This window comes from Ictidomys tridecemlineatus, chromosome 3, assembly GCF_052094955.1.
Source record: "Ictidomys tridecemlineatus isolate mIctTri1 chromosome 3, mIctTri1.hap1, whole genome shotgun sequence".
NCBI classification, from domain to species: Eukaryota; Metazoa; Chordata; class Mammalia; order Rodentia; family Sciuridae; genus Ictidomys; species Ictidomys tridecemlineatus.
The window spans coordinates 69,626,500-69,770,139 of NC_135479.1; the positions used below are offsets into that span (position 1 = coordinate 69,626,500).

At 46.7% G+C, this 143,640-nt stretch overlaps 1 protein-coding gene and 3 pseudogenes across 4 annotated transcripts; 3 read left to right on the forward strand and 1 right to left on the reverse strand.

Moving 5' to 3' along the window:
- Positions 1-30,525: 30,525 nt before the first annotated feature.
- LOC144376222 (vacuolar protein sorting-associated protein 26C-like) lies at positions 30,526-49,361 on the reverse strand (annotated as a pseudogene). Its single transcript, XR_013436461.1, has 7 exons — positions 49,221-49,361; positions 47,884-48,033; positions 42,295-42,375; positions 39,925-39,999; positions 35,378-35,527; positions 34,683-34,835; positions 30,526-31,471 (listed from the first exon to the last, which is right to left on the reverse strand). The product of XR_013436461.1 is annotated as a vacuolar protein sorting-associated protein 26C-like (transcript).
- Positions 49,362-59,558: 10,197 nt separating this feature from the next.
- LOC144375667 (ribosome quality control complex subunit TCF25-like) lies at positions 59,559-62,182 on the forward strand. Its single transcript, XM_078041115.1, has 4 exons — positions 59,559-59,720; positions 60,167-60,266; positions 60,958-61,051; positions 62,086-62,182. Exons 1-4 carry the CDS (start codon positions 59,559-59,561, stop codon positions 62,180-62,182), a joined length of 453 nt encoding a protein of 150 aa, XP_077897241.1.
- A 1,667-nt stretch (positions 62,183-63,849) lies between these two features.
- LOC101974647 (mitochondrial inner membrane m-AAA protease component AFG3L1-like) lies at positions 63,850-97,017 on the forward strand (annotated as a pseudogene). The gene is made up of 16 exons (XR_013435641.1): positions 63,850-63,862; positions 65,218-65,305; positions 76,916-77,006; positions 77,658-77,737; positions 79,481-79,530; positions 80,646-80,740; positions 81,605-81,754; positions 83,064-83,132; positions 83,740-83,864; positions 85,598-85,868; positions 89,488-89,625; positions 89,822-89,975; positions 91,840-91,947; positions 92,598-92,723; positions 95,433-95,543; positions 96,646-97,017. The product of XR_013435641.1 is annotated as a mitochondrial inner membrane m-AAA protease component AFG3L1-like (transcript).
- Positions 97,018-113,255: 16,238 nt separating this feature from the next.
- On the forward strand, positions 113,256-128,533 carry LOC144376223 (dynein regulatory complex subunit 4-like; annotated as a pseudogene). The gene is made up of 10 exons (XR_013436462.1): positions 113,256-113,355; positions 116,986-117,183; positions 117,577-117,781; positions 119,972-120,026; positions 120,684-121,024; positions 121,600-121,803; positions 122,125-122,211; positions 124,930-125,139; positions 127,051-127,116; positions 128,263-128,533. The product of XR_013436462.1 is annotated as a dynein regulatory complex subunit 4-like (transcript).
- The last annotated feature ends 15,107 nt before the right edge of the window (positions 128,534-143,640 follow it).

A 143,640-nucleotide genomic window follows, 5' to 3' on the forward strand; every position in this document is an offset into this window, starting at 1 on the left:
AGCCTAGAGGAGGGGAGGGAGTGACAGAAGAGGGGTGCTGGGTGGGTAGTGGGGAGCAAATCCTGCTGGTACTGCAGGAACCACAACTCTTGAGTTGTGGATTGTGTACAGGTGGGGGGTTCCCAGAAGGTGGATAGGGGTACTTGGGGTGGGGACAGCAACTTAAGACAAGCAATGTGGACACAACTTGCTGGTCAGCCCTCTTTCAGCATTAGTTCTGCTTACAGCCTTAGACTCCAGGGACTTGGTCTGGGAGTCAGGCAAAGGGCATTTCTAATGCAGTATCATTGTGTTACAGCAGCTCCTAACTGGGTCACTGCTCCCACCTCTGTCTCCTCAGTGGCTAGTAATCCTGGGCCTGCACTTGGCCACCTGTCCAGGGCAGCAGCCCCCTCACTTCACATCCTCATACCTTGTCTTACCATAGCCCCAGAGAGTCCCCAGCTTGTAGCAGCCAACTCCCCTTCCTGTGCTACTGTAGACCAAGACACCTTGACTCTCCTTTCATCGTGCCACATCCCACTGTGTGGCCTTCAGAAGCTATTCAACATCTAATTTCCCCCTTTCACAATGGAGATTAAATGAATGCTCCTTGTTTGTAGTTGTTCAGTTAACATTTTCCAAAAAACCCAAATAAGAGCCACACACTACAAAACTGTGGTGGCCTCCAAATCTGGTCCCCCCCCATCCCCACCTGACCTTCCTCATACCCCCAGCCCAGACTCTACACCTGTCTCCCAACATGATTTTACTAACAGCCATTTCAGGCTCCTGCACTGTTTACAAACATCATGGCACTTTTTCCCCCCAAGTAGCCTATGAAATAGATATTGTTTTTACCCCCATTTAAGATGCAGAAATAAACCTAAATGCTACGTAAGTTTCCTTAGGTCATATAATTGGAAATGTCTGAGTCAGGATTTGCACCTACCATAAGTAAACTCCTTGCTCAAGATATTATCTGCAGGCTGCTGCTTCCCCTTTAGCCCAAATCTTGTCCTCCAAGGTACAGCTTGGGTTTTCCTGCTGCAACAAAACCTCAGCTCATGTAGGCAGCAGCAGCCTCAGAACCCAATTCACTGCTGATTGCACCCACACCACAGCTGCTGTGGATACCGCTCCTTCATGCTGCTTCCAGAGGCCACACTATGGTGGCTGATGGATGCTGAAAACAACACTTGCCCACCTGGTTCACTGCTGTCTATTCTAGTTAGGCCAGCTGTTTGCTGTTAGTTTTTCCTGAAGTTTTGGTTGCCTCTTTTTTCTGCCTTTGCTGTCTTTCTTTGCACCCCTTTTCTCCTAGAACTGCCTTTATTGCTATCCTGAACAGGACCAGATACTTCCTTAAACTCATGCTTTTCTCTCACTTGGGTTACAGCCCTGTATCACTGGAGTACATATTTCAGGGGCTCCAGGAAATACCAACCTTAAGACACAGTGATCAAAATAAGGAGCCCACTGAAATGTGTCAAGTCCCTCTACATCTTGGCTATTCTAGTGGTATATAATGATATGCAATTGGGGTTCTAGTTTGTGTTTAAGAACTGATGATATTGTGCATTTTTCTTGTGTTTATTTGCAATCCATATATCTTTGTGGAAAAGTGTTTAAATCTTTGACTCATCTTAAAAGTTGAGTTTCTTATAATTGAGTTGTAATAATACTTTGTTTTAGATACAAGTTATTTGTTGGATTATGTTTTGCAACTTTTCTTCAAGTCTGTGGCATAGCATAGGTTTTCATTTTATTAACAGTATTTTAATAGTCTTGAAGTGTTTATTTTATCTGATATGATTGTACATTTTTAATGGAGTACAGTATGATATTTTGATACATATATACATCATATAATGATCAAATCAGGGCAATTAGCATATATACTACCTTAAGCATTTAGGAACATTCAAAATCCAATCTTCTAGCTCTTATGAAACATATAATAAATTATTGTTTTTTAAACTATATTTTAGTTGTAGATAGACACAATACCTTTATTTAATTTCTTTATTTAATTTAATTTTTTAGTTGTAGTTGGACACTTTTATTTCACTTGTTTATTTTTTTAAGGGAGAGAGAGAGAGAGAGAAAGAATTTTAATATTTATTTTTTAGTTTTTGGCGGACACAACATTTTTGTTTGTATGTGGTGCTGAGGATCGAACCCGGGCAGCACACATGCCAGGCGAGCGCACTACCGCTTGAGCCATATTCCAGCCCCTCACTTGTTTATTTTTATGTGGTGCTGGGGATCCAACCCAAGGTCTCGCACATGTGAGGCAAGCGCTCTACCGCTGAGCCACAACCCCAGCCCTATTTTCTTTTTATTTATTTATTTAGGTTCAGGGGTTGAACCCAGGGGCACTCAACCACTGAGCCACATTCCCAGTCCCCTTTATTTTGGTTGTAGATGGACACAATGGCTTTATTTATTTATTTATTTTTATGTGGTGCTGAGGATTGAACCCAGTGCCTCACATGTGCAAGACAGGCACTTTACCATTTACCTGTAGTCCTAGCACTCCCAGCCTTTTTAATTTTTTTTTTAGACACAGGGTCTCACTAAGTGGCTTAGTGCTTCACTTTTGCTGAGGCTAGCTTTTAACTCTTGATCCTTCTGCCTCAGCCTCCTGAGTTGGGATTACAGGCATGTGCCACTGCACTGGCCTTTTCTGCCATATTTTTAATTAATCATATGTCTTTCTAATTCCATATTACCCATTTATTAGTTGTTTTTAAAAATTTTATAGTTCATTTAGGATTTATAATATTCACCATTAGCTATCTTCAAGTAATGTTGTAATAGCCTCCTTATAGCATAACAATCTTAGAACTATGTACTTCCATTTCCCATTTTCCATCTCCTGTTCTTTATGTTGCTGTCATCATATATTTTAATTCAGTAGATTTTATAAACCCTATAATACTTTGCAATTTTTTTATTTAAACAATTAACTTTTGTAACAACTTTATTGCAATATAACTTACATATTACATAATTCACTCATTTAAAGCATATAATTTAATGTTTTTTCACATGTTCACTGAGTTCTGCAGCAATCACAATTTTAGAATATTTTCATTACTTCAAAAAGAAACTTTTTGTCTTCTAACAGATACCCCACATCTTCTGCCTTCCTAGATGCTAGATCGCCACTAAGCTACTTGCTTTTGTGATTACCTGTTTTCCCATAGCATAATGCTTTCAGGGTTCATCCATGTTGTAGCATTACCAGTACTTCATTTCTTGTTATTACTGAATAATAAATCATTGTATGGACAGGCCACATTTTCCTTATCCATTCATAAGTTGGACATTTTGTCTGTTGCTATTTTTTATTTTCATGAATAATGCTGGGCTATTATATTTAAGTTTTGGGGTGAAGATAGGTTTTCATTTTTTTTGAGCACATAACTTGCAGTGGAATCACTGGATCATGTGTCAGTTCTGTTTTTAATTTTTTAGACTGTTTTCCAAAGTAGCTGCACCACTTTGCATTCCCACCAGGAATTCATAGATTTCCATCTTCTCTGTGTCCTCATTAACACTTGCCATTATCCACCTTTTAGCTTTTTTCCATCTTTACAGGTGTAAAGTGGTGTTTCATTGTGTTTTTGATTTGCATTTCTCTGATAGTTGATGATATCATAATAATCTCTTAAAGGTATTTTTAAAATAGGAAAAAAACCCTCATATATTTATCAATATATGTTGCATTTCCAGTATTCTTTTTTCTTTATATAGATGCTGATTTCCATCTGGTATTACTTTTGTTCTCTTTGAAGGACTTCTATTAACATTTTTATGACTCACATTTGCTCATAATGGATTCTTTCAGCTGTTGAATGTATTTCTGGTGAGTGTAAGGTCCAGATTGACAGCTTGTCACTTTCCATATTCTTAATGTATTTGCTCCGCTGTCTTTGGGACCATGTTATTTCCAGTGCAAGTCTCCAGCCATTCTTGTCTATCTTTGTCATGTGCTCTTTTGCTCTGACCACTTAAGATTTTTCTCCTTGCCAATGGTTTTGAGCAATTTGATTATGATGTGCATCAATGTAGTTTCTAGTGCTTAGTGTTCAATGGGTGTCTTGAATTTGTGGATTTGATTTTCATCAAATAAAATTCTCAGGCATGGTTTTTTTGTCCTTCCTTTCTTGTGGTGTCCAGTTACACAGGCACATAATGCTATTTGAGTCATCTTGCTGTTCAGTTATGATTTGTTCATATTTTTAGTTGTTTTTCTGTCTGTTTCATTTTGGACCATTTCCTTTGCTGTGTTTAGAATTCCCTCTTGCTAGACATGGTGGTGCTACTCAGGAGGCTGAGGTAAGAGGATTGCAAGTTTGAGGCCAGCTTCAGCAATTTAGACAATTAAAAAAGGGCTGGGGATGTAGCTCAGTGGTATAGCATTGCTGGGTTCAATCCCCACTTCCAGAAAAAAAGAGAAGAAACTTCAAAATTTTTCTTCCTATAATACTGATCTTCTTAGTCTCACTAAGGGCATTTTCATCTCAGACATTAATTTTTAACTCTAAAATTGGTCTTTCCAATATTCTATGTCGGTCCTTAATGTTCTTGACATTTCTTTACCTTCTTAAACATACAGAATATGGTTGTAATAACTTTTTTTTTTTTTTGGTCCCTGGGGATTTATTCCAGGTTGCTGTACCTCCTGAGTCCCTCAGATTACAGGCATGTGCTACAATACCTGGCAGGTTATAATAACTTTTAATGTCCTTTCTACTGAATCTATCATCTATATTCTTGTATGTTTCTATTGATCTTTTCATCATTAATTTCCCTGTTTTGAGTGTCTGGTAATTTTTTGTTGAATGCCAGATAATGTAACTTTGATAGTATATTTAGGGTAAATTATACTTTCACATGGCAGAGAAGGGATGGATTTAACTTAACCTTACCTGACACTCAGAGATCCAAGAAACCCTGCTGACACCTGGGTTGCATTCCATACAGCATGTAACATGCCTCCCACTTAGAAAATAAGATCTCACAAACAAACAGTGAGTAAATGAATGCAATATGTTTATGTTCTTACTTCAAAGACAAAGGAAAATACTTTTGTATTTTTTTTAGACAATTAAAAAAGGGCTGGGGATGTAGCTCAGTGGTATAGCATTGCTGAGTTCAATCCCCACTTCCAGGAAAAAAAAAAGAAACTAACTTCAAAATTTTTCTTTGAAAACTTTTGCTGTTTTTATCTTAAATGCTCAAAGGATTCTAGATTGTGTTTAAGTTCTGCTATCAAACTCTCTTGCTTCTAACACTTTCCCCCCAGGCCACACTTTTAAAAAGGTAGGCATTTTCTGACTGAGGAAGTTTGTGCTTGTCAGGTCAGCCTGACCGCCCAGATGCGGGTCATTAAGCAGTCTAGAGCTGCTGCCCCAGTATCTGAGCCTGCTCTGTCTTGACAGGGCTGCCAGTGTGAGCCTTCATTTATGGTAAAGGGCTTCAGGGGGTGGAGGAGAGGAAAATGATTGTACACAATGGAATCTGCAGCTGGTCTCCAAGTTTCTGCTGCCTTGAACCAAGCCTTTTAGTATCTGCCAGCCTGTGGACATGGAGCACAACAGGGGCCTTGCTTCACCTTTCCATCCTGAGGGAGCAGCCACAGACAGCTGGGAAAGGAGAGGAAGGGAAAGGCTGGGGGATCCAGCCGAGGGAGCCGGCCCTGGTCCTTACTTCTCACTTGACTTCCTCTTTGCCCCACCTTAGCTCTGTTACTCCCTAGGATGTCAGGAGGGAGCTGTGCTGTGGCTGGTGGTGGGACCCACAGAGCAGCCCCAAAGTTTGTTAACTTGAAGACACAGAGCCAGGTCCTCAGCCACATCCTGCCAGGACAATTCTGGCCTGGAGACAGAGAGGAAGAGCTTGCAAACCACTTCCCTACCTACCATATAAAGGGATGAAGTGAGACCAGAGCTCAGATAACATAGACAAAACTCTGGAAACTCTTGGGGTGCCTCTTGCCAGTGATCACCACACTGATCCTAAAAATAGCCTATTCCAAGGAAGTGAGTAGAGGAGAAAGGGACTGCAGTTGTTTTTCAAGTCTTCTGCACATACAAGACTAGCTGTGTGACACTCACAGTTCTTGCCATCAAGTCCTGAGATCCTGTGTGGTGAAGTAGAGGACGGTGGACAGACCATCGCTGAATGCCTCTGGGCTGATGGACCCCAGAATCTGACAGCATCCACACACAGGACCTTAAAATGAATAGAAACCATTGACATCTCAATACTGGGGTCCTAGCCAACTAATGCTAGACTTATTCACTCCACGTTTTTTACTGCTGCGTTTCCCCACAGCCTGAAATTCAGCATGGGTTGATGGGAAGACACTGAATACTGAAGGGAAGCCAACGTGAATCCAATATTTGGCTGATAGTTTCTATTTAATGAGTGCTAAGTTTGGATATGAGGAGTCTTGCAGAAGCTCACGTGAGACAATGGGAGGGAGTTTGGAGGAGAAATGATTGGCTCATAATTGCCTTAACCTCATCAGTGAATTAATTAATCCCCAATGGGATTAACTGAGTGGTAACTGGAGGCAGGTGAAGTATGGCTAGAGGAAGTTTATTGAGAGCGGGACCTTGGCTATATATTTTGTATCTGGAGAGTGGAGTCTCTCTGTTTTCTGATCATCATGTGAGCCACTTCCCTCTGCCACACCCTTCCACCATGATTTCCTGCCTCACCATGAGCTCTGAGGAATAGAGCCTGCTCTCTGGACTAAGACCTCTGAAACTGTGAGCCCTCAAAAAGCCTCTCCTCATCTAATGTTGTTCTGGTTGGGTCTTTTAGTCACAGTGGCCAAACAGCATCACTTTGGGCCCGACATTGGGCTGAGTGCAGTATGTGGGTAATTCCTGGATCACCTAAGTGTAGGGCAAGTGTCTGAAATGGCACTTTTTTCTCATCAGGCCCTTGAAGTGTTCAGATGATGTCGCCCAGCAGTCATAGTTTGCAGAGTCTCTGAGAGCTTGTGAGACTTCAGATCATCTGCGGATCTGAGTCCTTTGTCCTGGATCAGTGGTTTTTGACTGTGGCTACCCATGATAATCCCTGGGAGCATTTAAGTATCCTACAACCAGCTCACATTCCCAGATGGACTAGATCAGACTCTTTTCAGGATTAGATTCATGCTACCAAATGAATCATGGTCTCCCTCATTTGTAACCATATTTAGAGATTAGGTTGTTAATGAGGTAATTAAGTGTTATGATTTGGAGCTGGAATGTCCCTCAAAGGCTCTTGTGTGGAAGGCTTGGTTTCCAGTGCAGAAATGTTCAGAGGTGGGGTTTGGCGACATGAGTGGATGTTGAGGACTCTGACCCATCAATCCACATGCAGGTCTATAATTGGATGGATTATTGGGAGGTCATGGAGACTGCTGTAGGAGTAGGTCACTGGGGGTGTGCCCTGGAAGGGTACATTTTAACCCTGGCACCTTCCTCACTCTCTCTGCTTCCTGGCCACCCTGAGGTGAGCAGCTCTGCTCTGCCATGCGCCCCCACCAGCCTCACCATGGGCTGAAACACTGAGCCCATCATGAAATCTTTCTTCCTTTTAAGTTGTGTCAGCTGTTTTGTCACTGCAACAAAAAGCTAAGTAACGCATTAAGGTAAATGAGGACATAGCATGGGACCTAATCCCACAGGACTGGTTTCCCTCTGAGAAGAGGAAGAGATACTAGAAGCCACATAGATACACAACCAGAAAGTGGCCAAAAGAGGGTAGGAATCCACCTGCTGACCCTTGCCTCCAACTGCCAGCCTCCAGAACTATAAGGAATGAGTTCTGTTCTTTAAGCTGCCCAGTCTATGGTGGTCTTTATGGCAGCCCTGCCAAAGTAACACAATCTGCCATCAGGACCTTTCCTTTTTCCAAATAACTCTGGCTATTCTAGGTCTTTTACTTTTCCAAATACAAATTTAGAAGCAGGTTATCATTTTCTACATAAAGCTTACTTGAGGTTTTGGGATTGCATGGATCTATAGATCAACTTTGGAAAAACAGGCACCTTAACAATTTGGGTTATCCAGTTGATAAACACAATATTTAAATAATTTTAAATTTCTCTCATCAAAGTTGTAGTTTTCAAACTGGTCTTTTAAGTCTTTCATTAAATGTATTCCTAATTATTTTAAGTATTTATGTATTTTTTATTTTTTATTTTTTTTTAGTTTTAGACAGACACAATATCTTTATTTTATTTAATTTTATGTGGTACTGAGGATTGAACCCAGAGCCTCACAAGTGCTAGGTGAGTGCTCTACCACTGAACCACAACCCCAGCCCAGTATTTATATTTTGTTACAACTGGAAACACTGTTTTTACACTAGTATGCAGAAATATGATTTTTGTGACCTTGTATCTTTAATCTTGATAAATCCTGTTTATTTTTAGAATCTTCTATGTGGACAGTCATGTGAACAAAAAGAGAAACTTTTTCTATTTCCTTTCCAATCTTTGTGTCTTCTGTTCTATTGACTTAACTTATTGAATAGGATCTCCAATATAAAATGTTCTTGCCTGGTCCCCAGTTGTAGGGGAATACGTTTAGTCTTTCATTATTAAGTATGCTACCAGTAGGGCTGGGGCTGAGGTTCAATGGTAGATCACTCCTCTCCCATGTGTGAAGCCTTAGGTTCACCCCTCAGCACTATATAAATTAAGGCATTGTGTCCATCTACAACTAAAAAAATATTTTAAAAAATGTTAGCTGTAGGTAGATGCCTTTTTGCCCAACTAAGAGTTTCTATAATGTTTCTACTTTGTGGAGCTTTTAGTTAGTTTGTTCTGAGACAGAGTCTCACTGTGTTGAGCAGGCTGGTCTCAAACTTTGGGCTCAAGGGATCCTTCCACCTCAGCTTCTCAAGTGCTGGGATTACAGGTGCAAGCCACTGAGTTAAGCTGTAGAGGTTTTAAAAATCATTGGTGCTAAATTTTTTTCAGATTTTTAGTGATCAGCCAATTTTTATTTTGTTAATATGGTAAATCACATTGATTTTCTTGTTCTTTTTTCTTTTCCTTTGCTGTGCTGAGGATCAAAGAGCCTCTCAGAGGCTAAGAGCTCTACCACTGAGTATACTCTCGACCCTTTGAAGATTTTCTTTTTTTATTTTTTCTTTTCCCCTCACTATTGGGGTGCTATACCACTCAGCTATATCCCCAGCCCTTTTTATTTTGTATTTTCACATAAGGTCTCGCTAAATTACCCAAGCTGGCCTCAAACTTGTGATCCTCCTGCCTTAGCCCCTGCAGTAGCTGTGATTGCAAATGTTCCACCATGCCTGGGATTTTCCTTGTTAGAATGTCATCATCAGGATGCGGTGTCATGGATTTTGGGGCCTTATAAAGTTAGTTGCAGTGTTCCCTTCACCTCTGGTTTCTGAAATAATTTACATTACTTCATTAGATGTTTCATACTTTAGATTTTTTATGAGACAGTTTTTCAATGAATTTAATATATAGGATTATTTCATTTCTTTTTGAGTCAGTTATGACAATTTACCAGAGAATGTTTAGTTCATTTAAATTGTTGAATTTGTTGAAATCAGATGTTTGCTAATTATCCTTTTAGTATCTCTAGGTATTTAACCTCAGATGTTTCTCATTCTACTATTCATTATTTGTATTCAGTCTTTTTTCTTCCTACTATTGCCAATTTATTAATTTTACTAATCTTTTCAAGGAACAAAGTTGTAACTTTGTTAACTTTTTCTAATATTGTTTTTCTTTTTTTAGTTTCTTGGATCATTGATTTTTAAACTCATGTTTTTTACATTATATTCACATAAAATTACACATTTCCCTTTGAAGAATGCCTTAGCTTCAACTTACACATTTTTATATTTTGTGTTTTCCTTTTCATTCAGTTAAAAATATTTTCTGACTCAAAAAGAAATGAACAATTGAAATAATCCTATATAGTAAGTTAAAGGAGGCTCTCTATTCACAGGCTCCCCGGCACAGACCTCACAGAGGTTTCCAGAGGGAGGATCAAGTGGATAAGGGGTCTTGGGCATGTGCCTCAGGTCTGGCAGCATGGGCTTTGGGGCTGACTTCTGGGCAGGGATAAGCCACAGATGTCCCCTGCTTGTCTACACAGGAGAGGTAAGGGCTGCGTTTGTCTCCTATAGCAGCTGTAGCAGACCACCACACTTAGTGCCTTAAAATGGCAGGAATGTTCTTTCTTACAGTTCTGGAGACCTGAAGTCATTCATTGTCACCAGGTTGAAATTGAGGTGTCTGCATGGCCAGGATCCCTCAGGAAGTTCCCAGAGGGAGTCCATCTATGCTCACTTGTTACATTTTTTGGTGGTTGCTACCAATCCTTGATTGTATGCTGGCCGTCTTGCTCTGGTTTTCAAGGTGAGTCTGTCAAGTCTCTCTGCTCCACCTGCGCCTTTTCCCCTGGGTGTGCCGCTTCTCCCTCTGCCTCCATCTCAGGAGGTTATGTGTGATTGTGTCAGGGACTGCCCTGAATCCTCAGCTTATGGTCTGGAACTTCATCATAGCTGCAAAGACTCTTCTTTCAAATCGAGTACTATTCATAAGTTCCAGGGGTTAGCACCTGATGTCTTTGGGGTTGTTATTCAGCCTTCCTGCAGAGGTCAGTGAGATAAGGCCAAGGAGGAGGATGTTCAACAGGACATAATCCCAAGACCCATACCCTCAGGGGCCTGATGAGACTCACCTGGGGCAAGGAAGTCTAGGGGCCCTGCCAACTAGTAGAGGGTCCTAGGAAGGGGGGAGGATTTTTCTTAGGGGGCCTCATTCTTTGTGGTTTCACCAGTGGGATTCAAAACCTTGTCCAAGAGGGAAGCAACTTTGGAGCAAACTCAGAGTCCCCCAAGGAATTTGGGGCTGCAGAAGCACAGGTGTGAGGCAGGAGTTGTGAGAAAAGGCAGAGGAGGAAAAGGCAGCTCCAAGGTGTAACATTTCTCAGCATGGGTGGTGCCGCACCTCTGGCCCTGGGCTAGATGTTATGGAGCCATCCGAGGATGCTTTGGTTGAAGATGACCTGGGATCCAGAGTCCCACTAAGCTCAGCTAACATCAGTCCATCAATGTGAACTCATACATGATTTCAAGATTTTTCAAATAACTACTTAAGTAAAAATAGGTAAAACAAATTTTAACAATATATTTCATTTAACCTAGTATATCTAAAATATTTTCTGAACTTATATACTTGAACTTAAATCAATGTAAAAATCATTAATGAGGTAGACTGTACTCTCTTTTTTGTCCCAGGTCTAGACCAACCAGAGCAGCCAGCCACATTTCACATGCTCAATAGCCACAGGTGGCTAGTGACCCATGGCTGCCATATTGGGCAGTATAACTTGAGGCCCTCACTCCATTTTATGTACAAAACTGAGTATCTTAGGAGTTTTACTGTACTTGAAGGTACCAGGAATGCTGGTATCATACAAGTAGAGGCTTGAGACTTGATTGTATTTCTGATTTTTCTGAACTTTACCAAGATCTGTTCACTCTCCTGTTCAAGGTGTTTGAGTCCCCAACACACAACACCCATCTGAATAAACATTGTTGGTCACTATGCACATGATAAAATTCTGTCTGTGGACTCACACACTAAGTGCTTCACTATTGTGTTCTAGAAGCTTCTAGTGTACGTGCCTGCCAGAGAATCAACCTACTGAAGCACATGTTCCTTTATTTCTTCTTTATATCATAGTGTAGTATTATGTCGATTTCTAAAATTTATGTGCGAAGGTAGCTTATATTATGCATTAGCTTAATATTAGGTTATTATAGGAGGTAGTTAAATAAATGTTACTAAATTAATATCTGGCTATTGTTAACATGAAATGACAGTTATAAGTAAAAATATTAGAAACACTAGTTATAAAAATGCTGGGGGCAAGGGAAAGCTGTTGGAGGACATTTAGCAGAGGAAGGGATCTGGATTGAGGTTTTAAATTAAATCTCTTTATCTCTTTAAGAGACAACTGGTCTCTATTATAGGTATAGAGAAAAATAATTTGCTCTTTGATTACTTTTACATGTCAAAGCCACATCAAACATTCTTAAAGTGTGGAAAACCTGAGATGCCTTCAGATTATTTTATAAGGCCTAGTCCTCCCAGCAAAGATCTCCCACCATGTAGGATGACTTTTTAAATGCCATTTTTTTCTTAATAATCAAATATTTATTTTTAAATATCAGATCTTTACTCTTACCCATTTGCAGTTCAATTCCTGGTCTTAATCTAATTACATCTTCTGAGTTCCCTCTGTTGAAAATTTCCCTCTAAGTCCTTTAAATTATGGTGGAGCCATTAATGATTTACCTAAAGATTCAAAGAATATTATAGTGTTATAATGAAATGATTTCTAGTTATACAACAGTGTACTTCATAGGAAACTATATTCTATGCTGCTTTTAATCTTTCTTTCTTTTTTTTTTTGGTACTAGGAATTGAACCAGGGTGATTTGCCACTGAGCTTCATCCCCATCCCCCACTTTTTTTTTTTTTCTTGTGAGACAGCGTCTTGCTAAATTCCTGAGGCTGGTCTCAAACTTGTAATTTTCCTGCCTTGGTCTTTTGAGCTGGGGTTACATGAGTGCGCTGCTGAGCCTAGCACCTGCCTTCTTATCTTTCTCAATACCAGTAAAAATAAAGAGAACCCCTTAGCTGGAAATTCATCTCGGTGGTAAAGAACCTGCAGTGGTAAAGCATATGTGAGGCCCCAAGTTTAGTTGCCCTGCACTGCAAAACCAAACCAAACCCTCATTAGTTGGAATGTAATAACTAGTAGGACAAAATGAAATTTATTTTTAGGATATTACAAATATAAATTCAGAAGTTTGAAGGCCCTTTAGCTAAGTTTCTTTCTCCCCCCCACTTCCTGTAACTTTCTGTTTTGTTTACAGTTTTTCTCACCTTCAACTGAGAGGCCTGGGAATAGTAGCCCCCAGTCCTCAGCACAAGGCCTGCCCCATGGCAAATGACCAATAAATATTTGTTGATTCAATTGCTCTGTTTGTCCTCTTTCTCTCATGCTTTGAGGGAACTGTAATGTCCACTGTTTGCCCAGCACTTTTTATGGGCCACACCCTGTGCCAGGTGTTTGAATCCTTCCATCAACTATTCAAGGTGAGAGTTATCATCCACATTTTACAGATGAGATGATTTATCTTTCTGTTTTCCACAGAGGCAGCCCTGGTGACTTACATGCAATCACTAACTAAAAATGAGTTGAGCTAATTTAGGATTTAACCTCATCTGTTTTTGAAAACAATGGCCAATTCCACTGTGCTAACCACAGGTCGGTGACCTCAGTGGGTTCCTCCTGGCCCTGCTTCTCATTCTGACCCTGCAGCAAACATTTGTTGAGCACCTGTTCCATGAAAGGCCCAGAGCAAGGAAACACATGGAAGCCACCTGTGCCCTGCAACATGGAGTGGCCCAGGCTAGGATAACCTTGCTCCCCAGAGTCTGGCTCCTTGGCGGAGTGTGGTGTGACAGAGCTGCTCCAAGAGCATGGGCCTCCATGCCTGACCCCCAACACAGGGCTCCTCCAGCCCATTGCATATTGTAGTCTCCTGGGGAGCCTTGGGCTCTAGCCTCAGTGACTGCAATCCTTAGTCAGATTGCGTCCCCACACAGACCTTTAGAAATCCCATTTCCCCAGGTTCTTCCAACATGCAGCCAGGGTTGAGAACTAGGGTACCTCGGTTGGGTTACGAAGGGCAGATGTTTGCCACTTAGATATGTGAATGAAACACACAAACATCAGGTCTGAAAGGAGCGGCCCTAAGAAGTGCTCTGGTCACCTCCATGCTGCAGCTGTCCCTGCCGTTTCTAGATCTGTTTCTTTTGACTGCTTTTTCTCCTGCTTATGGGTCACATTCTCCTGCTTCTTGGACTGTCTAGTGACCTTGACTTGATGCTGGATATCATGCTGTTGAGCGTCTGCATTTGTGGATTCCTTTAAGAGTGTTGACTTCATTTTGGTTAACACTTAAATTGCTTGCAGATCAGCTTGATCCTTTCAAGAATTATTTTTAAGCTGTGTTGGGATGAGAAGAGCCTTTATTCTAGGGCTGCTTTAGCTGTACCACGTAGGTGTGACCCTTCTGGAATTTTTACTGATATCTCAGGTGGTCAGTGAAGTTGTTGCAATGCTTGGATGGAATTCATGTTTCTCCAGCACTGAGCCTGCTCTGGTGACTAGTCAGCTTACAGATTTGTGGTATACCTTCCCGGGTGAAGTTTCAGCCTACACACACAACACTAAGTTTTTAGCAATGGATTTCAGGGAACCCCTTTCAGATTTCTGGAGCTCTTTCTTGGTGTAGATTTCTCCTTTCCAATTTTCTGACTCCTCAACTCCAGCCATGTCACTCTAACCTAACTCTCTGGCTCCTCAACTCAGCAAACTGATGTGCTCCTCTTGCTTCCCCTCTGTGATCTGTGACAAGAACATGCATCCAGGCCAGCCTTCCAACCGCTGCCCTCATTTGGTTCCCTTTTCTCAAGGACCTCAGCCCTGTACTGCCTGTTTCTACATGGGTGGAAGTGGAAACTCCTAAGCACTATTTTAAATTTTGTATCTTTTTTTATTTTCTGTAATTGCAAACTCCATGGGGCTATAAATGTTAATTTGTAAACAAGATCTGTAAGCTGACTAGTCACCAGAGCTAGCACGGTGCTGGAGACACATGAATTCTATCCATCCTAGGTATGTTTAGGCTTTGAAAGTGTAGAAAACGTGCTTTATTTTATGATATGTCTAATACACTTTTGCAAAATGGAAATAATAAGTCATGGAAGCTGTCTCAAAAACTAGAAGCTTAATGGAGAACAAAGAAAGCAAGGGAAAAGATGTGATTTTATTAATAGCTTAGGTAAAATAGGCATACAATTCATGAATGAACCTGTATTACTTAAAAATTTAAAAAAATTCATCAAGCAATGCATTCAAACAAAGAGGTTGAAGAATAGGTTGCAGGTCTTGATGCAGTAGTGCAGGGTTATAATCTATGTTATCTCAGAAGCTGAGGCAGGATTGTAAGTTGGAGGCCAGCCTGGGCAACCTGGTACACCTGCCCCAAATTTCAAAAATAAAAATAAAAAGGGCTGTGGATGTAGCTCAGTAGTAGAGAACCCCTGGATTTAATTCCCAGTTCCATCTTTTTAAAACTATTTAATGTATACTTGGCGCTACCTCTTAATATTTCTTTAGTTTCAAAATATTAATGAAAATTCTGGTATATTTATTATTTCATATGAACTTCAGGTGTAAAGAACATTACATTAGGTTGTTGTACATAACAAAGATGTTAAAATTTTAAATTGGGTGCTGATATACTTACAGTTTGTTTATTTTTTTTTTAATTCTTTTTGTTGTAGATGGACACAATATCTTTAATTAATTTATTTATTTTTATATGGTGCTGAGGATCAAACTCAGTGCCCCACACATGCTAGGCAAATGCTCCACCACTGAGTTACAATCCCAGCCCTACTATTCAGTTTTATTATATATTTGTATCATGTATCTCATTTTAAAAGCAGTCCTAAGTAATATTTTATAATTTCTTCAAATAGGTCTTGAAAATGTCTTATTAACAAATCTTGAAATTATTGCTTGTATTTTGTAGTTTTATCTATTGTGAATGGAAATATTGGTGAAATTTATTTTTTAAGTGTTTACTTCTCTTTTTTGAAAGTTGTTCATTTTTATAGCCTTTTATAACCACTATTTTACTTAATTGCTCTTACAAATTTTTTATGCAGTTTTTTGGGGGGTTGACATTTTCATCAGATTATCTATTAATAATGATAATTAATGATAATTTAATTTAATTTTTTTTTGCATTTGTGCATCTGTATGTACTGGGGATAGAACCCAGGGCCTTACACATGCTAGGTAAGCATTCTCCCTACCACTGCCTACATCCCCAGACCTTATTTTTTTAGTTAGAGATAGGTTCTCACCAAATTGCTCCAGCTAGCTTGTAATTATAATTCTCCTGCATCAGTCTCCTGATTAGCTAGGATGACAGGCCTGGTATGAAGAAGAGAAACTCTCCCTGATTAGCCCATGTGAATAACAAAGTACCTTGAAAGGATGTGCTGAGACAGGAAGACAAAAGCTATGTGGAAACCAGAGACCTCTATTTTCTTTACCCACTTTCACATCCCCAGTATCTCATGGTATGCACATGGATCTACACCCCTCTTCCTAAGCATTAACCCATGAGAGGGTTCTGGACTAGCTTGATACTATTTCAAATGGAACTACCCTGTGCAACTTACTGCATTGCCTAAACTTCTTAAATTAAACTTCTTTAAATTTGGAAGGAAGATACCCATTTGCTCCCAGAATTAAAGAAATATCGAATATTTTATTATGCAGTATGATTTCCCATTAAGCTCTGTAAACTATCTTATTTTTTAAATTGTTTCTTCATTTAAAATTTTTAAAAATCAAGAATAGATGCCATGACATATTTGATTTTTTGAATATATGAATATAGATTTCCAAAAAGACATTTCCCCAAAGATGGTATATGAAGGGCTAAGTACATGAAGAGATAGTCAATATCATTAATCCTTAGGAAAATGCAAATCAAAACCCCAAGGAGACACCCCCCCTTCTCACCCACCAGGATGGCAACTATAATAAAAACAATAGACAATAGCAAGGGGTTACAAGATATGCATACACTTTATTTATATTTTTAAAATTTATTTATTCTAATTTGTTATCCATGGCAGCAGAAAGTATTTCAATTCATAGTACACATATAGAACACAATTTTTCATTTCTCTGGTTATACACAAAATAGAATCACACCATTCATGTCTTCATACATGTATGTAGTGAAATGATGTCCATCTCATCCCACCATCTTTTCTACCCCCATGCCCTCTCCCCTCCACTCCCTTCCCTTTGCCCTATCCAAAGTTCCTCCATTCCTCCAATGCTCTCCCCACCCCACCTCCATTAGGCATCAGCATCAGAGAAAACATTTGGCCTTTAGTGTTTAGGGATTGGCTTACTTCACTTAGCATGATATTCTCCTATTCCATCCATTTACCAGCAAATGCCATGATTTTATTCTCTTTAATACTGAGTACTATTCCATTGTGAATATATCCCACAGTTTCTTATCCATTCATCTATTGAAGAGTATCTAGCTATTGTGAATTGTGCTGCTGTAAACATTGATGTGTTTGTGTCTCTGCAGAATGTTGTTTTTGAGTCCTTTGGGTATAAACCGAGGAGTGGAATAGCTGGGTCAAATGGTGGTGCCATTCCAAGTTTTCCAAGAAATCTCCATACTGCTTTCCAGATTGGTTGCACTAATATGCAGTCCCAACAGCATGTATAAGTGTGCCTTTTCCCCCACATCCTTGTCAATACTTACTGCTGTTTGTATTCTTAATAGCTGCCATTCTGACTGGAGTGAGATGAAATCTTAGAGTAGTTTTGATTTGAATTTCTTTAATTGCTAGAGATGTTGAATATTTTTTCATATATTTGTTGATTGATTATATATCATCTTCTGAGAAGTGTCCAGTTCCTTAATCCATTTATTGATTGGGCTATTTGAATTTTTGGTGTTCTTTGAGTTATTTATATACTCTAAAGATTAGTGCTCCATCTGATGTGTGTGTGGTAAAAAATTTGCTCCCATTCTGTAGGCTGTCTTCATCTCTCTTATTCTTTTGCTGAGAGGAAGCTTTTCAGTTTGAATTCATCCCATTTATTGATTTTTTATTTTATTTCTTGCACTATAGGAGTCTTGTTAAGGAAGTCAGGGCCTAATCCAACATGATAAAGATTTGGGCCTACTTTTTCTTCTATTAGGCAAAGAGTCTCTGGTTTAATTCCTAGATCCTTTATCCACTTTGAGTTGAATTTGGTTAGTGGTGAGAAATAGAGGTTTAATTTCATTTTGCTGCATACAGATTTCCAGTTCTTCCAGCAACATTTGTTAAAGAGGCTATCTTTTCTCCAATAAGTTGTCTTGCAACGTTGTCTAGTATGAGATAACTGTATTCATGTGACTTTGTCTCTGTGTCCTCTATTCTGAACCATTGGTCTACAAGTCTATTTTGGTGCCAATAACATGCCATTTTTGTTACTGTTGCTCTGTAGTTTAGTTTAAGGTCTGGGATAGTGATGTCACCCTTTTCACTCTTCTTGCTAAGGATTGCTTTAGCTATTCTGGGTCTCTTATTTTTCCAGATGAATTTCATGACTGGTTTTTCTATTTCTATGAGGAATGTCACTGGGATTTTGATTGGAATTGCATTAAATCTGTACAGGGATTTTGGTAGAATGATAATTTTTTAAATTGTTTTAGTTGTTGATGAGCCTTTATTTTATTTATTTATTTATATGTGGTACTGAGAATCAAATCCAGTGCTTCACACATGTGAAGCAAGTGCTATATCACTGAGCCACAATTCAAGACCAGTGTGGTCATTTTGACAATATTAATTCTGCCTATCCAAGAACAAGGGAGATCTTTCTATCTTCTTTAACTTCTTTTAGCATTCTGTAGTTTTCATTGTAGAGGTCCTTCACCTCTTTTGTTAAGTTGATTCCCAAGTATTTAATTTTTTTTAAGGCTACTGTAAATAGGGTTGTTTTCCTAGTTTCTCTTTCAAAGGATCTGTCACTGATGTTCAGAAATGCCTTTGATTTATGGGTGTTGATTTTATATCCTGCCTCTTGGCTGAATTCATTTATTAGTTCTAGAAGTTTCCTGGTGGAATATTTTGGATCTCTAGGTGTAGAATCCTGTTGTTGACAGAGTGATAGTTTGAGTTCTTCTTTTCCTATCCATAAACTTTAATTTCTTCATCTGTCTAATTCTTCTGGCTAGAGTTTCAAGAACAATGTTAAATAGAAGTGGTGAAAGAGGGCATCCCTGTCTTGTTCCAGTTTTTGGAGGGAATGCTTTCAGTTTTTCTCCATTTAGAATGATGTTGGACTGGGGCTTAGCATAGATAGCTTTTACAATATTGAGACATTGTCCTATTTTCCCTAGTTTTTCTAGTGTTTTGAACATGAAGGGCACTGTATTTTGATGAATGCTTTTTCTGCATCTATTAAGATGATCATATGATTCTTATCTTTAAGTGTCTATTGAAGGCATTTGTTTATTTCTGTATATTGAACCAACCTTACATCTCTGGGATGTCCCCACTTGATCTTGTGCACTATCTTTTTGATATGTTTTTGTATTTGATTTGCCAGAATTTTATTGAGAATTTTTACATCTATGTTCATTGGAGATATTGGTCTGAAGTTTTCTTTCTTTGATGTGTCTTTGTCTGGTTTTGGAATCAGGGTGATATTGGCCTAGAGAATGAGTTTGGAAGTGTTCCCTCTTTTTCTATTTCGTGAGATAATCTGAGGAGTACTGGTATTAGTTCTTCTTTGAAGGTCTTATAGACTCAGCCGTGTATTCATCTGGTCCTGAGCTTTTCTTGGTTGGTAGACTTCTGATGGCATCTTCTATTTCATTGGTTGAAATTGATCTGTTTGCGATATCATCCTGATTAAGTTTGGGTAAATCATATGATTCTACATATATGATTGTTGATATCTTCGATATTTTCTATTTTATTGGAGTACAAATTTCCAAAATAATTTCTAAAATCTTCTGTATTTCTGTAGTGTTTGTCATGATATTTTCTTTTTTTCATCACAGATTTTAGTAATTTGAGTTTTCTCTCTCTTTCTCTTTGTTACCATGGCTAAGGGTTTACCAACTTAAAAACCAAGTTTTTAATTTGTCATTTTTTTCAATTGTTTTTGTTATTGTTTCAATTTCATTGATTTCAGCTCTGATTTCAATTATTTTCAGTCTTCTTCTGCTTTTGGTGTTGATTTGTTCTTCTTTTTTTAGGTCTTTGAGATGTAGTGTTAGGTCATTTATTTATTGACTTTTTGTTCTTTCAAGGAATGAACTCCATGCAATGAACTTTCCTCTTAGTACTGCCTTCATAGTGTCCCAGAGATTTCGATATGTTGTATCAGTGTTCTCATTTACCTCTAAGAATTTTTAAATCTCCTCTTTGATGTCTTTTCAACCAGTTGTTCATTCAATAGCTTATTAGTTTTCAGGTGTTGAAGTTATCTTCTATTTTTTATTTTATCATTGGATTTCTAATTTCATTCCTTTGTGATCTGATAGAATGCAGGGTAGTATCTCTGTTTTTTATTTGCTAAGAGTTTCTTTGTGATATAATATATGATCTATTTTAGAAAAGGATCCATGTGCTTCTGAGAAGAAACTGTATTCACTCATTGATGGATGTGTGTTAAGTCTAAGTTATCGATTGTATTTTTGAGTTCTGTACTTTCTTTGTTTAGCTTTTGTTTTAAAGATCTATCCAGTGTTGAAAGAAGTATATTAGAGTTATCCAGTATTATTGTGTTGTGGTCTACTTGACTATTAAACTTGAGGAGTTTGAATGTAGATGCTACTTTGTTTGGGATATATATATTTGTCCCAACCGGCAGGACACATCAACGTGGGCAGCGAACCTAGATGGGGAGGAATGAAGGGACAAGAGACACAAAAGGTGACAGCAAGACAGGAGTTCTGATCAAGCTGCAAACTTTAATTGTTCACACAGGGGTATTTATATGCTGGGGATGGGGAAGCTCTCTTATCAGCAGTTGATGGATGTCTTCACAAGGTGAGATAACGCAGGATGTCTCAGGGAGATAGATGGCTGCAGGATATCTCCCAGGCAAGATGTCTCCCAGGGGGCTGTTTCTTGTAACTGTCAGGCTATTCTTTGAAGGAGAACTCCCTTCTAGTCCCTGGCATATATTTATAATTATTATATCTTGTTGATGATGTATGGCTTCCTTAAGCAGTATGAAATGTCCTTCTATATCACTTTTGATTAAATTTGGCTTAAAGTCTGCTTTATTTGATATGAGGATGGAAACCCCTGCTTGTTTCTGCAGTCCATGTGAGTGGTATACTTTTCCCCAACCTTTTACCTTCAGGTCTGTGGGTGTCTTTTCCTATGAGATGACTCTCTTGAAGGCCACATATTGTTAGGTTGGTCTTTTTTTAATCCAATCTGCCAGTCTATGTCTTTTGATTGGTGAGTTTAAGCCATTAACATTCAGGGTTATTATTGAGATATGATTTGTATTCCTAGTAATTTTTGTTTATTTTTGGTACTTGATTTGGTTTATCCTTTGATTGGTTTTTCCTTTAGTGTAATACCTTCCTTTGCTGATTTTCTTTGTTTTTTATTTTCTTCTCATGGAATATTTTACTGAGGATATTATGTAGTACAAACTTAATTGTAAATTCTTTTAACTTTTGTTTATTTCTTCATCCAACCTAAAGCTTAATTTTGCGGGATATAAGATTCTTGGTTGGCATCCATTTTCTTTCAGAGCTTGGTATATGTTGTTCCAGGATGTTATGATTTTCATGGTCTGGGTTGAGAATCTGAAGAGATCCTAATTGTTCCCCACCCCCTGCCAAATATGTAATCTGATTCCTTTCTCTTGTGGCTTTTGAAATTCTCTCCTTGTTCTTTTGCTAGGCATTTTTATTATAATGTGCCTTGGTGTAGATCTGTTGTGATTTTTACACTTGGTGTCCTGTAAGCCTTTTATATTTGATTTTCCAATTCATCTTCATGTTTGGAAAATATTCTGATATTATTTTACTGGCTAGATTGTTCATTCCTTTGTTTGTAACTCTATGCCTTTCTCTATCCCAATAATTCTTAAATTTGGTCTTTTTTGTGTTATCCCCAAATTCTTGAATATTCTGCTCATGGTTTCTTATCATCTTCACTGTGTGGTCAACTTTATTTTCATGATTATATATTTTGTCTTCATTTTCTGAGATTCTGTCTTCCAAATGGTCCACTCTGTTGGTGATTGGTTTCTATTGAGGATTCTGTTTGGGATTTTTTTCAGAACCAGTATCTCCTTATTGAAGTAATCTTTTGCTTCCTGTATTTGCTTATCTAGCTCTACATGGAAATGATGTTTTGCTGCCTGTATTTGCTCTCTTATATCATCCTTTATTCATTCACAGAACGTTTTAATTCTCTACATCCTGAATTCCTCTTCTGTCATTTCTTCTGCTGTGCTGGCCATGGATTCTAATGATGTCATATTTGGTTTGTTTGGGGCCCATTCATCCCTTGTTTTTTCCATGTTGTTCATGTGTCTTCCCTTCTAGCACTGTAGATCCAAGGTATTACACTTTCTACCCTGTAGGCTTATAGTGTCCTTGCAGGGTTCTAAACCTCTCCTCTTTAAGGGGAAGATGAATAATAACAGATCCCAATACAAACAATATACAGCCTTAAACTAAATGGTTCCTCCCAAATCGTTTCTATTAAGATGTTTATGGTTTTGCCACAAGATACAGAAATGATGTGTTCAATATTATCTAGAACATAAACAGTAGGTTTGCAAAAGGGTCTACAGTTTCTGATGGTGGACAAAGAGAGAACTGGGGGTGGGGTGTAGGATGAGATGTTAAGTAAGTAGGAGGCGAGGATATAGAGTAATTAGATTTTAGGAAGTATGGAACAGGAATATAAAGAAGTTGGCTAGTAGCAGGAGAAAAGAGAGAAAGTGATTTGGGGGAGAAACGTAAGTGGGAAGATAATAGAGAGTACAAAAGACAAACAAACAAAAATTAAGAAACATTAAATATGTAAAAAATTGCATATAAAAGAATATACAACACCACTGTAATATTCTATTCAGACATCCCAGTCCTCAGTAGCCTATTTCATGAAAAGTACTTGGTTTCACAAATGGTGGGGGTGTGAGGATGGGAGAAAAGAGAGAAAAGAAAAAATTAAGAGGGGCTGGGGATGTGGCTCAAGTGGTAGCGCGCTCTCCTGGCATGCGTGTGGCCCAGGTTCGATCCTCAGCACCACATATAAACAATGATGTTGTGTCTGCGGAGAACTAACAAATAAATATTAAAAAAAAGAAAGAAAAAAGAAAGAAAAATCTTGAAGGAAGAAACAAGGATAGTTTTTGTTGGAGATCAGTATCTTTCCTACTTCTCTTCTCATCCAATAGGTGGGGTTGTCTGTCATTTGCTGGTATCTCTGCCCTCAGGATGGTGAAGGTTATTAGGGTGGGAGGGTTGGTCTTGGGGGCAGAGCTCATGGAGGTAAAGTATAGCACTTGCTGGTCCCCAATGGAAACCTCAACCCAAGCATCTCCTTTGGGCCCGTTCATGTGATGTAGTGCCTATTCTTATTTCCGCACATTGCCTGTAGACCTCACAATTCCTGGTCTCCAGTTGAATCTCTAAACTGTATCCCACTCACACCCTCCCTTTCTACCTCCCAATCAGGAACCTCTCTGGAGGTCTAGTGGGCTTCCCAATCAGGAACCTCTCTGGGGGCTGTGCATCTGTAGCCAAGAGCTGTTTTGATTGGGCAGTTCAGGGCCAGGCTTTTGAGCTACAGACCAGGGGGTTAGCCACAAGCACTGTGCCAGGTTAATGACTGCTGGGAAAAAAGAAAAGCTGGGGATTATAGGTACCTTGATATTGCTTCTAGGCCCCAGTCGGAGTCCCAGCCTGGGAGTTGACCCAACTAAAGTTGGTGACAAAGGGTGTCCCAAGATGGAGGCAGCTACTTTCAGAGATGGGGTGTCAGAGATGGGGTGTCAGGTTGGGTAAGGACGGGTAGTGGAGTTGGGTGGTGTATTCAGAGATGCAGATCTGCAGCGATAAGAGTTGTGGCTAGCGGCTGTTTCCAGACCCTGTCCTGGGTCCCCAGGTGCAGGCTACCACATGGAGGGAATGATGGCAGTGGTTACAGTGTCCCAAGATGGAGGCAACTGGGGGAACCCCGCATTGGTAGATGGGGATCCACAGGAAGTGGTGGCTGGTGGTCTTGCGTGAGGGAAACAGCTGGGAGGTCCTACTCATGGGCAGCGGCTGAGGGTCCTATGCTGATGCTGAGGCCTGGGGACCTGGGTGGGCGTGGTGGCCAGGATTCCTGCACAGGAGCAGCTGTCAGGGTTTCTCTAATAACTTGCCAAGAAATGGTATTCCCACTGCTTGAATCCCAGGTCACAGAGTGACACAGAATGCAGCCACCCTCTAGCCCGCCATCTTGGATCTCTTATAGGTACACTTAAAACAGGTGAATTATAACTCAATAAAGATGTTAACAAAAAACAAGGTGTTGGGTATGATGTCATATATGAATTCTCTTGTATGTGTTTGAAATTTGAAAATGGAAGTCAAAAGAATCTATACATCATGGACATCTAGACAAACATGTGCTTCTTTCCTTAACCCACTAGTGTGCCAACCTTTTCTTAGTAGATTTCCTTTAGCAATGAATGGTCCTTCATACCTGAAATGACCCTCCCTATTGGGTCAGGATGTCTTGTTCTTTTTAATACATTGGAAAGCCCACTTGAGAGTATTCATTTAGAAATTTTTAACAGTTTTATACTTTATTCAACTCTCAGCAATTAGTTGTCATCCACAGTGATTGTAGGTTTCTGAATGTGGTAACGGGGACAGGGTTACCAAAGCACAGAGCCTGTTTGGAGACTTTCCTCCTCGCACCTTTTCTGGGTAATCGCACAGGGACACGACGCGGGGCCTTCCTTATTCCTTTGGCCCAGGCGCTCTGTCGCGCCTGCAGTTGGCGCGCACCTCTGGAGACACCATTTCCTTCTTGGCAAATGTCCGGATCTTTCAGTGCGAGGAGCCGTTCTGGAAGCCCACTCCATGGGCGCGCTCCCGGCAGAACTGCTTTCTTCTCGCCACCCTTCTTGGCCCCAGTGGGAAAGGGAGGCGCGGAGGACTGTGGGAGGGGAAGCCGGTTCCAAGCCCAGCTTCCAGTCGCCGGAGGTGCGGCTGGGGAAGGGGAGCAGCTGGGGAAGGGGAGCGGCTCCCTCCTCCCGCAGGCAGGAGTCTGGCGGAGTGACGAGGGCGTGCAGTCCCTTTTGTGGCAGTGGCAGTCCTGTGGGTTTTGTTTTCCCTTCTTCTAAACCTTGATTTCGTAGCTGGTCACAAGACACATGGAAACACGGTGTTTTCCTGCTGCTGTGTGGCCAGGCCAGGCCAGTCATTGGTTGTAAGGTTCGGGCACAAGACAGGGCAGCTTCTGGAGGACAAGCAGCACATGGCCCTCTGGCCCTCCCACCACTCCCTTCCTCCTTCCTGATATGCTGCCTGGAGGTCAGATGTGCTGTCCTAAGCCATGGAGACAAGCCACACCATAGAAAAGGTGGCACAGTGAGCTGGAAGTCGCTGGGTCTCCAGGGACTGTAGAACCATCTGGTCCTGGCATCTATTTTTAGTGCAATTTCCTTGATAATTATTCAATTGATTCTATCAGCTGTCACTTTACTCACGTGTGTTACAGTTTAGATACGTAGAGTCCCCCCCGCCCAAAGTTCATGTGTAAGACAAGCAAGTTCAGAGGTGAGAGGATGGGATTTTGAGAACCTTAACCCCATCAGTGACTTGCCCCCCTGAGAGGCATTAACTGAGTGGTAACTGAAAGCAGGTGGGTGGCTGGAAGCAGTGGGTCAGGGGACATGCCTTTGGGTTGTCCTTGTAGAGTGGAGCTCTTTCCTCTGCCACACCCTTCTGTCCTGAGTGCCTCTGGCACAGGAGTCAGCCAACTGTGGACTGAGACTTCTGAAACCATGACCTGCCACATAAACTTTTCTTCCTCTAATTGTTCTTATCTGGTCTTTTGGGCACAGCAGAAAAAAGCTGACCAAAGCAGGTAGTCTATCTTTTCTAGAGTTACTATGCATCTTATTGAGGTTTATAAATTTATTAACAGAGAAGGCACATATTATAAAATAATTTTAAAATCAAACTTCTGTTGTTCCTAGTATTAGATATTTTTTTATCTCTTTGTTTTGTTCTATTTAAAGATCTGCCAATTGGAGGAGTCTTTTCAAAATACCAACTCATGGACTTACATATAAATTTTCAAGTGTTTTTGCCTATATATCTATTAATTCTTGCTTTTAATCATTATTACTTCCTTCTTTATTTTGTTCTTGTTTTTCTATTTAATTTGAATGTCTAACTCATTAGTTTTCATTTTCTCTGGTGCAATAAAAACATTCAAGGCTATGAATTTTCCTCTGATTTCACCACTGGCTATATTACAAAGCTTCTGCTATAAGTATACTCATTTTCATTAAATTTATCCTTTTTGAAAAATGTAATAAAATGTATGAGTAGTCATATTAAACTTGACTTTTCTTTTGGAAGAAATTTCTAATTTTATAATACTATAGTAGAGTATACAGCTTGGGCAATCCTATTAAAATTTTATTGAGATTTTGTCAAAAGAATATATAATTGATTTTTACAAGATTTCCACAAATTTAAAAATACATATTTGCTAAAAGAGATAAAGGAATATGGTGTGAAGATATATGCATAAACTTGTCTCTCTTCTATGTATGGATTTTGAATTTGGCTTTTGGATTTGGGTTAATACATATTGATGTTGAAAACTGTTTTAAAACAAAAATGACTATATTTTGGGTTTTTGCTTTTTTCTACCATCCTTCCACAGCTGTCTGAGAACATCCTTCTTTTGGTGTATTATGCACCAGTGTGTCTGGGTTGTTGGCCCAGTCTCTCCAGGTGACCCATCAGTGATTTCTCATTTTCAGAAAATGAGAAAAACTGGTCCTATTCCCTCAAGACCCAGCAGTTGTATCTAGTCTTCAAAGGTCTAGTCCTTGACCTAGATGAGAGGCAGTGACTCCTGAGAAAGGAAGTAACCACTTCCCATCTAATGGGGTCCTTGCTGAGCAAACCCTACCTCTAGTGATTTTTCCCTCTGGAGTTTTCTTCACTAGGCATCCCTGTGTTGAGCTTCAGCCTCAGCTGAATGTTTGTAAAGGGAACAAACAGGCACCAGCGTAGATCACAGGTGACCACGTATCAAGCAGATGCATCTTGCAGACAGGCACACATTGTGTCTTTGTACTTTTCTAAGTACTTATAATCTCTGCAGTATGGTTTTTACATGAAGCAGGGTTTCAGAGGGACTCCCTGGGTTTAAGTATGCAAAACCCACCAAGTCAGAATGAGGGCATTCCCACTTGACCACAGACATTCACAGAAAAGTATAACAGTTCATCAGAGATCCTTGCCAAGTTTCAATTTCTGTTTGCCTTTTCCCTCTTTTCTCAAAAGGATGATACACTCCAATAACCTGCATTTTGGGTGAGTGTAATAATCAGCTTTGCTTCTATAAATTAGGTGCTCTTATGTTTCTTAGTGAAAGTCATATTCTCCAAACATCCTAGCTGGTCCCATAGTCTCAAATATAAATAGCTTTTCAGAGTGGACAAGATACCGACCCAGGAGACCTACTCTCACCTCCATCTCTTAGACCCACGTGCAGGATTTCCCGCAACCACAGTGGTTATTTTGACAGGCCCAGGACCATAGAACACATGTATTCAAAAGTCCTTACCTTCACAGAGTGTTTTCCCTGGTAAATATTTTGCTTTGTACTTTTTTCATCTTTACTCTTATTCAGAGTCCAGAAATAAGTGAGTTTGGATAAATACCATGAAAATAGGCTTATTTGCATATAATTCTACTCTTGCCTTTTTGAAAATCAGCTGGAAACTACGCAGTGTCCTCAACAGTAGTGGTGCCCATCCAGGAACGAGGCCACACCAGTGCTATAGCAAGGGTACTACAGTTCTCTCCCACTGGCCATGAAGTCAGGCTGGTTTGGGGAAAATAGCGGCCAGAAATCAACTGAGCCATGTGGCTCAGGCACTTCCTCGCTTCTCCTTCACAGCTACAGAGTGGGAAAAACCAAGCCCTCTTAGGGGGCTGTGAGACTGAGAAACATTTCTGTGCTGATATTCTGCTCTGTGCCAAGGAGTCTGCACCAGAATGTGATTTAGCTTGGACTTTGTGGTCATTACTCACGCACCTCAGTCCTAACTGGCTTCAGCTGCAAATGACTTCATTTTTGTTTGATTCAGCTGATAAAATGGAGGCAATCAGAACCACAAGCAAGGGAATCAGCATCCCTGGCTCCTCTCACAGGTGTGGTGACACAGCTAGTAACTATCACATGTAGGGGCAAACACTCTGAAAGGCCCAGGAAAGCCCAAGCACAGGGTGGAGGGGAGGCGGGTGTCAGTGCAGAAGACATGTGTGGGCATGTGTGTGCACAGGCAGCTGGCAGAGTCACCTCCTCCTGGGCTACAAACCCCCTACCTGTAAAATGGGAGTGTCAACACTTCCCTCTTTGCAGGGCGTTGCCATAATTAAGATGGTAGACACACAGCGCCTGGGACAGGGTTGACCCAGAAGAACCAAGCCTCACTCGAGTGCTCCTCAGTTAGTCCCAGTTCCACAACTTGAAGCCACCAGTTGGGCTCCCTTGGAGCAGAGCAACACTGTCAGTCGCCCTGGGCAAGAGGCTTTGGCCTCATTGAGAGGGGCACTCCTGTAAGCTTAGGGGACATCGGGGACTGTCACTAGATGGCAGCACAACCCATGAGCACACACCCAGCAGTGCCAGCTGCAGCGCTCCAGAAACACAGGCTACAAGGGCAAATTAAGATTCGCATTACAATTTATTCTGGGTGATAGATTGGCAGTTCTTTGGGAAATCCATGACTGACTCTTTAACCACCTTAACAGTGAGCAGCAGTGACAAGAGCCAGTGCCTTCCAGCTGGCCACAATTCCACTGGGAAGGGCAGTGCCAGCGGGGCCAAGGCAGTCAAGGGCAACCTACTGCAGCCCAGGAATCACCCTCAGCAAGTGGGGTAATTCCTGCCTCTACTTATTAAAGGGCAATTCAGTCTAGGACAAGAGAATTCTGGTGGGGGCCAAAATGGACTGGAAGGTTCCATGGCCCCAGGGCTCCAGGATGGGTGAGTTCAGGACCCCTTTCGGATGGTGCCAGGCTTTGGCTTCCTTTCACTTTCTCTCCTGGGTGAGGCTCTGCCTTTGCTCTGAACTCAATGTGGCTGAGAATTGGCACCAGGCTCTGTGGAGTCATCTCAGAGCCGAACGAATGCCAAGATGTGTCCCTGCCTCCATGGGCGCTTCCAGGAGCGTGCTTTAGACTCACTGTCCAGTCTTCCCTTCATCTCCCCTCCTTTCCTCCTCCTGGGTTTAACTGAGGCTCTGACAACTCTGAGCCCTGAACAGAGGCACCCTAACTCCAGGGAGCAGCTGCTGCCCATGACAGCTGACACCTGTGCTGTTCTGCAAGCTCTGATGGAGACGTGAGGGCCAGAGTGTGGGGAACGGCAGCTGGCGTGCTCACTCGGCTGCCTGAATGGAACCCTCAAGGTAGCTGGGCGGCAGACAGGCGGGCAGCTCTTCAGGTGATGACTTTCCTTACAGCACTCATCATGATTGCCTCAGTTTACTGAAGAATTATACAGCAAAGTGCACCCCAAGCCTCTTCTTAAAATTGTCTTTTAGCTTTTTTATTAAAAATGATTTATTCCTTAGAAATATGGCAGAAAGTAAAGGCTCTTTATTTCCAGCTACTCAGTTTAAACGTATCATCAAGGACAGATAATCTTTAGCTCATGTGCATATAAAAGATTTACAGAGCAGAAATGTGTTCTTTGGATTTGCAGGAAAATGGATGGCACTAGAGCAGATTATGCTTAGTGAAGCTAGCCAATCCCTAAAAAACAAATACCAAATGTCTTCTTTGATATAATGAGAACAACTATGAACAGAGCAAGGAGGAAGAGCAGGAAGAAAAGATTAACATTAAACAGAGACATGAGATGGGAGGGAAAGGGAGAGAAAAGGGAAATTTCATGGAAATGAAGGGAGACCCTCTTTGCTATATAAAATTACATAAAAGAGGTTGTGAGGGGAATGGGAAAATAAACAAGGAGAGAAATGAATTACAGTAGATGGGGTAGAGAGAGAACATGTGAGGGAAGGGGATGGGGGATAGTAGGGGATAGGAAAGGTAGCAGATTACAACAATTACTAATAGGGCATTATGTAAAATTGTGGATGTGTAACCGACGTGATTCTGCAATCTGCATTTGGGGTAAAATTGGGAGTCATAACCCACTTCAATCTAATGTATGAAATATGATATGTCAAGAGCTTTGTAATGTTGTGAACAACCAATTAAAAAAAATCCAAAAGAAATGTGTTCTTTGGGAACCTACTTTCAGTAACTCAGCTAAATCCCACCAGTTTCACTGTAAAGTCCTAGGACAGGGCAGGGCCTCGGCCAGGCCAGGCTGCCATTCCTTCTATGCTGGACCTCACATCTCTATTGTAGCTGACGTAACAGAACTCAGGTGTTGGCTGTCGTGGGCAGGGCCTGGCTTTGCACCAAACACATAGGGGACAGTGTCAGTGCAGCACCTCCACGCCTTCAGGAGGGCCCACCAAGGAAGGCCCCAGTTGCACAGTGGCATGGCTTATTTCTGAGGTCTTGCTAATTGTGGGCCAACAAACAATGGCAGGGTTTGAAGGAAGAAATTTATTGCAACAGACTCGCCAAAAACAGTGAACCATAATTCAAGGCTGAGGCAAAAACTGGCTGCATGTCAAAACACTTGGCTGAAAGCACAGGGCCCTCGGGTGGGTTAGGGCAGGCCAAGTTCATCAGCTCAAGGGTGTCCTCCTGGCACTACCCCATGGTGGGGCCTCCACTGCCCTGGGCACGGTCTCTTGCCACTCAGAACCTGCCCTGTAACAAGAGCAGCTCACCTGCATTCGCCTCCCATAGCCTTGCATCTTGTTCCGTGAATGTGGCAGCAGGGGATTCGTGCCAGTCCTGGACCCCAGCCCCAACCAGCGCTACCAGGTCCTCCCAATCCTGAGAGTAAAAGTGATTTTCCCAGTTCCCTAAAGCTTTTGGAGTTTGTGGAGAAATGTTGCAAAGAACTACAGACTCAGGTGGGACATCCTCCTGGGAGGGGTCCACAAACTCATAAGCAACGAGCATGCTAGTGGCTGTTCTGGATGTCACCTGGCTGCTGACCCTTTACTGCCAGAAGCCCCTCGCTATGTCTGTCCACTAGTAAGTTAGGGGTTCTCTCTGTGCACGTGACCTCACCTTCCAGCAGACCCCAAACTGCAGGCACAGTGCTTTACTGAAACTGAAAGGAACAGGAACGGGAGTAGGGTGTTCTCCTGGAGCGCCTTCCATGAGGCAAGCCTGGGCATCCAGAGGGTCTGTGAACAGCCAGGGAGAAGGGGGGCACTCGAGGAGCCAGATTCGTTTCCAAGGCAGATCACAAGACACATGTGCTGCCAGCGTGGCTCTGGCCCTAGTCAGGGGAGGAGCTGGCCTACCACCTGGCCACCCCACCTTCCTGCCTCTGGCTACGTCCAGCAGAGTTTCAGGGGGAAGTTCTCTGTGATGAGGTGGTTGGCATGAAGCAGCACCACGATGTTCACCTCGAACTCTGTGGAGAGAAAGGAAGGGACTCGGCTCAGGAATAGAGCAATGCCAACCTCAGAGGTGCAGCTCCACAGAGGGGGCCCAGTGCCACCTGCATAGTCTCCCCTGCAGCGTCACCCTGCCTTCCAGCCACCCAGGCCCTTGGGGCGCACCTCTGCCTTGTCTGGGAATAGGGCTCCTGAGCTTCATCACCTCTCTGTCCTCCTGTTCCAAACAGAACACCCTCAAATTCTCTTGATTAACAGATACTGTTTTTGCTTTATTTTCACCTTTCCTGCAATTCTTAAGGGAATTATCAAACTCTGAGTTGCCTGCAGCTGGCTGGGTGCCCCTCCAGTCCCCAAGTGATAAGCTTCAGGAAGAATGACCGTTTGTTATTCCTCTGGACGTTGCTAAACTTGCCTGAAGTGCCTGTTTGAACACTTGGCCCTCACCTTTCAGCAAACAGGATTCTTTTTTCACCAGCTCTGTAGCTACTACAGACAAGCCTGACTGATCCCACAGAAGGGGTGCATGTGAGGCAGGTGCCTCCTGCAAAAAGGAGCCAGGTGCCTCCCCTGGTATCAAGAGCATGGGAGGAAAAGCTTTGTGTGGCAGAGAAGTGTGCTGGCCCACGGGGGTGCCCAGCACACACTGCAGAAGCTCGGCTCTGCCTTTGGGGTCTATGCCCCCGTGATGTGGCTGCCTTCTCCCCAAATCAGCCACAACAGCAGTCAAGCACGTGCTTCTTTCCTTCCTTTGATAACTGACACTATAAGAAATGGCCTCTTGGCTGTCTTCTGAGCCCTGCTCACCACAAATCCCTCCAACTCCCTTGTCTTGTTGTGGCCCCAGGAGGAAGGAGTGTGAGGCTGCACAGACTGGTGCCCAGCAGGCAGGGGGCCTGTGTTTGGGGCTGGCACTGGCTTTCACTTTTAGCTGAGAACACCTGGCAGAACAGCCGTTTCACCCAGGAGCTCCTGACGCTCTGAGTGCCATCCCCCTGCAGCTCCTGACACTCCAGCAGGCCTCCAGATCAGGCCTGACCCTCACATTTGCAGCCACTTGTCGTTGGCATGCAGAGGAGGACACGTGGAGATCCTGCCTTAATGCAGGACACAGTGCTCACACCTGACCTCCTACCTGGAGGCTCCTGGACATTTTCTGATCACTGATCCTCTCCCTGATTATTGGCCTGGCTTCCGGTGGCCATGCCTGCACAGTGTCCACACCTGCTTGGCAGGTGAATGAAGGCCAAGCAGTCCAGGGTCCCCGCTCCAAACTCTTCCCCACAGCCAACAGGAAGAGGACCTTGGGGCTTCTGTGAGGCCACAGCTCCTTAACCATTGGTTACAGGTCACTTCTTTTCTACAGAGACCCACACTAACCACCTGCTACTCATTTTTAAATTCTAAACCTGACTTGGCATCAGGCTGAGGACAAGAGAATCACTGATCTCCTGACCGGAGGACAGGCATTTTTAATATGTGTTGATTGACAGTTTCCTGGATTTGCTTCATCTGAAAATTCTAGTGAATCTAAAAAAAAAAAAAAAATTAGGCACTTAATATAAAGCATAGCAGAAAAAACAATTTTTGTATTTTTCTGCAGTTTATTTAGAAAAACCAAGCCAAGAATTCAACATTCAAGATCTTCTTCCTCAATTTAAATTTGAGGTATTCTGAAGTAGAAAACATTCTTTGGAATAACATGCACAGTGCCACAGAGTATAAAAGGAAAACCTGCCTGACACTGTCCTCCAGGAGGACACCAGGGGTCTGGGAGACAGAACACCTCTGAGTGTGAAAATGGGGCTGTGGGGGAGGGGCCGCCACCTGCACCTCCGGCTTGGGCACCTGTGGATGTTGTGCCACGGGCAGGGCCATCTAATCGACAACCATCACAAGTGTGCTTTCGTAGTCGGCCATAGGGCATTTGCTTGGGTCAAGTCTGACCTGCGCAAGTCCTTTCTCCAGACTCTGCTGCCCATGCGACCTGGGGACAGTAGACTGACCCTGTGTCCTGACCCTAACAGGCTCTCACTATAATGTGACATCTCACAGAAGGACCCAGAATTCTACAAGTACTTAACTGTGCTTCCACCTGTACTGGCCAGCCCTGCCCTAGGGCTCATGTCCAGAGCACATGCAAAGAAAATGCAAGTAGTGCCCAGTGACACTGTGGCAGGTGCCACCAACCTTCCCTCTGGTAATACAAGCTTGGTGAGGAAGCTACACAGACTTATGTTTTGAATTAAGTTATAATTTAAACTCACAGTATAATTTTTAAATTTCCTCATGGACTAATAATAATGCACAGTGACTCAGGGGGATGTGACATTAACACAAACATACTGGTCTTGGGGAAAAGTTCCCACTTCTCAATAGAGCAGAATAACAGCAGAAGCCATCACCAAAATCCCCTTGTCATATACATGTTTGTCAGCAAGCCTCAGGCAAGGCTAAGAAGTGTTCTGGGAAAGCCCAGGGAACTCTTACTGAGGTCTTTTCAACCATCTGCAAAGTTGTGCCAGGAAGTGCTGAAGTCACTCACAGACTCTCCTACGCTGTGTCTACCTCTTTAGAGTGGGTGACCTCCCAAATGAATCTTATCAGCATGACGATTCTTAACAGGAGGGACATGTCATTAAAATATCTAGTAGGACAGGCAGACACACCTATGGTCCCAGCAACTTGGGAGGCTAAAGCAGGAGAATCACTTGAACCCAAATTTCAAGGCCAGGCTGGGTAACATGGCAAGACTCTGTCTAAAAAAAAACAAAAAAAGGACCCTCAAAACCAAAAAACATTTGGTAAAAAGACTTAAACCCACTGAAATGTTCATGATATGTTAAAGGTAAAAAAAGCAGGACAGAACACTAGCTGGAACATGATTCGGATTGGTGGTCAAACATTCACCCACAGATTCAGGGAAAATGCCCAGGGGCCTCCTGATGACTGACATTCATCCCAGGAGCGTCACTGTTCCCACCTGGCCCTAGCAGAGGAACTGACCTTGACGTCCCTTCCACACTACTCCTTCTGCCTGCCTGTCCCTCACAGAGCTTAGAGTCACCTGCCCTAATCTGGAAAAACGTGGCTACCCATGCTATTCCCCAGGCTGGCACAGCAGTGAGGTTTGGCTGAGGGACAAGGCCTGAGTGTCTGAGCTGCACAACCTAAGTGGTCCACACCTTCCCAGAACCCATCCAGCGGGGCTGAGGGAGCGCTACTTGCCCACTTTGAAGTTGGTGGTCTCCAGTGTGGGGCAGGTGAAGAGCCTGGGGAAGACCATGTGTATAGGGACAGAGAGGCCCCTGCAGATGTCCCCATCGGCAATCTGAATGTTCTGGATCTCTGTGGCATCACGTGCATAGCCTTCTGCACACCCTGGGAACAGAGGAAACAGCAGATCACCAGTCCCTGTCAACACTGCCAACCTGCATCAACACACTGGCCCACTTCTCCAGTTTTGCAGAATCCTAGAGGTCCACCTTCCATATTTCACTTTCCTCAAACACACTACAATGGTTAGGTGAGCAACTTAATGTCCCAAATTAACAGATCAGTGGTATTTGGAGGTGGGGCCTTCAGGAGGTAGCTGTGCTGAGTGGGCTGTTGAAGGAATGGCTGTGTTATAGAAGTGAATTATCTTTGGTATACTTGGTCTTTCTCGCCATGGAATGCCCTCCTCCTTGACAGGATGTAGCAAAAAGGCCTTCAACAGATGTTGGCATCATGTACCAAGAACATGAACCAAATTAGCCTCTATTCCTTATAAACTGCGTGGTCTCAGGTATTTTGTTATAGCAACAGAGAACAAACTAAGACACATTTATGGCAAAAAGAGACTAGATCTTATTTTGCCTCCACCCACATCATCTCTAGAGCAGCAGGCAGAGGCTGGGTGGTTGCAACCAGCAGGGCCTTACCACAGGTCTCCACAGGACCAGCTGCAGCTCTAGGCTGCGGATGGCGGCGTCTGAGTGCTCAACTACCAGCTCTCCTGTCAGTGGCTGTGTGATAACACAGTTGGTTGAGTTGAGATGTCCTCTAATGAGGAATTTGGGGAGCAAAGCTCTCTAAAACAAACAAAAACAAATATATCAGGAGTATAAGGGAAAAGCCAAAATTACTAGATAGCTACTTTGGTATAAATCCTGAAAACAAAGCTGAGTTACTAGTACAGGGTGTACAGGGTCCTGTTTTAGGAAACGGGAAGACAGGAGCGATATAACCACATCACCCATCAGTCTGCGCATCAGGAGACGGGTTCATTCCACAGCAGCACGTGTGCACACGGCACCTGAGCACCTGATGGACTATACAGAAGGACCCGAGGGCTCCACCCAGGCTGGCCTCCACTCAGATCCAGAAGTCTCCTGTCTCAGCCATTAAGACATAAAAGGAAGTTGGCAAAGGGCATCCAGTCACCAAAAAAAAAAAAAGGGAAAGAATCAACTTTAAATTGTTCCCTATATGGCAAATTTCGAAAAGCTAAGACATTTATTGTATTTCAAGGGATTTGGTTTTTTTCACTGCAAATTATTTTGCAGTACTGAGGACTGAATTCAGGACTTTGTGCATATTAAGAAAGCTGTTGGGCTGGGGCTGGGGCTCAGCAGTAGAGCACCTGCCTCACATGTGTGAGACCCTAGTTTCGATCCTCAGCACCATATAAAAATAAACAAAATAAAGTTATTGTGCCCATGTATAACTAAAAAAATATTTAAAAAAAAGAAAGGTGTCCTCCTTAAGGCCAGACAAACACTTCGGCTCTTTTCTCTGTAAACAGAAAGCTGGCTGAGAGCGAGGGATGGTCACGAGGGATGGTCTTGTGGGAAACAGTCTAGAGAGTGAGACAGCTATTCCTGGCATCTGCACCTCTGCCATGTCCCAGTCACTGAGAGCATTTCAGAGTTTAGTACACCACTGTTCGGCAGAAATTCAACAAAGTCACAAATGTCATTTAAAATTACATGTGTAGCCAGGTGTGGTGGCATACTCCTACAATCCCAGTGCTCGGGAGGCTGAGGCAAGAAGTTTGTAAGTCGGAGGCCAGGCTGAGCAACCTTGTGAGACCCTGTCTCAAAATAAAATAAAAAATAGCTGGTGATGTAGCTCAGGCACACCCCTGGGTTCATTTCCCAGTACCAAAAAAACTTTTAAAAGTAAATAAATAAAATTACACTGTAATTTTATTTGTAACTATTTTATAATTAATTACAAATAAAATTTGTAATTAGCTACATTATGTTATTTAAATCTTTCTAGTAGCCACATTAAAAAAGCAAAAACAAAAGAAATTAACCAATATTTCCAAAATATTATCATTTCCACATTTAATCAATATAAAAATTTATCTATGATATTTTACATTCTCTTTTTCATACTGAGTCTTTAAAACTAGGCCAGTATTTTCAACTTCTGCTCATCTAAACTCAGACCAGCCATTTGAAGTGGCAATGGTCACAGGGGTGGGGGGCCACCAACTGACCAGCACTTATCTCAAACTGAAGAGCAGGGAGCTCTCTACCTGATGGTTCCCAAAGATACAGCCTCTAAAAATGTCTTGGTTGAAGACAGAGTTTTAAAAATAACTACACATAAAAAAGAAACATTTGTTTGGAAAAATAAAAAAGCGGTAACAGTTCACATTAAAATTCTTTAAAGGAACTGATGAAATAGGAAAAGCTTTCTATGTCCACCTCAAAACACTCTTTTCCATCCTCCCAGTGGTGACATTAGCATCTTCAAACAAAAATCAATTTGCACTATTTTCTGAGTCTGGTCTCCAGCCTTCCTGTAGTATCTGTGAGCCACCTTACCCTTCCAATAAATCCCTTTTCTACTTAAAAAACAGAAAACAAAACCCACCATGGTATTTTAAAAAATTCTTTTTGTAGTTGTAGATGGACAGAATGCCTTCATTTTGTTTGTTTATTTTTATGTGGTGCTAAGGATCTAACCAGGTGTCTCACGCATGCTTGGCCAGTGCTCTCCCACTGAGCTAAACCCCAGCACCCCACCATGGTATTTTATAAATAAGCAATTTTATTTTGATTTATGTTATTTTCTAACAACAAACATAAATACTTCTGTCATAATGAAAGACGTTTTTTTCATTTATAAATAAAAAGCAAAGAAACTTATACTAGTCAAGCTGTGAGGAACACCCCCTGGACTCCACCCAGTGAAGCATTTCTGTCAGATAAAAAGTGGATTATGGCGGTTGGGGTGCAGCTCACTGGGGAGGCTTGCCGAGCTGCAGTGAGGCCCCTAGGTCTGTCCCCAGCATCATGGAAAAACAAACACAAAAAGAACAAGTGATTGCCCAGGACACTGCAAGAGTGCAGGCACCACAGACCTCCAGTTGGCGGAGAGGGCAGCGTGCAAGAGTGCCCACCGGTTGCCTGTGATCACTGTGGGGGCCAAAGAGACATCTCAAGGTGACTCATCATAAGGTGGGGAAGCTGGGAAGAGTTGGGACTTCCTACTTACGAGACTCTGAGGGCAGATCGGGGTAGGACAGGGCAGTGTCCCAAGTCATTTAAGGCCACAGTGTAGGTCAGTGAGCCCAACACCCAGAGGACAGGCTGCCTGCACACACCTCCCTCTCCTCGTGTGACCCTCAGTGCAAACTCAGTGTGCACTTCTCCTGGGGAGCCTGATGCTCACTTGGGTGGGGGAAGAGTCTCCTTAACCAAGCCACTTACCAGGTCCTCACTTGTAAATTGGCAACCAAGAACCAATGAATTCCAGAGAATAAGAGCAAGAAAAAGAGAAATCTGCCCCCCACACAGAGGAGCCACGAGAGAGGGAGGCGCAGCATGAGCACTGAAGGGGCTTCCCAGGAGGACAGGGGCCTGGAGAGGGACCACGCTGCCGAGTTGGGGCACAGGAACCCGAATGGCCTCCTGAGCCACATGCTCCATTCTCTAAGGAGAAGGAGCCATGGAAAATGGCAGAGGAGTTGTGAACCTTCCAGAAGGTTCTGAAACCCATGACATACCACTTGCCTTATTTATATCTCCCCGGGTTTGAGGTCATCCCAAACTTTCCCTCAACCCAGTTCTAATCTGTATTTTCCAGTGAGTAAAATGAAGAACTAGTCAAGAAGAAAGTTCTGTCCAGAAGGAGCTGTAGGAATTCCCTACTTACTCAAGAAACAAATATCTTAAAAAAAAAGAAAAAAAAAACTGAAGAAAATTGACAGCAGCGGATGAGTGCTGGTCTGTGGGGAGCCTTCTCACACGTGATTGGGCAACTCCCGGTTTGGGTGTGAGGCGCTCTGGCTAAACTGTGTCGGAGCTTTCCCGACCCTCTCCTGGTGCGAGAGCCTGTCCGTGTGGGGGTGTGACTTGACCACTGACCCTGGGGCCAATCACTGACCCTGACCTTGGAGTGCTGCCCCCCTCAACCTTCACTGGATGGAATTTTCCCCTGAATTTCTTGTTCCCCAATAAAAGGCCACTCCCTGGCATGCTCTCTCTCTCTCTCCTGCTAGCCCTGAGTAATCCCTGCTGCCCTACCGGGCGGTTAGAGGTAGGAGTTCAGAGGGAGAGCCGTCTCAGACCTGGTCATAGAAAAAGGTAACTGAGTCTGTGTGTTTATTTCGATCTAACTAGCTAACTTTTATGCCAAGAATCTCTTAAATGAAACCAGTGTGCTGGTTGCATGGTGGAACTGGTCCATACAAGCTGAGGCAGATGGCCAAGAGCTGCTGTGAGTGCAACCCTGCAGGGCCGGCTGGGCTGCTGCTCTGACTTCTGTGTGCCCTGGGGTAAACGCCCTGGTGTGGGGAGACTGCTGGAATCTTTGAAAAGCACTTGCCTCCTATCCTCTGCCTGCCGGGAATGCTGCTGGGAGAAACTTCCAACTAAATATTAACAGAGGCTGACCAGAGGCCATGGGCAGGCAGACCTCAGCTGACCTGAGAAATGAAGGAGTAGGGGGTTGGGGGCCCGCGGTGCATCAAGACTGAGATGACTACCCATGGTCAAAAGCAAGCTGGGGGTGGGCTTGTGGCTCAGTGGTAGAGCACTCGGCTAGCACGTGTGAGGACCTGGGTTTGATCCTCAGCACCACATAAAAATAAATAAAATAAAGGTATTATATAAAGGTATTATATCCAACTAAAAAAAAAAAGCAAGCTGGGCACCACAGGCCCAGCTGCTCAGGGGACTGGGGCAGGAGGATCACTTGAGCTCAGAGGTTTGAGGCCAGCATGGGCAACACAGAGGACTCCATCTCAAAAAAACAAGCAAAACCACAAACAGACAAGGAACTTTTAAACCACATTCTTCTCCTAAGCTGAGTTCAACATAAGATCAAACTGAAAGTAACAACTAATTAGTGTTCAGAAACAATCAGGAATCCTCTCACCATGGCTCAGTTCCCAGCTAAAGAGCAGTTGGTCATGGGGTCTGGTCACTAGGAAAACCCATGGCATCTGAGTGGAATGAGAGGAACAAGTTACCTCTTTGACGTTCTGTAAAGTTTCTGGGGTAATGGTGAAGTCCACAGGGCTCGGAGTCAATGTCCCCTTCTAAGGCTGGAACGGGAGGTAGAACTGCAATCAGCGGCTGAGGGCCAGGGCTAAAGAGCTCTGCAGGCTCAAAGGTGTTGCCCTCTTTAAAGAACCAGAAGGGACTTGGTACTAAGGAAAAGATTTGGCTTCCAAACACAAACACAGCTCTGCAAAAAACACGGCTGTGCTCTTTGTCAAATTCCTCCGCCCTGCCCCGCGTGAGGACTCATCTTTTCATCTGTAATATGAGAAGGGTGTCAAAAATCTCCAAGGCATTTTATGGGTTCAGAATGTTAGAATTACATCTATAAAGCAAAGCAGTATTCTGGGAAGTATCATCTTAAACCCTTCTCTGAGAATGAGAGCTAACACTGGAGGGTCTACTGCGTGCTGAGTCTCATGAGGCTGTCCACTCCTCCCAGATGGTTACCATCATACATGGGAAAGTGAGGCTCGGAGGTTGGTGCCCTGCTGGCTGCCTGTAGAGCTGTGAGTGGTGGTGGAATGAGGCACTTGGGCCAGTGCTGTCAGCCTTGGAGCTACGCAGCCATTACCTGGAAGAATCAGACCTAAAAATGAACCGTGGATGCCACCCACATCAACTAACAGGGATTATCTCCACATTACATTCTCCAAGAATCCATCCACACAGCCACGCTGCAACCACGCTTGCCATGGGCTTCTACCAGGAGCCAGGATCCAAAAGGCCAGCAAGACCCAGGGAGTGGGCAGAGGAAGGGCAGGTCAGCAGGAGCCAGGCAGCAGGGTGGGGCCAGGCACTGAGCAAGGCCAAGGTCACTCACTCACCATGAGCTCATGACAATGAATATTCTTCTTGAATACACTCTTTAACTTAACAGATTCATGAGTATTCTTTAGTGAAAATACTCTTCTTTGCAGCATTTAAAGAAACATTGACCTTATAAACTGTAGGCCACAGTATGCTTTGGCCTTCTTCTGAAACCATTCACCCAAAAGACATGACACTTGAAGGCCACGTGGTGACAGACGGCCTGGAAGTACTCACTGCTGCCCAGCCAGAGCATGCCACCAAAAAGGGCTCAGTGGTCTCAGTCTGGGGACTGGGGGAGGCATAACCTGGGGGCTGGCCCTGGGCAAAGAGCCACTTGGACTCATTCTTCACAAAACTTGAGACTTTTTATCAAGGACATAGAAGACTCTTTTGGGGAGGGTAATCCACATAAAAATTTTGTCTTGCTTCAATTTTAAGACTGTTGATGGAAAAAAGAGAAATAGTCATCTAAACCAAGTAACTTCCAAAAAAAGGGGGAAATATTTTTAAAGTGTTTTATACAAATGTATACAACATAGTTTATCACTGAAAGAGACTCTTAACACTATGAGTATTAAAAAAATTAACAGGAAAGGGAAACTACAAAAGCTCTAAAAAAATGACAAAAAGAATGTAGATGAACAGAGGACATCTGTGATTTTGCCAATCTCACACACAGCAGATTTAGGTCTTGTGTTTTTATTTACTACTTTAAAAGATTCCATAGCTTGGTGCAGTGGCACATGCCTGTAATCCCAGTGGCTTGGGGGCCTGAGGCAGGAGGATCTTGATTTGAAAGCCAGCCTCAGCAAAAGCGAGGTGCTAATAAGCAACTCAGTGAGACCCTGTCTCTAAATAAAATACAAAAAATAGAGCTGGGGATGTGGCTCAGTGGTCGAGTGCCCCTGGATTCAATCCCTGGTACAGTCTCCCCCCCCCCAAAAAAAAAACCCAAACCACAGACATTTCATAATAGTGTAACAGAAATGCAAGCCCAAATTTTCTACAAAACCAAGCTGACTAGCCTGACACTCTATGGTGGCCTCATTGGTTAAGGTGTGCAGTGGGGACTGTGGAGTGTGTGCAGGCTTCTGCTCCACACCAAAGTAGTCCTGGGAGCTGCAGCCTGGGAAGATACGGCTCCTGAGCACTGTCCCGCCAGCCTCAGCCTGACCAGAGCTATGGAAAGGGCTTTCCAGCTTGAAACAAAATTCCAGAGGTCTGAGCAGGGCACAGACCAGGGAGGAAGGAGGCATGGCCACTTCTATATGAGACAGCACTAGCAAAGCCCGAGAGAGTGCAGAGTGAGCACAAGTCTATCACCACGTGTCACAGTGAGTATAGGCACTGATGGTCACTGCTGATTCTGCATGACCAAGGAAAAAAACAGCACTGTGAGGGTGAGGTGCTTATGCCTTGGGCCACCTCTGACCAGGCATCTCCTGTCTTCTGACACATCCATCAAAGACTAAGTAGCTAACTCATCGCTTGTGCACAGGGTGCAATCAGACCCGAGGAAAGCTTACAGCAGAGTGAACAATGAATTCACAGGTCTTTGTCAAGTCTTTGGCCAGCAGAGACCGCCTCATGTCACAGCAAAACGTGTACTAGTAGGAAAAATCAGAGAGAACAGAGTGTTAGTGGGCTTTGCGCTCTTCTTGGCATGATATTCAAGGGGTAAAGGAAGTAACATATTTTAGGGAAACTTTGTCCAATGAACCTGTTTCATAAAGTAATACACGTAACGGGGGAAGTTAATATTCAAATAAAGGCAAAAACAAAGAACAAGTAAAATCAGTTCAAGGTTATTCCTCAGCCTGTTCCCACAGTCGTTCTGAGGCTGGGCCCCTGGAAAGCACACATGGTCCTTCTTACCTACAACCTGGGCGAAGACCAGAGCAGGTGGACAGAAGAGCAATGGCAGAGGAGTGGAGCTGTCCCAGTGCAGCTGTCCACCATGCTGTGTGAGCCCCCAGATGCATAACAACTTCTCTGAGCTTCCACTCGCCCCTCCATAAAATGGGGGTATCAATACCCACCTGCAGTGAGCATCAACTAGCTCACACAGGGCAAGCACTGAGTGCCAGGCCCAGCACAAAGTGACATCTAGTAGAAAACACCAGAAACACCTGGAGCAGCACCCGGCACCTCCCAGCCCACAGCTCTTCCCTCACAGTGAAGAGTGTGTGAGGCACCAGAGCCAAGTTCACAGTTCACACCTGTCACACCCATAGAGGGCTTCTAGTTGATTAAAGAGAAGTAAAGGCAGAAGTAAAGATCCAGGACTTCAGGGATCCTAAAAATTAGCTCTTCACATCTTGATCTTAAGGAGGAATAAAGAAGAAGTATTTTTAACATTTTTATTTGAAACACTTCTACTCCATACAGAAGTAAAGGGAGGAGTTAGGGAAGCCCTATATATTCACAGGTCAGCTCACTCGTGGCCAGCTCAGGACCATCTGACTTCACCATGGCCAGCAGCAGATGGCTGCTGCTGGTGAGGGACAGAACTGTGGCAAAGGAATGTGGCCGCTGCACACCAGCTCTGAACCTGGCCGCTGGCTTCTCTTTTCTGAGCTGATTACTGCTGGCTACTTACTGCAAAAAGGGCTTGTCCTCCCCAGACAGAGTACACAACAGAGCTGGTCACTGAGCTTGAAGCCAGCTTTGGACTGAGACAGCAACCTCACGTCCCTGTCCATGAACCTACAGCAGCCTAGAAACAAAATTCCATGATATGATCACCTTCTTTTTGCTAGTCTTTAAAACAAAACCAGGGGGCTAGGGTGCAGCTCAGTGGTAGAGCTTGGGAAATATCCAAGTCTGTCCCCAACATACCCCCAAATCATATAACTTACGTTTAATAAAGCTAGCTGCTGCTTAATCATCCAGGAAAAATTTTAGAGTTATATCAAAAATAATTTTCATACCTAGGACTATATGCATAGTTGTGAATCTTGCATGAAATAAGTTCTTAAATATCTAACATACTATGGGAGATTAGAACATTTTTATAAAAATCATTCCTTATCTGCAATGATCATAATATATATGTATTCAAATATGTATATATTCTTTAACAAGATTTCAATATAATCTCCCAGCCAGACAAGTTTAATGAGGGCTGGTAGCATGTTCAGGTGTGAGTGTGTGTGAGAGCATGCCCAGAACAGGAAACTGTTCTACTGCCGAACATCCCACTCACTGTCAGGCACGAGCCACACTTAATTCTGGCTGGCCTGGACTCTGATTCTTTTCCTACTGCCAACTTCCCCTCCCTCCATTTCAGTCTTGGATTTGGGCTAGATGCCTTCCACTATCTCTCTACCTGGGGACAGAGTGAGCAGTAGGCCAAACCTCTTCGGAGACTACAGGAAGGATTTCTCCTCTGCTGAAACTGCTAGTCTAGTAGATTGCAAGCTGCAGCAACTATTGGCAGCCCACCTTGCCATGACAGGGCTAGAGCCTGCTTGAAGCCAAAGCTGACACAGCAGAAGACTGGCTAAGAAAGGGCTGGAGCCCTGGTTTCCAACCTGGACACACTGTTCCTTTGGAACTGCTGCTTCTACGATCCAATGTCTCTTTTGTGCCTAAGTTAATTTGAGTTGGATCTCTGTAACTTGTGAATGGAAGGGTGTGAATTACAAGCATCAACTTTGGCCGCTATTTAAGTGTGAAAGCATTAATTAGTAATTTAGGGCAGCTAGTGATCACTTGGAGAGGGGAGAAAGTAAAGAGGAAAATCAATGTTTGTTCTAGGAGAGGTGTCAAGTTCTTCTGCATGCCCTGTCCTGATGGGTCCTAACAATATTAATAAAAGAACTACAGGGTACATGTAGGGATAGTCATTAACTCATGTATCCATCACTCAGCAAACACTCACCGAGCACATTCTGTGCCAGGCCCAGTGCCCAACTCTTCATCATTCCCTCATTAATCCCATAGAAGCAAGATCAGGGAGGGCACTGGGGGGTCACAAAGGTGGGGTTTGAATTCACTCTCACCTACAGCCAAAGTCCACACTGAATCCTCCCACAACACCAAGGTGATCCCTCTCCTGGGAAGCCCAGACCTCATTTGACCAAGATCTTTCCCAGGTGCTAGCTCGTCCATGTGGTTATGAGCTACGGGAAGTCAGAGGGCTCCAGGACAAAAACCTCAACAACACATTGAAAGGAGGTGCAAGATTGTCTTCTCTGATTTTTGGTAAACAGGACACCAACAGCAATACAGAAAGATGCCGGTCAACAGTTTTAAAGTAGAGTCCCATAAAGGGTGTTTTTAATGTGAAAAAGGAGGGCTAGAATCTCTGTAAATTAACCCCGAATGTGCCACAGCAGCAGACTTGGCAGGGCTGGTACAGTCTGCGCTACAGTATACGATCTTGACAGTTTGTCCGTAAGAGGGGAATATACATAATAAAACTTAACTATGATTTAAATAATTTTAAAATAAAAAGGCATTTGCACAAAGTGCAACTGGAAAGACTCAAGGACTCTCACATGCAGTGCCTGAAAAAGGAGGGACACTTCAACGGAGCCAAACTGAAAGAGCAGGGCAAGCACTAGGCCACCCTGAGAGGCAGCACCAATGGCCAGAGCGCCCAGGGAGCTGGAGGTTTAATTTGGGCCGCATTCTAAACTCTTCATTGTCTAGTAATTTTTACATTATGTAACCGCAATGCAGTTCAAATTATAAATGAAAACTTTCTTTATGTCTGTATGAGAAAGGTGATATTAAGGCTTAACAATAAAACTTTTATCCAAGCAATGTGCCTAAGTCAATATTCAGAGTGAGCCCAGTGAGCAATGGGAAGGGGTGATGGCCTGTGGACCCCTATGCCAGGTTGGTCCTGTGGCCCCAGGAAGTCGCTGTCCTCTCTAGGTGGCACTTGCTCTACCACTAGACAAGAAGACTAGAGAAAAACTGTCAAGTCCTTAAATCAAAAGAATGGAATGGAACAAAGAGCCATGATCCTACCTTCTCTTCGGCAGATATGTTCAGAAGAACACCAAATGTGAATACAGAATGGGAATTAGATGACACTCGAGGATTTATGTTCATTTTGATAAGAATGAAAATGTTACCTATGATTTTGTAGGAGCTGGCCTATTTTTTCAGAGATAGACATTGAGGTATTTTGACATGAAGTGTGTCAAGAATCTTAACTTTGAAATGATTCAGAAAAAATAAACACATATGGAAAAAAATGAGAGCAGGGCTGGGTGCTGCTGAGTGGCAGAGCGCCTGCCTAGCACACAGGGCCCCAAGTTCTGCAGAATAGAAGATGGCCAAGTACCAGTAAATGCTGAGCACGATAGGGTAAGTGTGATAAGCTTAATAAATGCAAAGTTAAACTAAGAAGAAATCTCATCTTTAGAATTTGTGAGATATTTGGAGACTTACACAATTCCCAATTACAGCATTCTGAGGTTAATCCTCAAATGGTAAAATCTGAGGACCAAAATAAAAAGGTAGGTAGGGGCAATGATTTTTTTACTAGGGAATTTACCACCTGCTAACTCCCCTGCTGCATTTTTCTAAAATAATTTTTTAGTTGTCAATGGACCTTTACTTAACTAATTAATTTATTTATATGTGGTGCTGAGAATCAAACCCAGTGCCTGGCACATGCTAGGTGAGCGCTGTACCACTGAGCCCCAGCCCCAGCCCCAGCTCTCCCATGCTGCATTTTAAGCACCTTCTGGTTTATACATTCTGAGCAGGGACACAGCACATCTATTGTGTGTACACCTGTATGTCTTTCTTGGCAACCTTTGGAAAAGAGTGAGATTTCTGATTCAAGTTTAAACAAGTTAACTTTTTAATAAATAATGATAAAGGAGAGTATGACCAGTAAAAAGTATGACCAGTAAAAACCTGATCTCATTCCACTCAGTTTCTAATGGATATAACATAGCCTTAGAGCATTACATAAACACTGAGAGAACTACAAGCCAGTGAATAGTGACTCTGGATACAGAATAAAACAAGTTTTCAACATGAAACACTCGAGATATTTCCAGTCTCCTTACATTTTCACTCACTTTCTTTCATGGTGGAAATACTCCCAGCCTAGAAAGCTGTTTGGAGCTCAGGTCTGGGAACCAGCAGCTGGTATGTGCATGCACCCCAGCGGCTGTCTCTGAACTGGACCCATCACTGCTGCTACTCCTGAGGTCACCCCAAGCCTGTGGCTAGAGATGTATGTGCTGCCTGAAGCATGTGCACTAACCATAAAGAACCACAGACATGTTTTTCCTTCACAGCAAGATGGAGTCATTGTCCTGTATATGTTTCTTCTTGACAGACCTCAGGCAGCTCAGATACACATGCAGACCAACGATTGGTTACACCCTCCCAAGTGCTGGGAGGATTTCTGTTTTAAACTGGTATCTTTTAAGCAGGGCAGTGGTATCTACCAAGCCCAAATTATCAGCTAAACTTAAAAAATCAAACACATTCCTAACTTTCAACCCTTTTGTGCCTGGGCAAGGCTGCAGAGTTTTTTGACTTCCAGGGAGAGACTGCTGCAAGGCACAGAGTAAAGTCCCTTTCTTCCCACTGAAGAAGGAAAGGCTCTTCCTCTTGCCTGGAGTCACCACTAGTCCACTCTGGAGACAACAATAGAACTGTGAAAGCCACCCGTCACCAGCAGAGGTGGACAGAAGTCACAAACTCACTTCCCCTCATTGACAAGGTTTGCTCAATGAAGAACATGTGATTGTGCTAAAGAAGCAGCCTTGGGGATTAAACAGAGGGATGTTTATAAGAGTAAAATGGACAATTAATGCTGGTGCCAGAGAGAAGAGAGGGCATCTCCATCACCCAACAATAAAAGTGACAGAGATTGGTGCTGCCTCAAAAGAATGCTCAGGAAACAAAGGAATTTTAAGAAAGAAGTTATGGCTTGGTTCCTGTCAAAAATAATGGTCACACATGAAATGTAGTTAGCCAGGGGAAATGACAAATCAATTCAGAATATCCATGCAAGGACTCAGCAATAAGTCCAGTATGAAATTCTTGGATCCATTTGTCAACTTTCAGTATAAACGACCAAGCCGATTTTCAGCAGAAAAATTCTTAAATCAACTGCATGGGATTTGGGAACTCACCTGAATGTTGACAAACACACCATGGTAGGTCTCGTGCAGGACTATGTTACCCTTCATGTAGAGAGGAAATTCAAAAGGAATTTCTGTTTTGCCACTGGGAAACTTTCCTGGCTTCACCATTTCTATGGTGCTATTGATAATCTGGATTGGCTGCAAACAAAGTCAGATGTCCCCTCCAATCAGAGCCATCTGGTAATCATCTTAAAGATACAGCACCCTGAGCTCCTGGACACTGCTGGGTCTGGAGATGAACAAGGAGTCTGTTCTATTTTTTTTAAAGTCTCTTCCATGGATAATTTTTATTTAATAAAAATTTCAGTTTTATTACAACATCAGATGTTGAGGGGCTTGGCACACAACAGGAACTGAGCCCACATGTTCCCCTCTTCTGCCCAAATCTCTCATCAGCTGTCCTCACAATCGCTATGAGCAGGATGCAGAGGGGGCACAGCACAGTGAAGCTGCCTGGCCATGGGGCACATGTGACCCACGGCTCCTCCTCATCAGACTGTGTCCTCTTGGGTCACGCTGCCCTAGTCCCCGTGCCCCTCTGGCCTTTGGAGTCTGGCACTGAAGCTGGTGAGTGGAGCAGCCTCTTCCAGCCCTGTTGACCTGCACACAACTTCTCTCTAGCCTCCCAGAAGGAAGGCAGCGCTGATTTCAGGGACTCATTTCCTGTGCTTTGGTTTAGCAGTACCCTCAGAAAACTGAGGACTTAGGAAGGGAATCACTAAACAATAGTGACTTAAAAGAAGAGAACTGGTCAAAAAAATGGGAAATTCCTAAGTTGGACCCCCATGAAGCACCCCCTTCCATATTCACTCTTCTTCCTACGTTAGAGTTAATGTGGCCTTCAAGAAAGGGAAACTGTAAGTCTAGAAAACAAGTTCACATTCTGGAACACAAAACTCTTCCCTTCTCTTCCCTAAGTGAAAAGGAGAACCGCTACTTTCTCTGTCTGCCTCTAACTTGGATGTCAGACCTGACAGGAGCAACATGCACAGCTGGGAAGTCAGTTCTAAAGGAGGAAGGCAAGGGTGGCCATGGGCCACAGGCACCTTCTCAGAGGAGCTCCGATCTCTCTAATGGCTGAAGACAGTCCATGCATAGTTATCCTAACCCTATGTACGGAGTAAGGACAAATGCAAGCATACTTTGCATAAGGGGATAATTTTAGAAACAAAATATCTAAATGCTTTCATGCTTTTGGGTTGATTGGTAAGTATTTCAAGGGGGGTGACCACCCTCCCTTGCAAGTAACAACCAATGCACTAATAAAGGCAGAGGGCAAGTGAAACATACCATAAACTTTCGAAGCGCGAGTTAAGCATTCTTACCTTAATGGAATTGTAAAATGCTTCGAACACTCCCACACTTTTGGCACGGAGCTGGAGGTTCACGGTTCCTTCTATGGTCAAAGACACTCCCTGGTGGTGGACCGAATCCTTACTAGAGATGACCACTACTCCCGAGAGCATTTCCTGGGGACAAGAGGCAGCCTCCAATCATATCAGAGCATCTCACCTCAATTGTTGGCAAAAGGAAGTCATCTTAACAATCAAATCATTCAAAGATTGGGAAGATCATGGAGACATGTGGATTCCAGGATAGAGGGGGTCTGTCCCTTGGGAAGAAGGTGCTGAGGACAGCGACACAGCACAGCTGCACCCTAGTCCCATGGCTGCCTGCCAGGCTGAGCTGGCTGGGGCAGAGCCCACTGTGGCTGACTCCAGAGTGCAACCCACGCTGCTGCGACAAAAGCATCCACAGTGTCCCTTGCAAGGGACTTTGGAAAGCACAGTCCTCTCGGCCTCCCAGAATGACTATTTCTAAAGTGACCTTCAGAACACTTTGTGGCTGCCATCAGATGGCAGAAAGCAGATGACAAAAAAAGATGACCAAAAAAGAAAAAGAAAAGAGGTCCATTTAAAAAAGGTCCGCGCTGCAGGCGTCTGAACGTGCTCACCTTGCATTTCTCTAGACACCCCGCAAAGAATCTCTCCCCCAAGTACTTATGTTATGTGAACTTTTGAGAGCAGGGAATATTCTGTGTGCCTTAAATGTGTTTCATGTTTTGTTCTGTGTCCCACTACCCACCCCAAAGCCCTGAAGTCTAGTTAGATGCTGTCATTTCCATTTTAAGCCAAATTCAGGGAGAACTCATTTTGTTCCTAAATAACACAGAAACCTCATAAGCAGCAGATGAGAATTCCTCTGAAATAGCTTCTAAATTTAAGTAAAATTAATTCTATTAACTTTTTGTATAACTCAAAAAGAAATTTGAATTTTTATAAAAATTTAAATCCACTAGTACATTTTCCAATAACTTAACTGGTATGTCCCAATGATTATGAATGAATACAACACTAGCAGATAGATTTGTTCCCAGGTAGCACAACATTTTCAGTTATTCTCCTGGGAACATATCTCAGGTGGATTGCTGAGAGGATGATTATAACTGTGGCATCCACACAGCCACCCTGGCGTGTTCGAAGGACAAAGCACTGGAGCATGTTGGGAGCAAACAAGGTAAATATTTCATGATCTTGTCATTTTTTGAGTTAATTAAGAAATAATATAGTGGAGAAAATAAAAAAATATATTTGTTGATAGGCATTTTCACAATATACAGTTCTAGTGAGTCCATATCAACAAAAAAAAAAGAATATAGGATGAATCTAAGCGTAGCCCAAGGAGTTTAGAAGCAGAAGATGATTTGACAGAGTTAGGACCCCTATTTGTGAAAAAGGACAATTCTTGTTCTGGCAAAGGAGGGCAGGATGAACGTGGATGACTAAAATTAACAAAACCCCAAGACCTTACCAAGAACTTCCCCCTAACCTTTGTCTAGACTCAACAAGAAGAGAATAAGATATAAGGGTCGGTCGGGAAAGTACCAACACCTCACCCAATACAACAGGCAGGGCCTTCAGCTGGGGCCAGGACTCCAGGAGGGGGCACTCACAGACTTAAGGACACCAAGGAACCTGGAAATGAGAGACAGAAATCTCCACAGGTGCATGGCAGCTTGGGGGGAAGAGCCATGGCTTTTGACATGTAGCACATTGACACGTAGCACATTTCTGTCCTAAGAAAGGTGAGGCCATCAGAAGTCCTGTTGAGGAGGAAGGCAGGCCCCACACTGTGTGCTCTAGAAGACACTGAGGGGTGGCCCGAGCTCCAGACTGCACATCTCATCCCTATGCTGTTTGTCAAAGCAGGCACTGCCGACACCTGGCACCCGTCAGCATCAGGAAGAGACGGTCCTGTCCTCTGGGCCAAGATCACCACCCAGCCAATCCTCCAGCAGGGAAGCTCCATTCTCTGCCCCTTGCTAGGTGTGGGGCAAGGTTGTAGAGAAAGGTGTCTCTGAGTCCACCTTCTGCCAGAGACCAACAGTTCACCCTGGGCACAGAGCACAGCACACACCTGTCACCCCCCATCTCAGCATCACTGGCTGTCTGGCAGAAAACTGATACCAAGTTTGTCTAGAGGGTAGTGAAAGTGACTACATTTTCCAGTTTTGTCTTCTCTCCCTGGAAGAGGCCACTGCCAAACTGTAACGTTTTTTCCTTTTTGTTCTGTGGAATTAAATGTCAAAAACATACTGACATTCCAGGTCTGAAAACGAAGCATCAAGTCAGAATTCCTTGCTTGGCTTCCTGGAAACCATCCAAAAGAATAAGAAGCAACCACCAGCTCCATTGGGGCAGAGCTGGAGACAGTTCAACTCCACGAGACAGGTGGCAGGTCTGCTACAGGAGGTGAGAGGCAAGCGGGGCAGGAACTAGAAAAAGAAGCAAATCTGCTTCTGGAAGCAAGACACCCTTGGGCGCAGCTGAGCCGCACTCCAGGCTGTGTTCAGTGGGTGTGGAGCATGGTGACGCCTCTCCAGTTGGCCATCTTATGGGCTGAAGAAAGCCAGCCTCAGCCTGCTAGGTGCTCCCAGCCAGCCTGGCCAAGCAGTGAATTCACCTGGTACAAGAAGGAGACACTAAAAACAACCAGGGCTCGGGATGTAGCTCAGTGGGAGAGCACTTGCCTAGCATGAGCCAGGCCCTGGGTTCCATACCAGTCCCCCACACACACAAAAAAAAATCCAAACAAACAAACAAACAAAAAACCAGCACAGGTACACATGACATAGAATGGATTAAAAAAATAAAAGGGAGGAATGTGGGAGACAGGAGGAGGAGAGAAATTCAAGTGGCAGATGATGACTGCAGAAAAGACAGATCATGTCTCCTGGTACTTAAAAGAACTCTAAGGGACAACCCTCCCACTCCGGGTAAAAGCCAAAATCCACCTGAGGCCTGTCTGGCTGTCTCCTCACGTAGCCCTCTGAGATCCTCAGCTCCCCAATGGCCCTTTGCAGTGGCTTCAATCACATCTTCGTGCCCCACATGTGCTCCGCCTTCCACCTGGATGCTCTTCCTCAGACACCTACCTGGTGTACTACCTCATCCCCAAGTCACTGTCAAATGACAACATTTCAGAGAAGCCTGACTCCCTGCCCCCACTTAAAACTGCACCGTCCCTCGCTTCTCTCCTCCCCTAATGTTGCTCTTATCACCTTCTAAAATACTGCATAAGTACTTGTCCCTTGTCCCTGGGCATAAACCCCACCAGGGTAGAGTGATGGGCAACAGCAAGCACTCACTGAACATTTACCGAATAACAAAGGATCATTCACCAGAAAAAAAGAAAAAATTGTGAATGTGCACTTCACCGTGAATCTTTAATATGTAATGAAGCAGCTACTTCTATACAGGGGAACACAAACACAGAGCTAAGGGCTGGGGCTGGGGCTGGGGCTCAGTGGTGGAGTGATCACCTAGCACATGTGAGGCACTAGGTTTGATCCTCAGCATAAATAAACTTAAAAAAAAGAGCTAAGGGCTGAAATGTCAAGACCAAAAGAAGAGAGAAAAAATGTTTATTTATTTTTATTTTTTATTTTTAAAGCTCAGAAAAGTAATGGAAGGAAACAATAAAACCACCAAAGAAAAGGTGATGAAATTTTTGGCCTCAAAATAAATAGAGAAGAAATGTTTTAAAACTCCAAATAAATTAAATAAAATTTATGGAAGATTTAAAAAGAACCACAAAGATAATGACAAATAGGTTAGAAAAGACGAGAAATACCATATATATATATATATATATATATATATATATATATATATATATATAATCAAAGTCCTAACCAAAAACTGAGATAATGGAAAAGAACAAATATTTACTAAGATAAATTTAAAATATTGAAAGGGCAAATAAATTAGGAATTATCAATGAAAACATACTGTAGTAAAATTTTTATTTAAAAAAAGAAAGAATCTTTTATGAGTCAGGCAAAAAGATCAAGTTGTTTATAAGAGGGAAAAAATCCAAATTTCTCTATGGAAAAGTATAATAAAAAATGAAAGGTGACTCTATGACCAGTGTTATTCTGCAATCTGTACAATTAGAAAAATGAGAAATTATACCCCAATGATTCAAATGTTTGAATTGCCAAGATCATTGTAATGTCATGTGTAGCTAATTAAAATTAAATTAAATTAAAAAAATGAAGGGCTGGGGCTGGGGCTCAGCAGTAGTGCACTTGGTTAGCAAGTGTGAGGCACCAGGTTCGATCCTCAGTACCACATATAAATAAATAAACAAAGGTCTATCAACAACTTAAATTATATATATAAACTAAAGTGGAGAGCTGGGGTTGTGGCTCAGAGGTAAAGCGCTTGCGTAGCATGCATGAGGTGGCACTGGGCTCGATCCTCAGCTCCACATAAAGTAAAATAAAGACCTTGTGTCCACCTACAAGTAAAAAATAAATAAATAAATGAAAGTCGAGTACTAGAATGCTCAAGTGTGAGCTCAGAATTTTATATCTACCTAAATTATCATTCCAGTACAAAGGACACAGTTTTAAAAATGCAAACAAACAAAAACCAAAAAGTCTAATGAACCATACAAACCCCAAGCCCCAAGACTTATAAACATCCTTCTCCAGAAATTTACTGGATAGTGAAGTACAACTATGGAGAAATGACCGGAAAAACAATGTCAAATAACTAATTTGAGGATTAACTCCATTTAATTGTAAGAATAATTGTTCACAGTAGAGGATTAATATATAATGGCTGATACAAAAGATTTAAGATATAATAGAAAGTTTAAAGGGTGTCAATTAAGACAATTACAAAAGTCCATGACTATAAAATCATAAAAATAACATAAAGGAATTAAAATGGACTGTAGAGAGAAAGATTTTTAAAAACAAAAACCCAAATACCATTTCCACCAGGCTTGGTGGTGCACAGTAGAAACACAATCAGAGAACAAAGCATTAATGCTCAGAAAACAAAAGCCCCAGGAGATGCCAGGAGAAATGAAGTAGAGATGCTAGCAGAGGAAGATGTCAATTCATTCCTCTCAGATGAAAAACATGAAACAAGGAGCAGAGCCATAGAAGACCTCGATCCACATCGATAACGTCAAGTGATTGGCATACACAGAACTTCACACCCTGAAAAGGACAGCAAAATGTTCACTAATCTAATCAAGAAAATAAAAAAGAGAAAAGCAAACATAAATATCCAAAATAAGGGGGAAAAAAGGTAATCCCAGAGCTATGAAGGAGATCAAGTGATAAGAATATTCAACACTGTTCAATTGTGGATAAGCAAATTTAAAATGTTGATGAAGTAAATTATTTTTCAAGGAAAAGAACTCCAAAGAAAACATGAAATCTAAGCAAATCAATCACTGTTGAGAAAGATATTTATGAATAATTTCCTAAAAGCACCAGGCCCAAAGAGTTCTACAGATCATTCTGAATGTGTAAAGAAAACTCCATTCTATACCTGTATCAAAGAACATTTTTAAAAAATAAAATTTGTAACAATGATATCAGAGTAAGACACTATCTATATATAGAGAAAAATATACATATTACAGTATTCTGACTTATAAACACCAATGCAAAGTCTTAAGCATTAGTAAATACAATCCAATGGCAACTTTAAAGAATAGTTACGAAATCCATAACCAAGTGGGCTTACAGAGATCAATTTTGAGGGAAACTATTACTACAACTCACTATATTAATAGCTATCAAGAGAAAAATTATATAATCATCTCTATATATAAAAGACAACTGGTAAAATTTAGTTCCCATGACTGATAAAATGTGCAAAATAAGAAAAGAAAGTTTGAGGCTGGCCTCGGCAGCTTATTGAGACCACGATAGGGTGAATGACTTGAATACAGAGTTCACAGAAAAGGAAATGAAAATTGCTCTTAAACCTGTGAAAAAATGTTCAATCTCAACAAAAATATGAGAAACATTAATTAAAACAAAAATCAAAAAGTGTTATCACTCTGTGTTGAGGGTAGGGAGTAACAGGTATTCTCATATGTTGCTGAGGAGATCCTAAAATATTATAAGAACCACTTGGCAACACCAAAACCACTTTAAAAACACATTGGCCCAGAGATACACCTGCAGATGGGAAATGACTTATTCAATGCAATACTGTTTACAACAAAAAAGCTTATAAACAATTTAATTTCAACAAGAGGAAAATGGTTTTTCCTTTAATAAGGCGCTGAAGATCATTCACATAAGCACATGTCAGGCTAGTGTCCCTCCTTTTCATTCTTTTCAGAATTAATTTATTATTGCACATGAATCAATTTGTCTGGTTTAGACTCCCACTGCCCACAAGTGCCTCTTTTCTTTTTCTTTAGCTGCATACTGCACCATTTGGGAGAAAGGGGGAGACAAGGAACATTTGTACATATTTACTTGTACATGCATAAAACAACTTTAGAAGGGATTACAGAAATGGGCAGCTTTGCTTGTCAAGCAGGAGAGGACCCTGATGGGTGGGCTGGGAAGGAGGGAATGGCAGCTATCCAGAGATTCATGAATGCTGAGCCATGTGAACTGATGACCTGTTAGCACAATCAATCCATTTTTATATAAAATAAAACCCCAAGTGGGATGAATCTAAATAAACAAAGCTCTAAATCTCTCAGATTTTGATAACACAAAGGTACAGTGGTCTTTCCTCAGGAAAGGAACTGTAGATGGAATGCTAAATAGTCACATTGCTCTGATTACTTCTTATTTTTTAATATTTTTATATCTGTTATAAGTAGTTATACATGACAGCAGAATGTACTTCATAGTATACATATAGATTGAACAATTTTTCATATCTCTGGTTATACACTAAGTAGAGTTACACTATTTGTGTCTTCATACATGTACTTAAGGTAATGATGTCCATCTCATTCCACCATTTTTCCTACCCCCCCGCCCCCTCCCTTTCCTTCCCTCCCCTTTGTACTATCCAAAGTTCCTCCATTCCTCCCATGCCTCTGTTATAAATCAGCATCCACTTATCAGAGAGAACATTCAGCTTTTGTTTGAGATTGGCTTACTTCACTTAGCATGATATTCTCCTATTCCATCCATTAACCTGCAAATGCCATGATTTTATTCTCTTTTAATGCTGAGTAATATTTCATATATAAACCACAGTTTCTTTGTCCATTCATCTATTGAAGGGCATCTAGGTTGGTTCCACAACTTAGCTATGAACATTGATGTGGCTGCATCGTTGTAGTATGTTTTTTTAAAAAGTTGTAGATAGACACAATACTTTTATTTATTTATTTTTAATTTTTATGTGGTGCTGTGGATCAAACCCAGTGCCTCAGGCATGGTAGGCAAGTGCTCTACCACTCAGCCACAATCCCAGCCCTAGTATGCTGTTTTTAAGTCCTTTGGGTATAGACCAAGGAATGGGATAGCTGGGTCCAATGGTGGTTCTCTGATTACTTCTTATTTTGGACTTGGACATAATTGCAGAAGAAGCAAAAGCTTCCTACTTCAATGCCTCAGCCATTCTCTCTCCAGTCTCTTTCTTTCCTGCTGGTGCAAAGCAGGATGAGCCATGACAGCCACTGCTGTCCCTAGAGGCCTTTGCTCATCTAAACAGGTCCTTCCCTCCTGATGTTTCAGTTCTGTCCTCACAACCACCTGGTATTCTTAGACCAAATTTGGTCTAAAGATCTTGTACACGATGGTGAAAGCTCTCTTATCTACCAATGGGGAATCAAATGCATTAAATAGTTAACTAACGTGAAAACGAATCATAGGTAAGTTACTGAGCCAAGTGGGAAAACAGGAATTAGACAATTAATTGCTTATTGAAACACTCTACTCTTCCTTAATAGCACTCAGAGACTCATTTTGGTTGGAAAATGGAGATCAGAGATATTGAAGAGATTTCAATGTGTTAGGTATCCCATTTCCACTATTCTGTATAACAACTGTTTTCCATCTTGCTTGTAAAACAGAATAAACAATCACCAGATATTTCTTCACATTGTGAGTGATGGCCAATACTATGTGTATTGACTGAAATTCCAGAAAGGAGAGTTTTGTAGAGAATGTTCCATCTCTGAGCTATCATTAAAACTGAGATAATGCTACCCAGCACTCCCATCCATGGATTTTACCCAAGTGAAAAGAATGCTTATATTCACCCAAAAACCCCTGCACAAATGCTTCCAACAGCTTTATCCATAACCACCCCAACATCCTTATATGAGTGAATGGATGAACAACTGCAGTACATATACACTGGGTAGGCCACTTGGCAATGAAAGGTAAGAACTACTAATACGCACAACTTGGGGGAATCTCCATGCATTAAGCTACTGACAAAGCCAGATATGCAGCAAATAGTCATATTCATGCTATTTATTTGACACTCTGGAAGAGCCAAACTCTAAAACTGATGGGGTTGATAGTAGTGAGAGAGACTGACTGAAAAGGGCACTAGGGAATTCTGGGGTGATGGAACTGTTCCATGCCCTGAATAAGATGGTGGTTAGTATCAAAGAACTCAGCACTGAAAAGGGTTCTCTATTATATGCAATTATGCCTAAGTTAAAAAAAAAATAACCATGGAGGGGCCATGGCTGTGGCTCAGCAGTAGAGTGTTCACCTAGCACATGTGAGGCATTGGATTCGATCCTTAGCATCACATAAAAAATAAATGAATAAATAAAATAAAGGTATCATGTTCAACTACAATGAAAAAAATTCTTAAAAAATAACCATGGAGGTATCAAGCATAGAAGGAAATACAGTTATACTACTTTCTGGACATAGGGTCATTCTAAGTGACTAAGTAAAAAATCTATTTAAAAATATCACTATCAGTGGAACTGTAGCAAAATATCAAGCTATCAATTTACATGAGTTAGGCACACTGACTGCCCAGAAGATACAAGAAGTAATACAATCATTCATTCAGAAGCATTATGGCCTGCCCACCAGGAGGCAAGGACCTCAGGTGGCTTGCCATCTACATACCCTCTCTTCTAAGCACAGCATAGAATAAGCACTGGGGGAAAAACCCAGTAAAATGAGGTGGCAAAAAGCAAGGTTTTTTTCAGAGCAAGATCCCAAATTTCTAGTTCTGAACATAAGCAATATAAAGGTATTGTGTCCATCTACAACTAAAAATATTTTTAAAAATCAATAATGTATGATAGTTTTACGTTTAAAGAAAACAGCCATGCAGAAGGTGCAGGGTAGGAAGTGAATGCCCTCTCTGGGCATCGGCTGCACAGTGTAGAGAAGCATCCAGACAGCCCTCTGCAGGTTGATGGGGCACATACTGTAGAAGAGGTCATGGGTGTGTGGAGGATGGTAACCAAACACCTCACCTGCTGTGCCTGTGGGGTTGGGGATTCTAGAAGAATCCCCTTGGACTCCCAGTGAGGATTGCCTGGGAGTTCAGGACCTATGCTTGTAGGATCAACCCTGATGCCTCTCATGTATCTTCTGTTCCCACCAGGCCTCTTGCCCTTCTAGTAATGGAACCCGAACATGGTAGAGATAGGGGCTCATTGTCTCAATCTGCAGGACTTGGACCTTGGGCTGGGCTCTCAGGAGGGGAAGCCCATGAGAACCATTGGCCATTTAGCGATTGTCTTAGCAGACTGAGTTTTTCAGGTTAACCAGAGGAAATGGTCCCTCCACACAGTCACACAAAAGGAGCAGAACCGTATTTGGTAAGGGGTTACACGTGGCCAAGGCCTCTGGCCTGGCCCTGTGCCCACTGCAAGCCTCCTGCCCCAGCCCCTCACAGCCACCCTGGCTGCTGGTCCCAACCAGACGTGATCAGGCACCCAGATGGACCTCCATGCTCCCTCCCATCCCTGAGGTTTGTTGTCCTGGGCCACTTCGGCTCCATCCTTTCCCGGAGCTCATCTGAATTCTATAGAGAAGTGAGTCTTTGTGGAAAGCAGATGGAGGCCAGTCCCGGGACAGCCCAAGCAAGCAGTGGGAAGCAGGCCCAGGTGTTCTGAGAGAGTCCCTGGACGTCAGCCTCTGGCCCAGAGGCAGCCCAGCCCCAGGCCTGGGTGACCTGTGAGACCCCTCAGATCGAGTGGGTTGGTATCACAGAGTCCTTTCTGAGAACAGCACAAGGGAGACTATTGGGGCTACTGTGCTCTATAGAGGCGCCATGTCCTGGCCTCCAGCACACCCTCTCTGTGCACTCTCACCTGCCAGGTCTGTCTATGCGGCTGTTGGAATCGAAAAAAAGGCCTTTCCTTCTTTGCGTTTGAACACAAGGAGGAGTACCAGCATGAAGTGTGCCTTCCACCCCCTGTTCAGTGAGGAGTACCAGCAGGCACAGCACAAGTTCCTGGTGGCCGTGGAGTCCATGGAGCCAAACAACCTTGTAGTATGTGGGCCCCGCAGCTGCCAGTGGGTGGAGGGCGAGTGCCCAGGCAGCTGCTCCCTGGCAGTGGGGCCCCCGGAACCGAGGGGCACTGTGGAGACTTGGCACTCAGGTGCTCTCCTGCTGGGAGCTGCCTGTAGTGGCACTATGGTCCTTCCCAGGTGCTACCTCTGTCTTGGGCCTCACTGGGGAGGTAGGGGGAGCATGTAGATCCTGCCGGCCCCATGTCCCCCCACGTAGGGGAAGCGGGAACCTGCTTGCTTTCAGTCCTCTGTCCTGAGACCTGGGAGCCAATACAGCCCCACTGGGCAGGCAGTGTCCCCAGTTCCCACCTGGAGCCAGGTCCAGGCCTTGGCTGGGTAATAGCAGTGCACACCTGGAGTCCAAAGGGAATTTCGTCTGTCACCTGGTGATCATTTCTCCTGGTGTGCACAGGTCCTGGTGGACTGCAGGGGTGTCCTTTGGGTCCCTGCCTGTGACCTTCCTCCAGAGCTGCCCTTCTTTTCTGGTAGATTCTGCTCCAGACAAGCCCCTACCATGTGGACTCACTCCTGCAGCTCAGTGATGCCTGCCGCTTTCAAGAGGATCAGGAGATGGCACGAGACCTCATAGGTGAGACCCAGTAGGCAGTGCAGCCTGCCTGTTCTTGCCATTAGAGCAGATGCAGGTGGCAGGACGTTGTCACATAGCACTTTGTGGAAGGTGTGTCATGCCTGGTTTAGTGTGTCCTGGAACTGGGCAGCCATCACTGCAGTCCATTCCAGGAAAACAGCCTGCCATCTTCTATCTTCCCCCAGGCCCCAGAACCCCTGACTTCTGGTCAGACTCTCCATGGCCCTACCTGTGTGGGGAGCCATTCAGTGGAAGCACTGTGCGTGGTCTCTGCCCATGGTTGTGTGCCCCATGTGTGGTGTGACCCAGGTTTGCGTGTGCTCTTGGCTGGATAGTACTCCCCCTTTGGACAGACGTGGTTGGAGAATCCGTCATCAGTTGGTGGTTCTGGTTGCTCTTCCTTGTGTGCGCGCACGCTGCTGTGGATGTCTGGATCATGTTTGTATCACCTGGGGACTGGCCATGAACAGGACATGTGGCAGTTGCACCCCATGGTGTCGAGGGTGTTTCTCATTCAGGCTCACAAGTTCTGTGGCTGCAATTAATGCCGTGGCACCAGGGAAACCTAGGAAGTCCCATTGCAGGGTCCCAATTCTGTGACCCCTTCTTTCCAGTGCTTCGCTTGTTTGGGGTCTTGGGAGTTGCAGGCACCTACTGTGGCTGACTCCTGCCTCTGTGTAGCTGCCCACAGAGCGAGCGCCGTACAGCATGAAGTGTGCCTTCCACCCCCTGTTCAGTCTCACCAGTGGGACACACCGGCTGGACTACCGCAGACCCGAGAACAGGTGAGCTGCCTCTCCTGAGGGCAGCCCTCCCTGTGGGCCTGGGATACTTCTGCAGGTCTCACAGGCCTATGTCTTGATTCTTAAATCAGTGATGCTTAAGTCAGATTCAGCCTGACAGAGCAGACCTGAGTCTATGCTCTGCTTTATGACATTTCTGTTCTGACCACCTCTGGCTTCAGCCCCGAGGCAAGCCTGCATGACCGCAGAAGTCTCCCTGCTGTCCAGTGTGTATTCTTGCTGCTCTGGGTAGTGCTGCTTGGCTGTGGCATGGCCCCCACCTTATGGCCACCATGCCCTGTCTCAGTGCAGCAACTTGGCTGCACCGGGCACTTTGTCTAGACTTTCTTCACTGGTTTCTTTTTCTAGTAAACTCTCAGTTCTAAAAATAAGTCTACAGGATGACTAAAGTCACATAGCTTTATGTACCCAACAGTAGCGCCATTGAAATTTGAGGGTAAATTAAGATCATAATTATAACCATTTTTTAGCTCATTTCCCTTGAATAACAAGTAGCAAACCAAAAGCAAGATAATGATTTCAAAAAGTTTGGTTTTCAGGGAGCTGAGGCTGTAGCTCAGTGGCAGAGCTTTTGCCTAGCACATGAGAAGCACTGGTTTGATCTTCAGCAGCACCACATAAAAATAAATAAAATAAAAAATATTTTGTCCATCTACAACAACAACAAAATTTTTTTAAACCCTTTTTTAAAATATTTATTTTTTAGGTGTAGATGGACACAACACAGTGCCTTTTTTTTATGTGGTGCTGAGGATCGAACCCGGGTCCAGCCTGTGCTAGGCGAGCGCTCTACAGCTGAGCCACAATCCCAGCCCCAACAACAAAAAATTTTAAAAAACTTTCAGTACATTGGTGTGTGTTCAGCTCTTCAGGCACACACAAAGCTTCTCCCCAGACACAAAAGGCATTTGCAGACTCATATGATGACCTGGACACTGGCGTGGAGCCAGGTGGCCCTCAGAGGCTGCTCTGCTGTTTGCTGCCACTTGAACTCACATGGACCTTTTTGGATGTAGGAGCTTCTACCTGGCCCTCTACAAGCAGATGAGCTTCCTGGAGAAGCGTGGCTGCCCGTGCACCGTACTGGATTTCTGCAAGCTCATCCTGAGGTGAGTGTCCACCAGGGATCCATTCCTGCCAGTCCTCACGGCAGGGGCTTCTGGGCTGCAGAGACCCTGGGCCCTGACATTTTCCTTGCTCTCTTTGCTCTTCCCTCACTGTGCTGCCTGCGAAGCCTTGAGCCACACGAGGACCCACTGTGCATGTTGCTGCTTGTCGACCACCTGGCCTTGCGGGCCCGGAACTATGAGTACTTGATCCGCCTCTTCCAGGAGTGGGAGGTAGTTGTGCGCTTGCAGTGTGACTAGTAGCCATGGTGAGGCCATGAAGCAGAGCCAGGGTGGGTTCCAGGGACCTCCTGCCCTTTAGTCTCCCTCATCTCTGCTGCTGAGCAGAATCAGGTCTTCCCAGAGGGAAGCAGCCTTGCATGAGAACCCCAAGATGAGCACACAACTGCATCGAGTGTGCTTGTAGAGATGGTGCTTAGTAATGGACAGTCAGGCAGACCACAGAGCTGGGCATGCTAGGCACAGAAAGGGACAGCCACTCAGTGAGGGAGGTTGTGATGCAGGGCTGACAGGGACCCTAGGTCCTGAGTGTGGGGACGACAGTCTGGGTAGTCACGATTGGTTACATGTTCCAGGTCAGAGTCACACATAAATGCCACCTGCCATCTGGGGCCCCAGACCCAGGAGAGTGGGGTTTATCTTGGGCTCCACTGAGTGATAGAGAGCATGCACTACCTTGCTACAGGTGGGGTGTGCACACAAGTCGAAGCAGCAGTGTAGGTGTGTTGGGTCAGGCTCCACGTGTGAAGATCAGTCTCACCTCTCGCTTTAGTGTAGCCGCTGCAAACTGAGTGGGACAAACAGCTGAACAGAGCTTGTCCAGAGGGGCTCAGGCCTAGGAGGGGAGGAGGGGGAGGAGCCTGTACTTGTTCTACTTTCTGCTTGAACCTTTCACAGTACATATTTTTTGTGAATAAAGAAAAAAATTTTTCATAAAAAATAAGTAATGAAAAACAGGTAAATCATTTAAAATCACATAACTCTTTATACAGTTGGCCAAGAAGTCTCACTTCCAGGGATCTAGTTTACAGAGATTCCAGGAGCTCAGGAGAATGGCTATAAGAAACCCACGGAGTCCTCAGAACCAGCCATAGAGGAATGTTTGTGGTGGTTTATAAGATTACAGAACTCTGTGGAGACGAGCATTCCCTGTTAATGGAAAAGCATGGAGTAGATCATGTCTGTTACATCGCACACAGAGAAAGGCAGGGAAATGTTTGAAGAGGGTAGTGGCCCCTCTAGGTGGGGGCAGTCATAGCTTGGCTGCCTTCACTCTGGACCCTGCTGTGTGGGGAGAGGGAGTCGCTCCTGTCCCCCACAGTGCTGAGCCTGAGGGGCTCAACAGAGCTCTTTTCCCACTGACGTTGCCCTTCTGCACATTGAAGACCCCCAGGTGGAGCAAGTCCTCCATCCAGGTGTGGGGGTGGCCTGCTTTGTCAGCTCACTGTGGTGCACCTGGTCCTCACAGAGGGCAGGCCCCTCACCTGGCCTCTCGCTCCCTTGTAGGCTCATCGGAACCTGTTGCAGCTCCCAAATTTTGCCTTCTTGGTTCCATTGGCATACTTCCTGTTGAGTCAGCAGACAGACATCCCCCAGCATGAGCTCAGCTCTGCCAGAGAGAAGGCCTCCCTCTTTATTCAGCAGGCACTCACCATGTTCCCTGGAGGTAGGTACCACGCTGGCCTGTGCAGTGGTTCTTCCTGAGGGTGGAGACCTGGTCCCAGCCCTGCCTTGTGCTTAAAGAAAGATGTGTTCTCCAGCCAGCCTAAAAACTGCTGATGTTGCAGTTAGCTGATTATCCACCTCACCAGGCCAACTGTATGACAGCCAGGTGGGAGGGGGCCTTGGTTGAGGGACAAACTGTGTGTCCACTAACTTTGCTGTTAGTTACAGGGCAGGAGAGAGATACAGGGTATGCACATTGGTGTTTAGTGTTAGGGAGAGAAACAGCAGCAGAGGGTTGAGCGGGGCCTGGACCTGATCCAGAGGCAGTGTGTGTGGTACGGCCCTGCATTTCCAGGGTGCCCCCCCACACTAGGCCTCTATCTGCACCCAGGGCAGGCCCAGGGGGCTGCTGCCTACTCAGGCGGCGGGTGGTGAACCTTCTCCACAAGCACGCAGGAAGTGACCCTCTAGAGGAGGCTGTCCTTGCGCTTGAGGGTAGGAGTGTTTGTGACAGAGGTGTGCACACACTTGGTGACTGCCCCTCTGAGGGGAAGTCCCAGAGTCAGCACTGCTTTGTTGGCTCTGACGAAGCCATGGAGAGGCCCAGCACTGGGTGGACGCGAGCACAGGCAGACCCACCTGCAGTGTCCAGAACTCCCTGTCAGGAGCAGAGCCAGCTCACCAACTCAGGGCTCAGCCCATCATCCCAGCAGCCACCTCTGTCCCCCTCGGGTTCGATGCAACTGGGAGCCCTCGGTAGGCCAGCCAAGGTGGGGGACACAGGGCCACGGGGCCCACGTTGAATAACAGAGCTGCCATGGCTATCCCTCAGGAGAGACCCTACTGCGGCTTGTCCCTGGGAGGCAGTTGGTAGGCCGGCTTTCCCAGCAGCTGCCTCTGGCAGGGTCTCGGCATGTGGGCAGTGTAGGGAAGCCCTGCCTACTCAGCCGGAGAGTACTGCATGGGGACAGTACTAGAGCTGGAGAGGCCCTGGCCCAGGGGACTGGACACCCAGATTCCGTGACCATGTGTTGGCCACTGTCCTTACCCTGGGGCCCTGTGGGGTCACCTCCTCCAGGGCACTGGCCGACCCCACTCTCACCAGTCTGTCCTAGGGTCTGTTGCTCATGCTTGAAGGGTGATGGCAAGTCTCCCTGAGATGTGGAAGGGCACTTGGAGGACAAGGGTCTGCCTCCAGGGTGCAGAGGTACCTGCTCATCCTTTGTGGACCCCTATCCTCAGCTACTCCCCCTGCAGCAGCTCAGAACGCTGGTCAGACTCAAGGACCCCGTGGCCTTGCAGCCCCGGGTCCTTGTCCTGGCCACTGAGCACCTGAGCCTCTGCTTCTTCCTGCAGTCTTCATGCCCTTGCTCAAGTACTGCAGTGTGCGGCCTGATGCCACCGTCTCCAATTACAGCTTCTTTGGACCAGATGCTGAGATAAGGTAGAGCCTTGGTGCCCTGCTGGGATAACTCCTGGTGGGCATCCTCGTCGCCTCCTGGGGGCCCTCGCTTACCCTCAGGGCAGTGGAGGGGTTGCAGGTGCGCTCTGCACCGCAGGGTTAGGGTGTGTGTGTGGCTCTGTCTCCTGGAAACCTGCTTCAGGCTGGTGGCAATCTCAGAGACAGGAAACCCCTGGGGATGTTGGTTACTCTCCCCTAAGGAAGGCCTGGAGTCTGTGTCCACATATGGGTCACCTTACGTCTGAAGAGAAACACTGGTGGGTCAAGTAAATGGCCTCTGGCCTAAGACATGAGGTTCACGAGATGCCTTTTGACAGGAGTAGGCAGCAGGGCTTAAGGTCAGACAGCATGACCCACAGGCACTGGCTGTGGGCAGAAGGGCTCTCATTGCTGGTATGTTCCACGTTCTGCATTGGCACATATCACCTTTTTCATGTTTCTCATAAAAAATACAGAGGAGACAGCCAGGTGTAGTGGCACAGCCTATGATCCCAGCAACTCTGGAGGCTGAGGAGGGGGATCCAGCCTCAACAACTCAGCGAGACCCTGTCTCAAAGTAAAAAATAAAGGGGGCTGGAGTTGTGGTTCAGTGGTGGAGCACTTGCCTTGAACTTGTGAGGCACTGGGTTTGATCCTCAGTACTACATAAAAATAATAATAAAATAAAGATATTGTGTCCATTTAGAACTAAAAATATATGTAAGATATGAAAAATAAAAAGGCTGGGGATGTGGCTTAGGTAGACTACCCCTGGGTTCAATCCCCAGTACCAGAAATAAAAAGAAAACATAAATGAAAGAAAAACATGTTATGGGGGTCCACCCCAGAATCCCCGTCCCCTAGCCAGCCTTCATCCTCTGTACTTGCTCTCTGCAGACACACATGTACACTGAGGAACTCAGTCAGCTGAGGAGGACAGACAACACCGATTCAAAGTTACAGACTTGTATGCCTTCCCTTCAGGAGGTGGACTGTCCATCAGTAGCTGAGAGACAGCCTCTTTTTGCTCCAGAAGGTCCTGCTGGGGGGTCTGCTCACAGGCTTTGCTCCCACAGTCAGGCCCCATCCTGACCCAGGCTTTGCTCCGAAAGACAGCCCCCATCCTGCACGTTCACCTTGCTGCCACAGCCAGCTCCCAATCCCTGACCTTGGACTTGCTCCCACATCCAGCCGCCTATCCTGACACTGGCCTTGCTCTACCCAGCTCCCAATCCCTGACCTTGGCCTTGCTAAACCCCGATCCCCATCTTTGACGTTGGCCTTGCTGCCACAGCCAGTACCCTATCCCTGACCCTAGCCTTGCTCCCACAGCCAATCCCCCATTCCTGACCCAGGCCTTACTCCACCCAGCTATCCATCCCTGACCCTGGCCTTGCTAAGACAGCCAGCTCCCCATCCCTGACCTTGCCCTTGGTCCACCCAGCTCCCCATTCGGGACCAAGGTCTAGCTCCCACAGCCAGCCCCCCATCCCTGACCTTTGCCTTCCTCCACCAAGCTCTCGATCCCTGACCCTGGCCTTGCTCCCACAGCAAGCTTCCCATTCCTGACCTTGGCTTTGCTCAACCCAGCTCCCCATCCCTGACCCTGGCCTTGTTCCCACAGCAAGCTCCCCATCACTGACCATGGCCTTGATCCACCCAACTCCCCATCCCTGACCCTGGCCTTGCTCCCAAAGCCAGTCCACCATCTCTGCCCAGGCCTTGCTCCCACATCCAGCTCCCCATCCCTGACCTTGGTCTTGCTCCACCCATCTCCACAATCCTTGACCTTGGCCTTGCTCCCACAGCCAGTCCCCCATACCTGACCCTGGCCTTGCTCCCTCAGCCAGTCCCCCATCCCTGACCCAAGCCTTGCTCCACCCAGCTCCCCATCCCTGAATCTGGCCTTGCTCCACCCAGCTCCCCATCGCTGATCCTGGCCTTATTCCCACAGCCAGCCCCCCATCCCTAACCCAGGCCTTACTCCCGCAGCCAGCTCCCTATCCCTGACCTTGGCCTTGGTCCACCCAACTCCCCATCCCTGACCCAGGTCTTGCTCCCATAGCCAGCCGCCCATCCCTGACCCAGGCATTGGTCCACCCAGCTCCCCATCCCTGACCCAGGCTTGCTCCCAAAGCCAGCCCCCCATCTCTGACCTTGGTCTTGCTCCACCAAGCTACCCATCCCTGAACAGGCCTTGCTCCCACAAAGAGACCCCATACCTGACACAAGCCTTGCTCCCACAGCCAGCCGCCCATCCCTGACCAAGGACTTGCTCCACAGCCAGACCCCCATCCCTGACCCAGGCCTTGCTACACAGCCAGCTCCACATCCCTGACCCAGCCCTCACTCCAACCAGCTTCCCATCCCTAAGCTTGGCCTTACTCCACTCAGCTCCCCATCCCTGACCAAGGCCTTGCTCCAAAGCCAGCTCCCTATCCCTGACCCAGGCCTTGCAACACCAAGCTCCCCATCCCTGACCTTGGCCTTGCTCCACCCAGCCCCCCATCCCTGACCCTGGCCTTGCTCCCACAGCCAGCTCCCCATCTCTGATCTTGGCCTTGCTCAACCAAGCTCCCCATCCCTGGCCCTGGCCTTCCTCCACCCAACTCCCCATCACTGACCCTGGCATTGCTCCACCCAGCTCCCCATCCCTGATCCTGGCCTTATTCCCACAGCCAGCCCGCCATTCCTGACCCAAGCCTTGCTCCCAAAGCTAGTTCCCCATCCCTGACGTTGGCCTTGCTCCACCCAGCTCCCCATCCCTGACAAAGGTCTTGCTACCCTAGCCTGCCCAACATCCCTGACCCAGGCCTTGCTCCACCCAGCTCCAATTCCCTGACCTTGACATTGCTCCACCCAGCTTCTCAAACCTGACCCAGGCCTTGCTCACACATCCAGCCCTCTGCCCTAACCCTGGCCTTATTCCAACATCCAGCTCCCCATCCATGACCCTGGTCTTCCTCCTCCCAGTTCGACATCACTGATCTTGGCTTTTCTCTACCCAGCTCTCCATTCCTGACCCTAGCCTTGCTCTCACAGCCAGTCCCCCATCGCTGTCCCAGGCCTTGATCCACCCAGCTCCCTATCCCTGACCAAAGCCTTGTTCCCACACCCAACTCCCCATCCCTGACCTTGGCCTTGCTCCACCCAGCCCCCATCCCTGACCCTGGCCTTGCTCCCACAGCCAGCTCCCCATCCTTGACCTTATCCTTGCTCCACCCAGCTCCCCATCCCTAACCCTGGCCTTGCTCCCACACCCAGCTCCCCATCCATGACCTTGACCTTGCTCCACCCATCTCCCTTCCTTGACCCAGGTTTTGCTTTCACAGCCAGTCCCCTGCCCTGACCATGGTCTTCAACCCACAGCCAGCTGCACATCCCTGACCTTGGCCTTGCTCCACTCAGCCACCCATCCCCGACCCTGGCCTTGCTCAACCCAGCTCCCCATCCCTGACCCTGGCCTTGATCAACCTAGCTCCCCATCCCTGACCCAGGCCTTCCTCCCAAAGCCAGCTCCCCATCCCTGACCCTGGCCTTACACCACCCAGCTCCCCATCCCTGAACCAGGCCATGCTCCCACAGCCAGCCCCCAATCCCTGACCAAAGCCTTGCTCCCACAGCCAGCCTCCCATCCCTGACCCAGAACTTGCTCCACAGCCAGCTTACCATCCCTGACCCAGGCCTTGCTCCACCCAGTTACCCATTCCTGACCAAGGATTGCTCCAACAACCAGTTCCCCATTCCTGACCCAGGCCTTGCTCCACCCAGCTCTCCATCCCTGACCTTGGCCTTGCTCCACCCAGCTCTCCATCCCTGACCAAGGCATTGCTCCCACAGCCAGGCCCCTGCACTAACCCTGGCCTTATTTCCACAACCAGCTCCCATTCTCTGACCCTGGCCTTGCTCAACCCATCTCCCCATCCCTGACATTGGCCTTGCTCCACCCAGCTCACCATCCCTTACCCAGGCCTCGTTCCTACAGCCAGTCCCCTATACCTGACCTTGGCCTTGCTCGACCCAGCTCCCCATCTCTGAGGCTGGACTTCCTCCACCCAGCTCCCCATCCCTGACCCAGGCCTGGCTTCCACACCTAGCTCCCTATCCTGACCTTGTCCTTGCTGTACACAGCTCCCATCCCTGACCCTGGCCTTGCTCCCACACCCAGCTCCCCATCCCTGACCGTGGCCTTGCTCCACCCAGCTCCCATCCTTGACCCAGGTTTTGCTCCCACAGCTAGTCTCCTGCCCTGATCATGGCCTTGTTCCCACAGCTAGCTCCCCATCCCTGATCTTCGCCTTGCTTCACCAAGCCCCCCATCCCTGACCGTGGCCTTGCTCCACCCAGCTCCCATCCTTGACCCAGGTTTTGCTCCCACAGCTAGTCTCCTGCCCTGATCATGGCCTTGTTCCCACAGCTAGCTCCCCATCCCTGATCTTCGCCTTGCTTCACCAAGCCCCCCATCCCTGACCCTGGCCTTGCTCCCACAGCCAGCTCCCCATCCTTGACCTTGGCCTTGCTCCACCCAGCTCCCCATCCCTTACCCAGGCCTTGTTGCTACAGCTAGTTCCCTATACTTGACCCAGGCCTTGCTCCACCCAGCTCTCCATCCCTGACCCTGGCCTTGCTCCTACAGCCAGTCCCCCATCCATGACTCAGGCCTTCCTCCACCCAGCCCCCCATCCCTGACCCTAGCCTTGCTCCCACAGCCAGTCCCCCATCCCTGTCCCAGGCCTTGATCCACCCAGCTCCCTATCCCTGACCAAAGCCTTGTTCCCACACCCAGCTCCCCATCCCTGACCTTGGCCTTGCTCCACCCAGCTCCCCATCCCTGACCCTGGCCTTGCTCCCACACCCAGCTCCACATCCGTGACCTTGACCTTGCTCCACCCATCTCCCTTCCTTTACTCAGGTTTTGCTTTCACAGCCAGTCCCCTGCCCTGACCATGGCCTTGTACCCACAGCCAGCTCCCCATCCCTGACCATGGCCTTGCTCCACCCAGCCCCCCATCCCTGAACCAGGCTTGCTCACACAGCCAGCTCCCCATCCCTAACCCTGGCCTTGATCCACCCAGCTCCCCATCCCTGACCCAGGCCTTGCTCCACCCACCTCCCATTCCCTGACCTTGAACTTGCTCCACCCAACTCCCCATCCTTGACCCAGGCCTTGTTCGCACAGCCAGCCCCCTGCCCTGACCCTGGCCTTATCCCACATCCAGCTCCCCATCCATGACCCTGGTCTTGCTCCTCCAAGTTCGCCATCCCTGATCTTGGCTTGTCACCACCCAGCTCTCCATTCCTGACCCTAGCCTTGCTCCCACAGCCAGTTTCCCATTTCTGACCAAGGCCTTGTTCTTACACCCAGCTCCCCATCCCTGACCTTGGCCTTGCTCCACCCAGCCCCCTTCCCTGACCCTGGTCTTGCACCCACAGCCAGCTCCACATCCTTGACCTTGTCCTTTCTCCACCCAGCTCCCCAAACCTGACCCTGGCCTTGCTCCCACAGCCAACTCCCCATCCCTGACCTTGGCCTTGCTCAACACAGCTCCCATCCTTGACCCAGGTTTTGCTCCCACAGCCAGTCCCTTGCCCTGACCATGGCCTTGTTCCCACAGCCAGCTCCCCATCCCTGACCTTGGCCTTGCTCCACCCAGCCCCCCATTCCTGACCCTGGCCTTGCTCAACCTAGCTACCCATCCCTGACCCAGGCCTTGCTGCCACAGCCAGCCCCCAATCCCTGACCCAAACCTTGCTCCCACATCCAGCCTCCCATCCCTGACCCAGAACTTGCTACACAGCAAGCTCCCCATCCCTGACCCAGGCCTTCGTCCACCCAGCTCTCCATCCCTGACGAAGGCTTTCCCCCGCAACCAGCTCCCCATCCCTGACCCTGGCCTTGCTCATACAGCCAGATCCCCATCCCTGAACTTGGCCTTGCTCCACGTAGATCCCCATTCCTGACCCTGGCCTTTCTCTCAAAGACAGTCCCCAATCCCTGACCCTGGCCTTGCTCCCACAGCCAGTCCCCCATCACTGACTCTGGCCTTGTTCCACCCAGCCCCCCATCTCTGACCCAGGCATTGCTCCAACCAGCTTCCCATCCTTGACCCAGGCTTTCTCCCACAGCCAGCTACCCATCTCTTACCCTGGCCTTGCTCCAACCAGCTCCCCATACCTTACCCAGGCCTTGCTCCACCCAGCTCCCATTCTCTGACCTTGACCTTGTTTCACCCAGCTCCCCATCCCTGACCCAACCTTTCTCACACAGCCTGCCCCCTGCCCTGACTTTGGCCTTATTCCCACAACCAGCTCCACATCCCTGACCCTGGCCTTGCTCCCACAGCCAGTCCCTCATCCCTGACTCAGGCCTTGGTCCACCCAGCTCCCCATCCTGACCTTGCCCTTGCTCCACCCAGCTTTCATCCCTGACCCAAGTCTTGCTCCTACAGCCAGTCCCCTGCCCTGACCATGGCCTTGTTCCCACACACAGATCCCCATCCCAGACCTTGGCCTTGCTCCTCCCAGCCCCCCATCCCTGACCCTGGCCTTACTCCCACAGCCAGCTCCCCATCCCTGACCTTGGCCTTGCTCCACCCAGCTCCCTATTCCCGACCCTGGCTTTTTTCCACCCAGCTCCCCATCCCTGACCCTGGTCTTGCTCCACCCAGCTCCCCATTCCTGACCCAGGCCTTGTCCCACAGCCAGTCCCCCATCCCTGACCCAGGCCTTGCTCCCACAGCAAGCTCCTCATCATTGACCTTGGCCTAGCTCCACCAAGCTCCCATCCCTGACCCAGGTCTTGCTCCCACATCCAGTCCCCTGCCCTAACGATGGCCTTGTGCCCAAACCCTGCTCCCCATCCCTGACCTTGGCCTTCCTCCACCCAGCCCCCCAGCCCTGAACCTGGCCTTACTCCCACAACCAGCTCCCCATCCCGTCCTTGGCCTTGCTCCACCCAGCTCCCCATCCCTGACCCTGGTCTTCCTCCCATAAGCCGTTTCCCATGCCTGACCCTTGCCTTGCTCCCACAGCCAGTCCCTCATCCCTTACCCAGGCCTTGCTCCACCCAGCTCCCTATCCATAACCCAGGCTTGCTCCTACAGCGAGCTCCCCATCCCTGACCCTGGCCTTTCTCCACCCAGCTCCCCATCCCATTTCCTGGCCTTATTTCCACAGCCAGAACCCCATGCCTGACCCAGGCCTTGCTCCCACAGCGAGCTCCCCATCCCTGACCCTGGCCTTGCTCCACCCAACTCCCCATCCCTGATCCTGGCCTTATTTCCACAGCCAGCCCCCATCTCTGACCCAGGCCTTTCTCCCACAGCCAGCTCCCCATCCATGATGTTGGCCTTGCTCCACCCAGCTCCCCATCCCTGACCCAGGTCTTGCTCTCATAGCCAGCTCCCCATCCCAGACCCAGGCCTTGCTCCACCCAGATCCCCATCCCTGACATAGGCTTGCTCCCAAAGCTAGCATCCTATCTCTGACCTTGGCTTTGCTCCACCCAGCTCCCCATCCCTGACCTTGGCCTTGCTCCACCCACCTCCCCATCCATGACCCAGGACTTGCTCACAGAGCCATTGCCCTGCCCTGACCCTGGCCTTATTTTCACAGCCAGCTCCCCATCCCTGACCCTGGCCTTGCTCAATCCAGCTCCCCATCCCTGACCTTGGCCTAGCTCCACCCAGCTTCCCATTCCCGACAAAATCCTTGTTCCCCAGCCAGTCACCCATCCCTAACCAAGGCCTTGTTCCACCCAGCTCTCCATCCCTGACCCTGGCCTTGCTACCACAGCAAGTCCCCCATCACTGAGTCAGGCCTTGTTCCACCAAGCTCCCCATCCCTGACCCTAGCCTTGCTCTACCCAGCTCCCCATCCCTAATCCTTGCCTTATTTCAACAGCCAGCCCCCCATCCCTGTCCCAAGTTTTGCTCCCACAACCAGCCCCCATTTCTGACCCAGGCCTTGCTCCACAGCCAGTCCCCCATCCCTGACCCAGGCCTTGCTCCACAGTCAGCTCCACATCTCGGACCCAGGCCTTGCTCCACCCATCTCCCTATCCCTGACCCAGGCATGCTCCCACAGCCAGCTCCCCATCCTTGACCCTGGCCTTGCTCCATTCAGCTCCCCATCCCTGATCCTGGCTTTATTCCCACAGCCAGTCCCCCATGCCTGACCCAGGCCTTGCTCCCACAGCCAGTTCCCCATCCCTGACCCTGGCCTTGCTCCACCCAGCTCCCCATCCTTGACCCAGGTCTTGCTCCCATTGCCAGCTACCCATCCCTGACTCAGGCGTTGCTCCACCCAGCTCCCCATCCCTAACCCAGGCATCTCCCAAAGCCAGCCCCTCATCTCTGACCTTTGCCTTGCTCTACCCAGCTCCCCTTTCCCGACCCAGTCCTTGTTCCCACAGCCACTCACCCATCCCTGACCTAGGCCTTGCTCCACCCAGCTCTCCATCCCTGACCCTGGCCTTGGTACCACAGCAAGTCCCCCATCACTGACCCAGGCCTTCCTCCACCCAGCTCCCCATCCTTGACCTAGGCCTTGCTCCCACACCCAAATCCCCAACCCTGACCTTGGCCTTGCTCCACCCCACTCCTCATGTCTGACCCAGGCCTTGCTCCCACAGCCAGTCCTCCATCCCTGACCATGGCCTTGCTCCCACAGCCAGCCACCGATTCCTGACCCAGGCCTTGCTCCCAAACCCAGCTCCCCATCCGTGACCTGGGTCTTGCTCCACCCAGCTCCCCATCCATAACCCAAGTTTTGTTCCCATACCAGCCCCCAATCCATGACCCAGGCCTTGCTACACCCAGCTCCCCAACCTAGACACAGGATTGCTCCCAATGCCAGCCCCCCATCTCTGTCTTTTCCTTGCTCCACCAAGGTCCCCATCCCTGACTCAGGCCTGGCTCCCACAGCCAACTCCTCATCCCTGACCCAGGCCTTGGTCCACAGCCAGCTCCCCATCCCTGAACCAGGCCTTGCTCCACCCAGCTCCCCATCTCTGACCTTGGCCTTGCTCCACCCAGCTCCCCATCCCTGACCCAGGCCTTGCTCCCACAGCCAGCCCTCTGCCCTGATTCTGGCCGTATTCCCACAGCCAGCTCCCCATCCTTGACCCTGTCCTTGCTCCACCCAGATCCCCATCCCTGACCATGGCTTTTATCCACCCAGCTATCCATCCCTGACCCTTGCCTTTCTCCCACAGCAGGCTCCCCATCCCTGACCTTGGCCTTGCTCCACCCAGCTCCCCATCCCTGACCCAGGCCTTGCTCCCAAAGCCAGCTCCCCATCCCTGACTTTGGCCTTGCTTCACCCAGCTCCCCATCCCTGCTCCTGGCCTTTTTCCTACAGCCAGCCCCGATCCCTGACCCAGACCTTGTTCCCATAGACAGCTCCCCATCTGTGACCTTGGCCTTGCTCCACTCAGTTCCCCATCCCTTACCAAGGTCTTGCTCCCATAGCCAGCCCCCCATCTCTGACCCAGGCCTTGCACCATCCAGCCCCCCATCCCTGACACTGGCCTTGCTCACATAGTCAACTCACTGTCCCTGACCTTGCCCTTGCTCCACCTAGCTCCCCATCCCTGACCCAGGGCTTGCTTCCAAAGTCAGCTCCCCATCCCTGATCTTGGCCTTTTTCCACCCAGCTCCCCATCCTTGGTCCTAGCCTTATTCCCACAGCCAGCCCCTGTTCCTGACCTAGGCCTTGCTCCCACAGTCAGTCTCCCATCCCTGACCCAGGCCTTGCTCCACCCAGCTTCCCATCCCTGACCAAGGCCTTGCTCCCACACCCAGCTCCCCATCCTTGACCTTGGCCTTGCTCCACCCAGCTTCTATCCCTGACCCAAGTCTTGCTCCCACAGCCAGTCCCCTACCCTGACCATGGCCTTGTTCCCACACCCAGTTCCCCATCCCTGACATTAGACTTGCTTCACCCAGCTCCCCATCCCTGACCCAGGCCTTCCTCCCACAGCCAGATCCCTGCCCTGACCCTAGCCTTATTCTCACAGCCAGATCCCCATCCCTGACCCTGTCTTTGCTCCACCCAGCTCCCCATCCCTGCCCATGGCTTTGCTCCACCCAGCCCTCCATCCCTGACCCTGGCCTTGCTCCCATAGCCAGTCCCCATCCCTGACCCAGGCCTTGCTCCCATAGCCAGTCCCCATCCCTGACCCAGGCCTTGCTCCACCCAGCTCCCATCCCTGACCCAGGTCTTGCTATGACAGCCAGTCCCCAGTCCCCTGCCCTGACCATGGCCTTGTTCCCCCACACAGCTCCTCATCCCTGACCTTGGTCTTGCTCCACCCAGCCCCCCCATTCCTGACCCTGGCCTTGCTCCTACAGCAAGCTCCGCATCTCTGACCTTGGCGTTGCTCCAACCAGCTCCCCATCCCTGACCCTGGCCTTGCTCCACCCAGCTCCCCATCCCTGACCCTGGCCTTGCTCCACCCAGCTCCCCATCCCTGACACTGGCCTTGCTCCACCGAGCTCCCCATCCCTGATCCTGGCCTTATTCCCACAACCAGCCCCCCATCCCTGACTAGTCCTTGCTCCCCAAGCCAGCTCCCCATCCCTGACATTGGCCTTGCTCCACCCATCTCCCCATCCCTGACCAAGGTCTTGCTCCCATAGCCAGCCCCCCATCCCTGACCCAGGCTTTCTCCCACAGCCAGCTCCCCATTTCTGACCTAGGCCTTGCTCCACCCAGCTCCCCATCTCTGACCTTGTCCTTGCTCCACCTAGCTCCCCATCCCTGACCCAGAACTTGCTCCCACAGCCAGCCCCCTGCCCTGACCCTGGCCTTATTCCCACAGCCAGCTCCCCATCCTTGACCCTGTCCTTGCTCCACCCAGATCCCCATCCCTGACCATGGTTTTGATCCACCCAGCTATCCATCCCTGGCATAGCGCTGCTCTCCTGTGGGTGAGCATGTAGACCCCAAGGCTGCTGCCACTGTCCAGGTGGGATTGTAGGTGTGGCATGGGTCTGCCCATATTCTCTCCTCCCTTCTGCTGTGTGCCTGGCTCTCATATCTGCTATAGCAGGTGCCGGGCTCACACCTGCTGGCAGAGATAGCAGCAAGCAGCAGCCCTGGCCCACTCCCACCCATGGTCTGGCCTTTGGCCCTGTTAGCACTGTGGTCTGGGGACTGCTGTGGCCCGGCTGGCTGGTTTAGTGAGGACTCTGTGGTCTGTGCTGGCCAGGAGTCTCTCCTAACTGCCCAGATTTAGCCCTTTGCTGTGGAAGTAAAATTGAAGAAATGATGGGAGAGTGGGGGCCCTGGCACTCTTGCTCTCACAGCCAGTATTCACTGTGCACTCATCTGTTCTCCACACTAGAGGGGATGTTTCAATGGGCAGGAGCACGTTCTGCTCCCTGTGCAGCTTCTTCGCCCCACCGTGTCCAGCAGGGGCAGGCCCCATGCCACGGCTGTAGTGACACTCGGGTCCTTCAGAGACTCACTCAGCACACCATGGACTGACTGCCTGGCCGTCTGGGGGTGAAGCTGGAGATCCTTGGGAGATGGAGACCTGCCAGGGAGGAAGGGCTTAGCAGTTTGCAGGGTGGGCACTGGTTAATCTGCTGCTGTTTGCCCTGGCCTCAGGAGGAAGATGCTCTACCAGCGTGCACCCAGAAACATCCATCGCCATGTGATCCTCTCGGAGATCAGGAGGCTGTTGCTGCGTTTCCCCCCGGTAAGGAGGAGGGCCTGATGGTGGGCTGTGTGACCATTCCCCTCCTGCTCCTGGCAGCCCATAGGCAGGAGGGCGGGTGAGGCCAAAGGGGGCATGAATACCTTCCCTCAGCCTACTGGGGTGCTGGTCAATCCAGGAGCAGCTGCACCCATGGTCTTGGCCCCATGTGCCTTGCTGGTGGCCAGGCCTGCATGCAACACTGCTGAGAGCAGGCTGCTGCTGTGGGGAAACCTGAAAGGCACCACAGGTGCATAGGAAGAGGCAGATCAGGGCGGCCAGGACAGGGGGTCCCTTGGGGCCCTCGACACCACTAATTTACCTGAGCTGCTCTGCTGATCCTCAGGATAGCACTTCCAACCTCTTCTGGCCAGGAAGGCTTGTTCTGATGAGTAGTGACAGCGTGGTGCTGGTGGGAGAGGGTAGAGAGGCTGGACAGGGCTGTGCCGGCTTTGTGTGACTCATGGTTCAGCCCGTGCTGTGTGGCTTGGGCACCACAGTGAGTTTGATCATGGCATGCGTGGGCACTTCCTGTGTGCCTGACCTTTCCCACCATGCCCCTGCCCAGGGGCAGAAAGCCAAGCCCATTCCCCTTCTCTGTTGAGTGACCTGCCCCAGAAGGCTCTAGCATCACTGTTTCTCCCCTTTCGAAAGGATGTGACCACACAGTCTGTGATGGGGTTTGACCCTCTGCCTCCCTTGGACACCATCTACTCCTACGTCAGACCAGAGAGGTAATGCCCTCACCCCCACTGTGCTTGTGCAGACCCAGGTCAGTGCCTCAGGGCTCCCTGGGGCTCGATGCCCACCGAAGGCAGCCCAGAAGGCCAGGGGTCAGGCACAGGGAAGAGGGAGCAGCAGTGACACTCAGGACACAGCTGCCTTTGCACATATTCACCCAACTCTGAGCGTTTCTTTCCAGATTTTGTAGCAGGTACTAGAAACGCAGTGAGAAGCAGAATAAGAAGCCGCTCTGCCTGTGGTCAGCTGCTGTGGTAGGAACAGATGAGAATTGTAGAACCTACAGATAAGGGTAAGGTCCAAAGTGCACCGAGAGATACCCATAGCAGCAGGAAGGCAGCAAGAAGGCCCGTGAGGCTGGGCAAGAAGAGTGGGTTGGTGGGACAGAAAGTGACAAAGAGACACATCAGATCCCGTCTCCAGACTGCTCCGGTAGTGTGGGCAGCTTTCAGAGCCAACAAGAGCCCTTTCACCTTTACTTCTGGTGTTAGGGCCACACCTATAATCTCAGCTACTCAGGGCTGAGACCAGGAGGATCACAAGTTCAAGGCCAACAGCTTAGCAAGACCCTTTCTCAAAATCAAAAGGGCCAGGGTTTAGCTCAGTGGCAGAGCCCTTGCCTAGTATGTGTGACCTGGGTTCCATCTTGGCAGGGGAAAAATGTGCTGAGGAGCTGCTTGTCTGGAATAGCAATAGCTGTAAAAATTCATCATGCATTTCTGCAGTGAATATACTTTATGTTTGTCCTGTTTCGACTATTTTTTTTTAATATTTATTTATTTATTTTAATGGGGGTGCTGAGGATCGAACTCAGTGCCTCACATGTTCGAGGCTGGCACTCCACCACTGAGCTACAGCCCCAACCCTCAACTAGATTTTTAATGCATATTTAAGCAGATAAAGAAGGGCAGCAAACTGATACTCAGCCCACATCCTGTCTATTGGAACCACTGTGAGGAAATGCTGCACTGTGTTGCAAAGGCAGGTCATCTGCTAATTCTCTGTCCTCTTTCAGTGCCACCAGGGGATCCGTTGTCAGAAGCTGGCTCTGCAGGGGAGACTGGTGCCATTTTCCTGGTGGCTGTGTTCAGAACCATCCAAAGGTACTTGCCTGTCTTTTCTAAGTTAGCAATACAAGGTTTGCAGGGACCAGTGAAGCTTCTTCAGAGTGTCTCCTCCCACAGTGACTAAGCAGGGAGCAAGGGGCATGACAACTAGGAGGTCCCCCTTGCCATCTTTCCTAGTTTGCATATTGAGTCACAATACATCATCTTAATGCCTTTACTGTTTTGATATCTAGAGAGACTGGAAAAAGAAACTCTTTTCAGAAGGAAGGTGCTTGGTGAATCTTTTGGAAGGAGTGGTAGTAAACCTTTATTCTGCATGTCTGATTCTGAGAGCCAGTCAAGCCTCGTATTTGAAAAGTAGACAGATGATATGATATGTAAGCTGTAGTAATCTTGGAGCACATTGAACCAGTTAGAGCCCTGCTCTTCAGAGCAGGCTGTGGGCCCTGGCTTAGTGCTCTCAAAAGCACCTAGAGGTCTGGCAGGGGCTCTTCAGTCCTATGCCAGTGTTAGGACCCTGGGCTGTGTGTTGAGTGGGGTAAGTAAGGAAGCAAGACTGAAGATAATGGCTGCATCCTGATTTGACTGTAGTGTTGCTTTTCTGAGTGGGACTTTTCTCTCAAAGTACTTCCCCTTCATTTTGTCTCTAAGGATTTGAAAAATTCTTTAAGAGGAGTGGAAGAAACACAGATTCAGAAAAATCAACAGTGCCAAAAAAGGTAAAAGGGTCAGTTTGATAAATCAAAATAAAGGTTTATCAACATCTAAAAAATATTAAAATAAAAAAAATAAATTACATCATGGCTTAATGATGTGGATTGGTTTGGGGGATCAGTGTAGTCAGTATTTGTCAGATTTGTTTCTCCTGCAAAAAGTTTCCTCCTGCTGGGTGCAAGGAGGACTTCCAATCCCAGCAGCTCAGGAGGCTGAGACAGGAGAATCACAAGTTCAAAGCCAGCCTTGGCAATGGGCAAGGTGCTGAGCAATTCAGTGAGACCCTATTTCTAAATAAAATATAAAATAGGGCTGGAGAGTGGCTCAGTGGTTGAGTGCCCTTGAGTTCAACCCCTGGTACCAAAAATAAGTGTTCTTCCTAGGTACCTTTGAGCATTAAGTAGGAAGAGATGGGTAGAAGCGTTATGGGAGGTGTGCCCACATATTTTGCTATGAACAGAACAGTTTTTGAAAACTTGTGTTTTGTCCTTAAAATTTGTGCAAAATTTTACTCTCTCATGATTCATTCTGCCCTTCCTTGGCTCCTCCTGGCCTTCTCTAGTCTTGCATGGAATTGTTTTGGATTGTTGGTGTGGCAGTGTATATGGAAGGGAAGCTACCTGTGTCCTGGCTTGTTTTGTCCTGGAACTTGTATGATTGCTGTAGAAGGTGCTCACAGGAATCCACCTCCTAATGTTATCTACTATCACAAAATGTACCCACGGGTCCAGGTTTTCCTGAGAGATGAACTCTGACTGAGGGGAGGTAGCCTGTGTTCTGGTTCTCTGGAGTAGGGACTACTTGTGCCAGCCTACATCTTTCTTTTCTTTCTTCCTTCCTCTCTCCTAATTACAGCCATATTTATTAGCTAAAAATGATTTGTCATTAAAGCTCAGGTCTGAAGCCAGCAAGGGCAAATTGGAGGGATTTTAGATGTATCGGAAGCTACTTCTCAGCAGTGTCTCCTGGCATCTTCCTTTTCCTGTCTGCTGTTTGTTTCTGAAAGGTACCAGGGTAATTAAAATTTTATGATGGAAAACGTTACTCTGTTCTCTGAGTCCTCTTTCTGTGAAAAAGTGTATATAATTATTTTCTGAAGTCACACTTTGTTTTTTCCTAGAATCTGGTGAACTAAAGAATGCTGAGCCTGGAGGAGATGGAAATAAGAGAGGATGGAGGCAGGATGACTTTGCCTGGTGGAAACGGATGCAGAAGGTTTGTGTGCATCTGAGTGTGCCAGACCCAGACACCTGTCACTTCTCCAGGGGTGCTGTTGCTGCATGACTGAGACTGCATCACACTTGTCTCAGTCTGTTCCTGCCATGACAAAATACCTTAGACTGGATGGTTTTTAAATAGCTTTAAATTTATTGTTTATAATTATGGAAGCTGGGAAGTACAGGGTCAAGGTGCTGGAAGGTCCAGAGTCTGGTGAGGGCTTGCCCTCAACTAATAAATCGTGGTGTCTTGAACATGACTTCCTTCAGTGGGACCAGTACTGTGTCCTCCTGTGGTGGAAGGGACAGACTTCCCTCCTGCCCTTTAGTAAGAGCACTAATCTCATCCATGAAATTGGAGCCCTTGTGGTGTCATCACCAAGTCCCCATTTCTTACTGCCATCACCTTGGGGGTGGAATTCCAACACACAGAGATTAGAAGAAACAAACTTTTTAAAATGTGCCAAGATTTCTGTCTGCACTTTGAGAGTTGCAGGTAAGAGGACATGCTATGTGATGTTGCAAAGGCAGAGCTCTTGGTGGGTTTGCTGCTTCTCCTGGGGCCTCTGGTGAGCAGCAGGTTTGGTGTGCTGTTCACAGTGTGCAGGTCTTTCCTGCTGAGAGCAGCATCTGAGCTTCCCCACATGCCTGGTCCCTCTTGGGTACCATAGGAGGGCAGGGTTTGGTGACTCCAACATCTGAGAGGAGAAATTTCGTTGTTCATGATGGCTCAAGGGTAGAGCTCTGGCTTAGCTGAGCCAGGACCTAGGTCTGATCTCCAGTATTGTGAAATACAAACATATAATCAAAAGAAAGAAACACCTGCATTTAATTGCAAAATTTGTTATCTTTTCTTCCACAGGGCGAGTTCCCCTGGGATGACAAGGATTTCTGAAATCTGGCCATTTTGGGTGCAGGTGTATCTGTGGGGTTTTTCTACTTCTATTTTCGAGATCCTGGAAAAGAGATCACCTGGAAACACTTTGTTCAGTATTACCTGGCCAGAGGTCTGGTGAGCGAACTTAGTCTGCCTGGGAAGGTGCTGTGGTGGTATGCCCTTGCAGGAGACAGGTGGTGCCCCAAGAGTCAGTCCTGCTGGTGGGTGTCCTTCATGGCTCAGTTTTGTTTTTCCAGGAGATACCCCAGCAGAACAGCATATCATGATTTGTTCTATGACAGTTCTGTTTGTCTCCTGATCTTTGACTTTTGTTCTCATTCCTGATTCGGGATTTTTTCCTTTCCCCTTACTTTCTGCTGCCAGCCACTCCTTGACAGTGGACTGTGGCTTGGTGACCGCAGAGGAGCATGTGGCACCAGCAGAGCCTCTCTTGTGTGTTTTTCCCTTGGGGTGCTGAGTTGGGTGAAGTACTGCTCAGGCTTCAGTGTAAACCCTGTATGAGTAAATGCCTTCCCTCTGTTGCCCTCAGGAGAGTGTTGGCTGGACCCAGGCATTATTAAGAGCTGAAATTTTGTTTGATGAAACTCCTGTTTCCCATTAAGGTTTGTGGCCACAGCCTTTGTGTCTAACCACAGGGCACATGCCTATTTTCAGAGAGGCCCTTGGCAACTCTCCCTATGGTGGAAGGGGACAGAGCTGCTGCAGCCCTTCCCTGTCTGTGGATCTTCTGTCTGTAGGTGTGGCTGTGAGGGGGGTGAGACAAGTGTGGTGAGCCCAGGATGCCTTTCTGTGCATGGACTGGACCGCTCTCAGCACTTCCTTGAAGTCTTTTCCAAGTGTCTGACCCGACAGTGATGTGTTATTTTGGTGGGAAGGTTCGTAGGATTGAACATGTTCACCTTAGTCACATGGCCCTAAGTCCTTGCTTTTGGAGCAGTGGTGATATTGTTGCTGCATGTAAGAATACACATTGTGCCCTCAAGTTGCTTCCCTCGGATTGCTTCTCTGAGGGGCAGGCTAGCCTGCTGTGTGGTTGTGTGTGGTGGTGACCACAACTGGGGAGCCTGCAGGAGTGCATTTCCACCCTGCTTGGCACTGCTTCCCTGTGCTGCCTTTAGCTGGCTGAACATGAACAGAGTGGGTCTGAATCAGCTGGGTTTAAGACTCTGCTAGACTCTGCTGTAAGACTTATTCCTGTTTCTTTAGGGTTTTTAAGCCAGTCTGGCATGATAGTGCTCAGATATACCAGATTTTAGAAACTAGTCTTGAATTGTTTCCTGTTGATTAAAATGGAAATGAATTCAGGAAAACAAAGCTTGTACTGAGCTGTGAGTGTGTGTGGGTTCAGATGGGCCTGAGCTGAACTGTCCAGGGTCTGCCTGAATGTCCTGCTTGGTCTAAGCCGTCTGGTTCCTTCTCCCAGGTGGACCGGCTGGAGGTCGTGAACAAACAGTTCGTTCGTGTCATCCCTTCCCCTGGGGCATCTTCTGAGGTGAGGGCTAGATTTCAGGCTGGGTGTTCCACACATGGCTTCCCCTCCCCCAATGACATACAGTTTTAATTTTTTTTTTTTAGTAAGATGCTTCCCCTGGTATCCAGGAATCCTTGTTGATGTGGTGGTTTATGTCATTGACCTGTGCACAGTCTTGCTTTCCAAGCAGGATAGGAACTCTTATGAGACTATAACCATGGTTCAGTTTTGCCAAGTAACATGTGAGAACCACTTATCAAGGTTTGGGAAGAGGAAAGAATAAAAAGACAAAGACGGAAGGTCAAAGGCAGACCTCAGGCAGTTATCACAGCATTTCATCTAGAACTTAAAGCCTATAATTTTGTGGGATCCGAAATGAGGGAGTGTCTGCTGTTTGTGTAGTTACCATTGGATCTTGCCACAGGGTGGGATTTGTCCATGTGTGGAGATAGGGGCTAGGAGAAGAGGCTTGATTGGAAGAGAAGTTGGTAAATGGGAATGCAAGCTGTGGACAGGTGTGTGTGTGTGTGTGTGTGTGTGTGTGTGTGTGTGTGTGTTAGGGCGAGTCTCAGGGGAACACAGAGGTGCACCTAAACTTGCCACCTAAACTTGCTCTTGGTCTCTGCAGAGGTACATGTGGTTTAACATTGGCAGTGTTGACACCTTTGAGCAGAACCTGGAATCTGCTCAGTGGGAACTGGGGATTGAGCCAACCAACCAGGTTGCTGTGGTCTACACCACTGAGAATGACGGGTGTGTGGCAGGGGTGAGGTGGACATGAGACACTTTATTCTTGGGCCTCTGATTCTGATCACAAAACAAATACTGATGAATCTCTTTTAGAATTTTTTCCCCCAAGTATGTCATAGTATGTGCTAATCTTTACAGTGTCTTTAGTAAAAGAGTATATATTCATTTGGTCTGGCTTAATTTTTAAAATTTTATATTTACTTTTTTGAGGTGGAGTCTTGCCCAGGCAGATCTCAAACTCCTGGGCTCAAGAGATCTTCCTGCCTTAGCCTTCCAGTTAAGTGGGTTGCAGATATATGCCATGGTTTAGCGTAGGTCTTAATGAGAAGAGAATTGAAGCAAAGAAATATTTATCTATGTAACCTTTAAAAAGCATTAAATGGGAAGAATAAGACAAAGATGCCATGTGTTGTAGCACATTACTGTAGTGCAGATTCCACTGTGCAATGGAACCCTGTGGGAGTTCTTTGAAAGTGTGCTGCGATCCCTGCACCCTGACTCCCACTGAACCGTTGAGTCAAAAATCCAGGTGAGCAGTCTCTGCTCACTTGCACACAGACAGACTTGCTTCCCACAGATCCTGCATCAGCTTGCTCTCTGAACCTGCATTCCACCCCCAGTGTGTTCCTGCCATGCTTGTGGACTTGAGGGCAGACCCATCTCTAATGCTCCTGTGTGCATCCCAGGACAGCACACAAGTGTTGTCCTGCTCTCATATTTACTACATAGGGACATCATTGCTCTGGCCCTTCCTCCAGCTTGGAAACTGAATGGGTAGAGTTTGAGATCAGGACCAGCTTTAGCCAGAAGGGTATGAAGAGTCGGTGTGGTGATGGCTTAGTTGGTTTCTTCTAGACAGGGCAGATTGGGAATTGCAGTGAGAACGAGGAAGGTGAGTGCCTTACCATTTTTTGCTGCCGTGACAGAAGACCAGAGAGTGGGTAATTTGTAAAGAAAGGAAACTGTCTTACAGTTTTGAGTCCAAGGCTGAAGGGCCATATCTGGGCAAGGGTCTTTGCTGCATCATAATGTGCAGGGGAGAGAGGATGAGAGGGAGGGTAGGACTGAACTTTGCCATTTTTATGACTGACCCATCCCCCAGAACTAACCCACTTCTGTTGTGGTGACCTTAATCCCTTCATGAGGGCCCAGCTCTCACCATCAGTTGCCTCTTGAATGGCCTTCGACTTATACAGTTGGGTTCCAACATGAGTGTGGGAGACGACATTCACACCATAGCAGTGAGGTAGACAGGGCTCTGGAGGTGACTTACAAGTGCTGGTGGGGAGGCCTGTGGGGCCTCAGTCTCCTGGTGCAGCTCATGAGTGTTCCTTCGGGTACTGCTGCGTATGGCAACTGGGGTTTTGTTCTTACTGGCTCAGTTGCCAGGACTACTGGTTGGAGCTGAGGTGTGTTCTAAGAGCTGACAGTGACTAGAACCACCTTGAGGGGTGGTGGAATTGGGCCTCTGGAGAGTGTAGGAGCAAGTATTGTGCTGTGATGGGACTGGTCTGTGGACCTCACCTGTGAGGAGCTACATGGGGTCTGCAGCTCCTTCTGAGGGAGATGTGGGTTGGGGCATCAGTGCTGTTAGAACTGGGGAGGCTGAATTTATAGACAGACCTTGACACTCTTCAAGAAGAAACTGCCCTTTTGTGTAGCAAATTCTAGAGTGGGTTACTCTTCCTGCTGAAGGTGATGCTGCTGATATGATGAATGGTCTCCTTGGTTCTCAGCTTTTTCCTGTGAAGCCTGGTACCTACTCTTCTCCTGGTTGGCATCCTGCTCTATGCTGTGAGAAGGGGTCCAATAGAGGCCGGGCGCAGCGGACAAGGAGGGGGCCTCTTCAGCATTGGTGAAACAACAGCCAAGATCCTGAAGCACAACATCAATGTGCGGTTTGCAGATGTGGTTGGCTGTGAAGAGGCCAAACTGGAAATTATGGAGTTTGTGAATTTCTTGAAGAACCCCAAGCAGTATCAGGACTCAGGAGCCAAAATTCCAAAGGTACTGATTTCAGAAAACAGTCATGCTCTGAGTTCCAAGTCAAAGCCAAAGATTGCTGTTGTTCAGAGAATGAATATCAGACAAATGATTTTTCCTTGAGTTTATATTTTATTAATAACAATAGAGGATGGAAATTTGTAGAACAGAACAGTAAAAATCCTCTTATCTTGTATATAGAGATATGATAAATTGTGGTATAAAGGTGTATTAAGAATTGTAATGCAAAAAACAATAATAAAAAAATCCTCTTATCTGTTAGACTTGAGATCACAAGTCCTAAAATTCCATAATGTTAGGTCTATGAAATGGACATGGGAATATGTGTGATTTTTTTGTTTGTTTCTTTTTTTAAAACTTAAAACACAAATATACATTCCTTTACTGATCTTCATATAGAGGCCATTGCTTTGAGTTTAGTTCCAGGGAACAAAATCCTTTGTTAAACTGGGTTTGGTGGCACATGCCACATGTGGTGGCACTGCAGTCTGAGGCAGTACCTGTGTATTTTCGTGCATTCTGTCATACTTTTCTTATCTATGCAGCTCAGGAGGCTGAAGCAGGAGGATCTGAAGTTCAAAGCCAGCCTCAACAATTTAGCGAGGCCCCAAGCAACTTAGTGAGGCCCTGTCTCTAAATAAAATATACGAAGGGCTGGGTATATGGCTTAGTGGTTGAGTGCCCCTGAGTTCGATCCTCCCCAGTTGCACCTCTGTTGAATTGTCCTGTGTGAACCACATCTTTTCTTTTCTTACTAGGGATTGAACCCAGGGACATTTAACTACTGAGCCACATCCCTAACCTTTTTTATTTTTTATTTAGAGACCGGGTCTCGCTGAGTTGCTTAGGGCTTTGTTAAGTTGCTGAGGCTGGCCTTGAACTTGAGATCATCCTGCCTCAACCTCCCAAGTTGCTGGGGTCATAGGTGTGTGCCACCATGCCTGGCTGAACCACATCTTTTCTGCAAGTTTGTTTTTCTCAGTAGAAGCAAGAACTTACTTAGGTGCAGTCTGAGGCAGTACCTGTGTATTTTCGTGCATTCTGTCATACTTTTCTTATCTATGCAACTTGAAAACATTTTATAAGACAAATTTCCTTTATTCTTTAATTATTCAGAGCTTTCACCTTACTTTATTTGCTTTTTTTAAAAAAACCTCTTTTTAGTTATATATGAATATAGTGTCTTTATTTTGTTTATATATGTGGTACGGAGAATCGAACCCAGTGCCTCACACATGGAAGGCGAGCGCTCTGCCGCTGAGCCACAGCCCAGCCTTCATCTTAGATTTTGAAGGAGTTTAAAAAAACTCTGTTTTGTTAGTTTGTGTAATATCAACTTACAAAGTTAAAACAAGTAGCCTCCGTGGTCAGGTTTGGGGGCAGACACAGCTTTCTGGAAGGCTGGTGGACAGCACAGTGCAGGAGTATGCAGCCAGACAGCAGTGTATCCTGGGGCTGGTGGCAGCCTGGGTGTCCTGAGAGGAAACCGCCCTGGCAAAGCTGGCTGCAGTACAGAGGGCCAGTCAGTCCACTGGTGCCTTTGTGTGGTCATGGACCCATTTAGGGCTCGATGGAAGCTTGGATTTTTTTTACCAGGAAGATTGGTATCCTGTGTGGTCACAGAAACTTCAAGTCCTCTCTGCTTTCTGGACCAGGCTAGAAATTCCTGGTTGAGGTCATGCTTATATGACACTTAAGCCCTTTCAGTAGCTTTGTGTTCCCCCAATTCCTCCCTACAAATTGGGCACCACTGGACAGTTTGTTGTGATTAATATGCAAAAAGATTAGCAACCATTGTGAACCAGGAATTCCAACCAGGACACTGGATGTGTCTGTTTTACAGTTGGTGTGTGTTGGGGCCAGAAAGCATGTGGGTGTGGCAGGTGCAGAATGGTTGCCTTCTACTTCCTGGTGGAACTTTGCCAAGTCGCCACCCAGCTGCCTTGCACCTCTGTTGGCAGCCAGGTGCTAGAGTGGGTGTGTCTCACACTTATTTCATATGGTTTGTTCTGGGTGTTTGGATTTATTGGGGAAAATGTGTCTGGTGGAAGGAATGGGTAAAGGAGTCAGGTTCTAAGGGAGGCCTGTCACCCCAAGTATGAGTCCCCCTTGTCAGCCAGGCTGGGCTCCTGAGAGTGGAAGCTTCTCTCAGCCTGTGTGCTACATTATAGGCTGGTTTCCCCAAATCATCACTGCCCCCTGCTGGGAGTCTGTCATGAAGAATTGACTACACTCACATAGATGTGTTTCCTGCGCACAGGAATAGGACATGGCATGCCATGGATATATCCTGCCCCTAGAATGTTTTTATGCCTGCAAGGATGGCTCCCGAGACTTTGTGTCCTGTCGCATGACATATAAAGATCATCCATGTCGTGGGCTATTATGTATCAGACCCATATGTGCCATGGAAAAGGAAGTGCTCTGTGACCACATTGGGAGGACGCAGGGCTCCACATCTGGTGGGTTTAACAGCTGGATGTGGTGTTCATGCCTGTAATCCAGCAACTCTGGAGCCTAAGGCAGGAGGATCACAAGTTCAAGAGCAGCCTGGGCAACTTAGCAAAACCTTGTCTCAAAATAAAAATGGGCTAGGGGTGTGGCTCAGCAGTAGAGTACCTCGGGTTCAACCCCCAGTACCACAAAACAAAAACAAAAAAAATAAAATAAAAAAAGATCTGATAGCAACCCAGCATTCTTCTTATTGGTACTAGGGGTTAAACCCGGGGCAGTTTACCACTGAGCCACATCCCCAACCCATTTTATTTTTCATTTTGAGTCAGGGTCTCACTAAGTTGCTTAGGGCCTTGTTAAGTTGCTGAGGCTGGCTTTGAACTTGTGGTCCTCCTGCCTCAGCCTCAGAATGCCACCATGCCCAGCTGCAATCCAGCCTTCTTGACTAGAAATGGAGCTGTCCATCCCCACCCTGTAAGTCTCCTTTCAGTTTTCAGATATAACTGTAATCCATAAAATAAAAATGGAGTTGTGTTACAGGGACGTAAATTAGTATCGTGTTTTGTTTTGTTTCCAGTATTGGGGATCAAACCCAAGGAGCTTTACCACTGAATCACACCCCAGCCCTTTTTATATTGAGATAAGGTCTTGTTAAGTTGTTGAGGCTGGCCTTGAATTTGTGACCCTCTTGCTTCAGGCTCCTGAGTAGTTTTTGGATTACAGTTGTGCCACCGCCCTGGTGTGAATTGAATTTAAATTTTAAGCTTGAATAGAAAAAGGTAAGAAAAAGGTAGAAGAGCACATTGAACACAAAGATATCCAACCTGAATACCTGGAGAAGTGCCTTTAAAGAGATCTGTGCTCTTCAGACCAACAAGGCAGCACAGCTGGATAGTCTTGCTGTGGCACAGTTCCAGCCAGATGGCTGTTGTGGTTCTCACCTGGTGGGTGTGAGAGCAGCTTGGTGATAACCCCCTCAGAATTATTCCGGCCTTTGACCCAACAGCTCTGCTTCTGGAGTTCTTCCTGTAGGAAGAGCCCACTCTTCTGAGTTAGGTTACGTGGGCTTCCATGTTCCATGTTACAGATTTCTAGTCAGCTGAGTGGGAAGTGGGGTTCATGTTCCATCTGTTCCCTTTGAGAGCCAAGTGTCTCTTTTTTGTTGCAGGGAGCCATGCTCACAGGTCCACCCGGTACTGGCAAAACACTTCTTGCCAAGTTGACTGCAGGAGAGGCCAGTGTGCCCTTTATCACTGTGAATAGATCCGAGTTCCTGGAAATATTTGTCGGTGTTGGACCAGCAAGGGTAGGTGAAAGGGTGATCAGCTTCAGAAGGTGCCAGCCACTTCTTGACGAGGACTGGTCACCTTGTTAGCAACAGACTGTGTGACCTTGACAACAAGCTGAGTACATCCCACCTGTGACAGCGGCAAGGACAGGGTCAAGGATGTGTTGCCATGCTGTGTGTGTGTAACAAAATAGACTCTGGGTTCCTCTTCTAGGTTCGTGACATGTTTGCAATGGCCCGTAAAAACGCTCCTTGTATCTTTTTTATTGATGAGATCGATGCAATTGGCAGGAAGCGAGGCCGCGGGCACCTTGGAGGCCAGAGCGAGTAGGAAAACACGCTGAACCAGATGCTCGTGGAGATGGATGGTGAGTGGACCCTTAGCAGGAGGCCCTCCTCTAGCCTCTTGTTTCTGGAAGGGTGCTCCTCGGAAGAGAATCCCTGATGCCTCTATTTTAAGGAAGGCTACTCTCAGGCACACAGTGGAGAAGGCCATATTGATCCATGTAGCAGCCCCCACTGCAGGGGCAGAGTGAGGCAGATGCGCTTCTCTGGGTGGGGGAAAATCAGCTGAGACCAAGCAGATGAATGTCAGTCACACCATGGATGGAGCAGAAACAGCCGAGCTCTTCCTGCTTGGTGTCTTGTCCCCTCCCCCCCAATATCTGGGTGTTTCCTTCTCGGGAAGGTATGTTTAGCATATAGGCCAGGGGTTTCTTTTTCTTCTGTTTTGTTTTTTCATACAACTGGGACATTCTAGTACTGAGCTACATCCCCAGTCCTTTTTATTTTTTTATTTTGAGACAGGGTCTCAGTAAGATGCCCAGGCCAACCTCAAATTTGTATCTTCCTCCCTCAGCATCTTGGTAGTTTTGGTTACAGGGTGTCACTGTGCCCAATTTATGCCATTTTTTTGAATTTGGAAAAGCTTTCATTGGCTCTTTGGCTTCAAAGGGTTAGAGGGTCAGGTTGGGTCCCTAAGACCACCCCTGACTTTGATTTTTTTCCAGAGTCACAAGCTGATCTTGTAGTTGAAAAGCTGTGTTTCTTCACAGTGAAAGTACATGCAAAAAAACCAACCAGGAGGGCCAGCTACGGTCACAACCTGTAATCCCAGCGGCTTTGGAGGCTGAGGCGGGAGGATCAAGAGTTCAAAGACAGCCTCAGTAATTTAGCACAGCCCTATGCAACTTAGCGAGATTCTGTTTCAAAAAAGGGCTGGGGATGTGGCTCAGTGGTTAAGTGCACTTGAGTTCAATCCTTAGTACCAAAAAAAAAAAAAAAAAAAAAAAAACCAAGGCGGAAGGTACATAGGACAGGTATAGGGGTCTAGGGGAGGCCAGGCACTGCTTCCAGAGTCCTCCAGAATGTGACAGCATGTTGAAGTGGTGTTGACCTGAGAGCCGGTGAGAGATTCAAAGCTCTAGGGTTTCACTGGGTGCTGGTCATGTGGGCACCCTTTGTCTGGCACATAACAGGATGCTCCAGAGGAGGGCAGGTGTTCATAGACCACATTGTTGCAATTTGAGTACAGGGAACTTGTCTTGCTAGGGGATGGTGGGAATGCTCCTAGAGTCGCATTCCCCAGGAATCGGCTATTTGCTGATGTTAGAGGTGGCCCTGTCTGAGGATAGCAGTCAGGCCTGGGTTCCTATTTTTCTGTGTATGCCAAAATTGCTTCCAAAGTCTTTTATTGTCTTCAGAGTCTAACAAAAAATGTGCTCTCTTCTGGAGGGCTGGACTGGAGAGGACTGTGGATAGGAGTGGGTGGACGCCTTGCCACCATCCTGTACCCTCTTCCTTGGTTGGCATCCCTGTTCTTTGCTCCTCCTTGCCCACCCTTGGGTAGTCCTGCACTGTGGTCTTGCTGAGCATCATGTGGAGTTGGGCAGGGGGAGCCAGGAATGAGTGGTGAGGAGATCCAGGTGGTGGGACTTCCCACAACCCTGAGGTGGGCTGTAGAGTCTTCATTTAGCTGAGGCATGTCTGACTTCCTGCTGGCAGAGAGGCACTCAGCTGACACAGGAGGGGACAGACTACCAGGAGCCAGGGTGCGTGACACTGCCCAGGAAACAGAGAGGATCCTCAGTCAGGTTGGGCCAGCCAGCTGGGCAGGGCCTCTTGCCTGCCTGATAGCCCTTGCAGTGTGGTGTGGAATGAGCAGAGGGAAGCAGCAGGGAAGGAGATGTGCTGGCCTGGGTCTTCCTTGGGCTCACCTGGTTCTCTCTCCAGGATTCAACCCTACCACCAATGTGGTGGTGCTGGCTGGCACCAACCGCCCTGACATCCTTGATCCAGCCCTGATGCATCCCAGCCGGTTTGATCGCCAGATTTACCTTGGTGAGTTGCTTAGGTACCTGGGTTTAGTCCTCAGCCTCTGGGGTTAAAAATTGAGTAGATTGTTCGCTGCATATTTGGAGACAATTTTGATGGGGATCCTGAAGTAAGAAAGATAATATTTTGAAAATGTGGAGATACTCAACTACCCCATGGTGCTGCTGTGTTATTATGTCAAAATGTCACTGCAGTGCATGTAGGTGGGCATTATGTAGCAGATTTGTACTCTCCAGCTTTTGTTTTTGTACCATATTATAAAAAAAATAGTTTAGAATACAAAGAGTTTGTACCTCGCCCTTTACCCTGACAACCCACTGTCTTTGTCTTCCCTGACACTTTCCCACTGGGACACTAGTCCATGTGGGTTCTCTGGGCATCTGGGCAGTGCTCATTTTCCTTGCTGTCTGGTTGGTTACATGGCCTGGAACTGGATTTAATATTGATCGAGGCAGTTAGGGTGAATAATTGAGTTGAAGAGCTAAACACACATGCACTTTGATCTGTTCTGCCATTGCATGCTGGCTCTAGCCAGATGACAGTGGCAGAGTGTGCTCCTGGCTGGCCTTGCAGTCGTGTGAGGTGACTGTTGGGGACCCTACTCTGAAGGTCCAGTAAACACAGAGCTTGTGTGTGTCTCCCTATTTCTTCACTAGGCCCCCCTGACATCAAAGGCAGGTCCTCCATCTTCAAAGTCCACCTGCATCCTCTCAAGCTGGATGAGAGCCTCAGGAATGATGCCCTGGCAAGGAAGCTGGCAGCACTCACTCCAGGCTTCACTGGTGAGTGTTGCTGGGCTGAACCTTCACCCTGCCAGGAGCCAAATACGCCCAACTGGTGGCATTTGGCAGGTGTTTTCTGTGCCTTCATATGTGGTCCTGGCAAGTGTCCACTCTGGTCTGTAGAACATTGAACCTGTTAAGACATTCAAAGGCCTTGGGGATCTTCTCCCCACAGCCTATTGGTGCCCACTTGAGTTTGTTTTTAATTCTGTTCAGACTTAGTAAGGACCAAAAACTGAAGTGAAGACACATCACATTTTGGGATGGTTCCTCTGTGTTTCTGTAGCAGAAACCCAGTCTCTTGTGATAACATTCTTATTTTCCTGCCAGAGTGGTCTGAACCCTAGGCATGGGTGCGGACCTTTCAAGGGGCTCCCTGCCTACTCACCCTGTGAGCAGCCTTTTGTAAGCTTTAGAGCCTCATCAGATTTGAGCGGTCAGAGGAGAACCAGAGAAACTAGAGCTACAGCAAAGGAAGTTAACCACTCCATAGAGCAGAAAGGAACAAGAGTGAAAAGCAAAGCCTAAGGGCCTGTGGTGCATTGCTGCAAGGACCAGCATGCATTGTGGAAATTCCAGGACAGTTGAGGGCCTGGGGCAGAAAGAATGTTCAGAGCAATAATGGTTCAAAACGTCCCAAACTGGATAAGACCTGAACCTGCACATCTGAGAAACTCTGAACTCAGAAGTATGAATAGGTTCAGAAGAGATCCAGGGAGACACATCATAATCCATCTGTTAAGAGCCAAACATGAGAGTCTTGAAAGCAACAGGAGAGACAGACATGTAATGAAGGAGTCACAGCCAGCTTTTCTTCAGGAACTGTGTAGGCCAGAAGGCACTGACAAGAGGTACAGGGTGCCAGAAGAAAATATGTCATGGGGCTGGGGTTGTGGCTCAGTGGTGGGGCGTTTACCTAGCACGTATGAGGCACTGGGTTCAGTCCTCAGCGCCATGAAAAAATAAATTAATGGGCTGGGTTGTGGATCAGTGGCAGGGCACTTGCCTAGCATGTGTGAAGCACTGGGTTTGATTCTCAGCACCACATATGAATAAGTAAAATCAAGGTTCATTGACAACTAAAAAAAAATAAAAAAATAAAAAAACTAAGGTTTTGTGTCCACGTACAACTAAAAAAAAATGAAAGTAAAATTGGTCAGCTGAGAATTTTATATCTATATCAAGAATTCTAATTCTATATCAAGAATGAAAGAGGAACTGTTACGTTGTAGATTTTAAAGACAATGAAGGAGTTTACTAGTAGGCCTCTCCTGTGAGAAATGTTGGAGGAAGCTTCAGGCTTTAGATTAGCAATGACAGTGACTGAAGTCATTTGAAGAAGTGGCACTAGCAAAAGAGGATAATCAAGGCCAGTATCGTTAGAGTTTATAGTTTTTTGATAGCATTTAAAAAACAAATGCATGAAACTCATTATAGATGAATGCTAATGAGCACACAGTGTATAAAGATGTGGTCTGTGAACCATATGCACAGGGGGAAGGAGGAGATATAGCGGACAGAAGTTGAAATTCAAATGGAACTACAGAGGACCCCTTGTAAAAGGACAAAGTGGGACTCACACTGCCCTATTTCAGAACTTCTTATAGAAGTGTGGCAAACAACAGTGTGGTCCTGGCACAAGGATGGACATAGACCACTGAATGGAGTTAAAAGTCCAAATAGAGGGGAAAAAAAGTCCAAATAGAAACCCACCTGTGCATTTATGGTCAGCTGGTTTTTGACAAAGGTGCCAAGAGCATTCTATGGGGGAAAGATTAGTCCCTTCTACAGAAGTCCTGGGACTACTGGATTTCCAAGGAGGTGTTAGACCCCCTACCTGACATCATATTTAAAAACAAGCTCAAAGTGGATAAAGCATATATTTAAGAGCCAAGAGTATCGTAATTTGTGACAGCTAAAAAGCAGAGCCACCTTGGTGTCCACTCACAGTGAGCAGATGAAGAACAAGGGCATAGGAAAGGATGGCTTTCATCTGTAAAGAAATGAAGTACCCAGCTGGGCACAGTGGCACACGTCTATAATCCCGGCAGCTGGGGAGGCTGAGGAAGGAGGATCATGAGTTCAAACCCAGCCTCAGCAGTGGTGAGGCTCTAAGCAACTCAGTCTTTAAATAAAAGACCCTGTCTTTAAAATAAACACAAAATAGGGCTGGAGATGTGGTTCAGTGGTTGAGTGCCCCTGAGTTCAATCCCCTGTATCAAATAGAAAAAAGAACAAGAAATGAAGTACCCATATTTGCTACAGCATAGACGGAGCTGTCAAATGTGCTCAGTGAAGGATGCCAGGCAAAGAAGAGCCACATCTGACATGACCCCAGTGATAGGAAATGCTGAGAATGCAGATCCGTGGGTGGATGGGTGGGAGTGGGATTAAGTGTGAACAGGCATGGGGTGTCTCAGGTATGGGCAGTGTCCTATAACTAGATTGTTCCCTAGTTGCACAATTTGATTTTACTAAAAACCAGTGATGTATATGCCTAAAATACACACTTGTATGGTATGTGAATTATTTCTTAGTAAAGTTGTTTAACCAGGAAATTTGGCTAAAAATAATGATGAATGATGAAATGGTTCCCGCTACCTTGCAGTTTTCCTCTAAAGTTTAACCCTGGCCTCTACCTTTAACACATCTCATCTGGGTGTCACTGTAGCTGTCAGGGAGCACTAACCATCTCTTCTTCCTGGTCAGGTGCTGATATCTCTAACATGTGCAATGAAGCAGCTCTGATTGCTGCCCGCCACCTGAGTGCTTTTGTCCAGCAGAAGCATTTTGAGCAGGCCATTGAGAGAGTCATCGGAGGTGAGCCCATCCGCCCCTGGGGAGGAGAGGCATTTCCAGCTCTGCTCCTGGAAGGCCCTCCCCAGCCCAACCTCACTTTTGCATATGGAGACATGGTTAGTTTTCTAAGCCAAAATTTGGGTCTGTGGATTTCCCAGCAGCTTTCCTGCCCTTGGAACTGTGTGCAGTCCATCTGAGGGTCAGTATTAGATGTGGAAGGCAAAGCAAGTCCTCCCTGAAGGGAGAGGAGGAAGCCAGAAGGAATGGCAAGTCTGGGGAAGCCTTTGGGAGCTCTCTTGGCACTGCTGAGGAGTGAGTGTCAGTGTCATCTTGAGCCAGCAGTGGGTGAGACAGTCTCCTGCAGTTTGGGGAAGCCCAGGCCTCAGGTGGGCCAGGCAGGTGGCAGCTGGTGTTAGCAGTGTGTCAGGGTCTTGTAGGGCCACCAGAGTTACCAGAGGCTACAGGGGCTGGCTTGGCTCTTCTTGGTGCTATTCCTGGAAATGGAGATTATAGAGGCAGCAGTAGCACATCCTTATGGTCCTGCCCCATGCTGAGACCAAATCAGCTAGCTGAGAGGTTATCCTTGAGCTCTGTTTTCATTTGATTTTTTTTTTTTGACATATAATATCTACTAAGTAGCTCAAAGCAAAACCCAGAATTTGTCAAGGGCATTCTGGGGACTGATGATCCATGCAGCTCAACATGTGCTGCTCTTGTTTGCTTCTCTGTCCTGTCATTGTGGGGCTGGGCTGTGAGATCTTTGGGAACTGCCCTCTTTGTTCCACCATGCTTGGGTTTTGCCTCTTGTCATGCCCCAAAAAGGACACAGTACCTCTGACTCACATTGGCTCACAGCTGCTTCTTGAAGCAGCCTGTGCCTGAGGAGTGGGAAGTAAGGTGGGGCATGGAGGTTGGGTGGGAATGTCCCCCAGAACTAGGACATAGCATGGAGCTACAGTTTGGGGCAGCCCAGGCCTCTCTGCCACCTTCTGCCCTAGAGGGAGGGACTCCCAGGTGGGTGTTGGGAATCAAGTGTGGCAGCAGATCCAGGCCCTCAGTCTGGTGGGGTGTAGGTTGGGCTTTTTTCCCCTGCCTCTCACTCACCTGGGAATGTGATTTGTAGGCTTTGAGAAGAAGACTCAGGTCTTGCAGCCCAGTGAAATGACAACCGTGGCCTACCATGAGGCAGGGCATGCAGTGGTAGGCTGGTTCTTGGAGCATGTAGACCCCTTGCTGAAGGTGGGTCTCTTGTGCTGAGTGTGTCTGCCCGTGGAGCCTAGGAGTTACTTGCTCATGTGCCTGGCAATCCAGCCAGTTCATGTGGGCACAGCCCTCCTGGGGGTGACCCTTTTATTTTTCATGGAATGTGCTGGTCTTGAGTCTGTTAGATTCCTTGTGGGGGCAGGGAGAGAAGAAGCATTAGGAAGGCAGAGCAGGGTGTGTTGGCTCTAGGTTGGGTCTCAGCCACTGACTCCTGAGAAGTCAATCCAGAACTTGCTTTGCTCCTGAGTGTTGGATTTGATCCCTGTCAGAAGAGATTTCCATAGCAACCTCTTGAGCTGAGCCCCTAGGCAGGGCCAGTGCATTTCTCAGGGTGACACTTCCTGTCAGTGGTGGGGCTTAGGCCCAGGACTGTCTTCTCCAACTTGTAAGGGGTGAGCCCCTGGTCAGGGCTGTGAGAGGGTTTGTCTGGGCTGCACTGGGTTGCTGCTGGGGGACTGACGAGCTTGTGGCCCCTCTTTTGCAGGTGTCCATCATCCCCCGGGGCAAGGGGCTGGGGTATGCCCAGTACCTTCCCCGTGAGCAGTCCCTCTATATGCGGGAGCAGCTTTTTGACCACATGTGCATGATGCTGGGCGGCAGGGTGGCTGAGCAGCTGTTCTTTGGGCAGATCACCACTGGGGCTCAGGATGACTTGAGGAAGGTCACCCAGGTAAAGAGCAGCTGTCCTGTGAGTGGATCCTGGTGGCTGTGTTGGGGGCGGCTCACCCTCTGCTCCTTTTGTACTTGCAGATTGTGTAGTTTGGGATGAGTGAGAAGCTGGGCCAGGTGTCCTTCGGCATCCCCCAGCAAGGTGAAGCCCTGGTTGAAAAGCCGTACAGTGAGGCCACTGCCCAGCTCATTGATGAGGAGGCGCGGCGCCTCATTGGCTCTGCCTACGACTGCACCCTGGAGTTGCTGACTAGGTGCTGGGAGCAGGTGGAGAAGGTGAGGGGAACCTATGGCCAGGGAATGGGAGGGAGTCCCCTTGTAGCAGCCTGACAGATGGACTGTCATCTCCAGGTAGGCAAGTGGCTCCTGGAAAAAGAAGTGCTGGAGAAGGCTGACATGGTGGAGCTGTTGGGCCCTCGGCCCTTCGTGGAGAAGTGCACCTATGAGGAGTTCGTGGAGGGCAATGGTAGCCTAGAGGAGGATACATCGCTTCCCCTGAAGGGCTGGAACCAGGGACGGGAGGAGGGGGGCACAGAGCAGTACTTGCAGGAGAGCCCTGCATAGCCTGTGTGCAGCCACCTGCAGTCACGATGGGTGGGCTCTCAGGCAGCAGCTGCTACCCAGAGCTTTTGCAGAACAGCTGCCAGAGTAACTGGAAAACAAATTAAAATAAGTGACAACCCCAGACAGACATCTTAGATCAGGTGCTCACACTCTAGAGAGGAGAGGGAGGGGAGTTGGCAACCACCAGAGAGGAGGTGGCTGAAGGGGCAGAAGAGGTTCTCCAGCCCTTGGACCTCATTCCTAGGGTGACTTTGGTCAGAGGGAGAGACATCTGGGCTCTGACCCGTGGGAGCCAAGGAAGGACAAGAATCTTCCTGGGGAGCCCTGGGTGTAGTGGCCACTAGGAATCTGGATCTTGTGGTGGAGACAGGCCCTCAGTGTCCTAGTGAGCCTGTCCGTGGGGAGGTGTGAAGGTGGGTTGTCTCAAAATGGCTTGGAGGAAGAGTCTGGCCCAGCACAGATACCCCAAGGTTTGGTGAGGTAAAGAAAAGGAAGTGGTAAGCCAGTTAGTTACCAAGGACATCTGGGTCCACAGTGTCCATTAAGGAGGTAGAGGTGCCACTGGCTGCCCTGGGTGTCCCAGCTCATGGAACAGAGAGCAGTTGTCATACTCCTGTGGCTGAGGAGGAGGTGGGCATCCCGATACCAGCACCAGGGCTCTTGCAGGTCACAGAGAGGAGGCGTAAGTATCACTGACCAGCCCAGTATCCTCTCTGGGGACCCCTAGCTTCACAGGGAACAAAGCAGCCTGGCTCTAGAGGGCAAGGACACAGTGTGAGGCGGTCTGGCCATGCAGCCAGTGGCACCTCTACCTCCTTAATGATCTCTGCAACCAAGAGAATTTTACCATCAAGACTTGGAGAGTCTCCCAGGCCCCTGGGAAGGGGGGCATGAGGACCTGGTATGTTGAATCTTACATTGAGGCTTGGGCAATGGCCACAAGTATCCAGGGGAGGCTTCAAACAAAAGGGTAGGGAGGGTGCACCTTCCCCTTAGACCCAGGCCACCTCCTGGGGATAAGTAGGGGACATTTCAAAGCAGATGTCTGCACAACCCCGGGCCCCAGCACCAAGCTGCTCCTGCAGTGGGAATTCACCTTATCCTATCAGCTCAGCCCTCAGGGGTCCCAAAGCCAGCTCTTTACTGTCTCTTCTCTGTAGACTTTTTATATTAAAAACCCAGGTTATATCTGGTTTCAAAATGAAAAGAGGGTTACAATGTAAAACAGGAAGTGCGGTCTGTCGTCCTAGCATTCCTTGGCCAACAGCCTCACTATACAATTGGGTAAATGTTCTTCCAAGTTATTTCTGTGCGATTTTTTTAAAATGTCCTTTTTTTTTAAATCCCTGTCAGATGGGAACAGGAACCACCAGGGACCTGCTTGGATGGAGACTGCCCTGTGGTCCCATGCAGCCACCAGCTGCCCCTTCTGGTCACTCGGGATTCATTTCTTCATCCACACATCCTCTCTATTCCTCTTTCAGAATGTACCAGAACCCCCTGCCTTCCCCTAGCTCCTCTTCTTTGGCCACATCCCAGTGCCTTTCCTCCTCACTCCCACACAGCCAAAGGTGCCTGCTCACCAGTTAGGCCTGGCCCCACAGCCCCATCTCCCCCAGAGAAGAGGCAGAGTATCCTCCTCATTTTCTTCCCAATATGTCCCCTGTCCCCTGGAGCCCTAGCCCGTTCATGAGGGGCTTCTCTGACCTCTGACACCCACCCAAGCAAGTGCTTAATGTGCGCTTGAGTAGGAGTGGCCTGCACTGGGCCTGGAAGCGGAGGCACTCCTGCAGCCTTGGCTGTACACATGGAACCAGTTGGGGAGCAGCTGCTCCCAGGACGCTGCCCTGAGGAGGCCTCACTGGGGGCTCCCAGCACTGACAGCTGCCTGTGAGGTGCGACCTGTCTTCCCTAATGACACGGGTGGCAGTGTGGATACTGCTAGGTGAGACACCTGCACCTGATGACCCTACTTCCATCTCCAGCTGAGCCAAGGAAGATAGGAACATGGAGAGACAGATGCAAAGTGAGGACCACCTATGCAGGCCGGTGGGGGTCCCCACCTTTCTCTGGGCCATTGCCAGTGGTAAAGAGACCTGGGCAGAGTGTGGGAGATAGGGGGTCTGTTAGTAGCTGATGGCAGGATGATGGGCAGCTGGTCAAGTTCTGCCTGGGATGCAGCCCCCTGGCCTGACCGCTGTCTCCTTGCCAGGTTGCCTAGGACCTCCATTTAGTGGAAAACCAGCCTGCTGTCCCTGGTGCCCTTAGGTTGCATCACTGCATGGCCTGTCCCAGGCCTGGGGACTGGTCAGTCTGGAAGGGCACAAGGTATCCTGTTTCTACTTGTATTGGTATCTGTAATGTGGTATGGCTTCCAAGTGTCCTTGGAGGTTTAAGTTACATCTGCTGGTGTTCTGGCCCCCAACCCAGCAAGGACGCCTTCCACTTTCCAGAGCACACACAGATGTGATTTAGATCTTAATCTGATTAGAGGAGCTGGCACTTCCCTCACCACTATGTAGGGGGACAATGGCCCAAATCACTGTCCACAGGGTTGAAACCTAGGGAGAGGACACATCACAGGAGATGTCAAGGTCCCCTACCTTAGGGTACAAGTGTATGATTTCTATGCCACGGGCCTGTACTGTGGTCACAATTCCTCAACACTTCATAGAGCTCAGAGCTGCACCCCCTGGTGTGGCAGGCAAGACTCCACTGTGGCTAGAAGCTCAGGCAGGAGCTGCAGTCTGTCTGGAGAAATATGTGACCAAGAGCTAAGAGGTACAGGTAGGGAGACTGAGGCGTGGAGGGCATGGATGACTTGCCAGGAGTCCCTGCTCTAGAGAGCCCCTAGTTAAGGAAGCCACAGGATACTCTTACCTCCCCAGGCTTCAGGGCCAGGCATGTGGCCCAGGGCTATCCTTATGCTATTATAGGTGGCCCTCAGCTCCACCGCTGCCCCCTTTTGTCCCAATGGCCCCCTCCTCGCTAACAGCTTCCCTGAAATCAAGGAAAAGCAGCTCTGTAGAAAGCCACCTCTGGGAGATAGCCCCCACCTGGGCAGTGGCCCAGGGGTTTCTAGTGCTTGTGTCAGGCAGTCTCCTTCCGTGTTGCCAACTGCCTGCCTCCTCGCAGCCACCTACAGGAGGCGGGGGGATGAGGAAACAGGCATAGGGTGGCGTCTATCGTCAGCACAGTATGAGGGCCAGCTCTGATTCTGGGGTAATGGTGCAAGGCTGAGAGCAGGGGATCCCTGTTCAGAGCCAGCAGAGCAGGGAGAACCCTTCCAACTCAGGTGGGAAGTAGAATTCTGAAAGAGGAGAGAAGTGGGGTCTCCACTCGCAGCTGCCCTCTTGCTTGGCGGGGTCTTCACCTAACACGAAGGCACGCAAGCACACATCTGTCTGTCCAACAAAGACTGCTTACACGCCATGCTGTTCTGGAGATGAAGCATGAACATGAGAAGGCTATATGCAGGAGCAAAGGGGCCTTTCTTTCATTCCAGGGAAAGGCCAGGAGGGCTGTCTACAGAGACAAAGGAAGGGTCTGAAGGAAGCTATGCTGTACCTGTGCACAGGCCCTGGCACTGGACTGCAAAAGTCCTGAAGGGCATGTCACTGAAGCATGGCCAGGGGCACTGCAGTGGGACCAGGAGAGCAGGGTGAGAGTGGGCAAGGGTAGGGGGAGATGGTGGCTGTGTGAAGGTCATGTGGATAGTTAGTAAAGGGTTCTAGGCTGAGAGGGACAGCGTCTACCTGCATGTTTATGGTGGTCCAGTGAGGACACAGTCCAGGCAAAAGGGAAGAAGTCTGCTGGCACTGTTCCCATGGGCTCCATGTGCCAGTTCCCTTCCAATTGTGCAGAGATGGGGTACCCTGAGTAGGACTCAGCCAAGGGCCAAGCTCCATCCTCAAGTCTTGCATTGGGGAGGGTCTGTGAACACCATCATGCTTCATTACAGATCCTGGGATCTCACGGGGTCTTGGTCAGCCCTGGAGAAACCCAGCTCCACAGGCACAGCCTGTTAAAATGACTCTTAAGATCTTTTTGAATTTTAACAGTTGATGGTATCTTCGAGTTAGCTGGATATGGGGCAGGCAGTACCCGTTTCTTTCTTTCTTTCTTTTTTTTTTTTTTGTGTGTGTGGTGCAGGAGATGAATCCGGGGCTTCACACAGCTAGGCAAAGGCTCTATCACTGAGCTATACCACAACCCCCTGAACTTTTGAAGTTGCCATTTGTCTAGTTTTGATCCTTTGGTCATGATCTGGTCTTTATTCTGTAAATCCTGGTCCCATGATCTGTGCAAAAATTGGGAGAGAAAAATGTAGAAGATGCAACTTTTGCCATCAAGAGCACAAATCTTTTGGTTGTAAGAACACAATGAAAACAGAAAACTGAAGTCAAAATGCAAGGGACAGATGAAGCCTGAGCCCCCAGGAAGGGGCAAGACTGACCTTGGCATATAAAGTGGTGTGGCTGCTGTGGAAATAGTCTTCCAGATTCTCAGATCAAGCCTAGAGTTACCACAAACCCAGCATTTTCACTCCTAGGCATTACCCAAGAGAAATGTGAATCTTTATCCACACAAAGACTTGGACGTGAATGTTCACAGCAGCACGGTCCCTGAAGTGGAAACCCAACGTCTACTAACAGAGAATGGTAAACTAAATGTTGACCATGTGGACTATCCATAAGTGGAACATTAACCAACAATATAAAGCAATGATACATAGCACATATAGGTGGACTTCAACATTACAGGGAGTGTAAGAACAGTCACAAAAGGTCACTTATTGCATGGTTCCATTGTGTCACATGTTCAGAATAGGAAAATCCATAGAAAGTAGATTGGTGATTGCCAGGGCTGTGGGATGGGAGTGGGGAATGAACATAGTTGTTTGGGGGAGGTGATGAAAATATTTTAATATTAGTGGTGATGACTGCACAATTTTATGAATGTAACAAAAACACTGAATTGCATGCCTCAAAAGGGTAAAATTTAAGCTGGGCAGGTGGATGGATCCATCACTTGTGGACTTGAACTGGGGAGGGTTTGTGAACACCATCATGCCTCATTACAGATCCTGGGAAACCCTCCGAGTGCCAGAGGAAGGCATAGGATGTGGCTGTGGGGGTGAACGCCTGTAATTCCAGCAGCTCGAGAGGCTGAAACAGGAGAATTGTGAGTTCAAAGCCAGCCTCAGCAAAAGCCAGGCACTAAGCAACTCAGTGAGACCCTGTCTCTAAATAAAATATAAAATAGGGCTGGGAATGTGGCTCAGTGGTTGAATGCCCCTAAGTTGAATCCCCAGTACAAAAAAAAAGAAAAAGAAAAAGAAAGAAAGAAAAGAAAAAAAAATTATGATATTAGAATTATATCTCAATTAAAAAACAATCCTCAGAAGTAACAAACAAGGGTTGATCTTGGCTGGAGTTGATGGGCAAGCCCAGGGTGAGAAGTGGTACACACCAGTGTGCTATGTGCATATGATGGCAGGCAGCATGCACAGCCCCAGGGGAGGCTTGGATTGGGTGAGAGGTGTGAGGGAAGCAGCTCTCATATAGTTCATGTGATTTCCCAAGACCTATGCTTGGACCCAGAGCACAGCAGGCCCACAACAAATGTGAATGAATGATCCCAAGACCACTCAGGTCGGCAAGAAGGATCAGAACCCCTTCGGGGCAAGGCCCTTGGCTATTTCCAGGGTAGTAAGCAGAGTCACCTGTCAGGCAGGCACTGGGTGGGATCCTGGAAGCCTGGCTGAGCCATGACTTGATGGACTGGAAGCCCCTGGAATCACCCTGGCCAGGGCAAGTGGGTGTTTTCTTGTTGCTATTGTTGTTTTTGCAGTGCTGAGGATTAAACCCAGGTCCTTTGTGTGCTGGACAGGCACTTCCACACTGACCTGTACTCCCAGCCCTTTTAATATTAAGTCAGGGTATTACTATATTGCCAAGGCTGTCTTCAAACTTGTAATCCTCCTACCTCAGCCTCCCAGGTAGCTGGGATTACAAGTATGTGTCACCCATGGTGCCTGGCCATGTGGGTGTTTCCAGTGCTCCAGGAAGGACCCCAGGTATGGGGTCACAGCAATATCGTTGGCCCAGCAGACCCAGGTCAATGTGGGCAGGGAGCCTCTAGCCCCCTACAGAGATTGCTGCTGCCTGGACCTATGGGTGGGGACTTGAGTTGGGGAGCCACAGTCCTGCCCACCAGTTTTCTCGCAGGGCTGACTGCTGACACCTGTGCTTTGCTGCTGACCTATTTTCCAGCCCATTTGTGCCTAGAAAACTTGGCCCAAATCTCATGTCCCCTGCTGTACTCCCAGGGCCTTGCCACTCTACATACCACTGAATGAATGAACAAGTGAATTAATGAAGTGAATGAATAAATGCAAAAAGAAAAATGGCTGCAGAGAGGAAGAGATGGTCAGCAGTAGTAGCCACTTCTGCCCTGTATCCCCAGCACCTTCATCCCTGAATCTGGTCTCCCTCTAGTATTTTAAGGAGGCTAAGCTGCCCCGACTAGGCTCATAGGCTTCTAAGGGTAGGGCCATGGTCCCTCTCTTTGTCCCTGCTGATCCTCAGACAGATTGAAGTGGGATGGGATAGAGCCCTGCTGTCCAAAGATGCTAGCTGTGCCCCTCAAGGAATGCCCACTTGGCATTCCTGTACCCAGGTCTCACTTCTATGGTCTGCACACTTTGATATTAAGATACTGTTATTAATTCTCTTAGGTGCAAAGTATGTTTTGTAACTGGAGACCAAACCAGGGTTGCCTTATCACTGAGCTACATCCTCAGCTCTTTTCATTTTTTATCTCGAGACAGGGTCTTGCTGAGTTGAACTTGTGATCCTCCTGCCTCTACTTCCCAAGTCACTGGGATTACAGGTATGTTCCACCATACCTGGCAGGTACAAAATATTTTGATGATGCTTTATCTTATATTTTAGAGGTAATTTCTTAAATGGGTATGGATGAAATAATAGGCCTATATTTGCTTCCAAATACTACTGAAGATAGGCTGGAAGTGGTCTGGATAAGCTGGCCTGGTTGTGGTCTGTGGGCTGAAAGGTGGCATGGAGCTTTAGTTAATTGGGCTCACTACTTTGTGGATGCTCCATATGCCCCCAAATAACGTTTCAACGGTGAGAACTCAGATCTGGGCATCATAATCATGAACATGAGGCTTCACGAGGTCTCACGAAGCAGAGCTCACTAGCCCAGGTGTAGACAAGGGAACAGTGCTAAAGGTATCAACGACATGAGCCCCATCTGTTCCCTGGCCAGGTCCCTAACTGTAGGCACAGTGCCTGCACAGAACAAGCACCTGGAAGAAGTGTCTGTGCACAGACTGAGTTAGGATCTGAGAACCCAGTCGGTAAGTGATGCATTTAGGAAATCAGCCTGCTCTCTGCCTTTAAACTACTGAGAAGTTCTTGCTTTCCTCAGAGGAGGAGAGAAAACAAGCTCACCTCTTCTCCCAGGTGCCTCACCTCTTACCTCACCCTGGCCTCCCACAGCCCTATAGGGTAAAGGGGCTGCATCCACTGACATGAAAATGGAGGCTCAGGGTACACTAGCAGCTTGCCACATGTCACAGTTCAGAATTAGCTCTGAGTCCCCCAGTGCATTGAATCCCAGTCCTCCCCACTTTTGGTGGCTAGGAGGCTGCTACTGGGAAGACCCAAGGTCCTGGGATGTCAATAGCAAGAGAGCTCTGATCCACCCCCCATGACAAAACAGAAAACCCAAACCCACTAGCTTCAGGGTGTGTCTCCTGTTTAGAGAGAGTGACAAGAGACTCAGACAGGACCCCCACCCCCATTACCAGACACAGTGGCAGGTGGATAGATCCATAGCTTGTGGACAGCTCCTAGGGGCAGCCCTCCCAGTGCCAGAGGAAGGCGCAGTATGTGACTGCAGGGGGGGGGGGGCTGGAGGGGAGGGGGCAGATTGGCAGCTGGCCTCTCCCCCAGACACTGGCTGGCTCCCTGGGATGGAATATCCAGGACATCCAGGATGTGTTATAGGCCTGGGCAGGCAGCCTAGAGATCACTGAAAACCGGTCTGGAAGAGATGTGAAATGGAAGGGTTCTGAGAGTGCCCTCAGATCTTCAGCCACCACCCTGTCCAGGGCTTGAGTCAAGGGAGGAAGACCTGCCTCAGGATCTCAATCCTCAAGGGAAGGGTCTCCAAGAACTGACAGGAGCTGCGAGGAGAGGGCATCCCAGGCAGCCTGCCCTCCCAGATGTATGGCCATTAGGCCTAGGCCTCACGGACCCGCCAGCTCTGCAGCTCGGAAGCCCCTGCGCAACCCCCAAGGCCTCACTGAGACCCCGCCTTGCTCCCGCGCCCCTCGCAGCCTCCAGTCCCTCAACCCCCCACCCCCCGCGTAAAAGCGGTTGCGGTGAACAAAGCCGACCTAAGACAAGCCCTCACTGGCACTCCCATGCCTTGCTGACCCCGACCCCAAACTCCGGCCCCCACCCGCCCCATTTCTGCCCCTGGATCCCGGCTCGGCTGGGAGGGGGCTCCGGACGAAACTCCAGGCCACCTCCCGAGGAGGGCGCCAGGCCGGGCTTCCCGAGTGCAAGAGGACAAGGGGGCGGGGATGCAATCTGTGCGCCCCTAGCCCCGCGCAGGGACGGTTTCCGGGAGGAGCCCGGACCGGAGGGCCCCCAGCTCGGGCCCTGCGCGGCAGAAGCCCGGAGCTGACCGCGGGTCTTCGGCCCAGGGCGCAGCGGATGGGTGAGCCGGGGGAGGGGCTGCGGCTTGCTGTGGGCCAGGAGCGCCGGGGCTGGGTCCGCACTTACCTCCAGGACCAGCGCCCTCCGGGGGCTCCATGCAGCTAGCGGGGTCTGAAAGGGGCGCAGGCGGAGGCGGCGTCACCCGGCCCGGGCGCCCCAACAGGTGCAGCGGCGACTTGGCCGAGGATCCAGGCACAGCGCATCGGGGCAGCAGCCGGGGGGCCGCGGCGGCGGGGAGGAGCCCGCGGGGCGAGGCGCGCAGCTGCTCTGGGTCCCGGGTCCCCTCCCCATCTTCCCCAGTCCGGCAGGACAGGTGCAGCCCCGCCCTTTTCGGCGTGTGCCCCCTGTAGGCCCAGGGTCCTGCAGCCCCCCTCCCCCTCAGACTTCATCCCTTTCAGACCCCAACTGGACGGGGCTCCCGTTTCCCATCCTCTGCCGAGTGCCTGGGGCTCCTGTGCACTCACTCGGCAGCCGGCAGCCCCGGTGGCTTCCGTGCATTTGTTCACCCCCAGGTATTTATGAGGCATCCGGTGGTGCTGGGGCGGTGGGGATCCAAGAAGGGGTCAAAGCAGCATAACCCTCGAGCGGGAATTGCAGATCGTGGTTAATGCAATGAATCTACACTGAGGGTGGGTAGGGGTGAGAGCCGGGCTGGCGGGAAGGAAGGGCCTGGCTCAGTCCAGTCTCATCTCCAAATGCTGGTTCTGTACCAGGCCTGTCCACAGACCCTGGATGTGGGCAGACCCTTGAGCGCTCATAATGTACCGACCTGTTTTTGCACAGTATCTCATTACTTCTCCTAGTGATCCCAAGAAGGTGGTACCCTGAGTTTTCAGATGAAGAAACTGAGCACAGAGTGGTAGGTAGTAATGTGCCCAAGGCTGCACAACCAGGGCTAGAAGTGAGAAGGACTCAGCGGGAACCCTTGCTCTACAGTTCACAAAACAAAAACAAATTAAAGAAAACTTTCATGGGGGAGGAGTAATTTGTCCCAGTGAAAAAGACATTGAAGGAAGGAATATGAAGTGGCAAAGGGACTTCAGTACTGGCTCCAGGGAGGGTGGGCCAAACAGCTTCAGCCAACCAGAGTCAGATTCCAGGATGGTTCTCAGGCCAGTTTCACCTGGTAGCCAGCCCCCTTAGTACTCCGTGAAGGTCATTTCCACAGGCTAATAGTTACTCATTTTCTTTAGTTTACAAGACAAACGAAAGTAGCTGCTATTTAAAGCCCTTTAAAGTGATTTCAGGCCCACCAGAATGTGAGCTGCTGGTGGTTCAATGTGAACTCATGATCCTCCTTGCTCAGCCTTCCAAGCTGCTGGGATTACAGGCATGCATCACTAAGCCTGTCATCCAAAATGACTTTAAGAAAGGCAAGGTAGGGGCTGGGGTTATGGCTCAGTGGTGAAGAGTGAAGCACTGGTTTGATCCTCATCACCACATAAAAATAAATTATGGAGCTGTGGTTGTGGCTCAGTGGTAGAGAGCTTGCCTAGCATGTGTGAGGCACTGGGTTCAATTCTCAGCACCACATATAAATACATGAACAAAATAAAGGTCTGTCAGTGTCTAAAAAACTTTAAAAACTAATTAATTAATTAAAGGTATGGTGTCCATCTACAACTAAAAAATAAGGTAAAGCAGTATTTCTTCCAGAATCTTCTACTCCCATAGAGATATTTCTGCTTATGAGGTCTGGACATGTAACTTCTCCTGCCAATAGTATGTGGCAGAAGTGACGTCAACTAACTTCTGAGCCTGGGCCATGAGAAGGATTCAGCTCTCCTGGAAGCCTACTGTTAGAACCAGGCCACATGGCAGGCTACCTGCTTGGTTCTGGCTGTCTGTGCCACTGAGGTCCCAGCCAATAGCAACTTCAACTGCTTTTTAAGTGAGTCCCAACCCTGCCTTTGAGCTGTCCTCCAGTGGGGCTGAGTGAGTTGTCCCCTAAGTCATTGTCAGGTTGCACATTAATGAGCAAAACAAATGAGGTCACTGTATTAACTACAGCATTTTATGCAGTTGCCTGTATGATGTCAAATTGTTATTTGATAGTGAATCCCACTTCAGGGACAAATAAATGATACAGAGGGATTCTTGTCAAAATCTTCCCAGCTGGTAATTGACAGGTGATTTAGCATCAGAGGCCAGTGTTTATTTTCTCTTTAACTTTTCCTTAAGGACATTCTCAAATACACAGGTGGGGAGAATGGCACAATGAGAACTCACCAACCCGATCTGACAACTTCTAGCTCATAACTCGTCTTCTCTTTCCTCAGTCACCCCCCTCTGCTGCTGGGTTGTTTTGAAGAAAATTCTATACATTATATCATTTTCTAACTACTTCAACATTTACCTCTAAGATATACATTCATATTATCCCAACAGCCAGGCCTGCAGTCAGTTGATGCACTGAGTAGCCTGAGCTAGTTTACTTGGATCACCAAGTGGTTGTATTAGGAAGGCCCAAATGTTAGACAAAAAAGTAAGTTGGTTTGTATGTGTTAACATTTGCCCTTGGACTTTCCAGGAAGCTAAAATGCCATTTGTTAGGGTTTCTAAGCTGCGCAGCTTGATACTGAATCAAAGTTTTGAAGCCATACATGTGAAGAAAAGACTCTTCTAAAAATCAGAATTCAGAATTCAATATGAAAAACCCAGATGACAGTGGGCCTTGTTAGGAGTGAAGGAGTGTACACCCAGGGCTCCCTGAACTATTCATCTTTGCCCATCTACAATGAAAATCAATCTGTCTCAACTTTCCTGATGTAACCATCCTATTCTTAACCCTTTTGTTGAAAGGAGTTATGATAATCCACTTATTTAATTCAAGGCTCCATGCCAGACTTCTAAAGCAAAAAGCCAAGCATGAAGTACCTAGCGTGTTGGGTCTGTTGAGTGTTAAACAATAGTAATTACCCCACTGGGGTATCCAGCTGTAGTCTTCCTTGCCAAACCTCAGTTGGGAGACTCCTACCCCCACCCCAGCCTTGGAAAGGAGGTTCCTGTCAGGCAAATAGACAGGCACAGTGGTGCTGGTTCCTTGTTGCCTAGGCTCAGTCACTGGGCCAGACCTTATTAAGACTTCAGGGCTTGCTGTGAATATAGCATCATGGCTAAGGATCTGAGTTTAGTAAGTCAATGGTCTTTCAACTGACTGTTCCTTTCCAAGAACATTCATGGTTTGGGTGGGCAGACAGAAGCAGCTCATTGCTGTGACTCTGGTTGCCTACCAATGAGCATCACTCTCCTGGCAGATTGGGAATACCTGAGCCCACCTGTGCCTTCCTTCATTACTCATACACTGCCCTCAAAACAACTTTCTAGGGGAATTAGATTCTGGAATCTTCACTTCAAAAACATATATGAAGGAAGATGTGCTGCAAGATCTGACATCCTCCCTGCACCCAGTCCTGGGGATTGAATCCAGGGTGCTTTACCACTGAGCTAGATTCCACCTCTTTTTATTTTGTTTTGTTTTTGAGACTGCTTTTACTTAGTTGCTGAGGCTGTCCTCAAACTTGGGATCCTCCTGCCAAAGTCGCTGGGATGACAGACATGTGCCACTATACCAGGCTGCAAGATCACTTTTTTAAGAAGATAATAGGATCTGGGGCTGTAGCTCAGTGGCAGAGCACTTGCCTAGCATGTGTGAGGAACTGGGTTCAATCCTCAGCACCACATAAAAATAAATAAAGATACTATGTGTTCAACTACAACTAAATAAATATTTTTTAAAAAGAAGATGATAATGTTGAGTGCTTAGGCAAAAGCAAAACAACCACTGGAGAATGAAGACAGACACCTGCTTATGACAAAGTCAGCCTTCTGGGTGACATAGGTCATCATGCGGGTGTAATAGACGGTTGCAGGAACTGGAAATTTGCTTTGGAAATTATAAAATGCTTAGCAGTATTCAGAGCAAGTGGTTAGAAAAGGAAACCAACTGCCCTCTTTTCTGCAGTGCTTGTTTGGGAGAGAACATCTACAGTGATGGGACCACCGAGGCTGCCTCTTTAGGCAGAGGTGGTTTACAAATAATAATAATAATAATAGAGAGAGAGGGGTCACTTGTTTTCAAAACTTTGGAGCTCAACTTGAACTTAATTTTCTTTGGTGTTTCTGCTCCCCACTGAGGGTTTCTGGAAACCTGTGGCGCATATTCAAGCCTCTCTAGGGCAGCAGGTGGGAGGGCTCTTCCAGCAGGGCGAGGTGAGTCCCTGGAGCAGACTTTCCAGTTCGGGTACTGTCTCCGAGACTTGGGAGGACGACTGATCCTTCCTTCAACCAATCGTCCATTCCCCAGCTCATCTTCATGGAGCACTTGCCATGTAGGCTCTGTAGTACGGAACGAAAGACAAGTTCTCCCTCCTCATGGAGCTCGAGTTCTAGTGGCGGGGACCAGCGATCAACGAAAGGCGCTAGTTCAGGGGTGTCAGGTAGTCAGGTGTCTTGGGGACACACAGCAACCATCCAATTTCCTCCACTCCGGCCACCTAGAACCTTCCCCAGCGCGTTGCTAGGGACGCATTCCCGCCGGGCTGCAGGCATAGTCTCGCGAGAGTCTCCGAGATTTCGTGCGGGATCTCGCACGGTTGCTGGGAGACGGCGCAGCCTCTGCGGGGCAGGAGGGCTGGGCGGCGGGTCGTTGTGGTTCTGGTCAGCCGGCGCCAAGATGAGGCTGGCGGGGGCCTGGGGGCCTGGGGGCCTGGGAGCCTGGGGGCCTGGGAGCCTGGGGGCCTGGGGCCCTGGGCCGACCTGCGCTCAGAGACCCCGGGACAGGCTGTTCCCGGGATTGAGGACTGGATGCCCTCGTAGGGTTCCGGGGAAAGCCCGGGGTGCGGGGGTCTGCGCCCTCGGAGCTGAGAGGCTTTAGTTCTTCAGGATGCCTTGCTCCCTGATGGGCTTAGAATTGCCGAGACCTCCGGCGCGGGGCGCGGGGTGTCCAGAAGACAGAACCTGGGTGTCTCCGATCCTCGGAACCCGTGGTTTCACTTCTTAGGAGTTCTGGGGCACGCAGAGGCCCCATGGAGGAGAGTCGGGGACAGGGGTACCTTAGGACCGTCCCCCACCTGGAGCCTCCTCTCCTCCAGAACGCCCTGATAGAAGGCCGGTGCCCAGGAGTGCCAGGGCATCAGCTCGGGGTTCAGAATCTGTTCCCTTGGAGAGTCTGGTCAGAGCCAGGCCCTAGTAGGAGAAGCCATTCGGGACCTCGCTGCTTCATCTGGGCCCTCTCCCTTCTTTTCTCATGGAACAAGACCTGCCCCTTTGTAATTTAGGAGTCATCAGTAACCGAGTTTTTGGCAGCAGCGTGGTATCAGCTGGTGGGGAGGATGCCTCACGTGGGAGAGCTCCAGGAGCCCCACTAAGCCCCTTCAGCTGACTGTGAACATCCCAAATGCTAACTGGTGCTGAATCTGCCTCCAAGGCTTATGACCTTCCAGGGAGGTGCCATTCCTAGAGTAGAGAGGAGTACCTTAGGAGTTAAGGTTTCTGCGTGCATCATTTGAAAACCAACTGGGAAGGGGGACCAAAGTACTTATCATGAGGTTGTGGGAATATTGGTGGGTTTTTTTTTTTTTTTTAAGAGACAAGGTCTTGCTATGTTGAGTATTCTGCCTGCCTTGCCTCCCAAGTTGCTGGGACAACAGGCACCTGCACCACTTCATCTGGCTCTTTTTTCCAACTGTTTTTCTAAGATTTTTATGTAAAACTGGTTATCATAACGTGAAAGCATAAACAGGAGCGTTGGAAGAAGGATAGGGCTTGGAAAATTGTATCTGTTTGAATGGCACGCATGAAATGAATGGGGGTAGAAGCTACCTCTCTCAGCCTTGTAAAAGCTATTAAAATGAAACATGACCCCATGACCAGTCCTTCTGCTGACCCCATTTACAGATCATCCATAGTGGATACCTTTTGATCAATAGTTCTTGGTTAGTGTTCCTTGAAGGAGTTTTATATTTTGAAGAAAAGAATCCTTATATTTTCAGGATTAGTTATTGCTATGGAGTCATTTCTCCCTACATTTATTTAACAGTTTCTTTAAGGGGTGGTTACCAAGCATTTAGGCAACATGGTAACTTTTGGCAGAGTGGTATCGTGGGCTTCCTTTATGACTCAAGTAAATTTTCCATTCTCATCAGTGAAATCTGCCATATACCATGGAGTGAATGGATTTGGAACAGATTCCTCCATTCCTTTTATAAAGAGAAAATGTATTTTTCTGGAAAGGGAGATGTCTTCTTTGTGCTTATCCAAATGTGTTGACAGGGTTGTGTGTGGTTAATGGTGGGAAAACCCAGTGCAGAGTGATGTGTTCCAGTTGAGTGCTCTTGTGGCGGGGGAGAGGGGGGTTAGAGTGAGCCTTAGGGGTAGAAGTTCCAAACAGATATTCACTTCCTCCTAAAATGTCCCATGGGAGCAGATCAGAGCCAGCAAAAAAGGGAAAGCCATTAGAGTGTCCTTTACTTACCTAATTGTCTCTTCAGCCAAAGGCACCCAAGAAGAAAGGGAGGAAAGGCAAAGCCAAAGGCATTCCGATTGTCGATGAGCTGGCTCCGGAGGACATGACCAAGGAGCAGGTGAGCAGGCCTGGGCTGTCCAGTCCTGGCTGGGGTGGATACCACTCCAGGTACCTTGGAGTGCGTTTCATCACTAACTGATTCAGTCTTCTCTCCTCAATCTGGATCTTTCATTTCTGTTCATAATTCCCATCAACTCTGCAGTTGCAGGTACATTACATATTTTAAAAGAGTGAAATATAGCCACATTAAGGAACTTTCTAATAGAGTGGTTGGAATTTGGAAGAAAATATTTTTTCTGAAAAAATAACTTTTAACTCAATCAGTCTTGCCCTCTTATGCATCTGATGTTCATAGAGCTATTAATATGCACGTGTATGCCATTCTCCTTTATTTACCATTAAGCATCATAGCAGAAAGAAAGTTTTTGAAAGGAACATGATTTACCTAAAATCACATTTTCTCAATCTTATTAATTATTCGTCTTTTTTTTAGAGAGAGAGAGAGAGAGAGAGAGAGAATTTTTTAATATTTATTTTTTAGTTTTCAGCAGATACAACATCTTTATTTTATTTGTATGTGGTGCTGAGGATTGAACCTAGCGCCCCGCACATGCCAGGCGAGCACATTAATGCTGGGGTCCTGCCCCAGGTGGGTCCAGGGAGTCCTGAAGGATGAGTGGCGTCAGCGAAAAGATGCGACAGGAGTCGTTCCGTTTGAGCAATCTTCAGAGAGAGAGCTAAAGCAGCTTTCTCTGGGTCCCCCTTTTATTACAATTTTTCTCATCATTATAGATTCACAATACGTCATTAATTATATAATTTAAAACTTTGCCAAGACATGACATTTCCTTAACCATGATTGAGGGCACATCAATCTACATCCTTCCAGGATATGACCCCCATCCATACAATCATCAAAAGTACAGAATCATCAATAAAACGTCACCAATTTACACCTTCCGATTTTCCCAATATTTACTATTTTTCCCAAGATATGTTATTTTCTTATTAACTAATGCCAAACTACGTAACCAGACTCTAAGTCTCCTAACCAATCATTAACCTAAAGTACACTTGTACTTTATTTTTAATCTAAAATTCCCATCTAAAAAAGTCCCTTTAAATCTTATATTTAAAATATCCTAAAGTTTATGAATCATCCTTAAAACATATCAGAAAACTTTACAACTAAAGACTTAAGAATTTCTAAACTTAAGAATCTAAATAAAATAATATTTCTAACATTATTCTAAAACTGTGTTTTATAAAGCTATTTTAATTAATTCCTAAATTTATTCTTATAAAACTGGTTGAGCTGCTTTCTCAAAGAGTTTCTTTGTTTCTCAGTCAAGGTACACTAGTTCTCAAAGAGTTTGTTTCTCAGTCAAGGTGCACTAGTTCTCATGACCTTTCAGAGGATGATTGTTGTCCATTATTAGGTTTGTCCACAATGTACTAAGATAGAAGAATAGCCTTTTACTTTGTCCTAGATATGCTGAGGGGTATTAGAACAGCCTCCAAGGCATGAACTACCTGTTTTGTTCTAGCCATCTGAAATTTAATTTGTTTGGCATTTAACATACTCATGCCTCTTGTGAGAAACATAAGCATGAAAATGCAAAGTCCCAATTACTTAAAAAAGGGTCTCATGGTTTCGGTTACCCACCAACCAGCATGGCTTTGCCAGCATTCATCCTCACTGTGACCCTGTCAAGACAGTGGGAGAGCGGCTTTGCCAACACTTTTTCTCACTGTGACCCTGTCAAGACAGTGAGTGGGGGATCGCCTTCACCATACTACCGCTTGAGCCACATCCCCAGCCCCTTATTCATCGTTTTTGACAAACATTTGAATAAGGAGTAACAGTGTCAGGGCTTACTTTTTGTTATTGCCTGTGCTTAGTTTGGAGAGGGAGTGAAGTCTTTATAGTTTCTTTGTGGTAATTATTATTTTTTTATTTTATTGGTACATTATAGTTGTATATAAATGTTGAGTTCATTTTGAGTTAATCATACATCTAGTAATCATTTTAAGTTACTTGTTTATTTTGATGTAAAGGGCTAGTGAACTTAATTATGTGATGACAATTTCATTTAAAAGGCTCCTGACAACTATAGAATGTGGCAATCATGGTAGACCTGTGGCCTCTGTGTTGATAGATGATGGCCCTGTGAGTGTATGACAGGGAACCTGTGTGATAGTATTAATAAACCTTACTTTCTTTTTTTAATATTTATTTTTTAGTTTTTTTGGTGGACACAACATCTTTGTATATGGTGCTGAGGATCGAACCCAGGCTGCACGCATGCCAGGCAAGCACGCTACCGCTTGAGCCACATCCCCAGCTCCTTACATTCTTTTGATAGTTTTAAGATTGAAAAATAAAGAGTCATGTGAGCTGAAGTGGTGATATGTGCTGTATTTTAAGTGCAAGGAAATCTTTGGCAGTTTAAGCAGAGGTGTGGTGGGATCAACTTGTGATTTAGAAGGATCAGTGGGGTGATGGGTGGAGAGTGGATTGAATGTTGTATTGCCCCAATGTATAAGTTGTTTCTTGTACCTGTGTATGCCCCTCCCTGTAGAAGTGGAACTTTCATGGAGCACTGGTCCTAACTGGATGGTCTGCAGAGAGCGGGCTGGCCATGTATACTGAACACTTGAGCACAGAAGCCTGCAGGGTCAAGCAGGATGGTAGAGACTGGGGTGATCTGGAGAATTGTGCCCTCCCCTGGCAGAGAGCATCTGTAGTCACTTCACTGGGTGGTTTCCTTGAGGCATTAGACTTCATTGCTCTTTGTTTTCTGGTTTTTCAAGAGAAGCTTGAAATTGGATATTTACAAGAAATCTAAATATTGAGTGATGGCAAAATCTAGCACCATATGAGCCCAACAGAGCAGATTGGTTTCGGCTGTTTGAGTAACACTAATGGACTGTGATGGAAGACATTTGGTATTTTGCTGAGTCAGAATCTGTGATGCCTTACTTCCTCTTGGGGTCCCAGACTCCTGCCCAGTGTCTTCACCTCAGAGGCCCCTGGTTGGCTCTCTTGAAGTAAGAAATGTGCTTTCCCTGTGTTTTGGGAGAGGAAAAAAATGTACAATAAGTAGCCTGGGGTTGTGCTCAAAGATAACCAGTTCTCAAGAGAAATGAGATCCCAAGAAACCTGTAAGCCTGACCTGCTTTTCTCCTTAACCTATTTGCTGATTTGTGATTGGCTCTGGGCCAAAACCTGTTGAGTGTTAGAAATCTACTGGTTTTGTGTATTTCTGCTTAACACTGTGTCTTTAATGGTGAAGTTTTTTCATTTTCTAGACATGTTTACATGCTGCTATATTATTTTCATATGTATTTTGTGTAAAATTGTCCTATCTCATTTTCTTTTTAATATTTTTGTAGTTCTAATAATGGCAAGGCTAATATCTTTGAGCAAAAAGCTTTTATGTTTCTTTTCAGAAATTTCTTTAGTATAAATTCCCAGGAACTGCTGTAAAAATAGAATTATTCTGTGAATACTGACCAAATTTGAGAAACTTTTGCCATGTACCGGATGTACCCTGTCCTGATAGCCCCTAACATCATGGTTTAACTTTTACTGTTAGTGCTTATTATTTTGGTAAGCGGCCCCTTCCTCTTTCTTTCTTGACCTTCTTCATACACCTGCCTCTGCTGTGGGTGTGTGCCTGGTCAGGTGGAAGAGCATGTCAACCGTATCCGTGAGGAGCAGGACCATGAGCGGGAAGAGCGCAACTACTTCCAGCTGGAGCGCGATAAGATCCACACATTCTGGGAGATCACACGGAGGCAACTGGAGGAGAAGAAGGCTGAGCTTCTAAACAAAGACCGGGAGATGGAGGAAGCTGAGGAGAGGCACCAGGTGGAGATCAAAGTGAGTAAGGCTGGCCTGCCTGTGCCCATTGGGCTCACTTGCAGCAACAGAGCAGCTGAACTAGGTGGTGGGGTGGGGACTTTTTCCCCTTGGCTTTGGGATCTAACTTTTTTATACTGGAAACCTGAAGGTGTCTTTTTCCTAAAAGAGCTTCACTTGAAGGGAAAGAAGCTCCATCCCTCCAGTGGCAGGAGAGGCTCTGCAGAGCCTGTGTTTGAATCCCAGCCTCCATAGTGTGGAAGGAGCACAAGCTCTGGGGAAGGTTGACCTCCTTGCAGTTGGTGCTCCCTCTCAGCCCCATGTGAGCTGGCAGGTGTCTCACCACTGGCTGAGGTGGTGTCCTGTTCTGTGCCTCAGAGCACGAGTGAGCAGATGGCCTCCCCCATCCCATAGGTGTACAAGCAGAAGGTGAAGCACCCGCTGTATGAGCACCAGAACAACCTGACAGAGATGAAAGCTGAGGGCACTGTGGTCATGAAGCTGGCTCAGAAGGAGCACCCTCGCAAGAGGGTGCTCTGCGCAAGGACATGAGGACATTGAAGGTGGAGTTGAAGGAGCAGGAACTGGCCAATGAGGTGGTGTGAAGAACCTGAGGCTGGTAGGTATGAGGAGTGGGCACCAGAGTGAAAAAGAATGCAGCCCAACAAACCATATTTCAGGGCTGAGTGCAGATTGCTGTCTTAAGCCCAGTCAACAGTTTGTCTTCTCCAATGTAAAATCCAGCTCAGGATCTAATCCTAGTACTGCTAATCTCTGACACAAAGGGAACAGTATTGGCTGCTTTAGAGAACCAACCCTTATATGCCTGTGATCCAGTGACTGGGGAGACTGGGGTAGGAAGATCTCAAGTTCAAGGCCAATCTGGGCAACTTAGTGACACCCTCAAAATAAAAGTAAATAAATAAATAAAAAGGACTAGGGATGTACATTAATGGTAGAGCATTCCTGGTTGCAATCTCCAGTCTGAAAAAAATAAAATAAAATAAAAACAGAAAAGAAAAAGAAAAATCAACATGTAAGATATCCTGGGCAGCAGTTCTTCAGTAACTACTGGCCTTTGACTCTTGGGGTTTCCAGGTAGAGACTGAAATTCATTTGCTGAGTGTCCATTAGGTGTCAGGCCCTGATCACGATCTCTGTCAGAATGCCTTCCCAAGTAGGGCTAAATGTTCAGGAAAGAGAGAGTCAACACATAGGATAGAAGACAAAATAAATGTGCCAAGTGCATACAGCAAAGCTGTTAGGGGTGAACATTATAGGAAGAGCAAAGTGGGGTGAGTGCAGGGAGCTAGAGTTACAGGGAGGCTGCAGTTTTTATAAGAGTTCTAGCATTACCTCATTGAGAAGGTAACATTTGGGTAAAGGCTGGAAGGAGTTAGATGTCTGGGCTGGGGGAATTCCATCCTAGAGAAGGGATGGGCCAGAGGGAAGACCCAGAGACTAGAGGAGCAAGGAGTAGAAAGGCTGGAGGGATGATCAGAGCTTGTTAGCCTGGAAAGCCCTGGTGAGGATGGAGGCTTTAGTACAGGTCAGTAGGGAGCCCTCTGAGAATTTAGGAGAGGAAGGATGTGTCTGACTTTAGTTTTCAGAGGTTCTTCTGTGTGCTGGGTAGAGGGGCCTTCTTAACACATCTGCCTCATGCTGGAAGCAGCCCAGCTTCCACTGTAGGATGTAACTCAGTGGCATTGCAGACTGCAGCAAAGCATGGGGTACTGAGGGCCTCCAGAATTGCATGGTCTTTCCTGAGAACCACAGAGTGGCTGGTTTCAGATCATGTCAGTGGTATGAGGCTGTGTGCTTAACCTGAAGTGTGGGTATGTGTTACGTGTTCAGAATGCTCCTTCGTGTAAAAATACTGCCTTAAAAATAATTTAAGTTTGTAATTAAAAATTGTACTATATAATAAATTGTTTTTAAAGAATATTTATTTATGGGCTGGGGATGTGGCTAAAGTGGTAGCACACTCGCCTGGCATGAGTGCGGCCTGGGTTCAATCCTCAGCACCATATACCAACAAAGATGTTGTATCCGCCAAAAACTAAAAAAAAAAAAAAAAGTAAATATTAAAAATTCTCTCTCTCTCTCTCTCTCTCTCTCTCTCTCTCTCTCTCTCTCTTCTCTCTCTCTCTCTTTCTCTCTCTTTAAAAAAAAGATGCTTTAAAATATTTATTTATTTATTTCAATACTAGTAATTGAATCCAGGGATGCTGTACCATTGAACTACATCCCAGACCTTTTTAAAGATTTTTTTTTCTTTCAAGACAGGGTCTCACTAAGTTGCTCAGGATAGCCTTGAACTTGTGATTGTCCTACCTTAACCTCCTGAGTCACTGGGATTATAGGTGTGTGCCTCTGTGCCTGGCATAATAATTGTTTATGAAAATAATTTTTGAATGTTGCTCTGAGCAACAGTGAGGTGGGTTTGCAGGAGCTATTTGAGGCTCCTGGAAAGAGCTGTAGCTCTGTGTAGAAGTGGCTGTTCTCCAGCCTATGGGAAGGCACCAGGAGGAAACCAAGCTGTCCAGTACTCAGATCTGTTATATCTTCCAGGCTCAGAGGTGATCTTGCTCAGGAAGATGACTTATGAAATGTGGAGATTACCAAAACCATGTTATTCTGGGCAGATTCCATGAACTTAGAGGGGAGGGGAACCCAGAAACCAGTAGCATGAGCAGCATGGGGTTTACTGAGCTGATCTTTTCTCAGGGGGGAGGAACAGGGTTGGCCTGAAGGGTATGCACCCCTCTCTGCTTCACTGTCTAGTAACTTGCTATTCTTCACCTGGCAGAAACATGCTGAGGAGATCACCAAGATGCGGAATGACTTTGAGAGGCAAGTTCGAGGTCAGTTCCTAATATGCACATTGGTAAGATGGTGTCAGAGACCTACCTTCATCAGAAAGTAATTTGCCTCCAGAGCTTGTTAATTCAGAGCATGATAAGCAGATTAAAATAGCCCCCCCACACACACACACAGGGAGAGAATGGACCCACTCAGAATCCCAGAACAACTATTTCTGTGTGAGTTTGGGAGGCTGTGGATACCTCACACTTCCCCACTCCTGTCTAAAATCAGTAGTTAACAGCAGGCACGAGTTATTCAGTCTTGTGGGCAGCATTTTTCAAATAGTCTTCTGACCTAGAAGCCTCAGATTTCAGAAGTCCATGAGGTTTACTGAGTAAGCCCTGTAGTCTGTGGCTAGGTGTTGAATGCCCATTGGGGTCAGCTGACAGTGTTGGGAGCCCCAGTGCAGGCATTGATATGCCTGTCACTAGAAAAGGAGGGCCAACAGTGGCCCTTGCGCTGAGTGTGTCCCCTTGAGCCCTAGCAGGAAAACTCACCTAAGCCTTTCCTGTTCTTTGGCAGAGCTTGTTTGCACAACCTTTGTTCTGACCATCATGGCAGTTCTGGGGCCCTATTTTCAGGTTTCATCTATTCTTGCAGCCACACGGCACTTGTTTTTGCTTTGTTAAGCTGCTATATGTACTGCTTCCTTTCAGAAATTGAGGCCAAGTATGATAAAAAGATGAAGGTGCTAAGGGATGAGCTTGACCTGCGGAGAAAGACTGAGATCCACGAGGTGGAGGAGAGGAAGAACAGCCAGATCAACACACCGATGCGGCGTCATGAGGAGGCCTTCACTGACATCAAGAACTACTACAACGATATCACACTCAACAACCTGGCCCTCATCAACTCCCTCAAAGTGCTCACCTGGGTTGGACTCATTGCCTGTCCTTGTTGTGGGCTGCAGACTCCAGCTCTCACAGTCCCCTGGACCCTACACCCCTTTCTGTAAATGCACTGGACAGAGCCCCTCTGCTACCCTCAATTGAAATATGTAAGTAATGTAACTTATCTCCACCCATAATTGAGAATAAGCAGGCCAGGTGTGGTGGTGCATGCCTATAATCCTAGCTACTTGCGAGACTAAAGCAGGAAGATCACAATTTTGAGGCCAGCCTGGACAATTTAGCAAGATCCTGTATCAAAATAAAAAATAAAAAGTGCTGGGGATGTAGTGCAGTGGTGGAGCACCCCTGGGTTCAATCGCCAGCACCACAAATAAACAAACAAAATTCCAGTTTCCCTAACTGCTGTGAAGCAGTAACAGGGTATCCTGACACATCAACACCCAGGCACCATGCCATGGCTGCAGTGTGGCCAGAGTGGGCAGTTGTCATGGTCCCTCAGATGCTGACAGTGGCAGGGTTTCCATGGTGAAGAGCAGCCCTGGTGGAGTCCTGAACAAAGTGCAGGCTCTCATTTTGTATGGAAGCTGCATTCCTAGAAAATTCAGAATAAGTTTAGACTTTGCAAAATACAGTTTATACACAAAGCAAGCCTAAGTCCCCAGCGTATGTGATGCTGGAAGGACATGTGTGGTCAGGAGAGCACTCAATCTATGCTCCACAGGCTGAGCCCCTCCTTCACCTGCACCTGAGCCCATAGGAGCAGATGGAGGACATGTGGAAGAAGGAAGAACACCTGGAGAGGGAAATGGCAGAGGTGTCTATGCAGAACAGGTGTCTGGCAGACCCTCTGCAAAAGGCACGGGAGGAGATGAACGAGATGCAAAGGAAGCTTGGGAAGTATGAGAGGGACAAGCAGATCCTGGTGGTGAGTTCCCTGCTGAGTTTCTCCCTCTTTGGCACATGCATTCCTGGCCTCAGGAAAGTGGGCACATCTGGGGGCATCTCCTGAAGGCGGGAAGGGAAAGGGAGACTGGACTCTTTACTTCCATTGAGGGTGCTAAGGGAGATGAGGCCCTAGTCTTCCACTATCCTACCAGCCAGCGTAGGTGGGGCCCGGCTGTTGGAAGTTTTCCAGCTAATTGTTCCTGGAGATTATTTCTGGCCTTGCTGTCTTCCAGAAGCTTGTGGTACATGGATACTTGTGAATCTGAATGCTTTCTGTCCCCACTCCCTGTATTCTCTCTAGAGCACAACAGCACGTTTGAAGGTTACTGAGAAAGAGCTGAAAGACCTGCAGTGGGAGCATGAGGTGCTGGAGCAGCGGTTCATCAAGGTTGGTGAGCCTTGAGGCCCTGGCTGTCTCTGGGACTGGGAGCTAGAGATTCTCTTGGCTACTTCTCAGTCCACTCAGCTTTTATGAGTCAAAAGACTATGGTGGTGTTGGTGTGTGACACTTGTCTGCAACTCTGGAGGTGGCTGAAACAGGTTCAGGTTAGCCTGGACAGCTTAGTGAGACTGTGTAAGAATAAAAATAAGAAGGGCTGGGGATGTAGCTCAATCATCTCCAGGATCACAGAATACAAAAAGAAAAACAAAAAGCCATCCTGGCATTGTACAAGGCCTGGGACCTCAAGGGAAGTGCCTCCCTGTCCCTTCAGAAGCTGACTTTGCAGTACATGGAGGCGGCCTGGCCCAGGCAGCAGCTGTTTCCCACTGCATGAGTGTGTTTCTGAGCATTAGCCTGTTACACGCTTGTTGTTCAGAAATACTGGGATCCTGAGGGTAAGTGAACCAGCTGCTCAGTGTTGTCCCCATAAGAGCTGATGGTTTTGTGAGCCACCTTCCAGGCTTCTTCCTGCATCCGTTAGCATAGATGTGGCTCTGTGGTTTACAAAGTGGGAGCATGTCAACAGCAACCTGCATTTTAATCTCACGGTTTGTCCAGGCTGCACACACACAGCAGCCTCATTCTTTGTGACAGCTGCATCTGCTAGTTATAGTTCCCCTTGAGGAGCTGTTCTTTGTTTCCAGTCCTTTGTTCTTACTACATTGTTGTTGCAATTACCCTTTCCATTTCATTCTGCGCCGTGTGATAAGTCCTTGCAGTGGAGTGCTGGGTCAGAGGGGTCTGTGCTAGAATGCTGATGAGTCACTAAGAGGGCTGCTCTGGGTGATACTCCTGACAGCACTGCCTGAGGGCCACTTCCTGCCTACTCTAGAGCTGATGAACTTCCTCCTTTGCTGATAGGATTGGGCAGACACTTCTCATGGATAGTGCAGGTCTGATGTCTCTTGCAATGTTACTTCCTGCCTCTGTGGTTTGAACTTCTGGCCAAGGATCACCCTGCATCACAGGACCCTTATGCTGAGTCTGTGGCTCACATAGCTCAGCATTTCATCATAAGCCATAGTCACCAGAGAGTTCACAGATGCAGACCAATGATGAATTGGCCCCATCTCCCCATAGCAGACCTCTCAGGAGCCTCGCATCTGTGTCAGATCTTAGTTCACCTTCAGAGGTGCTGAGGGTTTCACAGTGTGTGGATCACTGGGCTATGCCACTGGCAGCCAATGACCTGCACAGACAGTCCCTTGACCCCTAGGCTTGTCTGAGTCCTGCTATTCCCTTCTTCCTTCCTGTGAATTTGGTGGCCAGCATTAATGGGAGGTACAGAGCTGAAACATGTCTGGGTTGCATCCTGTTCTCTGTTGCATCTTGCACATGAATATGGCTCATGATGTGTGCCAGTCAGTGTCTCAGAGAAGCAGGAATTAATATTTGTTGGCAAAATCTAGAAGCTAATGATCCACAGGTTTCTGGCAGGGAATTGAATATAGGCAGATCCATGGGACTCGGCACAGTAGTTGGGGAGGATATGATATTCTCTGCTTGGAAGGCTGTAGGGTATGCTGCTATGTGGAAAGTTGCAATGATGTAGCATGATCCTCCTTTACTAACAGTGATGAGAACATTCTGGAAGGAGTCATACCAAATGATCACAGTAGTGGCCTCTGGGAATCAAGGTTAAACATGTGTTTACTGGGGCTGGGGTTCTGGCTTAGCGGTAGAACGCTCACCTAGCATGTGCGAGGCCCTGGGTTCAATCCTCAGCACCACATAATAATAAATAAATAAAATGAAGGTCCATTAATAACTAAAAAATACCAAAAAAAAAAGTGCTGGTGATGTGGCTCAGTGTTTAAGTAACCTTAGGTTCAATTCCTGGTACCAAAGGGGGGAAAAAAAAGAAATAGAAGGGGAGAAGAGACATTTTTACTTATTGGTTGACAGACTGCTGCTGCAGGGCTTGCTTTATACCTGCCTTGTAGGACATATTGATGGCAAGGAATCAATATGTTAATATGTAGGAAACTCCAAGGGCTCTCCTGCAGATATTGCCTGCTTACAGATGGACAGGCTTTCACATGGGGGCAATCAGGGGTACATCTCCTCTGAGCCCATAGCCCTAACTCAGGCAAAGCTTGGCCTGACCCACCTATGGAGCAGATTTTAGGGTGGGGCTATTCCTGCTGTTAGCACACCCCACTACTTCTGCTGCTTCTGCCTCCTCCTCCTTCCTCTTCCCTCTCTTCCCCCTCCTTCCCCTTTTTTGACTCTTTATTTTTTGCAGTCCTAGGGATTAAACTCAGGGTGCTCTACCACTGAGGCACATCCCTAACACTTTTTATTTTTATATTTTGAGACAGAGTCCTGTTAAGCTGCTGAGGCTGGCCTCAAATTTGTGAACCTCCTGCCTCACCCTCCTCAGTGCACCACTGTGCCCAGCCCCATTGCTTCTTGAGGGGGTTCATGCTGCTATTTCTCTCTTGCATTCCTCTGTGTAGATAGTTGCATACCTTTAACTCTGCACAGAAGATGGGGTTTTAGGCAGTGGATGGCACATAGACCATGTATTCTAGGTGTGGTCACCAGTGTAAATGACCTTTTGTAGTAACAGTGTGCTCCACAAAGGGGCAGGGTAGGAGGTGGCTTCTCCCCAGTGAAATGTCCCAGTGGGGGACTTTGTTGCTCACCCCAGTCTCCTTGCAGGTACAGCAAGAGCGGGATGAGCTCTACTAGAAGTTCACAGCAGCCATCCAGGAGGTGCAGCAGAAGACAGGCTTCAAGAGCCTGGTGCTGGAACGCAAGCTGCAGACACTGAATGCTGCCATGGAGAAGAGGGAGGTGCAGTTCAATGAGGTGCTGGTGGCCTCCAACCTGGACCCTGCAGCATTGACACTCGTGTCCCGCAAACTTGAGGTAGGCCCAGGGGCTCCAGGGGCAGGGCTGGTGGCTGCCCCAACTCTTACCTACAGTGGGCATCCTAGTCTCCTGTGGTGGGACCCTTGGGTCTTGCGCTGTGCCTCCTTAGCCAGAGGCAACCTCAATTACCCACGGGGAGGGGTGGCGGGGCGGGTTTCCTGCAGGCGTCTGTGCCTCAGGCCTGCATGGGCCTACAGTTTCCTTTGAGGGGTTTTGCTTGTGTTGCTGTTGGGTCTTGCTTGACCCTCCTTAACCGCATGGCACCTCATAACTTCTGAGCCTTGCCATTCCAGTTCTCCTGTGGCTCATCATGATGCACCAAGTAGAACTGAGGATATTCTAGAAACAGAAAAGCTGCTCTGGGAATCTGCAGGACTGAGTCCCTCAGTCACTTGACAGTGGACTCAGAGACAGGCCTGGGGACAGCCTGGGAGTGGAAAAGCCAAGCTCAGCACCCATGTGCCTGTACTATAGGCAGCTCTTCTATGATGGCTCATCACAGTTTAAAACTCTAGGCCCAAAGAATTAGCTTTGTGTCTAGGCACCTCATCTCTATTTATGACACTCCATCCTGGTTTGCTTCACTGCCTGTCCCCCCTCCCATCCTGACCTGAAGCTGCATGCAGTACTAGGCCTCACACTGAGCACCCCAAGCTGCCTAGGGAGCAGGAGACCCAGAACACCCAGGGTTTGTTGGAAACCCAGGACTAAGGGCAACTGCAGGCTGTCAGCTGTCAGTGTAGGGTTGGTCAGGAACCACAACTCTGTTCTGGGCACAGAGGCCTGATCACAGAGAGCCCCCTCTGCCTCAGATGGGGAATGCATGGCCAGAGATAGCAGATAATGTCAGTGCAAGACAAGGAACAGAGATCCAAGAGCTACTAAAGACCAGCTCCACAGGACTTATCCTGATTTGGAAGGGGCTGGGAGGGTCCAAGGTGACAGGCTATGTTTCTGGACAGGGAGACCGAGTGTTTACAGGAGAGCAGCAGGGCCCTGGTTGTACCTGTGGGACCATGATACTGGGATAGGCCAGATCTTGGGCCTGGGGTGGTGTAACAACACAGGAGTGGAGGGGCCATGTTGGGACTGGCAATAACCTGTCTCTGGGATTGGAGGCTCACCTGCAACATGGGTAGGTGTGAGAAGTGAAGTCCTGCTGTTTGGACACAGAAGAGGGACAGTTCCACCTCTGTGGATGGGTAAGCCTGAGATGGCAATGATAAGAATCAGTCCTGTCCACCACCATCAGGTGAATACTAACTGTGGGTTACAGTTGGTACTAAATGTGGGTTAGCTCTTGTTTTCCCTGGTTATTCTTATCCCAATTTATAGGCAAGTAGCCTTGCAGTGAAGTGACAGCTGTGCCCATAGGATCTCTCTTAAGAGAGGCGAGAGAGGGTTTGGGGAGCTTCTCTGAGCCAGGCTAGGTATAACTCTTAGTCTGGCACCTTACAGCACTCCTCAGGTGGGAGCATCCCAAGGGGCTTGGGCCCTGCAGTTCTGGGCCCATTATTTTTGGTTCAACACTTAAGGTTTTAAAAGTTACACAACTACTCTTTGTGTTTAAAAATTGAATAATCCACATGATTCAAGAAGTTTAAAACAGTGCCAGGCTGTTGCAAAGTGAGATCCATGTTTATTACTTACCATCAAGACAGTTTCTCCATGGGGTGTGGATGGCACCGGGACATACTCCGGTTCTCCCCTGCCTCCCATTCTGTTTTCTCTCAACCCTTGGGGACCTTCTCCTGCTGATATACCCTTGTCTAGATGCATACATATATTGAGCCAGGACTTTATTCCCTGAGCTTCTTGGGACCCCCAAGGGAACTCCCAGACCATCATCCACCTCCTTCACCTTGGCCAAAAGACCTGTCCTAAATTCACCTCTGCCTCTGTCCTCAGGATGTTCTGGAGTCAAAGAATAGTACCATCAAGGACCTGCAGTATGAGCTGGCCCAAGTCTGTAAGGTATGCACCTGCCTCCCTGCCTCCTCCCTTGGCTATGACCTGGCATCTGGCTTCAGCCTGTAGACAGTGTGACTGCTGACCATCTCTGAGGACCCATCCATTTCCCATTCACATGTCATTTGATGAGGCTAGTGGACCATCCCCATGTGAGGGGCAGACACGGCACGAGGTCATCTGTACCTGCCTAGGACTGAGCTGACTGCTCTGTCTGCAGAGGAATTCACCAAGAGCAGCTGCCCCACCGTTGCAACTCAGTTATACCCTTAACTCTGAGAGGTGGATATCACTTCTTGGTTCTGTTGTTTGGGGACATGTCCAGATGTTTCTGTCATCCTGTTTCTTTTAAGACCCCTGGGTGCAGGCATTGTCCTCCACAGTTCCCAGGTTCCATGGTACCCACATGATCCTGGTTTCCTGACCCTCCCAGCCCCTTGCCTGCTTTTTCTGCACATGCTGGTATTTGTCTGTGCAGAGCTAGGGCCATTTGCTGTGAACCTCAAGGGTCTACACCCCAGTTCTCTCTAGAGCCTATCTTTGCCCACACTGGAGTCATTTCTGAGCCATAGTGAGGACAGCTGCCCTTTTGAGCATTTGCGGAGTCAGGCCAGGCCTGAAGCATTTCACACATATCAATTCATTGAGCTTTTACAACCACCCAGTGAAATATGAACCCTTCTAAAAATGTGCGTTTTCTACAGTTGGAAGCAGGGACCTCTGGCATGGTAGCTGTGTTAGGCCCACCAGTATTGTTTCCCAGGCCTTGTCTCTTGGGACAGATCAGGGGTGACCAGGACTCTTCTCCAGGCAGGCCCTGTCCCTGGTGAAGATGCAGAGTTCCTAGGAGATGCAGGGTGCTGTGCCCATGGGAGCAGAGAATAGAGGCCATTGACAAGGGTAGGAGGGAACAGTGGCCCTCACTGAGACATGCTTGCTGAGGAGCTGGGGGGCACACTCAGGCCACAGTTCTGCTGAGTTCCTCCCTTTTCCTCAGCATACCTTCGTGTGTTAACACAGCTGCAGCTGTGTTAGCATGGGGCTGGCCTAAAGTGACCACTAACAGATGCTAGCCCTGCCCTCTATGGAGTAGGGGTCAGCTCTGGGTGGGTCAACTCCTTGTTCCTCCCTGACACTGACTTCTTCCCACAGGCTCATAATGACCTCCTGCGCACATACGAGGCAAAGCTGCCGGCCTTTGGAATCCCTCTAGACAATGTGGGCTTCAAGCCTCTGGAGACAGCGGTGATTGGGCAGACGCTGGGTCAGGGCCCTGCAGGACTTGTGGGTACCCCAACCTAGCTACATGCTTGGGGCTGCAGCCCACAGAACTGATTAGGGACACTCCCTAGGTGACCCCCTCTTTCCAGGCAGTAAGTTTTTAAATTTTAGATTATCATCAGTGAATGAAAAATTTTCCACATTTCCTTTGTGTCTTTTTGCTGGGCTCTGTAGGGGAGAACCACCTGCAGGAGGATCTCCTTCCCTGGGGTACGTCCAGCTTGTGCCACACCACACCTGAGTCCTCCAACTTCAGCAGCACTTTCTCTGACAGCCCCCTTGTTCACCTGGGGACCAAGGTGGCAGAGATCTAGCCACCCATAAATTGCTCCTGTCCCAAAGATGGGAGCAGTTCTGCAGATGCAGCGCTGTCATTAGAGACCTGAGTGATTCACAGCTGCCCACTGGAAGTAGCTCTAAAGATGTAGCACTGATTTTATTGATCCAAGTCACAGCTGCCCACTGAGAAACTCCAGAGGGGGGCCAGAACCTCCCCAAGGAAGTGGGTGACCAATGAGTGTGGCTGGGAAGGCAGCCCAGCCAGAGCAAGGATAAGTAAATAGCTCCTCCAGCCAGGCTGGGCTCTAGCTCCCTCTGTAGGTGGTGTAGGACCACGGGCTCAGCAGCAGAGGCACATGGAACTTCTGGGTCTCCTTTGTGATGGTGAAGACAACCTGAGAGAAGTATAGAAAGCACCAGAAGACAGTGAGGGACCACAACCCGGGAGCTACCTGACCCCATGACTCCCTGGGAAAGCAGCCCAAATGGTGGGGCAGGGTCAGCTGGAGCCAAGTGGTGGACTGCAACCTCCCTGAGGGCTGAGGATGGGCAGAAATCCTCCTCTGGGCATGCTGGATGTGGAAAAGGCCCGATGATTGGAGAGAGGGGGGAGCAGTCAGAGAAGGCCCAGGAGTTGGAGTGGGGCAGATGAAAACCTGTCTATGAAGAGGAGATGAGTCACCCCCAGCCTGCCTCCCCCAAGCCTGACTGGGACAGCTCATGGATGGGCATGTCAACATGGAGTGTCATGACACCCGAGATCCTAGGGTCCCCTTTCTTGTGGGAGCTCAAAGCAGGCAAGCTCAGGTGACTGCCACCTCCCTGAGAGAGGTGGGACCAGTCTTTCCTGGAGGCCTGGCCGAAGACCTGGCCTGCAGGTGAGTGAGTCAGGGTCTCCACCCTCTCCATCCCCCATGGCACTCATCTCTATGTATGGATAGAAACTCTCCTGCCCCCTCTCCTTCCAGTAGCCCTGGGTTTCGAAGGACAGCTTATAGGTGCCAGGCTTCATCTGGCCTGGCCTCAGGAGCCCAGGGCATCAGCCATCCAGGTCTGTGTAGCAGGGGAGAGGATGGGCTGCTGAGATCAGATGCAGAGCCAGCTTCCCTCAGCCCTCCTGGGTATGACCCCCGTGGGGGTCAGACACTCCACAGCCTGACTCAGACGTGGCTGAGCAGGTAGTGGGGCAATTGTAGGGATGCTGCTACACTGCCTATTTCGAAAATCAACACAGAAGCAAGAAGGGAAAACTTCTTCCATAGTCTACCACTTTGTATTTGACATATTTTTCTAGATTTTTTTCTATGTTTATATGTTTGTTTACAAGTTTTGTTTTGTTTTTTTTTGAATGCACCATAGATTATGATTCATGATGTTTTCTGTGTTTCTAATATAATTTACTGATCATGGATTTCTGGGTCAATAACAATACATCTATGTGGTGGCCTGCTTCCAACTGAATGGAAGGTGCATGTTGAGTGGGCTGATCCCTCATGGAGTGTTTTGAAGGCCTGCAGTTTTGCCTTATCACCTCTAATGCCCCCACATTCTTCATACCAGCTGGACCTAAAGAGCATCCTAGAGCGTTTAGGAAGGGAACTGAATGTATGGCGTGCATGATTCCCTCTAACCCTGCAGTGGCTCCTGGCCAGAGCTTTTCACAAGATATTTCTCAGAAATATTCATTTTCTTGACATCAGTATTCATTTCTGAATACTCAAAATGAACTTCAGTGAATATTGATTACTAACCCTCATATTTCTACAGTAAGTGACCCAGTCAGAATGTTATGATGAGTGTCTGTATGAAGAAGATGAAGGCCATGTGGGAGTGTTTTTGTTAGAATAGTGGTCTTTTGGGTGGTGGTTGGAAAAGATGACTGGGTCCACCTCAGCTTGAACTCTGGTGTGATGCCATTAGACACTCAGTTCTGGAACTGATCTCAGAGAACTGTTGCCATGAATTGTGTGGGGATTTTACAGGGCCAGGCATTAGAGGAGCCTTTAGAAACTGAGATCTCGGCCTAGGGTGGCATTCTCCACAGAACTAGGAATCTCAGCCAGGATTTCACATGATTTTGCTGTTAAATCCTTTTCAGCTATAGTTGAGAGCCAAAACTCACATGAACCTCATATTTTAGACCCCAATGGGCCTGGACTCCTGTGACTTTTGCCACTCCTTGAAAAGCCTTGCCTGCCTACCATCTCCAGAGCTTTTACTGAAAGGAGATTCCTCAATCCTTAATGGTTCCTGAATGAATCCAAACCCACAGTGCCAACTTCTTCCTTCTTGAAATATGGCTAGGCCAATAACATGAAGGTTTTGAGAATCCCATGACCAGAAATCCCTGGAGAACCTTGAGATCTCCTGTTGCTCATCATGACTGAACCAGCCAGTGCTGTTTTTGACTTAGTCGAATTCATGACTATGGTGAAGAACAGAGATGCCAGTGAGCAGGAGCCAGCAGGGAACTGGAACTGGAGCAATAGAGTGCAGGTGTGTGACCAACATCTGTGGTGAGCCCCTGTGGTTCTGTCATTGGCTTCCAAATGACATGTGACTGACAAGGTGCAGCCAGCAGACCCTAAAATATAAAGGCATATTGTTGTGGGGAGAGGGTTTGGTGCGATGCTCAGAATCAAGTTGCTATGCTCAAGTGGGAAAGATATATGGGGTAGCAGCCCAGTTTGTGTTTTTTCCTTCAGACCCTGACTCACCCCACGTGACAGAGCTCCCTCCAGCACTGTGTCCCGGTTGACTTTTATGGATTTCAAAAACAAACACCAAACTTCCAGGGAAGCTGCAAGAAACACCATTAAAACTGGAGGGTGAGCCAAAGGCTTCACAATCCACCAAGGGAGACACTCATATCCCAATGGTCACAGTTGCCTACAAAGAGAGGATTCAGCTCTGCTGCATCCTGTTCGTATTGGAAAATATGAAACCATGTCCTACAGTTCACAGAGACTGAGACCAAGCTTTCATGGTCTCACTGCAAAGGAAGCCTAAGCACAAAGCTATATTGCTAGTGTACAAATGTCAGAGGCAGATAGTCAAGAAGTCATTACGCCAGTAAAGTTCCATGTTCATGGAATGTGTACCCTGTCCCCTCCTTTTGGGATCTCTTCTGCCACACCCCAGTTTGTGAGCTCCTCAGAATTTCCAATTCCAGATATGTGTTCACAGATTATTTTCCTCTTCTCCTCTCATTGTGTCTTATTTGGGGTGATAGTTATGTCAAGGCATGGTGGTGGATGACAGTGGAAGATTTCTATGTGACACGTGTTCACATATATATTAGACTCATTTTCTGTTTTGCCATTTGAAATATTGAATCTCTGACACTAACCCATAACCTACTGGACTCTGACTACTTAACATAACATCGATAAAAATAATCCTAAAGGAATACAAGTAGAGGCATTTGATAGGAGGCATGGTGAATACTTGGACTTGCCTTTTGCTTCATCAGAGATCCATGTTATAAAACCTGTCACACATTTTTCTCCTTTAATTTCTCCATGAATTTTCAAAATTAACAAATATGTAACTTCCTGACTCCCTGTCTCTGTCGCCTGGGTCACAATGTATATTTTTATATACACATATATAATCCTACTGCCATCACAGGTATATTCTTGAGAGGACTCTGATTTTGGAAAATACAAATTTCATGAAGAGATCACTGCCCCCCAATACACTGAGGTAACTGATAATTCAAGCTGTGGTGAGCTTATTCTTCAACAGGTTTATACATGAAACAACATAGAGGAAAATGAATATTTTGAGTACATATATGAAGGATATATATCCTCTTATGAATTTTGATTGGTATAAGTACTATTACATTTTAATATATTAAATATATAGTATGGATTTGCGAACATGAAATCTATGTGTCATATACTTATACGACCTTGATTCTTTCATATCCATCTGTGTGGATTTATAATCAACTGTTCACAAGGTATTTCTCAGAAATATTCATTTTCTTGACATCCATATTCATTTCTGAATACTCAAAATGAACTTCAGTGAATATTGAGTACTAACCCTCATATTTCTACAGTAAGTGACCCAGTTTAACATCAATGAAAGTATATTCATATGGGACATGATGTGTGTTTTGAAGTAAATTTTCATTCAAAATTGTTAAATTCCAATTTCTTCAGAAATGATACTTCATAGGATGTATCATTTCATCCAATATTCACACATTGATATGCATAGGATTCCCTTACATTCACTCCCTGTATCAGAACCCATGTATTTCTCCATGTTGCTTTACTTGCTTTTTCATGCAATTTCTTTTATAACACATCACTTTTGAATTCCATCATCATTTGCGAAGCAAAACTCAAACACAGTTTGGTATAATTAGCAACCTAATATTACCACTAGATGTATAAATACTTATATTGAATGTTTGTATGTGAATACCAGATTTCATGTATTTTTTAAAATATCAATTCAATCCATTATTTAAAATAGTAACCTGTTATATTTTTTAGTTACTGTATGGTCTATTCATGATACATAGACCCAGGGTACACCTATTTTTATCCCCAAACTCTAAATGATAGGGTTACAAAACATGCTCCCAGAAATGGTGGAAGAAATACACATGTCACCTGCTCCATGTATTCCTTTCATCACATCATCTTCTGGACACAAAATGCAAAAGTCACACTTATCTTATGATTCTTCCAAAGTCTAATTTTAATGAGAGCATGGATTACTAAAATCATCTACGTCTGCTTGCCAATTGTTTTCAAATTTCAATCCCATAGTGAGTATACACTTGTTTCTTTCTAGGATAGTGTATTCAACCACTCCCCTGTTGAAAATATCCCTGATCTTATCACTCTTTTTGTACTTTGCAATATATCCTAACATCCCTCTTGATATCTATTTCCCCACGTACCTTGTTGTGACTGACTCTTCGTATGGGCTGACATTCCCATTTACACTCTAATAGAAATTCACTCTTCTTCCTTTCCCTACACTGAGATCCTGCCTACTATCTCAATTTCACTGGAAGTTCTCTTTTACATTCAGTAGTCCCAGGTACAAGATCTTATGCCATTGTATATGGATTTAGAGGATTCACCTCTGCAGAACATAATTCAAAACTATGTATCCAAATCAAGGGCCCAACATCCTTGTGTGCTTCAGATATTACCTAGTTTTCTATTTTCATACTTACATTTCACCTTAGATTCTTATGAATATCCCAGTTACCCAATACCCGTATTCATCCAGCAGAATGACTCCTAACCCAAATCGAACCCGATATGACCCTTAACTAGACTCGGTTCCCTCAATCTATTTTCACATCACAGCAGGTCCTGAGTTGATCTTGCCATACAGGTATGTAGGGAATCCTCCAGCTGCTGAGAAGCTCAAAGGTAGATGCAGAAATGATCCCTGGAGCAAATGTAGGCAGCTAGATAGGACCTGTGAGGTCTAAAGTCATCTTCCATGGCCAACAACCCAGTCAGGATGAAGGGATGTGGCTGAATCAGCCTCTCTCTTCTCAATGCAGGGAAGATGGACACAATCAGGCCTGTGTGGCTTGCTGATCCCGGGCTCCTAGGGTATATAGACCTTTATGTCTTGTGAAAATGTCACAGGAAGGTGGGGCAGCCTCCATCTCATGGGACCCTTGGAAATAACTGTTAGGACAAAGTGGTTGCCAAGGCAGTGACCTCACTCACTTCCCTAGAGGAAGTGACCTCACTTCACTTCCTTGGTGATGGAACTCTCTGAACTTGGGATCCAGGAGGCGAGGCACTCAGAGGCAGTTTCAGTTCCAGTGGGCTCACTTGTTTGTCGGAACCAAGGCCAGAGCCATTCTTTCTTGGCACCTAGTGATGTGTGGATAGCCAAATGCTTTGAATGGTCTGAATAGGGGCCTTTCCTGAGAAAGAAGTGTTGGCTCATTGCTGCCTCCTGACAACTACACAGAGATGGCCAAGGAGACCAGAGCTGAGATAGGACAGGCCACTGCTGGGAAACCTATTTTCACCCACCAGTCAGAGGACAGAGTGGATAGATGCAGACCAAATACAGGGGTGGTTTGTGTGTCTTAGTGGGTGTGTGTTTCAATTGGTCGTTTTGTCTCATGTTCTGAGAACATAAAGAAAAAAGGTTTGTTTATTTGTGTTGTTGTTCTTGTTGCTGGTTTGAAATGGATTGTTAACGAGTGAGTCTTTCTATGTCAGTGGATCCCACTGGGTTTGTGGTTAAAGAGAGTAGAGGGAAGAATACAGCCGTGAATGTGTCCTGTCTAGTGGAAATCTTTGCAGGACTCCTCATGGCCAATTGCTGAATGGACTTGGGCTTGCCTTGCAGATATGCAACATCTACCAAGATCCTAAGTTCCTGTATTCTTCCTGAATTTTGGCCACTCTCTGAAGGGGTTCGTGTTTTTGTTCCAAGATGGGTACCACCTTCAAGCTCTGTGACATGGCCATGGACTGGATTGCTGACGGGAATGCCAAGCATCTCAGAAAAGTCAAAAAGTAGCATGACTGGTAAGGATCTCTCTGGAGAATCCCTGCTTGGATAGATAGCCACCCAAGTTGCATGATTAGGAGCTGTCAGTGCCACAGTGTTCAATTCCAGAAAAGTTTTTCTCCAGGCTTCTTTCCTCCCTATTGTTCTATTCCCCTGAATGTCAGGGAGGTGTTTGCCTTAGGGCACTCTTTTGGGAATCCTCAAGAAAACAGTTTCAAATGGAAATGAAGAGGCCCAATCTGTGCCTTTTAGGTAAAGTGCTTTGTAAAAGCTGTGTCTGAATCAGACTCTTGGCCCTGTGTGTGGCTGTAAATTACATTCTCAGCGCCCCAGGAAACTCAAGTAAAATCCCATGTGTTCATCCAAATCTAAAAGGATGAAAAAAGAAGTGTAATATTGGATGACGTCTCTTGCCTTTCTGTGGTCAGGCTCCTGACCCCGATGAAGTAAGAACAGGGATCCTTTGGGTCAAATGAGTTGTTGCAAGCCCTCCGGCAACTAGCACACAGGTGTTTGGGTATTTTCATGAGTCCAGTACACATAAAGAATCTACCCCTGGCAGGCAGGAGGCCTCGAATTTGAGAAGCAGAGCAGTATTCATTAACTACAGGCCCATTTTATCTATCCTGTTTCCTAGGAAGGGTTTCCAGGCCACCATGGCATTTGACATATGATGGGCATGAGAGCTTACTTTGCACACCATCTTAGACTGCTCCCCCTATGGAAACCCACAGCCAGAATGTTATGATGAGTGTCTGTATGAAAGAAGATGAGAGCCATGTGGAAGTGTTTTTGTTAGAATAGTTGTCTTTTGTGTGGTGGTTGGAAAAGATGACCGGGTCCACCTCAGCTTGAACTCGGGTGTAATGCCATTAGAGACTCAGTTCTGGAACTGATCTCAGAGAACTGTTGCCATGAATTGTGTTGGGATTTTACAAGGCCAGGCATTAGAGGAGCCTTTAGAAACTGAGATCTCAGCCTAGGGTCGCTTTCTCCACAGCACTGGGAATCTCAACCAGCATTTCACATGATTTTGCTGTTAAATTTTTTTCAGCTATAGTTGAGAGCCCAAACTCACATGAACCTCATATTTTAGACCCCAATGGGCCTGGATTCCTGTGACGTTTTGCCACTCCTTGAAAAGCCTTGCCTGCCTACCATCTCCAGAGCTTTTACTGAAAGGAGATTCCTCAATACTCAATGGCTCCTGAATGAATCCAAACCCACAGTGCCAACTTCTTCATTCTTGAAATATGGCTAGGCTAATAACATGAAGGTTTTGAGAATCCCATGACCAGAAATCCCTGGAGAACCTTAAGATCTCCTGTTGCTCATCATGACAGAACCAGCCAGTGCCGTTTTTGACTTAGTCAAGTTCATGACCATGGTGAAGAACAGAGATGCCAGTGAGTAGGTGCCAGCAGGGAACTGGGCCTGGAGCAATGGAGTCCAGGTGTGTGACCAACATCTGTGGTGAGCCCCTGTGTTTCTGTCATTGGCTTCCAAATGACATGTGACTGACAAGGTGCAGCCAGCAGACCCTAAAATATAAAGGCATGTTGTTGTGGGGAGAGGATCTGGTGCGATGCTCAGAATCAAGTTGCTGTGCTCAAGTGGGAAAGATATATGGGGTAGCAGAACAGTTTGTGTTTTTTCCTTCAGACCCTGACTCACCCCACGTGACAGAGCTCCCTCCAGCACTGTGTCCCGGTTGACTTTTATGGATTTCAAAAACAAACACCAAACTTCCAGGGAAGCTGCAAGAAACACCATTAAAACTAGAGGGTGAGCCAAAGGCTTCACAAGCCACCCAGGGAGACACTCATACCCCAATGGTCACAGTTGCCTACAAAGAGAGGATTCAGCTCTGCTGCCTCTTGTTCATATTGGAAAATATGAAACCATGTCCTCCTGTTCACCGAGACTGAGACCAAGCTTTCATGGTCTCACTGCAAAGGAAGCCTAAGGACAAAGCTATATTGCTAGTGCACAAATGTCAGAGGCAGATAGTCAAGAAGTCATTAGGCCAGCAAAGTTCCATGTTCGTGGAATGTGTACCCTGTCCACTACTTTTGGGATCTCTTCTGCCACACCCCAGTTTGTGAGCTCCTCAGAATTTCCAATTCCGGATATGTATTCACAGATTATTTTCCTCTTCTCCTCTCATTGTGTCTTATTTGGGGTGATAGTAATGTCAAGGCATTGTGGTGGATGACAGTGGAAGATTTTTATGTGGCACGTGTTCGCATATATATTAGACTCATTTTCCGTTTTGCCGTTTGAAATATTGAATCTCTGACACTAACCCATAACCTACTGGACTTTGACTAATTATCGTAACATCGATAAAAATAATACTAAAGGAATACAAGTAGAGGCATTTGATAGGAGGCATGGTGAATACTTGGACTAGCCTTTTGCTTCATCAGAGATCCATGTTATAAAACCTGTAACACATTTTTCTCCTTTAATTTCTCCATGAATTTTCAAAATTAACAAATATGTAACTTCCTGACTCCCTGTCTCTGTCGCCTGGGTCACAATGTATATTTTTATATACACATATATAATCCTACTGCCATCACAGGTATATTCTTTAGAGGACTCTGATTTTGGAAAATACAAATTTCATGAAGAGATCACTGCCTCCCAATACACTGAGGTAACTGATAATTCAAGCTGTGGTGAGCTTATTCTTCAACAGGTTTATGCATGAAACAACATAGAGGAAAATGAATATTTTGGGTACATATGTGAAGGATATATATCCCCTTATGAATTTCCATTGGTATAAGTACTATTACATTTTAATATATTAAATATATAGTATGGATTTGCGAACATGAAATCTATGAGTCATATACTTATACTACCGTGATTCTTTAACATCCATCTGTGTGGATTTATAATCAACTTTTCACAAGGTATTTCTCAGAAATATTCATTTTCTTGACATCCATATTCATTTCTGAATACTCAAAATGAACTTCAGTGAATATTGAGTACTAACCCTCATATTTCTACAGTAAGTGACCCAGTTTAACATCAATGAAAGTGTATTCATATGGGACATGATGTGTGTTTTGAAGTAAATTTTCATTCAAAATTGTTAAATTCCAATTTCTTCAGAAATGATCCTTCATAGGATGTATCATTTCATCCAATATTCACACATTGATATGCATAGGATTCCCTTACATTCACTCCCTGTATCAGAACCCATGTATTTCTCCATGTTGCTTTACTTGCTTTTTCATGCGATTTCTTTTATAACACATCACTTTTGAATTCCATCATCATTTGCGAAGCAAAACTCAAACACAGTTTGGTATAATTAGCAACCTAATATTACCACTAGATGTATAAATACTTATATTGAATGTTTGTATGTGAATACCAGATTTCATGTATTTTTTAAAATATCAATTCAATCCATTATTTAAAATAGTAACCTGTTATATTTTTTTTGTCACCGTATGGTCTATTCATGAATCATCTCTATATATGTAGACCCAGGGTACACCTATTTTTATCCCCAAACTCTAAGTGATAGGGTTTCAAAACATGCTCCCAGAAATGGTGGAAGAAATACACATGTCACCTGCTCCATGTATTCCTTACATCACATCATCTTCTGGACACAAAATGCAAAACTCACACTTATGATTCTTCCAAAGTCTAATTTTAATGAGAGCATGGATTACTAAAATCATCTATGTCTGCCTTGACTATTGTTTTCAAATTTCAATCCCATGGTGAGTATACACTTGTTTCTTTCTAGGATAGTGTATTCAACCACTCCCCTGTTGAAAGTATCCCTGATCTTATCACTCATTTTGTAATTTGCCCTATCTCCTAACATCCCTCTTGATATCTATTTCCCCAAGTGCCTTGGTGTGACTGACTCTTTGTGTGGGCTGACATTCCTATTTACACTCTAATAGAAATTCATTGGATTGTGAAAGGGGCCTTTTGCCCAAATCCTAAACACACTCTTCTTCCTTACCCTACACTGGGATCCTGCCTACTATCTCAATTTCACTGGAAGTTCTCTTTTACATTCAGTAGTCCCAGGTACAAGAACTTATGCCATTGTATATGTATTTAGAGGATTCACCTCTGCAAAACATAATTCAAAACTATATATCCAAATCAAGGGCCCAACATCCTTGTGTGCTTCAGATCTTACCTAGTTTTCTATTTTCATACTTACATTTCACCTTAGATTCTTATGAATATCCCAGTTGCCCAATACCCGTATTCATCCAGCAGAATGACTCCTAACCCAAATCGAACCCGATATGACCCTTAACTAGACTCGGTTCCCTCAATCTATTTTCACATCACAGCAGGTCCTGAGTTGATCTTGCCATACAGGTATGTAGGGAATCCTCCAGCTGCTGAGAAGCTCAAAGGTAGATGCAGAAATGATCCCTGGAACAAATGTAGGCAGCTAGGTAGGACCTGTGAGGTCTAAAAGTCATCTTCCATGGCCAACAACCCAGTCAGGATGAAGGGATGTGGCTGAATCAGCCTCTCTCTTCTCAATGCAGGGAAGATGGACATAATCAGGCCTGTGTGGGTTGCTGATCCTGGGCTCCTAGGGTATATAGACCTTTATGTCTTGTGAAAATGTCACAGGAAGGTGGGGCAGCCTCCATCTCATGGGACCCTTGGAAACAACTGTTAGGACAAAGTGGTTGCCAAGGCAGTAACCTCATTCACTTCCCTGGAGGAAGTGACCTCACTTCACTTCCTTGGTGATGGAACTCACTGAACTTGGGATCCAGGAGGCGAGGCACTCAGAGGCAGTTTCAGTTCCAGTGGGCTCACTTGTTTGTCCGAACCAAAGCCAGAGCCATTCTTTCTTGGCACCTAGTGATGTGTGGATAGCCAAATGCTTTGAATGGTCTGAACAGGGGCCTTTCCTGAGAAAGAATTGTTGGCTCATTGCTGGCTCCTGACAACTACACAGAGATGGCCAAGGAGACCAGAGCTGAGATAGGACAGGCCACTGCTGGGAAACTTATTTTCACCCACCAGTCAGAGGACAGAGTGGATAGATGCAGACCAAATACAGGGGTGGTTTGTGTGTCTTAGTGGGTGTGTGTTTCAATTGGTCGTTTTGTCTCATGTTCTGAGAACATAAAGAAAAAAGGTTTTTTTTGTTGTTGTTCTTGTTGCTGGTTTGAAATGGATTGTTAACGAGTGAGTCTTTCCATGTCAGTGGATCCCACTGGGTTTGTGGTTAAAGAGAGTAGAGGGAAGAATGCAGCCGTGAATGTGTCCTGTCTAGTGGAAATCTTTGCAGGACTCCTCATGGCCAATTGCTGAATGGACTTGGGCTTGCTTTGCAGATATGCAACATCTACCAAGATCCTAAGTTCCTGTATTCTTCCTGAATTTTGGCCACTCTCTGAAGGGGTTCATGTTTTTGTTCCAAGATGGGTACCACCTTCAAGCTCTGTGACATGGCCATGGACTGGATTGCTGACGGGAATGCCAAGCATCTCAGAAAAGTCAAAAAGTAGCATGACTGGTAAGGATCTCTCTGGAGAATCCCTGCTTGGATAGATAGCCACCCAAGTTGCATGATTAGGAGCTGTCAGTGCCACAGTGTTCAATTCCAGAAAAGTTTTTCTCCAGGCTTCTTTCCTCCCTATTGTTCTGTTCCCCTGAATTTCAGGGAGGTGTTTGCCTTAGGGCACTCCTTTGGGAATCCTCAAGAAAACCGTTTCAAATGGAAATGAAGAGGCCCAATCTGTGCCTTTTAGGTAAAGTGCTTTGTAAAAGCTGTGTCTAAATCAGACTCTTGGCCCTGTGTGTGGCTGTAAATTACATTCTCAGCACCCCAGGAAACTCAAGTAAAATCCCAAGTGTCCATCCAAATCTAAAAGGATGAAAAAAGAAGTGTGATATTGGATGACGTCTCTTGCCCCTCTGTGGTCAGGCTCTTGACCCCGATGAAGTAAGAACAGGGATCCTCTGGGTCAAATGAATTGTTACAAGCCCTCCAGTAACTAGCACACAGGTGTTTGGGTTTTTTCATGAGTCCAGTACACATAAAGAATCTACCCCTGGCAGGCAGGAGGCCTCGAATTTTGAGAACAGAGCAGTATTCATTAACTACAGGCCCATTTTATCTATCCTGTTTCTTAGGAAGGGTGTCCAGGCCACCATGGCATTTGGCATATGATGGGCATGAGAGCTTACTTTGCACACCCTCTTAGACTGCTCCCCCTATGGAAACCCACAGCCAGAATTTTATTATGAGTGTCTGTATGGAAGAAGATGAGGGCCATGTGGGAGTGTTTTTGTTAGAATAGTGGTCTTTTGTGTGGTGGTTGGAAAAGATGACCGGGTCCACCTCAGCTTGAACTCTGGTGTGATGCCATTAGACACTCAGTTCTGGATCTGATCTTAGAGAACTGTTGCCATGAATTGTGTTGGGATTTTACAAGGCCAGGCATTAGAGGAACCTTTAGAAACTGAGATCTCAGCCTAGGGTGGCTTTCTCCACCGAACTTGGAATCTCAGCCAGGATTTCACATGATTTTGCTGTTAAATCCTCTTCAGCTATAGTTGAGAGCCCAAATTCACATGAACATCATATTTTAGACCCCAATGGGCCTGGATTCCTGTGACCTTTTGCCACTCCTTAAAAACCTTGCCTGCGATCTCCAGAGCTTTTACTGAAAGGAGATTCCTCAACCCTTAATGGCTCCTGAATGAATCCAAACCCACAGTGCCAACTTCTTCATTCTTGAAATATGGCTAGGCCAACAACATGAAGGTTTTGAGAATCCCATGACCAGAAATCCCTGGAGAACCTTGAGATCTCCTTTTGCTCATCATGACAGAACCAGCCAGTGCCATTTTTAACTTAGTCGAATTCATGACCATGGTGAAGAACAGAGATGCCAGTGAGTAGGAGCCAGCAGGGAACTGGGCCTGGAACAATATAGTCCAGGTGTGTGACCAACATCTGTGTTGAGCCACTGTGGTTCTGTCATTGGCTTCCAAATGACATGTGATTGACAAGGTGCAGCCAGCAGACCCTAAAATGTAAAGGCATGTTGTTGTGGGGAGAGGATCTGGTGCGATGCTAAGAATCAAGTTGCTATGCTCAAGTGGGAAAGATATATGGTGTAGCAGCCCAGTTTGTGTTTTTTCCTTCAGACCCTGACTCACCCCACGTGACAGAGCTCCCTCCAGCACTGTGTCCCGGTTGACTTTTATGGATTTCAAAAACAAACACCAAACTTCCAGGGAAGCTGCAAGAAACACCATTAAAACTGGAGGGTGAGCCAAAGGCTTCACAATCCACCCAGGGAGACACTCATACCCCAATGGTCACAGTTACCTACAAAGAGAAGATTCAGCTCTGCTGCCTCCTGTTCATATTGGAAAATATGAAACCATGTCCTCCTGTTCACCGAGACTGAGACCTAGCTTTCATGGTCTCACTGCAAAGGAAGCCAAAGCACAAAGCTATATTGCTAGTGCACAAATGTCAGAGGCAGATAGTCAAGAAGTCATTAGGCCAGCAAAGTTCCATGTTCGTGGAATGTGTACCCTGTCCCCTACTTTTGGGATCTCTTCTGCCACACCCAAGTTTGTGAGCTTCTCAGAATTTCCAATTCCAGATGTGTATTCACAGATTATTTTCCTCTTCTCCTCTCATTGTGTCTTATTTGGGGTGATAGTAATTTCAAGGCATTGTGGTGGATGACAGTGGAAGATTTTTATGTGGCACGTGTTCGCATATATATATATTAGACTCATTTTCCGTTTTGCCACTTGAAATATTGAATCTCTGACACTAACCCATAACCTACTGGACTCTGACTACTTATCGTAACATCGATAAAAATAATCCTAAAGAATACAAGTAGAGGCATTTGATAGGAGGCATGGTGTATGCATTGACTTGTATTTTGCTTCATCAGAGATACATGCAATAAAACCTGTCACACATTTTTCTCCTTTTATTTTTCCATGAATTTTCAAAATTAACAAATATGTAACTTCCTGACTCCCTGTCTCTGTCGCCTGGGTCACAATGTATATTATTATATACACATATATAATCCTACTGCCATCATGGGTATATTCTTCAGAGGACTCTGATTTTGGAAAATACAAATTTCATGAAGATATCACTGGCCCCCCCCAATACACTGCGGTAACTGAAGATTAAAGCTTTGGTGAGCTTATTCTTCAACAGAAGAATAAGAGGAAAATGAATATTTTGGGTACATATTTTAAGGATATATATCCCCTTATGAATTTCGATTGGCATAAGTACTATTACATTTTAATATATTAAATGTATATTTCCAAACATCATACAAGCTTTTAACCTTCTCACCCTCATTAAGACTAAAATCTAAAAAAGGAGGTAAACCAGGAAATGTTGATTTCACAAAAGTCAAGGAAACTCTCAAAGTG

Coding starts and splice junctions, on each gene's coding strand:
- LOC144375667 (XM_078041115.1), top strand. CDS start 59,559: ATGAAGTGTGCCTTCCACCCCCTGTTCAGTGAGGAGTACCAGCAGGCA. Junction 59,721..60,166: donor CAGGCAGCTGCTCCCTGGCA/GTGGGGCCCCCG, acceptor CTTTTCTGGTAG/ATTCTGCTCCAGACAAGCCC. Junction 61,052..62,085: donor TACCGCAGACCCGAGAACAG/GTGAGCTGCCTC, acceptor TTTTGGATGTAG/GAGCTTCTACCTGGCCCTCT.